This window comes from Pararge aegeria, chromosome 18 (assembly GCF_905163445.1).
Source record: "Pararge aegeria chromosome 18, ilParAegt1.1, whole genome shotgun sequence".
NCBI lineage: Eukaryota > Metazoa > Arthropoda > Insecta > Lepidoptera > Nymphalidae > Pararge > Pararge aegeria.
Window position 1 is genome coordinate 8,574,822 of NC_053197.1, and position 138,135 is coordinate 8,712,956.

The 138,135-nt window shown below is 35.2% G+C and overlaps 9 protein-coding genes across 19 annotated transcripts; 5 read left to right on the top strand and 4 right to left on the bottom strand.

Moving 5' to 3' along the window:
- Positions 1–6,216: 6,216 nt before the first annotated feature.
- Positions 6,217–8,512, top strand: LOC120631370 (protein ALP1-like). The gene is made up of 2 exons (XM_039900903.1): positions 6,217–6,667; positions 7,467–8,512. The coding sequence occupies exons 1-2, from the start codon at positions 6,369–6,371 to the stop codon at positions 8,350–8,352; spliced, it is 1,185 nt and encodes a 394-aa protein (XP_039756837.1). The 5' UTR covers positions 6,217–6,368; the 3' UTR covers positions 8,353–8,512.
- On the bottom strand, positions 6,682–8,705 carry LOC120631372. The gene is made up of 2 exons (XM_039900905.1): positions 8,511–8,705; positions 6,682–7,406 (listed from the first exon to the last, which is right to left on the bottom strand). Exons 1-2 carry the CDS (start codon positions 8,689–8,691, stop codon positions 6,700–6,702), a joined length of 888 nt encoding a protein of 295 aa, XP_039756839.1. The 5' UTR covers positions 8,692–8,705; the 3' UTR covers positions 6,682–6,699.
- A 606-nt stretch (positions 8,706–9,311) lies between these two features.
- On the top strand, positions 9,312–11,335 carry LOC120631371. Its single transcript, XM_039900904.1, has 2 exons — positions 9,312–9,506; positions 10,611–11,335. The coding sequence occupies exons 1-2, from the start codon at positions 9,326–9,328 to the stop codon at positions 11,315–11,317; spliced, it is 888 nt and encodes a 295-aa protein (XP_039756838.1). The 5' UTR covers positions 9,312–9,325; the 3' UTR covers positions 11,318–11,335.
- On the bottom strand, positions 9,505–11,804 carry LOC120631369 (protein ALP1-like). The gene is made up of 2 exons (XM_039900902.1): positions 11,350–11,804; positions 9,505–10,550 (listed from the first exon to the last, which is right to left on the bottom strand). The coding sequence occupies exons 1-2, from the start codon at positions 11,646–11,648 to the stop codon at positions 9,665–9,667; spliced, it is 1,185 nt and encodes a 394-aa protein (XP_039756836.1). The 5' UTR covers positions 11,649–11,804; the 3' UTR covers positions 9,505–9,664.
- Positions 11,805–52,597: 40,793 nt separating this feature from the next.
- LOC120631401 lies at positions 52,598–63,385 on the top strand. 8 transcript variants are annotated; one of them, XM_039900960.1, is made up of 8 exons: positions 52,598–52,735; positions 56,118–56,235; positions 56,599–56,835; positions 58,686–58,928; positions 60,044–60,208; positions 61,059–61,289; positions 61,435–61,517; positions 63,138–63,383. In XM_039900960.1, the coding sequence occupies exons 2-7, from the start codon at positions 56,145–56,147 to the stop codon at positions 61,503–61,505; spliced, it is 1,038 nt and encodes a 345-aa protein (XP_039756894.1). In that variant the 5' UTR covers positions 52,598–52,735; positions 56,118–56,144; the 3' UTR covers positions 61,506–61,517; positions 63,138–63,383. The 8 variants fall into 8 exon arrangements, with proteins under 8 accessions (XP_039756894.1, XP_039756898.1, XP_039756899.1 ...); XM_039900961.1 differs by lacking the exon at positions 52,598–52,735 and adding an exon at positions 52,821–52,947 and having other exon boundaries at positions 63,138–63,385; XM_039900963.1 differs by lacking the exon at positions 52,598–52,735 and adding an exon at positions 53,460–53,490 and having other exon boundaries at positions 63,138–63,385.
- Positions 63,386–65,336: 1,951 nt separating this feature from the next.
- On the top strand, positions 65,337–67,073 carry LOC120631433. Its single transcript, XM_039901013.1, has 3 exons — positions 65,337–65,590; positions 65,937–66,140; positions 66,458–67,073. The coding sequence occupies exons 1-3, from the start codon at positions 65,469–65,471 to the stop codon at positions 66,774–66,776; spliced, it is 645 nt and encodes a 214-aa protein (XP_039756947.1). The 5' UTR covers positions 65,337–65,468; the 3' UTR covers positions 66,777–67,073.
- Positions 67,074–67,274: 201 nt separating this feature from the next.
- LOC120631434 (serine/threonine-protein phosphatase PP1-beta catalytic subunit) lies at positions 67,275–80,898 on the bottom strand. Its single transcript, XM_039901014.1, has 7 exons — positions 80,802–80,898; positions 78,742–78,873; positions 75,803–76,018; positions 74,640–74,831; positions 69,765–69,916; positions 68,748–68,882; positions 67,275–68,419 (listed from the first exon to the last, which is right to left on the bottom strand). Exons 1-7 carry the CDS (start codon positions 80,848–80,850, stop codon positions 68,321–68,323), a joined length of 975 nt encoding a protein of 324 aa, XP_039756948.1. The 5' UTR covers positions 80,851–80,898; the 3' UTR covers positions 67,275–68,320.
- A 312-nt stretch (positions 80,899–81,210) lies between these two features.
- Positions 81,211–106,636, top strand: LOC120631444 (nuclear factor related to kappa-B-binding protein). 4 transcript variants are annotated; one of them, XM_039901029.1, is made up of 23 exons: positions 81,211–81,945; positions 82,433–82,726; positions 85,468–85,584; positions 85,978–86,342; positions 87,385–87,515; positions 88,809–89,063; positions 89,882–89,994; positions 90,589–90,707; positions 91,214–91,330; positions 91,950–92,135; positions 93,018–93,164; positions 94,363–94,456; positions 95,470–96,267; positions 96,713–96,817; positions 97,030–97,125; positions 97,513–97,612; positions 97,755–97,822; positions 97,901–98,806; positions 99,486–99,626; positions 100,610–100,703; positions 101,156–101,211; positions 102,403–102,453; positions 104,698–106,636. In XM_039901029.1, the coding sequence occupies exons 1-23, from the start codon at positions 81,505–81,507 to the stop codon at positions 104,827–104,829; spliced, it is 4,926 nt and encodes a 1,641-aa protein (XP_039756963.1). In that variant the 5' UTR covers positions 81,211–81,504; the 3' UTR covers positions 104,830–106,636. The 4 variants fall into 4 exon arrangements, with proteins under 4 accessions (XP_039756963.1, XP_039756964.1, XP_039756965.1 ...); XM_039901030.1 differs by having other exon boundaries at positions 90,592–90,707; XM_039901031.1 differs by having other exon boundaries at positions 87,388–87,515; positions 90,592–90,707.
- A 4,589-nt stretch (positions 106,637–111,225) lies between these two features.
- Positions 111,226–118,177, bottom strand: LOC120631698. Its single transcript, XM_039901373.1, has 3 exons — positions 116,986–118,177; positions 114,598–114,735; positions 111,226–113,751 (listed from the first exon to the last, which is right to left on the bottom strand). The coding sequence occupies exons 1-3, from the start codon at positions 118,021–118,023 to the stop codon at positions 113,677–113,679; spliced, it is 1,251 nt and encodes a 416-aa protein (XP_039757307.1). The 5' UTR covers positions 118,024–118,177; the 3' UTR covers positions 111,226–113,676.
- Between the last annotated feature and the right edge of the window lie 19,958 nt (positions 118,178–138,135).

Genomic DNA, 138,135 nt, shown 5'->3' on the forward strand with positions numbered 1-138,135 from the left:
GACGTCTCGCGCCCTTTTTTTTAGCAAAAAAAGGAAAAATGAACAGTTCGGGGCGGAAATATTACAGAGTAACGGCATTTCCGCACGATAAATCGCCGCCCAATCAAAGGAAATTCTTTGCTACATCGTCGTATATCTTTATTAATGCTGTACTTTATTTTATTGGACTTTTTATCGGCTCCATTATCATTGTATTGTTTAATTGTGTTCTATTTACTTTACAATAATTTATTGCTCGCAATTGAATACCTCTTACATTTATCTGCATAGTTTTTCAAGCTATCGTCATACTAAACCAGAGATAATGGACATAGGTCCTAGGTGACGAACCTAGCAGATGGCTCACCTGATGGTAAGTGGAAACCATCGCCTATTAACAGAGCAACAATTAGCAGGGCATGCAAGGAATACGTCCTTCAAAGTTTCGCCTAAAAGACCATCAACCTGTTACCTAAGGCATTAGCAGCTAGTCTAATATAATTTTGCAAAGAGTCTAAATGGTTGATATAACACAATCGTCGAGGTTACCTGTCGCCTGTCGTTATCAGCAAGGGGAGGCTAAATCAGAAAATCGATATGAAGCGAGCATTTACAGCGAGTCGACTCGGCTGTCCGTCCATTTGGAACTTTCTGCCCTCGTGTCGAGCAAACTTTAATAGTTTTCTTGTTTACGCTGAGTTTGAATAATCGAAGCTCCAGGGTAACTTTGCTAAATGTATTTCTCTGAGAAAACAAGTTGAATAGTACCAAGCTTTCTAATGAAGCTGTCACGATAAAAATATCGCTGACTATTGATCATCACTGCGGAATAAATACAACAAAAAACCAGAACATACAATAGACGACTTTATCGCTTGATAGCAATCTGTACCAGGCAAGCTACCAAAGCCCATGATGTTAAGAAGCAGGGTTATGGTGAACATAAAATACTTATGTGAATTAATAACATTGATTTAGTATAATAATTTCAATATCTTTATCAATAAAAATAAAAGTGACTAAAAAGTGAGTAAATTAACAGCAAAGCGATAGACAGGCTCTTTCATTTGATACCCATATTGAGGGACTCGTGAAAAAATATCTAATCCTCCATTTTGTGACAACGGCCATCTTGGACCGATTTTCATCAAACATAGCTAAGAACACTCCCGATTTATTCACCTTTTAAACAAAAAAAAAGAATATAAATCGGTTCACCCGTTCGGGAGCTACGATGCCACAGACAGGCAAGAGACACACACACAGATACGTCAAACTTATAACACCCCGTCGCTTTTGCGTAGGAGGTTAAACAAGTGTTTCCACAGCTTGATAAAAATAGATAAAGCGATCTCCTCGATCATAGAGGTCGATTGAATAGATGTTGGAATCTTGAATTAAATAAAAATAGATGAAATGTGTTATGTGGCACGGGGATTGATTGATGCGATAATTAATTTTCAGCTTTGTCGTTCAGAATGCATGAAAGTCGTTCAGGATTTTGTCATGCATGTATGATGAGATGAGATGTCCCGCCTTCGCTATTGCATAGCGAAACTTCCTTGAAAGCAGCCAATGTCATATTTAACGTATACGTTTAACGCCCGTATTTGATCTTCAACCACTGACTTTAGGTCGCAGATTTGATGATAGGTATATATATATATTTACGTGTTGAAATCTATACAAAAATTAAGGTAAATACTAAAGGTGTTCTGAAATTTGTGTTTCCATTATAATGCATACCTTATATAATATTTTTGATACGATTCTTAATCCAAATACACAACTATTTTGTCTGCCAGTCCGAGCTAATCTTTGGAAATGTTGAATCTGTATCACGAAAAATCAGAAGTTAATAGTGTTGATAATAAAAGTTTTCTCATCGTGTAATACAAAATAAGACATCGAGTTTTAGGTAAAAAAAAAAAAATATTCATTATAATTCCTAATAAACAAACTTAGTATTAAAATTTTAAATAAACGGGTACGCTTACCTTTTATTTGATTTTTTCGGCGAAAATAATTATTCAAAAAAACTACTTTTTACAAGAAAGACAGTTAACTACCAATTCAACGTACGAAAACCTCAGTCGCCCTTGACCGGATTTTTTTATTCTTTGTTGGCTTGTGGTGTGTTCAAATAAATTGGTTCACCCTGATTCCCGTTACTAACTTAGACAGGAAGAACGGAATGGAGACGTCAATATTGACGCACTTCCGCCTGCCACTGCAATAATTGCGCCCCCGCTGATTGTTGTGAAAGAGCTGTCAAATGTCAATTAATGAGCCACAGATTATTATTGTGCACAGATTGCAACAATTACTGGCCACCAACGACAGTAGATGACACATATATAGGTACGAGATGCCCGCAATAACTCTACCAAAATGGCAGCTGATATGTCTCAATTAGTTTTTTTTTTCTTCATAAAATCAGTTTGGATAAGAAGATTTTATTAGCACGAGCTCGACGTTCGCTCGGGATGTATGTTTGGGTGGTCATCCACTAGTATTGGGCATGCGCTATTGTATGTGTATACAACCATTGATAGCGATCAGACAACGTTTATGCGAAATAGGAAAAGTTAAATAAAAAGATGATGACGACGCTATTGAATGCTCTATAGCGCATTTTGTCTCATAAGTGTAGATAAATCTAAAAGTGGGAACGTACCACGTACTTTGTAATTATATTTCATGTGGTGTTCGGTCGACCACCGGGTTAGGTGCGTGATTCAGCAGCCGGCTAATGGTCATTTGGTCTGTTGGGACATGATTAATTATAGTTATCAAGCCTCGGCCAAATCAGGCCAGCTGATGGCTCAATGATGAGAGCTCCTTTTATGGTTACAGAGTTAGGTGTAAGTGGATGCGGCTGGAAAAATATAATCCGTTACGTTATAAATAAAAATATATTATTTTCAAATCGGTTTATGAATGACCTGAGCTATGACCTGAGTGTTCTGAGTTAACAAACCCTTTTTTCTAAGCCGTTAAAGATTAATACGTTTTTTTTTTAGTGTATACTTTTTATTTAAACCTTCTATTCCTGTTTTAAAATCCTACCTTGTATCTAGTCATGACATTCTATTCTTAAAAAGGCTATAAATTTGTTCAATTCTCATCATTTGTTAGTCTGTATTGTAATCTGTTGATTTTGAACGATCTGTATTCTGCACTTAAATATATATTTTGTATAGTAAGTAGGTCCTTGTCTTGTTATATTTTTTTGAAACCAAATGCTTTATATAAATGATTAATATTCAACCTTTCTCCCCAACTAACCGTCAAATATTGTGCTTGGAGTTTATACAACAAAGGTTCATTTTGTAAGAAGCAAGACAAATCTATATCTATAGCACCTACTAATAATAAAGCGTAACAGTTTGTTTTTTATTTGAACGCACTAATCTACATTAGGATATAAAATATTTTTTTTTGAATACGATAGCCCAATTTTTTCATAAGCTATTTACACCTACGGCTCATGTGAGTCGAGCAAATAGAAAATAGCTACTGACACTCAAATAGCTGCATTACTATAACAGTGACTTATAAATTTCGTCGGTGAAATGCCATATTAGTTCTCTAATGTAATCTCACCTAAGGCTTAGGGGTTGGTAGTTTGAAGACTGCTCTCTGGCAATCTGGAAGGGTATGACAGTTATAGTGCCAGTAAAGTGGTACCTAGTCGCGACCGTAGCCTCCCACAAGATGACCTCTGAGCCAATTCTGCGTCGAGAATCGAACCCGATTCTTTCCAATTCTACAACCAAAGCGCACACTGCTACCTATGCTTGAAAGGTCGTCGGTTGTGCGCCGTACACCAATCGAGGAAATTAGATATCAGCAGGGGTCCGACCGTGGACAAAGGCGATCGCGGACTTTGCAATAACAAAACACTTTTCGTCGCCTCTCCTGAGCAGGATGAAATAAATAACTAAAAAATAAACTTATTTGCAACTGGGATGGGATTATAATTCGTCTGGATTTATGGGGAATTCCTAAGTTTTAAATGGCCTTCGTAAAAATTGACATTATATTTTTTTTAGATTTGGAACACATTGTGGATATTGACGACAAAGTTTGAGATACTGCTATCTCAAACTTAATCCACGTAATCCATACAAAGATGATCCTTCATAAGATGGTCCTATATACAAATAGTTATTCTTCTCTGGTAGTTTAGTTGCCAGAAGAGACTTTGAAAGTACAGCAAAGTAGGTAAATTAAACAAAGGTTCACTAAGAACACTTAAGAAGCTCATATCAGGGTATTGTACATATAAATCAAACAAAGTTTAAACACCATTTAAACCAAATTTTTATGTTAAACAATTGGCATGCACTGTAACTTAATAGTTACAAATAATAGTAACTTAATAGGACCTTATTAATAAACACGGCAAAAATTCGGAGTGGAGTGGTTATGCAGTGTTTTGTCACAGTCCAACTGACAGAATCTTTTCAACGATATGTAACGTTTGTTAATAAGGACGATACACTCTTACTACGTTACTCTTACTCCGTTGGAAAAGCAATGTGTTTTCAGATTTGAAAGATGTTATCGGTTGAAGTGTGACAAAACACTGCATATCTATTCTGACGTTACGCCGCGTTTATTAATAAGGGGTATAATTATAAATGCAACGGTGAATACAAACAACGTACAATCTAAATTGGCCACGCTACAAATCTTCCCAAAGTACTTAGTGGCCTCACAGGTTACGGAAACGAGCATTTAGCTGGCCTGAATCATATTGTAATGCTTACGGTTAAACTTGTATCAGCGACCTAAAAATCAACAGACGTACTCTGTTCGTGTGTCGAAGAAGCTAAACCAGTTAGTTAATCCTCTAAAGTGATGGACTGACATTGAAAATCAAACGTGGTTACAATTAAAACACTTTTTTAAGTAAAAAGCATCGAATTCACACCTCAATTCTAGAGGGAAGACAAATAAAAAATAAATCATCTTATTTTGATACACGCTTCACAAATAAACTAAATTACGATAATCCTTCAACCTATTCTTCACCGCCGTTTCTTTGAAATTCGGAAGCCGCTCTGGAGGGTCTTTAAAGATAGCTAGGCGTAGGTAATGCTTATAATTGGCTCCTTTATACTGGCCACCGGAAAGAAGACCCACGTCAAGGCATCGCGCCTATAAAAGGATTTATAATGGACGTTGTAAGAGAATATTTACGTGCCTCTATTGTATTCTACCAGACAGTTTGTCGCCAATGTCTGGTCAAATTCACAATCGCCGAATTTGCTTGTTTTTTCATTGCAATCATCTACAACTCAGTGCTTAAAGAGCAGGAAAATTGGGTACACATAAGCTATCTTTTTTCCGCGAACTAACTTGACTTAAATTAGGTTAAATACTAATATAATTTTTTAAAAATAAAGATTTTTATGAATTGATGTGATTTAGAAACTCAATCTAACAACAATGCGTCACGATAAAGAATCAAACATATAAATGTATAGGATTACGTCGGCGGGAGAATGAGATTGAATAGATTACACATTTCGTTTTAGTTACCACGGAGACTGAATTATGTGTCATTATATTATATTTTGCATTAAAATATTACATAACTTTTAAGCTTTGTACAAAATAATAAACCTGATATTTATCCTAATACTCATGATACTCTAAATTCATTTCAATGTCTCATAGGCTACTTTCCAGATGCTCTTCTGCAGTGTAAGAATTGCACAGGATTTTTCTTCTTCTTTTGTGGTCAGAAGCGGTCTGAGTGGGGGAATTGACCGTCCACTCTTGCAGAGAAAAAAAAAAAAAAATAATAATAAAAATTTGGGAAAGTGTGGAAGTGTTCTTCCCGGGACGTGCCCAAAAGGCGTCGTACACGGGAGGCGTCGGTGCGTTCTTAGGAGATCCCGGAGCCTCCCTTCATGTGCTGAGGCCGGCAACGGAGGGGGTTTTAGTGGGTAGAAATCCCACATAACCCAATTATTTACAATTCGGGTATCTCGTAATCAGGAGATTTCCCCCCCGTCAACAAAAAAAAAAAAGGATTTTTCTTCTTTACTTTTGTTACATTTATAGAATCCTTCATAACTAACTAATCATTGTCGTTATTATCTGAAAGTGAAACAACGCTAAAAGTATTCAATTGAGATTTTTTCTTAAAAAGGACACAGTTTTTCTGTACAGGAAGCATGCAACTTTAAACTGTTCCTAGCTGAAGTTATGCGCGTATTAGGGCCGCCGTACACGGACTGCTCGAGCAGTTAGCGGCTGAGTGAAATACACGGACCGCTCGAGCGGTCGGCGTCGACTGCTTGAGCTGTCGGTTGTTGACTGCTCGAGCTACGACTCAACTGCTCGAGCAGTTGATTTTCTACCACAGTCGAGTCATGGATTCTGACGAGGAAGCACTGCTTTTGCTGCTCCTGCTCAGGCGGAGACGACGGCGGCGACGTCAAAAGAGAAAATTTTGGGTTCATCCAATTTTGCAATTAAGAGAACAACGTGGACAATTCCATCATTTGTTTATGGAACTTAGAAGTGATGAAGAAAAATTTTTCAACTATTTTAGAATGTCAAAGTCTTCGTTTGATGAATTGTATAATATACTAAAGTCTCACATTAAACGGGAAGACACAATTATGAGGAGAAGTATCGAACCTGAAGAAAGACTAGCAGTAACATTGAGGTAAGAAAAATATATAGTAATTATTAAAATTTTTATTCATTAAAAATATTGGAAATTACATCATCGGACATTACAGAACATGATGAAAGGTCTTCAAATTGAGAATTTTGGTCATCAGCCATTGATGTAGAGGGGCCGGTTGCTGATCTAGAGGGACCAGGCACTGATGTAGAGGTAGAGGGGCCAGTATTATAACCCCATGGTCCACGATAATCATTAAACGATGAATATCCCCTGTCACCATAACTCGAAGGATATGTGTGATTTGTCATCCCTTTAAAGTATTTCACTACGTTAAGTATTTCGGTCTTAGCATCTAATTTATAATGCTCATTAATTTTTTTGAATTCGCCAACTAATGATAGTAAAAACAATTTATCTTCATCTTCATTATCAATGCGCGAATTCTGCGTTTTTTCATCTAAACGTTTGGATAATTTTTCAATTAAGACGTTCTCATCTGTGATTTTAGTAGTTAATTTTCTTTTGTTTCTTTCTCTGGGTATTTTATTTTGACCATTTTCGGTTTCTCCGGACGTAATTTCAGTGTGCTCACTCTCTTGTAAACTATTTGTTTTGTCGGGTCTATCTTCTATTATTGCCTTTAAAAAAGACATCTGCTGATAATATGCATATGGCCGAATGTTGAGGGCTGCTGAACCACTCTTTGGTTTAATTTTTTTAGCATATCTGGTGTATCCATCTCTTAATGTTTTCCATTTTTTCTGTATTAACATGGCTGTAACAACAAAAAAATATAAGTTAGTATAATTGATTGATTTATAAATATGTTTTACAGGTATTTGGCAACTGGATGTACATTTATGGATTTGCAATATAGTTTTAGAATAGCATCAACAACAATAGGTAAGATAGTGAGGGATGTTTGCAGAAATATATGGATACATATGAAGGATATGTGTATGGAACAACTAACTAAAGATAAATGGAAAGACATAATAAATGGTTTCAAAAAAAATGCTCAGTTTCCGAACTGCCTCGGTGCCGTTGATGGCAAACATATTAGAATAATACAACCCGCGCAAAGTGGATCGTCATATTATAACTATAAAAATTATTTTTCGATAATACTTCTAGCAGTATGTGATAGTAATCATATGTTCACTTTCGTGGATATAGGCTCATATGGAAGGCACGCTGACTCGACTATTTTCGAAGAGAGTTGTCTATATAAAATGTTACAAGAAAAAAAGTTAAATATACCTCCACCTTCTGCAATATCACAAAATGGACCGTTATTACCGAATGTGTTTATTGGGGATGAAGCGTTTAGCTTGCAGGAAAATTTAATGCGTCCATATGGTGGCAAGAATTTACCAGAGAAAAAAAAAATTTTTAACTATCGGTTATCACGTGCGAGGCGATATATTGAATGCACGTTTGGCATATTAGCTAATAAATGGCGGATCTTTCATAGACCACTCAACGTCAACGTTGATTTCGCAGTGGATATAGTAAAATCATCGTGTGTTCTTCACAACTACGTAAAACAACGAGATGGAAATAAATTTGAGGATACGTTTGAGGGTCTTCCTTATTCTATAATACATTCAACCCAGCAAGTTCGTCCAGGTGGACCTATGTTAACAACAATCCGTGAAGAATTTGCTAATTACTTTGTGAGCGAAGAAGGCAAACTAGATTGGCAATGGAATATGATATAAATCAAAAGGGCGCCGTCCGTATAACATAGCCTCTGTATTCTTTTAAATATTAAAAATATAATAAGAAGCAAAACAACTATTATATTGTTACCAGTCTGTTTTTTAATAATAAATAAAATAATAAATGTGTGTGTTAAATGACTGACTTTTTTACTTACCGATTTGATTTTTTTCTTCAACTGGTTTTTCATCAAAGTTCTCAATTACTTGGGCACAAATAATTGCCCATGCATTGTTCTTCTTTATTTTGTCGCTGTGTTCCTTAAGTTTATAGTTCCAAATAAGTTCTTGCGTTTTAATTGCGCTAATAAGGGCATCACTATCGCACACGCCCTCCATGTTCAAAAAACAGCCGGCAAATGAGAAAACAGACGCCGCGAGGCCGCAAAGGGCGGGGGGGAGAGGGAAGTCGGAGAGCTGTCGACTGCTCTAGCGCAGTCAACGGCTCGAGCAGTCGGTGTATGCCTCGCAACCGCTCGCGAGCGGTCGACGGCACGATGGAATTTCATCATGCAGTTGACGGCTTGAAGCGGTCGCGACTGCTCGAGCAGTCGTGTGTACGGCAGCGAATGAATGACTATAGTTCACTGCGCGGTCGCGGCTTTAAGCAGTCGGTCTCAACTGCTTGAAGCAGTCCGTGTACGGCGGCCCTTAGCGCTTAGGGCCGCCGTACACGGACTGCTTCAAGCAGTTGAGACCGACTGCTTAAAGCCGCGACCGCGCAGTGAACTATAGTCATTCATTCGCTGCCGTACACACGACTGCTCGAGCAGTCGCGACCGCTTCAAGCCGTCAACTGCATGATGAAATTCCATCGTGCCGTCGACCGCTCGCGAGCGGTTGCGAGGCATACACCGACTGCTCGAGCCGTTGACTGCGCTAGAGCAGTCGACAGCTCTCCGACTTCCCTCTCCCCCCCGCCCTTTGCGGCCTCGCGGCGTCTGTTTTCTCATTTGCCGGCTGTTTTTTGAACATGGAGGGCGTGTGCGATAGTGATGCCCTTATTAGCGCAATTAAAACGCAAGAACTTATTTGGAACTATAAACTTAAGGAACACAGCGACAAAATAAAGAAGAACAATGCATGGGCAATTATTTGTGCCCAAGTAATTGAGAACTTTGATGAAAAACCAGTTGAAGAAAAAAATCAAATCGGTAAGTAAAAAAGTCAGTCATTTAACACACACATTTATTATTTTATTTATTATTAAAAAACAGACTGGTAACAATATAATAGTTGTTTTGCTTCTTATTATATTTTTAATATTTAAAAGAATACAGAGGCTATGTTATACGGACGGCGCCCTTTTGATTTATATCATATTCCATTGCCAATCTAGTTTGCCTTCTTCGCTCACAAAGTAATTAGCAAATTCTTCACGGATTGTTGTTAACATAGGTCCACCTGGACGAACTTGCTGGGTTGAATGTATTATAGAATAAGGAAGACCCTCAAACGTATCCTCAAATTTATTTCCATCTCGTTGTTTTACGTAGTTGTGAAGAACACACGATGATTTTACTATATCCACTGCGAAATCAACGTTGACGTTGAGTGGTCTATGAAAGATCCGCCATTTATTAGCTAATATGCCAAACGTGCATTCAATATATCGCCTCGCACGTGATAACCGATAGTTAAAAATTTTTTTTTTCTCTGGTAAATTCTTGCCACCATATGGACGCATTAAATTTTCCTGCAAGCTAAACGCTTCATCCCCAATAAACACATTCGGTAATAACGGTCCATTTTGTGATATTGCAGAAGGTGGAGGTATATTTAACTTTTTTTCTTGTAACATTTTATATAGACAACTCTCTTCGAAAATAGTCGAGTCAGCGTGCCTTCCATATGAGCCTATATCCACGAAAGTGAACATATGATTACTATCACATACTGCTAGAAGTATTATCGAAAAATAATTTTTATAGTTATAATATGACGATCCACTTTGCGCGGGTTGTATTATTCTAATATGTTTGCCATCAACGGCACCGAGGCAGTTCGGAAACTGAGCATTTTTTTTGAAACCATTTATTATGTCTTTCCATTTATCTTTAGTTAGTTGTTCCATACACATATCCTTCATATGTATCCATATATTTCTGCAAACATCCCTCACTATCTTACCTATTGTTGTTGATGCTATTCTAAAACTATATTGCAAATCCATAAATGTACATCCAGTTGCCAAATACCTGTAAAACATATTTATAAATCAATCAATTATACTAACTTATATTTTTTTGTTGTTACAGCCATGTTAATACAGAAAAAATGGAAAACATTAAGAGATGGATACACCAGATATGCTAAAAAAATTAAACCAAAGAGTGGTTCAGCAGCCCTCAACATTCGGCCATATGCATATTATCAGCAGATGTCTTTTTTAAAGGCAATAATAGAAGATAGACCCGACAAAACAAATAGTTTACAAGAGAGTGAGCACACTGAAATTACGTCCGGAGAAACCGAAAATGGTCAAAATAAAATACCCAGAGAAAGAAACAAAAGAAAATTAACTACTAAAATCACAGATGAGAACGTCTTAATTGAAAAATTATCCAAACGTTTAGATGAAAAAACGCAGAATTCGCGCATTGATAATGAAGATGAAGATAAATTGTTTTTACTATCATTAGTTGGCGAATTCAAAAAAATTAATGAGCATTATAAATTAGATGCTAAGACCGAAATACTTAACGTAGTGAAATACTTTAAAGGGATGACAAATCACACATATCCTTCGAGTTATGGTGACAGGGGATATTCATCGTTTAATGATTATCGTGGACCATGGGGTTATAATACTGGCCCCTCTACCTCTACATCAGTGCCTGGTCCCTCTAGATCAGCAACCGGCCCCTCTACATCAATGGCTGATGACCAAAATTCTCAATTTGAAGACCTTTCATCATGTTCTGTAATGTCCGATGATGTAATTTCCAATATTTTTAATGAATAAAAATTTTAATAATTACTATATATTTTTCTTACCTCAATGTTACTGCTAGTCTTTCTTCAGGTTCGATACTTCTCCTCATAATTGTGTCTTCCCGTTTAATGTGAGACTTTAGTATATTATACAATTCATCAAACGAAGACTTTGACATTCTAAAATAGTTGAAAAATTTTTCTTCATCACTTCTAAGTTCCATAAACAAATGATGGAATTGTCCACGTTGTTCTCTTAATTGCAAAATTGGATGAACCCAAAATTTTCTCTTTTGACGTCGCCGCCGTCGTCTCCGCCTGAGCAGGAGCAGCAAAAGCAGTGCTTCCTCGTCAGAATCCATGACTCGACTGTGGTAGAAAATCAACTGCTCGAGCAGTTGAGTCGTAGCTCGAGCAGTCAACAACCGACAGCTCAAGCAGTCGACGCCGACCGCTCGAGCGGTCCGTGTATTTCACTCAGCCGCTAACTGCTCGAGCAGTCCGTGTACGGCGGCCCTTAATATTGCAGTTAAATCCTTTGCAAGGAGACGTGTTTAGATAATATAATATCGATAAGAAATACTGATTTTATCTATATTGTGAAGTACTTTTACAATATTTAAAGATAATAAACAATATTGATAACAAACGATTTAATGTCTATCTATTGGTATTGTTCGATAACATTAAGTATTGCTATGATTGGTACCTAATTGGTAATAACATTGATTATAGCACAGATACTTTCCGCTACTATATTACCTATAACTACGAGTATTAGGGTAAGTGTTATATTTATAGGTTTATAGTAGTAATATCTAGAATTTTCCTTCTTTGTTTTTATATCAAATAGTTAATTCTTCTTCAAAGAAAACTAAAACATTTGGTATGAAAGTTAGAGTGGAAATGATGATTTCAAAAAACACAGTACTTTCTCATAATATGAATTGGAAATCTTTAAAACGTATAATGGAGAAAAATAAATTACAAAAAACACAATCATTATTATTTAATTGCGATACCTAAAAATCATGGCTAGCTGATACCTACACGCGACTTCGTAGGCCTTTGTTTTTATTTTTAAAGCATCACACTAAGCACAAATGTGTGGCAGTCGCAGCAGAAAAAAATAGTTAACTTTTGGGGTTTTCCAATAGAATATACGTCGGTTAGCTTGTAGATTCGTAGGTAACTATCACTCATAACGAAGTAACAGTTAAATTAAGAGGAATTCGTACTCTTAGTTGACTCAACTAAAGAAACTAAGATACACACTTATTCTGTTAAAAAAAATCTATTTCAGTGTCGAATTTATTAACTTAAATAAAAAATTGGGTTTAGTTTTTAAATAGATTTTTTTCTTTAGAGTTTAACTCTACAAAACAACTGGTGCTTAGTTAGTAGTCCTTCAATAATATTAGTAATAAATAAATGTGTTATACGTATCACAAAAAAACCTCATTCCATAAATAAACTGATTGATCGTGGAAATTCACTGTTCCATTTTAGTTTATTCTCAGGAGGCGTTCACACATGTAATTTGTTATTACAGCCAAATCGTGGCAAATTTCTTCAATACGTAACCCAGAATACTCGTATTTGTAGTTAGTTTTATGCAACGGCGTGATGCGTGAAATTGATTGGGTCCAGTTTATTGAAGAAGCGGAAGTTTCTGCCCAATCGTTCATTCACGCGACTTTCATTCATAAAATATTCTACAACTTGGGGCACTACGGGCCACTCGCAGGTAGTTTATTGTTTACTATGCATTGATCGTCTTACATTTTACGCATTCATTCATCTTTTTGGTCTATTGAAAGGGTCCTGCAGATTTAAGCTCTGGATAAGCGTGGATAATAGAGTACCTTCTTATAATTAAATTTTACCATTAATGTTCGAAGAGATTTCATCGATATTTAAATTTAGCCGATTTACATTTACAAAGATCATGAAGAATTTGCCAAACAATTATTACCTACGTCAAGTGTATCTTCAAGTTTTAAGAAGAAATGTTGGGCAAGAAGAAGAAGAACTCCTACCGCCAACTGTCCGCCATGCTTATTTATGTTAAGTAGCCTTGCTGTGTTTCAGTCTGAAGGGCCTGGTTGCAGGTCGAATGAAATACACTTGCTTATCACCTACGCCTCAAGTCACAGAGCGTGAGAAGCCACTAGTGTGTCCAAGTGTGAAAAGTATGTCCATAAGCTTGCGGTGGTCAAGGAACACTACGTCCTACAAAATGTAAGACGTGTTTCTTGTATGCGCTGTGAAGTGTTGCACAGTTTATAGGAGATGGGTCAACTTATCATTGATTTGGTCCAATTACTCACTTATCTTATATTAAAAAATGCAAGAACTACCTATATTATGTAAATTCAAGATTAAATTGGTATAACTAATGAAAAATCCACTATCGATTTTATGACATTATTTCATAAAAGTGAAACAAAAGTTCCTAGAGTACGACAACGATCTACACCCATTCGGAAGATTCATTGATTACTGTCTGTAATTCTTTTGATTTCAATGAGTCATTCAGTCTGAGATGAATAATAGAATCAAAGCCGACACTTTCAACGCACATTTGAATAGTCTATTTAGTGTTTGGAGTGTTTTACAAGGCAAAAAATTGTTAGTCAGGTAATTGTCCGACTGCGAAAGCTTTGGTCACTTGGTTCCCACGATACCCGAGTTATTACAGTTTATGAATTGACACTAACACTTTGTTTATCCTTTTGTTTGAAAAGAAACACTGGATAGACAAATAAATGTATTTGAGTAACAGATGTGTCAGTTTTACCGTTTCCGCAAAAACCTGTTTAAGTTAAGGTACATAAGGACGAAATATTACATTAGGAGCTTATAATAATTAGTCTTTAAAGTATGTTCTCTGACTGTTATTAGTACGTAAATTAAGATTCTTCCGATACCTATTGGTTGGGTATTTCTACACGCAAATATTTTATGCTCCGTGTAGGGTCGAAATTTTTAAACGTTAATTTATTTTAAAATTAATGTTGGAATTACACTCTATTGACTGCTTATGTTCTAAGCGCTTATTTGCTTAGTTGGCGTGAGTTGCTTCGCAGTAAATATAACATGAAAGAAAAGTTTTTTATCGATGTTTCCGATGCGAACTGCTAAGGTGTTCAGCGCTTCAGTCATCTGTTTTTCCTGAAACGTAAAACTTGAGTTTCTTCAAGGAAAGTGTGAATAGGCATTTTCTAGGCAATCGCACCCTACCCTGGACATCATCGTTGCTTTCAATCATGCATAATAATGGCCAAGCACAAGCTATTAACATTTACTGTCTGAATATTATGAAATTCTGCAAACAGGTAGTTAGCGGTACAGAAAAGGGTATAGGATACTTTCCATTCAGAAAAAAAAACTGTTCGACTTAAAAAGATCAAAGGGTTTTTCCCAGGTCGATCTCAAAGTATTAGAATATGTATCTTGTTACCACTATTTATGTATGAATTTACGTTGGGTAAAGATAAAATGTAATCAGTCTGGCAACTCGCTGAGCAGTCTGTGACATCGCTTCATATTTGAATCAATCTTACGATTTAATTAAATAGATCATGGCTTTCTTCAGTTTTGTAGGTTAATATCTATTAGAGAACATTTAAGATATAAATTAACTGAGAATTTAAAGATTTGCAAAACAATCGCCTAGCGCAATAAAGGTTAGTGTTTAGGAGCTTTTTTACGGTATTCTATCAATTTAAGGGACCTTAAGAACCTGACATGATAAGTTTAATGTTAATTAAAGAGTTAAATATATAAGAAAACCCACAACTTTAACAATACCGGGATTTTTTTTTTCCGCAAACCGGCAACTACATAGAGCAGAGATCTCATTTTAATTTCAGACCGCCATACAATGCTCACAGAGCGGATTGTTCCGATATCCGTACGGAAACGTCCGGTGGGACTATGGGCTGTGGTGGCCTGTTTACATTCCGCCACATTGAGCGCTGACCACCCAGAGTGCTCGTGCCAATAGTGATACTCGTGGTATTGTAAAGCAACGTGAAAGTATTTGATACGGTAAAAATAAAACCTATGGTTTTCTATTTGATTTCTTTTTCCAAAAATTATAACTTTGAATTCACTTTTACGTATTAATTTAAGGCCATTATCATCAATGACACAAACTTTATCTTCCATAGGAGACTCTTCAAATTGCCAACATTGACAACGACATTTAAGTACGAGTATATAATGTGTACATAGTTAAACGCAGTCAAGGGTTTATACTTTAATAAAAAATGTAGCTGCTGAAGACGTTTAAAACCGTGTTGAGATTTTTATTTGTTTTTCATGTTTTAAATCAATTAACCGAAAATAACTTAACGTAGTTTTGAATTTGTTACAGGAGAATTATGACACCAAGGAGTTGCTGCTACAATTATTTACGTTACAAAATATACAAACAATAGATACACTTCTGCACTCAACGTTTGACGTGGTAACGAGCAGAACTGGTGCCAGAAACTGATTTTAGGCAACAAAACTGGGTGTGTGCAGCATCGTTTAAATCAAGCCAGATAATATAAGTGGAATATTTAATAATTAAATTGTAAGTCGTCTTAGTATTATCGTACGCCGAATAGCGAAAATCGCACCGGTTGCCAACTTCGCCGACCTTCGCCTTAATACACACTGCTCCCGTTTATTGACGGTCAATTTATTTTTAAGCTCCATCATTATCTTGCATACCGATGGAAAGCATTGAAAAAATCAGTTCAGCACTTCGTATCTATTTCCAACAAGTTTAATTAAAAAAATCGTTTAATAAAGATGGATGATGCAAAGATGATAGGGATAACTCATTTTGATTTAAAGCTGTGATAACTACGTGGTTTTAAACATAAGTTTATTTATAACGTATGTTGCACTACCCAAATAACATTTTCAGTTTGTTAATAGAACTTGATCTGTTCAGTAACACCAGAGTTAACTCAAGTAAAATAAAACCATTTTAAATATCATCTCACGTAGGAAGAAATAGAGTTTATGATATTCAGTCGATTGTAAGTAATAATTGTGAACATTGCAGTTATCTAGAGAAATGGTCACTACCTACTCTCGCTTAGGTTCCATATTTAAGTTAAAAGCAGAATTTATCAAAGACCATTACGATCCACTTTTTGTTATATCAAATTAAATACTTCTTCTTACAAAGACAAGCGCGTGTCTAACAAACAAGAATATTATCGCAATATATGTCTACACATATATATACGTAATCTTATATCTTAAATTTTTTCTTAATTCGGCGCTTTAAGCATAACGATATAAACCAACCTTACTAATAAAGTTTTGTCTTTATCTCTCGAATGTCAAATTACTAATGAAATAAAAAGAGAAATCATTGTATAACTTTACTTCACTGATTCTCTAATCACCAGTTATACAGGGTTATACAAAGTTAAGGTAAAGGACTAGTGATTATGTTGTTACACGCTTTATTAATATCTTTAATAATAATGTTTGATAATACTTTATTATAGTATTATATTTTTACGTGAAATACTTTCTTCGTTCACCGCTCCATCATTAGACGTAGCTAGTCGCGTCCATTTATCACACCTTTTAATACAAGCCCACATTATGCCATTGTAGACAAGCGTGATTCTGTAAACGGTGCTTATTATACTCTGTATAAAAATATGTGCTCGAGTATAAAGGTAAACATTGATTTTTTTCAAACGCCTAGAGAGAATACTTGTTTGGAATGCCACTGACAGACGGACAATGGGACAATGAGGGATGTTCCTTGAATAGCGACCGCACACTCTGCGCATGAGCACCCACCAAACGCTTAAATAAACTGGCGAATTACAAGCAACATTTCTGTTGAAAAAGAAGCAAGAAATTAAATCTGAAGAAAGGTAAATCATGATTACAAACGATTTTATGATTGAGGATGCTCTCACCTCAAAATGTTTTAAATATTCACCATAGATTTACGGAAATATCTTTTTAGTGGGACAGTTTGATAGTAATACACTATTTCTCCTTGTCGGACACAAAAAATATTAAATCTATATAAAAAAATTAAATTAAAGTGTCATCTTCTTTTCGAAATAACTGGTGCGAAAAAAATTGGATCAATAGTTTCCTGAACAAATCTTTTTTTTAATATTTGTCTGTCTGTCTGTTTCCGAAACCGAAAGTTCGGTCGGACACTACTAACCTACTCTAGTATACAAAACAATAACATAAACTGACCGTTACGTAGAGTCCTACAAATATGATATCGTATGATGTAATGCTCTAAAGTGTAAATAAAACCGGCTAAGTACGAATTGGAAGCGAAGGGTTCCGAACCAAAGCGCAATGATAAAATTTAAAATTCATTTATTTCAAGTAGGCCTAATACAAGCACTTTTGAAACGTCAAGTCTGTCCGTGTGTAGTGACTCTACCACCGGTTCCGAAGGCAGATTCTACCGAGAAGAAGCCGGCAAGAAACTCAGCAGTTGCTCTTTTCCAACATCAAAAATTAACATTTTACATTTTAACATTCATTTTTCTATCTTGTGAGAGATGAAAGCGGAGGCGGATGCTTCCAAGCAACCTTGTCATTAAGAAACTCTTCAATTGTATAATAACCTCGCTGTAATAAATGTGTTTTAACACATTCTTTAAACTTATGCATTGGTAGGTCCAAAATTACCTTAGGAATCATATTATAAAAGCGAATACTCAATCCCACAAATGACTTCTGCACCTTTCGCAGACGATATGTCTGATAATACCATGTAGTATATATTGTACATAATTAAGATCGAGCTAAAAAACCAAAGCTTCTTCTTTTTTATGGGGACTAATGTAAGACTTTTTGAAGTAAAAACTTCGCCGCGTGGGGCCATTTTTGGTGGAGAAAAAACTTGTCCGCGTCACTGACGGCATCGACATGCAATGCGCTAGACTGTACCTATAATATTTTTTGTGAATGTTTGAATGTGTGAAATCTTATAATTTCGCGTCACAGAAATTCTGTCAAGGCAGTAAGTGAAGTTATACTTTAAAAAAAAAATCTTCATACTGTGCACTGTTTTAATTGTGTTTTCGATAATTAAGAAATTGATTTATTTTAAAATTACTGTGCAGTACCATAGTACTGAGTAATTATATATTTACGTAGAAAAAAATAAATTTTTCTTTTGTTTCATCAAAATTATTCTTTTGTTATGAGTTTCCACTCCTATCGGCAGTACTTATGTTTTCCTGTTTTTTTTAATGTTTATTATATTATATGTCTTATAGCGGATATAACGCGGATATGTTCATGCGAAAAATTCCGCTGACAGACAGACGGAGGCTTAGTTATAGTCCCGTTAGCATCTTTCAGGTACGGAACCCCAAAAACCGCTGAATGTCAAATGAAAGAAAGGGAAACATTAATTTGAGCAGATGCGATATCTTGCGGCTAGCAATAAAGATCACACCCACTTCTGAACGATGAGTTCCACGCCTACCACATGCATCATTTTTTTTTATTATTCCTCTACATGTTCCTTGGCTCAGCTGGTGGTAAGTGATCATGCAGTCTAAGATGGTAGCGGGGTAATCTGTTAGGGAGTGTAGCAATTATGTTAAACCTATAGGTACCCCTATTCAGTTTCTACGCGGTATCTTGCCGGTAGAATGGTAACTAGCGACGGCCAAAGCCTCCCACAAGACTAAAAGTATCACACTTGTCCATATAATCCGGTATTTTTTACTAGTTGATATGCTCAGCGTTTATTTTGTTTCATTCAAATCCGGAATCGTTTACTTTTCTGGAAAAAAATAGCCTATGTACCTCTCCGTCCTTTCAACTAGTTCTATGACAAAAAGTGGAGACTATGGCTTTTAAAGTAAGAAAAAAAATACAAACACACTTTCGCATTTATATTATTAGTATGGAATAGAATGGATTCAAGTTGTCCTAAAGAAGCGACTTTAGATGCGAACATAATTTTTTTGGAATGCACTTAGGTGATTTTTTCTTAACTTTTTTATTTCATTACATGTTAGCCCTTATATGCAATCTCACCTGATGGTAAGTGATGATGCAGCCTAAGATGGTAGCGGGCTAACAGGTTAAGGAGTATAAAAGTTATAGTCAAGTCAGGTCGAATTATAAATGCCTCTGCCCGGAATTGAACCCGGGACAAACTTAAAACCACAACGCTCACCGCTGGCCCGATTGGTCATCAAAATGAAATGATGATGGTGATGGTCAAAATGGTCATAAACACTAGTTAGTAAAGAAATCGGCTAATTAGTTTACTTAAAACCACAGCGCTCACCGATGGCCCGATTGTTCATCAAAATAAAATGATGATGGTGATGGTCAAAATGGTCATAAACACTAGTTAGTAAAGAAATCGGCTAATTAGTTTACTTAAAACCACAGCGCTCACCGATGGCCCGATTGTTCATCAAAATAAAATGATGATGGTGATGGTCAAAATGGTCATAAACACTAGTTAGTAAAGAAATCGGCTAATTAGTTTACTTAAAACCACAGCGCTCACCGATGGCCCGATTGTTCATCAAAATAAAATGATGATGGTGATGGTCAAAATGGTCATAAACACTAGTTAGTAAAGAAATCGGCTAATTAGTTTACTTAAGAAAATTAAGTTAAATGATTATATATTAAGAAAAAAATATTTTAGAAAATAAGTTTTGTTTATATACACAGTGTCTATACATATAGTGTGTAGTGGCATAATGTAACGAGATAACATAAAAAGGGGCAAAAAAACTATTTTCTTATTTCCCAGTTTCTGAGATTGAACGAAAAAGTTAAGAAATTTTCATTACAGTTACCCGAAAGAGATAGAACCAAATTTATTTAGTAGGTAGTAGGTTCAGGCACGCCCTTACTTAAAACGAAAGGCTGTCGTTGCTATTACTTAGCAAATCACTCTTGCGAAGTATAGCACAAAAAATCAGATAAAACATATTCATTTTACCTACCTTATAGAGATTTAGCAAACCCGCCATGGAAAAGGCTTCACGCGCGTTAATGATATTTGGCGCAGTGGCTTTCTTTCTCCAAGGCCGAGGGTTCGATTCCCACAGCTTGAAAATATTTGTGTGAAGACCATCAATCTTTTTCAGTGTCTGGGTGTTTATCTGTTTATTATTTATGTATATTATTCATAAAAATATTCAACAACGTCATCTTAGTACCCATAACATAAGCTACGCTTACTTTGGGACTAGATGGCGATTTGTGTATTGTCGTAGTATATATATATCCGAATAGCAGGTTTAAACAAGTATTTTTACTCATAATAACTAACCACCATAGCTAGTCTCAAAACCTGCCCCAGGCAATGCTCTACCTGTCACCGTTCAGGCGTCCGCTTCCGTCACTAAGCTTATTGATTGGATAAAGACCGAACTTGCATAAGCTACAATTTTTATTGCAACGCTTTAAAATAATATAAACACAAATTAAAAAAAAAAAAACTGTCGTTTAATTTTTTGAATATACTGCCCACTGATCTTACAAATCCCTGAAAATCTGTCTCGAGTAAATTGAAATCGGAGGGAGAAAGTACATTTTGCTACATTGGTTTTCACCATAAGAAAGAAAGGGATAGAACATTTGGGAGTGAGAGCTCAATAACGAGGCAGCCAAGGGTTAGTTGTTTCTCTTAGGCGTGATACTCGGTGTTAATAGGGTTGCTCACCTAAATTTTTTTTTTTTTGTAGACGTAGTAGGTATTTTTTTGCATAAGTCTGTAAGTCTGTAAGTCTTTGCACTTTTATTTTATACTGTCAACAGAATAGCTAAAGTTTAACTTAATTTTAAGTAAGTCTAATATTCAAATGTAGTATATCTTCTATTGTTACTTGTGCTGTGTTTGAGGAAGTTTAAATATTATGTCATCTAAATTCTTGTATAAAATTAAGATATCGTACATACTAACCAGTGCATGCTGTGACTACCTATAAGTGAAATTATGTGTCATTAGTAACCTAAAGCTAGCTTTATTCATAACTACATGTAATTTTGTTGGTAGTCCTAATGAAAATAAAATAATTAAAAAAAAATAAACGTGCCAGTCAAAGATATCGTATTTTCGTTCTGTAAAATCTGCGAACGAGAGAGAATGCATTAATTTCATTAGGTATATAGAACAAAGCTTTGCCCTGCACTTAGTACTTATTGGCTAAGATAATGCAGCTTATTTTGAGGAAAAACGAAGGCTCCATGTGGGGTTAGGTGGCAACCCTGAGTACGAGGCAATATGCGAAGATTTATATACCTTTCTATGTACCTACGTAGAATACGACGACGCCTTGCGATGCAACTTATTTCCATTGTCGCTTGCTTTCGTTATAAAGTTTCTACCTTGTTATAACATCTTTATGAATATCAATTTTCTACTTGCTACATGGAATAGTTCATTGAATTTTAATTAAATAGCATCTCACGTTTTATATTTTTAAATTAATTTTTGCCATACCGAGCTGGACGCTTTTGTTATTTTTGTAAAATGGCAGTACGGAATCTTTTGGCTCGCAATTTAAAAAAAAGAGTATAAAATCTTAACATTCAAAAATAGAATGTTCTTTTACAGAATAAATAGAAGTTAAACATTGTTGACGAACTAGACTTTTTTAATAATAATTTTGTTAGAATGCAGTATTTAACACAGTTATTCAAAATTATTTGTAAAATATACCCGTAAAGTTTATGAGTCTTATGACGACAGCTACCAGCCCGCCTGTCGTGCTAATAAGGATAGATGATTGGGTTATTGCGCGCAGTGATCCTTATTGCTGGTGACTGGTGAGGGAGTGTTCGATTAGTCATAAAACTCAATTTAAGCTTTATAAATGAATTCTAATTTTGAATGTACTTCAAATTTTTTTTGGGTTTTTTTAATATTACATTTTATTAGAACTATTAAGTTTAATTTTGACTTGAGTCTACGTTCACTGACTCGTTTTAACTATTTCAGTGTTATACTTTTACACTCACCATTGAAATATTGGCTGGTAGAAAATTAATAGGCAAAAATAAGATAGTTTTTTTAGTAAAATTTAGTTTTATGACGTTTTTCAATTTTACAGGTCAGAAATTATAATTGTTGTTTACGTTTAGTCGACCACCATTGTCTATTCAGGCTTAGGGTAAAATAGAAGCTAATCTATGAGAAGCCGTAGCCTCCAAAATAAATAGTTAGCACAGACTTACTTTAGTTTATTCAACTTAAATTTAAACAGTAGATTTAAACGTAAATATTATACATAACATAAACAAACAAACTGTTACGTACCAATAAACTTAATCCCAATAAATCCCTTGGCACCAATAAGAGGTAGAGGTCCCTCCCACTTAATCTGGAAGTATCGCTAACAAATTTAATATTTACTCTCGCTGACTTATCCTTATAAATCGTCGACAATATTAAAACCACCATTACATTTTGATTGTTGGTTTGCAGCCGCCCCTGTATGTTCCAGGCTTGGTCGAAGTCACAAGCGAGGCGATTAAAAAATGTAGAACTATTTTTTTTAATAAACAACGGCAGCAGCTGCCGACTCTGCTCAAATGCTAAAGCGCCGTAAATACTCCGTTATTTGTAATAACTACGTTTTTGCGGCGCTTGCGTTTAAGACTCTGGGCCCATGGTCTTCGGACACGAAAAATTTTATTAACATAGTGTCCCAAAAATTGGTCTTGACGTCTGGTGACCCTGTCCGTTATCTATCTATTATAAAGGGGCAATAGCGCCAGCATTTTGGGTACCATGCCCATAAGTTAACCGTAAGACGGCTTATATTTTTGTAAATATAACACTCTGCTACATAATGTGCACTCTGAATATTGTTATTTAATGTTGAAAATTGTTAAAATGATTAATGACAGACTTTTTCCCGCTAATCTTGGCAGAATGTGTCACTTATAAAAAATAATAAACAACTGTTATTATTATAACTATGTAGGTTTTAAAAACCAGATTTATACAAGGGCTTTCTTATCAGACTCTGACCGCCATGGGTTTGTTAACGAATTACCTAGATCAAAGTTCAATCAGTCAGTTTGCAAATGTTAAGCATTTTTAAGTTTTGCTTGAGATAGGCGTAGGCAGTCCCGAGATTTCCTTTTAATTTTTGGGTTAATCAAAATTTCACTCGAAGATAAGAATAAGAATAATTAATATTATTATAATTAATAATTAATATAATGCATATTATTATATGAATGTGGTCTATTCTTAGGATGTAGGTACGTAATAGTGGTTAAATTGATTAAGCTTATAACATATACCACAGTAACAGCCCCCGTTGTATGCGTATCCATGCGCGGATCTACAACTGCCAGTCCTCGGGTTTTATATTAAGTCGTGTGTTTTATTTGTAACTTTATTAAAATTTAACGCCTATTAACACTTAGTTTCGAACTTATTAACTAAAGATTTGGTTTTCGTATACTACATTAATAATATTAAAAACCAGTGTACATTTTTGCTGTAATAACCCTTTAACATATATATTTAACGAACTTTTTTTCTAAAAATGTAAAGAAAAAAGAATATATTTATTAGAAGTATGTAGGATACCTACTTAAAAGAAAATGTATTTTAAATAAACACTTTTGGAACATCAACTCTGTGTCTAACTACTATCTGTTTGAAGTGAGTCACGGAAGTGTTGAGGTTTCGAAAGTGTATTTACCTCGCGATCCGCCCCGGTTTCGCACGGGTGATATTTAGATACTAATGATACATACTAGAATTCCGATCTCAATTCAATGCAATTCCATAGGTCCTCCGCTTTCAAGTGGAAATTCAAGTATCCTGCCTGCAAAATTTCGAACGACCTTCCACCACCTGCTTCTTAAATAAATACTATTTGGAAAAACAAAAGGAATGACTCTAAAATCAATCAATTTGATAGGCACCAAGTTTACCTGCAGTGCGGACCGCGGCGAGATATATTTTTCCTTAAAGGAATATATAAATAAATAAATAGCACTCCCTGACTCCCTGAGTTTATCTCTCCTAAACTCTTTAATCACGCCTAGCTTGAATACAAAAACAGTGTGAATCATTCCTGAAAATCAGCGATGCAATAAGTAAATGGGTACCTGGTCTCCGGGAGTTAAATGAAAAGAGTTTTTTTTTCATTCCCTTATTCCAGTGCCCCTTATTTGTAAATAACATTAGGTTTTATTTTATTTAAGTCGTATAAATTTTATTTTATTTTATTTTATATTTTTATTTAGAACATGAATATCTCGTATGATTTAACCCGCCATTGTAAGATTACAAAATATTTTAGTTACGACATTTAATTACAAATGTATAAATTTATTTGAGTTTCTCTGCTATAATATGCTGGTTTACTGCATATAAACCTAAACTCAACTCAACCTAACCTAAACTCTATGGCTGAAAACTAAATTATAATCCGTTCTGTGTTTTAAAAGATCTAAGCGTACGAACAGTGGGAGATACTTGTTTTATACTATGTAAAGATAAGCACATTTCAAACGTAGTCGTTTTCAAGTAGGCTCATGATATAAACACATTTTGAGTTTGTTTTTTTACTTTTACCTAAAGAAAAAAGCAGTTTAATTTTTTTTAACATATATTAAGGGTAGGTAAGTTCGTGCGGTCTGCTAGTTACCACTTAATATCTAGATTAAATTAGTTTCGTGTCTCTAGTGCTAGACTGATACATTTAACAGATGGCGAAAATCTTATTAGAAAAAATAAATAAACAATAAACAGTGGCGACAATGACGGTGTAATTAAGTGAATAAAGGGTGACACCACAAAGCTGCTGTGATGGATCCTTTTAATATCTGCCCTGATACGTCTAACATCCTCCCTATTAAAATTTTAATTCAAATTCAGAGGTTTCATTTAATATACCAGGAGTCAGAAAAAAAATTACCTTCTCAATTTAAGTAAGATACACGCACTGAGGGTTTCCGTCTCGCTTCATTGGTTTAGTGGTTAGCATAATAAATAATAGTAATAAATATACTACGACAATACACACATAGCCATCAAACCCCAAAGTAAGCGTAGCTTGTGTTATGGGTACTAAGGTAGCTGTTGAATATTTTTAATAATATAATACACATAAATATACTATAATATACAGATAAACACCCAGACACTGAAAAACACATAGCTATCACACAAACATTTTCCAGTTGTGGGAATCGAAATAATTATTTACAGGCCTTAAACGTACTTATCTGTGAAACTGAAAACCTCGTAGTTTTTGAGTAAACCACTGCCATAGTTTTTACTGAAAGAAATCACATGCAAAATTAATATCATGTGATTCCTGTCACTTTATTAGGTACGCGTTGCGTAGCGTAAGTACTATGCGCGTCTCGGTCTTTTATCTTCAATAGGGTTGTCATAAGAAAACACTTAGGATGTTTTGAATTCGTTTGTATAAAAAAATAAATGATTCTTTTGATTTAATATTATTACAGAATGATTCCTTATGAAGTATATTCATGCATCCTTCAACATTATTTCGTAATTCGGTTATACGTTGTATAATATTTGTTTTCTGCCTATAACAATATGATTCGCATAGCTGTCAATAATATTCTATTATTGGTAGCTGTTTCCCGCGATGTTCATCCGATTTTAGTATGGTTTTTAACAGATCCTGTGGGATCCCTTTTGTTTTTCTTGGATAAAGTATGCTAAGCCTTTGTTACCAACCGTGCTTCCAGTGTGCTCTTTGAAAAAATTGATTGCTTAGTTAGGGTGTAAGGGAACGATAACCTATCAAACAAACAAACACACTTTCGTATTTAGGAGGATAACAGTTCGTTATGCTTGTTCTAAGAGATAAAAGCTACAAAAAAAAAGCGTATATAACCATTGCGTTATCGAAAGCCTATCGTCTTGCACCTTTAACCTTTTACACGCACAGCTAATATTGTTACTCAGAAATCAGATGTCCGATCAAATAGCTCGGGAGCGTTAAGTAAGATGTAACAGGGGTCGTAGGGTGCGCCGGAGGGTCGCAATATTGCCTCATCATCCCCTCGCACCCTCACAGTTGTTTTAGCATTCATCGCCTCACCCCGGAAGATTGATTTCACATTGTTAGCCGCTTAGCTAAAGAGATTTTACGCACATTTGCCAGTGTGTAACGTAATTAATTTAAATATATAGTTATGGCGTACGAATTTGCTAAAGTAGGCCTATGTATATGTCCATTTTCTAACTTTGATTCAATCTTTCCGTAATCTATAGATTTACTTAGCAATGTTGTTATTGTCAAAATTTAAACAAATTACAACTTTGCTAATCAACTTATAACAAAATATAAATATTTATTTTATTAAAAAAAGCACCTTTATTACAACTAAACAACTAACTAAAAACAAGAAATAAATATTTTCTACAACATTTTTATGTCGGTGCCAAGTTAAATATAGAAAATTACTTTACTTTCCTTGCTACTATATAAAAGGGTAAATGCGAAGTATTAGATCCATACCTAGTTATTTTCTGCATTTAACTTGGCACCCACTTAAAAATGTTGTAGAAAATATTTATTTATTTTATTTAGTTGTATAGAAAATACAACCGAATTGAGAAACTGCTCCTTTATTTAGTAGTCGGTTAAAAACGTTAGACATTATCATTCGCAGTATTTTGACTACCTCAGGACTGCTCCCAACACTGTTGGGCACTGGCATTTTCTCTCTTATAGGAGGGATGGCTTTAAAGCATAATTGTATCACTTCTCAGGAGATATAATCTAGGGATCAAATTTTTGTCATAATAATATATCAGCCGTGCTGCTGGGGACAGATCTCCTTTTTCAAAGGAGAGAGGGTTTTAGAGTAGGTATAAATCCACCATGCATCTCCAATGGGGGGCCGAAATAGGGAGTGTTTCAGGTATTCCGGAATCGGCAATGGAGACTAAGACCTCGAAATCCGTAATCCAACATTCTAACCACTGGACCAATGATGATTCGCTGAATTATCCACACCTACGAAAATTAAAAAAAATGCAAAAATATCTGTGTGTTGCTTATGTCCGCAGATTAAAATACAGTGGTATGAGGTGACTAAGGAAATATAACGGAGAACGGGCTGCAGCGTACCCTGTGCTACTACTACCTTCTACTTCGATCATCAACCCGTTTGCCCAGCGTGGTGATTAAGCGCCAAACCCTCCCTTTGGGAGAAGCCTTAAGTCAGCAGTGGACTGATTTAGGATCATAATCCTTGATCAGTCAACTGTATTGCCTATGTTTGTCCATTGTGTTGCCTATGTTTGGCTCAACCACAGCATCGATTTTGGCGAAATTTGGCAAAGAGATAACTTGGACCCTGGATACAGAAATTAAACCGAAACAAACGCTGACAAAGACGCGGCCAACAGCTAGTTAGGTAAATTAATAAAACACAGCGCTCGCATCGAGTTTACCACAGGCATTTGGATAGCAGTAGTATTTTTAAAAGGAATATCAACATTTCAATCTCACTCATGTAATTGGATTGCTAGTTTAATAACGCGTAAAACGAATCCGAAAATCAGGAAAGTAGCAACAGCCGAGGAAGCCGCTCTGTTTTCGGGTAATTAATTCTGACAAAGCGTCCACGGGAACCGAAAGGGTTGCTTTGAGCACGGTCTACGTATGTGTTATGACATTTACCGCTACGCATAATTTGTATCAAACGAAAACCATTCTCGTGGAACATTGAAAATTGTTTACTTTTGACATCGATTTAATTTGAGAGGCGAATATATTCATATTTATATAATAATACAGATGCTTAATCTACCTGCTTATCCTACTAACGGACTGACTTATTTTAATTGGTGAATTGGTCACATCTTTAGATTTTGTATCACTTAACATACCTCAACTGCCTTGATGGCTAGAAAGTTTGACAACAGGTTTTCGAGATTCAGGGTTCGAGGTACAACGGTTCAATTAGCTGGTCAGGGCTTAAATAGATTTTTTAAGATATTATCAATACCAGCTGGGATTTAGGAAATTGCCGTTTTCCACCCCCAAAGGTTATTAATTTAGCGATTATTACACCCCTATTTTAATAAATTCTTTAAAGCCTGCCTGCAGCGTGGTGTTCTAAAACCCTCTCTTCCTTGAAGGAGGGACCTGTACCCAGCAGTGGTATATTAACAGGATGAGGGATCTGCCCACAGTCCTTCAAAACATTGCGGTCTTGACACAGTAATGAGCTGTGCTACTGTCTTTGGGCAATGTTAAAGTTTTGTTAAAAAAAAATCGCATGAGATCTATAGCGATATTCGTTCGGAAAGTTACAAATAGTACCTATCAACAGATAATATTTATCTTAGATTCAGATTATTTTCAATGATGGAGGTCAGATGGTAATCAAGCTAAAGATACCTAAGTGATGGTATTTATCTGTGAAATCTGGATTAGGTCAATACGTAACTCCACTAAAGCTGAATCCGCGGATATTTTTAAATAATGTAAATAAGATAGTCTGTTAGGAGGCAGAACAGCCGTGGGTACGATTTAACTCAAAATAATATCTACTTTAATGGTATGGAGGTAGGGAATTTGAGGAGTATCAAAAAAAAGTACGATAAAAAAAAGCGTACCTTATGGAAAACTATTTATAACACAAAAAGTTAAATTTGATGACATACTGAGTTATTATAGATATTACGTCTTTATTTTATAAATCGCTGTTTCAACCACTGCAAGAGATGTTTTTTTTAATAATTAATTTAGAATAATTTACAATAATGAATCATATTTTTTTTTCTGTCATTTCCTAAACCATGCATCTAAATAAAACGCTGTATTCTGTGCTTCATAAGACTGATTTGATAATTTTTTTTAATGCAAGGTCTATAAATATATTTCATGCCTAATAATGACAATTGATATTGACATGCAACGGAACATACCTTTAAAACATTAGAAATAAGAACCCTGACCTCTAATGAAGTTAATTAAAATTTAGTCAAAACCTGCAACCTTCTTATGTCAATCCATTAGTAGTACCTACCATTGTGCAAATGAGTTCATTGTGCAATAACATCACCGAGTAAAAATGAAATCGGAAGGAACATCCAAAGGCCCCCGGGCATTTATCATTTGCTCAATAGGTATAACAATCGAACAACAAGGCTTTGAGCGTTCTTCCTATTGTGTGACGTAATTTTATCAAAAATATTCGGACGCTGCAAAGCTACAATGGGATGTAACAACTACAAAAGTCGGAAGAGCGGATGCGATTCGCGTCGACTCACCGCCGACAAACGTACTGCGGTGATTTTTTACGCAATATCTCTCGAACAAAGAATGTATTGGTTGTTTGTCGCGCGCGGATGTTTCCACCCACAATTCAAAATGGGTCATCGTTTATAACTAACAATCGGAAAAGACTTCACGAGCTTTCGGAACTTTTATGCCACTTGTATTTGGATATTAAAAGTCATTAGTTAACGTCGTGTATGCTCAGGTGTCGGTCGGTCTTTCACAATGAATTGTACAACCCACGTATTTGATACAATTTAATTTTTAGAACCAGATGAAGTTTAATTTTTATTCTTTATTTTATTTCCAAGCATATATAGAAATACCTAAATACGATAGACTTACAGGTATTATTATTAGCTTTTGCCTGCGACTTCGTCCTCTTTTTCTTCGGTTTGCTTAAAATCCCGCGGGAACAACTCAACTCAGACTTCAACATAGACTAAGGGTCTGGAGAATTGCCCATATTCCCCTCTCAGAAAGTGAAAGGTTTAGATTTAGGCTGTAGCCCACGCTGATTCGAATCGGTAGACTTCAGACGCCTTTGAGAACGTTATGAAAAATTCACAGGCATGCAGGTTCCTATCGATGCATGCATCCACCATTAAAGCAAGTGGTATTATATTGCTTAAAACGCACAAAACTCCGAAAACTTACGAGGTGCGTGCCGGGGTTCAAACTCAGTCCGTCGTCCATCAAAGGGTGGTCAAAGTCTTTACCACTATGCTTTAACCCTGTGAGTAGAATAAATTCAAGACAAAGTTTAATAGCAGTCGTGCAATTAATCCACGGCAATTAAGAGCGGCCGACTTTGTTGACCCACATGGCGTCACAGCGGCTATTATGGCAGTTTTACTGTTATCGCATATCGTATACCATCGCCACACCGTGTAATTAGCTGGCAATAGTGACTTGTAACTGCGATGTAAAATCCACCCTCTACTATAGTATCATGTATATTCTATATTATTCCTTGCATCGAGTTAAATGTGTCGTGTGAATACATATTTTAGAGCGGCGCAAATAAAACCAGTGTTAGGATCAAATTTAGAATTATGGTAGGGGTAATTTTGACCCTTACAAAAGGATGTTAATAGACAATAGCGTCACTATTTCGGTCCCTGTGATTAAATATATTTTACAAAGTGATAGATTTGAAGGAAGGGGTGTTGCTTATAAAAGTTAAAGTATATTTACGCAGCGACAGAATACGGAAATATCGATTCAAATTGTGATTTTCTAGTGGCTAGTCGCACTGCTTTGCGATTTAAGAATTAAAAAAAAACTTATTATTTATGGATTCATCAATTCAAGAAGCATTAGCAACTAATTTTCAAGTTTCGTTTAAAGCCTAACATAATAAGTAGGTAATATATATAATTCTCAACTACAAAAATCTTCAAATAGACTCTCGACAGCAAATTATTAGGGGTTACGCCCTCAATGACCATAGACATACAATGGTATTCTCCTATTTTTTCGATCCAAGGAAGGAAACGAATAATTTCAAAATTCAAAAAAAATTCAAAATTCAAAATTCATTTCTTTCAAGTAGGCCTAATACAAGCACTTTTGAAACGTCAAGTCTTTCCCTGTGTAGGGACTCTACCACCGGTTCGGAAGGCAGATTCTACCGAGAAGAAGCCGGCAAGAAACTCAGCAGTTTCTCTTTTCCAACATCAAAAATTAACATTTTATATTTTGACATTCATTTTTCTATCTTGTGAGAGATGAAAGCGGAGCCGGATGCTTCCAAGCAACCTTGTCATTAAGAAACTCATCAATTGTATAATAACCTCGCTGTAATAAATGTGTTTTAACACATTCTTTAAACTTATGCATTGGTAGGTCCAAAATTACCTTAGGAATCATATTATAAAAGCGTATACTCAATCCCACAAATGACTTCTGCACCTTTCGCAGACGATATTTCTATTCCATTACTATTGCGATCGGTGATTTACAAATTAGATAGCAAATGGTGGAAATAGAAAGAAGTAACGGTCTTTCAGTTTTATAACAGTTACATATTATTCCCATAAGTAATTACGTATATTTAAGAACCTAAGTATGAATAGGGATAGCAGAATATGATAAATTATCGTAAAAACTCTATTTAACGTTTACTAACATCTAAAAGCCAATAATAATACATTAATGAACACTATATATAACTATTGATTTGTCACTAAACTTAAGTCTGTTCTCAGTAGCAAAAAAACTAGGATAGCCGGTAAGTGAGTGTGAGTATAATATAATATTTAACATGATAACATTATGGGTAGTACTTACTTTTGCTTGAAATCTTTGCACTAATGCACTATATTCTTAACACTTTATTGCAGCCACCTAGAAGAAATACTGTGTTCTGGTCTGCACCATTTAAAATTACAGGAAAGTTTACCATTTTCTCAAACTTTCCAGTAATGAAAAGCGGTAGGGTATAATATTTAGCTGTAATTTTACGTTGAAGAAAAGTGACCGCAGTCTGACGATTTAGGTCTGGTAAATGTTAACAGAGTCTAATTTCTTCGTAATTAATTAATAGGTGTAACATTTAATGTAATGCAGTTGCTATGTTTCTTCTCCTACAAATCTTAGATTTTAAATCGTAAGGAATGATAAGCAAATCGAACGCAAATCATGTTTTCAAGACAAAAATAAATAATTGGATGATTGACCTCTTTGGTTAGTATTTTCGAGAAATCCTTTCTGATTTATCACCTACGAAACCTATAAGGCAATGTACGTTGTCAGTCAATCAGTATTAGAGTTAAACATGAACACACTTATATAAACACTCACTCCAATACATATACATACCTCATCATCATCATCATATCAACTCATATCTGCCCACTACAGGGCGCGGTTCTCCTCCCACAATGCGAAGGGTTTCCGCCTTAGTCCACCACGCTGGAGAACTCACAAGCATGCAGGTTTGCAGGCACGATAAAATGCCATCACCGTTAAAGCAGGTGAGGTTTTACATACATTTAAAACAAATAAAAATACATTATAAATATTCAAAGCTTCTTAAATATTCAAAGTGAAAAATATTTTGTTTTAAGTTCCTAATCAATGCATTTGATAAAATACATTATTTGTTAATTTCTTTAATTTTCAAGATTTGTATATAGAGACAATAATCCGCACCTAATATGTTAGGATTATTATAACCGGTAGGAGGTAAAAGTACTGTTTCTTATGCACCGTTTAGTAAACTGGCATGAAAGACATGCCACTTCTCCGGCACTTATATACACTACTTTAATAGACCCCTGTCATCCATAATCTTATTTTAAATTTTAAATTAAATTAAAAAAATATATGAATTTAGTTCGTCTTTGTCTTTTCAAACAATTATTAAGCAGATAATAATATTCTTTAACTGTGGAATTGTATTGATTTAAATAATAATTAGAAAATCGCTGCAATGCTTACTTTTAAATTACATTTTAAATTAAGCAATACGTTAATCAGGGTCACATCGACGAAGCTTCCTAGCAATGTAAATGCAACTTAATTAAACAAGAAACCGCGTAGCAGGTCTACGTATTCAAACAAACGGATTGGTAGGTACTATGAATAAGTGTTTGAAAATATCTGCAGTGTTTTGTAGTAAGTTGCATATTTTAAGAATTAACATTTCTCGTTAGTCTGGTGCTAAATATGTTTGACTACAGATCACGAGGTTAAATTCCCAGGTTAGCAAAAAGTGTTGGTTTTTTTAATCATTAAATTCTTAGTACCAACGTAAAGTGGAAAGTTAATGCTGTCTGGGAAAACAGGTTTAAGGCGTAGGTCCCATTTATTATTTTTAAAAAACGTAATGTTTAACCCTGCAGACCTAAATAAGCTACAGAGCAGCGTCGAAAGAAGTTCTTAATTTAAATATAATATAGATTTAAGAGGTTCCGGAATGCTTGAAAATATTGTTTGCCTAATGATTTATAAATGCTTTAAGGACAATATAAAAAACACCTTGACCCAGTTGTAGTCTTGACTGCTGTGTACTGGTTACGATCCAAAATCGGAAGAGTTCCGTTCGAATTTTATCAGATTCTGATGGAAGAGTGCATAAGTGCTTACAATGACTTAATCTGTAAAAAGTTTTTAACCTTCCGCTATAAAATGTCAAACATGCAATCCATCATTTAAGGTTACACAAAAATCATCAGCTTTATTGCCATTGTCGTAAAATATATAAAATCGGGCCCCTTAAAAAACACAATAATATGATTTGTCATCGAAGATTGACTTCGAAGCACCTGGCCTCCACACGACCCCATATAACTGTTCATATCTTTTGACGCGATTCGAAACGCACCCACTTTTGTCAATATGATTGTTTAATTTATATTATGTGATCTTCTAAACTTTATTTAAGTAGTTCTTTAAACATGTGCAGATGGAAGGCGGGTCCATTGGCAGCTGTGCGTTTGTGCGGTTTATGTATTTCAATGATAATTTTCACAATAGCCTAAGGAATTTTCTAACTTTAGAGAATAGAGAATCAACAGAAAACACATTTGGTAGTCAATTGTTATCTGCATTTCATGTGATTATTCCAGAGATGGCAGCACTGATGGCGATGATGAAAATGGCGAAAGGTAATGGTTATGTACGAAGTAAGAATTTGTAATTCAAGTCAGTTCCACATCGGAAATGTTTAAAAAAATACGCGAGGTCAAATCTTCTGATATTCTTCTTCATTATTCTATACTTACACTATTTCCGAGTTGTTATAGTTGTAACATAATTTTTCTATTAAAATATTTTTTTTAAGATACGGTTGCCTTCCCAAGTTACGTTATTCCTGCGTAGGTATTATTCGCATGAAAAGCTATGGGATTGCCTAAAAATGCATAGGTACTAAACTCTAGCATTGAAAGTACTATAATTGTGGGTACGCAAAAGGAAAAACAGATGCGTAAAAAGCCCTGTTTATTTTTTCGACTTCATACGATCTTCATCGAATGTAAATGGGGCCACGTAATACAATAATAGTTACATAAATACCAAACCACATACGACTATAACTGTGATCTCGTCCCTAATTAAAGTTGATTAAAAATACCCATTACTGAATGGTTTTCTCTTTATAATACTTTGAATAATACTTTATTGATTTGAACGAATCATTTACTCAATAACTATAAAATTTACTTTTGACAGCAATTTTTCATGTCGTTCACCATTAATGTAAACAAAAGTACAAAACAATTGGAAGCTGGCAACCCAGCTCGCTCGACTATGGCGCCGCAATGTTCGCGGTTGGCGAATCGACTTCCTGCGCGTTTCCCGCCGAAATGGATCGTTTCCGATGCGTATTTGTCATTTCTTAATCACATCAATCTATGGAGTCGAAGTAAAATATAAAAAGAATGAAACAAAGATTTAATTTTCATGTGTAATTGTCATGGCTTGAAAGGTCTACCCTGAAAATTAAATCTTTTAATTTACATTTTAATTTTCTCAAACGGTGAAGATTCGGTTTTGGTCGCGAACTGAGTTAATTAGATTATGGAGTAGATGTAAGATGTTAAAAAATACAACAAAGATTTAATTTTTAGGCTTAGGCCGTTAAATTTACCTAAACTGTAAAGATTTGATTTTGCTCACGGACTAAAGCAGGAATTAAAAATAAATGAATAATAAGGAAGTAAGAAATATATAGTATAGTATAGTCAAAAAATATATATAAGTATCTTAATTATTGTTTACTACGCAAAATTTTCTCATACGAACTTCACTTATAGTCTACACCCAATTGGTTTTTCAAAATATTATTTTAAAGATATTTTACGGCACGGGTCTCCTCTCAGAGTAAGAATGTTTAAACCATAGTCTACCACGCTGGCCAAGTGCGGATTGGTAGACTTCACACGCCATTGAGAATATTATGGAGAACTCTCAGGCATGCTGGTTTCCTCACGATGTTTTCCTTCACCATTTTAAACTAAGTGACATTTAAATAGCTTGAATTAAAAACGCACTAAACTCCGAAAAGTCAGTGGTGCGCCAGGGCTCGAACTCGGTCAAAAGGAATGCCGAAACCTTACCCACTAGGCTTCACCAGGCATCACCGCTTATTCAGTTATTAATACTACTATATATCTAAACTAGCAATACACAAGAACGGCCATTCATTTGTTTATAGATACGGAAAGAGAGATCAAGCTATTAGTCTAACACCAGATTTTAACGCTTTAACTTCTAAAACATAAGACTTTCAAACTAAATAGTAGTAGTCAGAGCTCGTAAGGGGAAGTTCTGCAATTATAGGCACATGGGGCTTAACACCTACGCCTCAGGTTGAAGGCGCCAGGGCTGCATTATATAAGACGAGTTCCTTGCATGGCCCGTGAAGTGTTGATTATGTTTATGGGCCATCTGCTCGGTCCGATAATTTCAAATCTATATATATAAAAGATAAAGTATGTGGGTATGTTCCATATAGGCTCCGAAACGGCTGGACCGATTTCAATGAAACTTTCAGGGAATCTACGGATTGACCTGGCGAGTAATCCTGTAAAGTTTGGTGATGATCGGAGCACTCCTATTTTTGAACTGTCAAACTGTCAAATACAGCTTTTATTTACTATGATGATATTCTATTGTTGGGTGTACATGGGTGTAGATAGTGATCTTCACCCGCTCGAGAAGAGAATAGAAGAGAATGAATACGGAGAGAAATAAATTGATTTAATATATTATGAGACTTAAATTAAAAATGTAATGATGGAAGTTTATTGTTTAATTAAAATAAAGCAAAATATAGCCCGGCGAAGCGGTCTGGGTACGCTAGTATTATATAAAAATCCAATCAACTTAATACAAATCCAGTCTACAGTTTTTGCTGTTCCCCAAATCATATTCGCGTCGTAATCCGTTTGCGAGCAAAAAACAAGCCGTTACCGTATCTTCTGCTATTAGTATTGTGAAGGGCAAATCCCTTGTCTCACCACCACTTTCAATATGAACTTAATGAGCCTCGGATAAAGTCATTGTCTTAACGATGCGTTGATACTGCTACTAGACAGGATTAACGTATCGCAAATACACAAATACACATATTACACCGGCAACCACACTCTTCAGACCTGAACACAGAACGCTGCTTTGCGGCACTTTAACGTGACATGATCTGATATCGGTGTGATGATAATCATTAAAGCCAATCCAATATTACAGCATTAGTTTATTTTTGTGAGTTCGTGAAACGTTTTCTAGGAATCACCTAAATTATAAGGCATGTGATTATGGCGATTTCTAGGTTTAGTGAAAATAGTTATAAGTTCGTTAAAGTTTATTGATTTATTTTCACTTTTAGTTTTTAGCTGTTAAACCATCCCTATCATTTTAAGATCGGTGTGTTGATAAGTGGAATCGTCAGCTAATGCAATGTGGGCCGGCGACGCGTAATTGTGTGAACTGATTGCGTAATTAGCGCGACGAGTCACCGAGGGCGCGGGAACGGCGGCGCCCGTGTCTCTTTACGTTTGTTTTACTTCTCACCCTCCCGTGGGACTCATTAATAACCAGTGTTTATTTTAAAATTGTTTGTATTTTTTTGGTTGTTCGCAATAGAGTTATTAATTTGTTGGACATTCTCACCTGATCTACTATGTGAAATGTAAATGAAACGTTGAGTTTTATTTTCGGATTGTGTGTAGCTGATTAACCGTAAAGATTTAAACAGTGTCATGCGGGCTTGTTCGCGATCATCGTAATAAAGCTCTGTCAGAAAGATTTTGAACCCTAGGGCTCGAGGAACCAGACTCAAGGGCGGGGTTTCGGACAGTGATAAGTCCGCACGCTTCCGTTGCCGTGGAAGCCCACGACCGGATGTCGTCAGAAGTCGGGGGCCTCGTCTTCGCCCGTGAAGACGCTGTGCAGAGGTTTATTGTATGTCCTAATAGAGAGCCACAATTAACCTCGGCACAGCAGCTCTTCCTTTTGCGTATTGTGCCTTTCTCATAGCATAAACATAAAATAAAGCTCGCATTTACTTTGTAGTGATGGCAGATCAGAATACAGTTGTTACCATCCCTCCTCTTTCCGCGGGTGTCATACGAAGCGACAAAAGGAATACTCTATGCAACCAGCACACTACTGCGATCCCCAACCCGTCTGCCCAGCGTGGTTGGTTTTGTCCAGCAGTGGACTGTTATAGGCTATTGATAAAAGATATCTCGGAGAACAGATGGACGCTGGGGTCTCAAGTTGCTGGAATGGCCACCGGTAAACACATCATTGGTATAGACCATATTAGTGGACAAACATCGAAAGAGTTACCACTGGACGCAAGCGGCACTATTGGACAAGACGATGGAATTCGGAACTTCAAACGAAATGTCTATGTTTAACATCGAATTTGCCTCGGTACATATAATGACCATGAAAATGATTATGTGTGTATGATGTACTTATTAAATAAAAATAATATAGTTTTATTGCAGTAGGCGACCCACACAAAGAATATGCAATACGAGAAGTAAAATTAAATTATAAGTAATTTAAATTTAAATCAATCCAACTATTACAAGAGCATACCACGATAGTACACTAACGAAAATTTCTGTTGACATGAGACAGTGGATGTTAAATATAGTCTAATTAAATTTTAGTTTGTTTTATCTTTTGTTTACTAAGATTTGTATAAAAATGATATTTAATCTTCGGGGAGAAAGTTTTACTACGATGCTCGCTGACATCCTTTGACGCTCAGTCTACAATGATTCTTAGCATTTTGTTATTTTATTGCACATTAAATCACTGTGTCAATGGCGAACTTAATTCTAACCATACTGTACCAATATTGCAGAAAAACTCAACTTTATTAGTACCTTTCTAATCAAATTCACTCCAACTCCAACTCGTGTGTTCCAATTTTATTTCAAAAAAGCTTTTATATTTTCCACATAACATCTCATAAAAGGTTTAAAAACCTTTCATGATGATCCGTGAAAGTTATTGTAAGCAAAACAATGCGAGTGCATCAATTTATATCAATTTACACGATTGTATTGTTTCGGCGGGCGAGGGCGGCTTTCCCGCGCTTCCTGGCGGCGCTTCCGACACGAGCGCGACGCGTGCCGCCATCTTTGAATTATACCCTGCAACAATTGCCGTTTGTTGCCAGGAAGAAAAACAATCCTCATTTCATTGTAATCTATTAAGCAAGTATAAACTCTGTTGCATCATCCATAAGTGTATTTTTTGAATGTATATTACGTTGACTTGTTACCAATTTGAGATATTTTCGCTGCTCGTGATTGTTTTATCTAGAGCGTTAATGTTGTTTAATAATTATCTGGAACATCGTGTCGTGCAGCGAATGTTTTATTGATGACTGACACTTGCAGGATGGATGTTATTTTAAGTAAAAGTCACGTCATATTATTATTGGTAAATCATTAAAAATACCTCATGATAAGTGCAATTTATATCTAGGGGTTGAGTTGGACAGTATTTTATTTTTGTATGTATTAACCGAGATTATGATTCAGTTTCGGATTGACCCTGGAATCGGTTTGTATGAAATATAAGTTCCTACTTAGTTTTATTTTATTTTTATTTTATTTATTTATTTATTTATTTAGAACTACAATTCAGACTAAGTACACTTTTCTGCCCTAGAAATAGGTCCAGTATATGCGTTGCATGATCTGGGTCAAGTGCCCACACATTTCTCAAAGGTTCATTTTAAAACTTCGACAAGCATAAAAATAATAGGTACCCATCTTAGTAATTCATAGATTATACAAGAATGCTAGACTTTGTATGTTCACAGGAGACAGTTTGCGCATATGTCACGATCCTAAGTAAATTTGGAAATGATATATTCCTAATATACAAGATTTGGAGATCGACCTTGGGACTACTTAGGAGGTCTCAGGTATATATCTCTCATTACCTCAGTAATACATCGCCAAAAAACTTCTAAATTGTTCGAAGCTTTCTTTGTGCCGCGTGGGTACACAAAGCCATCAAGTGCGTATTTGACCTTCGACAGAGTAATTAAGGTGCCCATCGGTAACAAATAGAGCAAACATGAATGCCAGAATGCGTTTGTTCACAGGAGGTGGCGTGCACGTATGTCACGGCAAACATTTGCATCACCGCGCCCTGTGTGTACACCGTCAATATTTGCCCGTTAACAGCGTGTCAATATCTGTTCCGGGGTGTAAAATGAATGAAATATAGTGTTACACTATGCTTACAGAGTCACGCTATTAGTTTTAGAGTAATTTGCTTTAAGCGCTTTACTTTATGTAATTAGGTAGGTATGAAGGTTAGTGGGAAGAATGAATCATTAATGTAAAAGTAAAGGAATACAAATAATAATGCTCAAAACAAAAGCAAATTACAATTCAATTCGAAAACTTTATTTCAAAACAATTTAGAAGTTTTGAATGTCCAATTGAATTAAGATAATATGAGGTTAAATCAAATCAATTACACTTTATTATACACCAAATAAAAAAAAACAATTATTAAAAAAAAATACACAATAAAAATAAAGAAGAAGAGGTACAGTAGGCGGCCTTATCGCTTAAAAGCGATCTCTTCCAGGCAACCTACCAATCAGGTTATCACCCTGACTGATATTTGTCGCTTCGTTTATGTAGGCATTGTTCAAGAATCACAAATATTAAGTACGTGCCAGCACAAAGGAAATTGGCGGTGTCCACTCCAATCCTCTTCATTCCTCAGGGAAAACGTCAGTCCCAGTTTATCATCACTAGCATGTGAAATTACGTAATCGTTACAGTCCGCATAGTCAATACATAACTTGCTTATCTAATAAAATTAAATAAATATACTACGACAATACACACATCGCCAAAGTAAATCGTTTTTATGAATAGTATACAGATAAAAACCCGGAAGCTGAATAACTTTTATGTTCATCACACAAAAATTTTGCAGTTCTGGGCATCGAACCCAAAGCCCCTATTAAGTAATCCAATAAAAAAATATATGAAATAACAAAATGTATCGAAATTCAATTAATTTGCTGTAGCGAAACTTTCAGGTTCCTGTGTTTACAACTGGCTACATCCACGAAAATAGAATAAGAACTTTTCTGTTTATCGAACAACTTGTCCAACGGGAAGTGCTCCCAGAAATATTGAGTGAGACATGCAGCGGAGAGCATTACAGTAAAAGTTTTGTGTAACAATGTGTAATGCTGCCATTTCTATGCGCAAAATTCCCGCCCGGAAGCGGTGGAGCTCACATCGTTGCGAGGGAATCCCGTAACTTTCCTATTGTGGCGCCATCTACAGCTGTCCAATACACTGACACGTTTCCGGCCTCTCTTCAAAAAGTCTCAAGCTGTCAACTGGGGAACGGATGCCTTAGAGTTTCCTTGAGGGTCTTTTTATTCATTCAATTCTTGAGCAGATTTATTTGTTCCTTGGAAGTAGTTCAAATCAATATCATTCATATTCTAGTAGTGTTCGTGTATTGCAAACAACAAAACTCTGGCATTGTATTATATTTTTTTCTAATTTGACCTCCGTCATCGTAATTTTATCGTAAGTCTATTGATGTACAATATCTGGGCAAACCCCTCTCTTATTAGATTTGAATTTTAGAACTAAGACCACCTTGTTGTTTATTATTACATAGTTAAATGTCGAAGTACTTCCTCAGCTTATTAATGCCCTACTTGTGGGCACAGGTCTTCTCTCTCATCGGAGCGATGGTTTCCAGGCGCAGACTCACTACGCTGCCCGACTGTGGGTTAACGAGCTCGATGTATTAAACCAGTAGTAGTACAAAGGTGCAGTTCAATTGATAAACTTGCTCGCTTGTTTAATTTTTTTTGCTTCGTCCGTAAGTATTGAATTACTTAAACATACGAGTGGAGTAGCATATAGAACTTCATATTCTATTTTATACATTTCTTACCTTCTATTCCAAGTCAAACTATACGAGTTGGCAAGAGTTTAACATTCGTTTCACTAGAATTAGCTTTCTAACTAGAGCAGTTTGTACTTTTAATCATTTTGTAATCTTATTACAATAAAAATAACAACATATTCTCACTCATAAATTAATGTTACTGACAATACTTCTGCTCTAGTTTTCTTGGACTTATTTTGTAAATATCAGGGATATTCTCCAACACGATAATAGGGTCAGTATCAGTAGCATTGTGCTTCCATGAAATATCATATGAAATAATGATGTGTAACTAACATAACGTTAAATTAGGTTTAGGTAATATCACTAAAGAGTCGTATAACGCATCGTTTTCACTGTAGCTACGTGGGCGGGCACTATTCATAGCAAGGCCAGGCGATATAGTATTTCAGTTTCTTCAGCCAAATTTTACTTGACCTTCGTAGTTTCGACGAACTTTCTCTTCAAGTTCGTTCTATTAAATGCTAGGAGAAGAGGTATAGGTCTGTTTAGAATTTTGGTTGGTTTGCTATATTATTTCTGAATTGCCTTCATAAGCATATTAATACATACAAAACAAAAAGTTTCAAAAGCCCGATACGCGCATAATACCTACGCTACACGACTAATACGTACTATACTGACAGCAGACACGTGATTTTATTTTTACTGTTAGGGTTGTATATGATTTCTTTCAGTAAAAACTATGGCACTGGTTTACTAAAAAACTATTAGATTTTCGGTTTCACAGGTAAGTCTCAGAGACAGTACATAATGTACCGCTAAAGCCTGTAAAGTATTATTTCTTCACATATTCTGGAGATATATATATACCGAAATAGTAATTTACCATCCTACAAGTCGGAGTACACACATCTTTTACTCCGACCTGTAGGATGGTAAGTGTAAACAAGGCCATCTTAAACGATATTTTATGACGTCACTTGATAAGATGTAATATGAATTCATCACTGTGGTAATTTGGGGCAGATAATCGACCACCATGGGGACACGCTTAAAGCAAAAAAGTATCGGAGTTTGAACTTTGAAGTAAAAGGGCTTGCAGAACAAGATGCTAAGTGCGACAAATTAAAGGTCAGACCTCTGTAAAAGGGATACTTGGACCCAACCCATAAAAAGGTGTCACTCCTTCTTCTTCTGTTCCTGGGCCTTTCGCACTTGGTTGGTCTGGGACCGACCGTTGTACGTACAGCCACTGATGCGGCTCCCCGCTGGATCACTCCAGCCAGCCAAGCTCACTCCAGAAGTTTAGCAGGCCGCCCAGATCGCCGAGTGAAAACGTGAAGGTATCATTAAACCTACTAGAATAAGTAACATGATTATAATTTCACGTAGCATTTATTAAAGTTTTCATTTAAAAATAATTGAAAAAAAAAAATGGTCAATTGTAATGCCTTGACGGCGCATATTTGCGTGTGCACGAACGAGGTTAATCTTCTGTATAGTTTAATCTCCTTTAGTAAAGCGATGATGGCCCAGTGGTTAGGGCTTCAGCGTAAATTTCGGGAAGGGGCGAGTTCGAACTCCAGCCTCGAACTTTTCAAAGCTAAATGCGTACAACGTATTTCAAAGCAATTAATTATAACTAGTTTTGACAGTGAAGGAAAATATCGAAAGAAAACCTGTATAGTGGTAGTTTAGTCGCGGAAGAAGTCGCAGGCAAGAGCTAGTATCTAACATCACATATTTTTATTTGTATTATTTAATGTCTTATTTAACATATAATGTAATTATTTTCTAAGCGTAGCTGGTGTTGACAGGAGCAGTTTATAACGAACGTAAACGGATGGAAGAAGGTCTGGATGAGATCATAGTTAGATATTCTCATATCTATCTTATTAGGATTGCCATGAGTTTTATTACTTATTGGATTTTCAGTGATTGTTTCTCATTGGAACATTGAATAATATTTCTTAATGAAACTAATGAACAAATACACCTTTATTGTTTGCACCCCACACTTAAGTGCAGAGAAAAATGCAACACGCTGTTTTTTTCCAGGCAACTAAAAGGTTTTTAAACGATGACCTTTATTAAAGCCACTAGAGTTAAACATAACTATTTCTATATGTTTTGAAGCTTAGGAATCCATTAAAAAAATCAAAAGGTCACTCACGTACATACTGTTTCAACACAAGAGACAAAAACCTATTTATCATCTTAAAAACGCCTCGCAGAAACTTGTTCTTGAATCTAATAGGTGTAGCGGTCTCCACATTACCGAACTAGATGGCGCCACCAAAATCATGCATCGCGTTAGTAAATTGTTCACAAAAATTGACTATATATACAACTTCCAAAGATGAATGCTCGGACTTCGGTACCTGAGCACGATCACCCGCTCGGATGAAGATCTTTCTTTCTAGAAGAATGTAATATGGTTTTAATAAAACCATATTACATTCAACTAGTTGTGCCCCGCGGTGCTACGCGCGGCGAATAAGTTGTTAGTTTGTTGGGTTAGGACGTGAAGGAAGGACGATATTGGGTGCGAAAATGCGAATTTTCCTGAAAAAAACCCTTGGAAATTTTAAGTTTCTCCAGCACTCAAACGTAGCTCGTATCTCCTTAACCATCCACAGCCTTTATCCTTCTCTATGTTTCGATGTCTATCATAGACGTTTTTCGTGTAAAAATGCGATTGTTCCTGAAAAGCACCCCTGGGAATTCGATGTTTTTCCAGGCCCTAAAGTAGCCTATATTTCTCTCCGTGCTTTAAACTAACTCGTAGCTAAAAATCACTGCGATTGGTTAGTTAGTTAGGGCATCAGTAAGGACAAACAAACCCACTTTCGCCTTTATCATATTAGTTAGAATAGTTAGTAAGGATTAAAAACGCTGTCATAAATTGTGGCATGAATTAATAATTTATCTTAAAATAGGTGTTGTTAGTATGTGACGTTGGATTCTGTCATTGAATGAACATTAGTAAGCGGCTAATAATAACGGCAGAATAGCGTAAACAACGTATTATAAACATCGGCTATAGCTTTTACGTTCTCTCACCTACCTAAACGGACGATATATTAAAATATGAGCCACAGTTTATAATTAAAGACAGCCTTTGACGCATACGCCAAACCAAGTAAAGTTATCCTCCGTTTTAATCAAGAGTGAATGGACATTTTCAATCGCGTTTCACCCAGAGGATTCGTTATGGTCACAGGGTGCGTCGCCGTTCATCTTAGGTACATTACTGGGCACAGGGCTCTTCTTATAACAGAGAGGGAATCAGACCCTTGCCGCTAGGTGTTTTTAACAAGCAAATCCACTGTGAACCGGATGGCCAGTTAGGCATACCCAAGAAAGATATATAACAATACAAAAAAGCAAAGTATCACACTCTCGAAATGTTCTAAAGCCTTGCGATAGACGAAGCTTTACGGTTTAGTAATGATTTTAATGATAACAGATAATGATTTTAAATGAAAATACAGCTTATGCGGCTAAATCAAATTTTGAACTAGAACGAATACTTCAAGAACATTCGACTTTTTAGGTTTAACGTCTTATTACCGAGACACGCGACCGCAGTGTACCTAGAGGTAAGTATAGGTATACGTATACCTTAACAGTTTAAAAACTCCGTTAGCGCTATGTAGAATTTTCGCAATTTCCAAAATTTAATTTAGTTATCAAAAAATACCTAATTTTTTTGGTATGACATGGTTGTTTGAATAAGTAATATTTTTAAACTCCGAATTATATGCTTGAGTAAGATCGACACAAATATATTACAGTATTGTCTATGATCGATACGGGTAGTATTTTTGAAATAGGAATTCGGTGTGGGGGTAAGTATAGGTATACGTATACCTTAACAGTTTAAAAACTCCGTTAGCGCTATGTAGAATTTTCGCAATTTCCAAAACTTAATTTAGTTATCAAAAAATACCTAATTTTTTTGGTATGACATGGATGGTTGTTTGAATAAGTAATATTTTTAAACTCCGAATTATATGCTTGAGTAAGATCGACACAAATATATTACAGTATTGTCTATGATCGACGGTTAGTGTTTTTGAAATAGGAATTCGGTGTGGGGGGCTATCTTGAAAATAAGAAGAAAAGCCAGAGATAGACACGAATGGAATAAGATGCATGAGGTCTTTGTCGCTAAACGAACAGATGCAGTTGCCGAAAATATTATTTAAGTAAGGCTATATCTTACCCATAATTGCTTACGTGCATAGGTACACTTGCAGGTTTATTTTATGTTAGATTAAGGTACTTTAAAATTTTTCACACTTCCTAATAATATATCTATTTAAATTTTACGGCAGGGAATTAAATCCATGACCCTTCAAATAACAATGCCGCTATTCAGGCCTTGAGACCAAAGCGTCGTGGTTGCTCAGTCACATTTATATTTAGATTCGGTTAAGATCAAAAAATTGTTACAGGGTCGCGACAATAAAATAAGTAGGAAAATAAACATATTATCTTACTTTTGTATACTAATAAAAAAATTGTAGGTAGGAATACCGCATAATAACGGCGAGCCGGAATAAGTCCCGAGTTACGCTAAAGATTCATCTTACAGGAAGCCGAAATATCTGCAAGTGTAAGTTTCGCATTAATTGTAAAAATGTAAAAAAAATCTTTTTCCTACTTATTTCATAAATCATAAAATTTAAAATTATTTAAATCATATAATTCCTGTCGCAATATTTGTCATCACGGTTAGGGGGAAACAGAGTGGTAGGGAAACTTAAAACTCCGTGTGTCCTCGATGGAACACACGGCGGTCCCCGGCCGATTTTGACCCACCCTTCGCGCATGCTGGGTACCATATTCGTTAGCAGCCTGGCCGCTGCCGAATTCTTCAAGTACGTGGGGCAAAATCCAGGGTGTCATTTCCCCGGGTCAGTTATTTCTTGGGCCAGGAACTCTAACAACAAAACCCTGTGAGACTCGAACTTGCTATTCATCAACCCATTTCTTGTATACAACAGGGTATGGGTCTCCTAACAGAATGAGGAGGGTTTAGGCCGTAGTCTTCCACGCTGGCCAAGTGCGGATGTCACAACTACGATTGTCAGTAAGAGAACAAACTATTGCAAGAGTTCTTTTAAAACTTTCAAAGTAAATTTTTCAGGAGGTGTTTATCCGCTTCGATCTTAGACTTACTAACTAAAAAATCTAACGTTTCGGGATACTTCTACTTAGTTTATAATTATCAGACCTAAAAAAGTGGCATGTTACAAATATTAATGAACGTCCATCGTAGATTTGGCAAATGGTTTGGTTAAAAAATAGGCCGTCAAATAGTAGCAGAGTCTCGTAGGTGATTACTTCTAATTAAATTTTATTGTTATTATGCAGCAATAACTCTAGTACGGTAGACGACGGATTTACGAAGATAAAGGTATTCTTAATTGATATGATATTTTAAAACTGCGAACATGCTGTAGGTTGCTTAGAAAATATAGTTTGCGTTTTCGGTGAAGAAGTCCGTAAACGTTGGACTTTGGAGTAATATATGATAATTAAAGTCTTCCTGAACTGTTACAGCTTCATCTTTGCCGCTGGATGATATTACCATACTACATAGTTCTAAAACCTATTTATGTGATTTAAAACGCTGCCGTATATAACGTTTAGACTTACATATTTCTGAAGAACGCTCAAAGATCGACTCGTCGTTAAAGAGCTATTTTTAAAAATGCGATTACACGCCAAAACTCAATAAAACGTGATGTTTGAAGAGAAAAACGTGGGATGGATGGCGTCACATAACATAATAGTTACAAAAATACAAACATACAACGTTAGAGATTCGGATATTATATAATATCCTAATTTTTCTGTTGAAAATAAAAATACTAATAATATAAAGTATATTAATGTTTTTTTAAGAAAGAGGTATTATAATTTCCCACAATTATAGTTTATATAGAGAAGCAGAGCAGAATGCTAATATTTTCTATAAATAACCAACATACAATAAATATGGTTTTGTATTTAAATTGATCCAACCTTCTATCAGCTTAACAAGTCAAACACCATGTCCAGAAAAGCGCCCCAAAACGTTCATATTTTCCACCATGCTTTCATGGTACTTTTGTGTCCTTAGGTTCAAATGCTTTATTCGGTGAGCTTAGTATATAACGTTTTTTATCAGAACATACCCAATGTCTGAATGTGTCTGAATAAAGAAAAAATTCCCAGTGTCTAATTTTCTGTCTTTGCTGTCTTTTTTTTTTCTACCAATCGCCTTTGAATAGTGCGTGAGTTGCTGATGAGTTGTTTTCACAAAAATATTCTTTTTTCAACTCAGATGATCGAAATATCGTTCGTTGGGCGAAACAAAATGCATTCAATGGGAAACAAATAACCCTTTAAAAGTATTTTGTTTTGCCAAACGAACGACGAGGGTTATAATAAATACCCTTTGAAAGGATTTTGTTTCGCCAAACGAACGATATTTCGATCATCTCGTCCACAATACGTTCTCTGTTTAGGTAAACCCGAAAGATTTAAAGTAGTTTGATAAGTGGCAAAATGCTTCCAGCGTGCAAAACCATCGTTTTTGAGTATTGCAGATGGTCAATCTATCTTTTAATACGACTAATTCTTTTGCGAAGTTTTATTATTACTTCCCTTGTAGATTTATCACAACTTTCCCCCAAATTATAGGAATCACAGAGTGTTCTCTACTTTAATATGAATAAAAAAATGAACTACGTGAGTGTTCTTGATTATGTGAACAGCGCATAAGAAGTAATAATTCAGATCTAATTTGAAAAGTATATCTGTTTATTTTTTTAGCCAGTCATGTGTATCAACGAATATACCGCAAGTATGGAACAGTTTTGCGATACTGAAAAAATACAAAAATAATACAAGCCTTTTTAATTATATGACCACCATTATATATATTCTTCCTACGAAAATAAAAAAAAGGTATTTATAAGAAATATTTACATACTGCATAATATGCTTACTTCTATTACAACTTTTACAAGATTTGAGTAGCGATCGTCTTAGCCAAGTCGCAATCCAGAGAGAAGAGAGCGGTGTTACTTTATACAAGACCTAGATCATGTATTTTAATAAATGAGTTTACGTAGTTTAAATTACGCTTATAATATCTGTTTATAAATTAAGACAACAAATAACCACTTGAAGAATTATTAAGTGTAAAGTTTAACCTAACTTGTAGTTGTATAGTATCTAAACACTATATTATATGAAGATGAAGTCACGAGGATCCGCTAATACATAGTACCCTCATAATTAATGTTCGTAAGTATTTTTATCGCTTGAGACTGCCAGATGGTAAACAAATTCCTGTACACATTTTACGAACCGACGTCAATTGCTTATTATATTACGTCCGTATATGTATCAAACCTCTATTATTTCTAAGAAATAAAAGTTAGTTTGTTTATAACTTCCAAGTATACACATAGAAGCGCAGAATAGTTTAAAGAAAAAAATTACTCTTTTTTACAGCGCATAAATTTATTTGGGGTGCAAGATATAACTAAGAAAAATGAGTAAAACCTTTCTTGCTGTTGATAGGTAATATTTTTTTAAACCTGGTCGGTACATCACCTGGTTGCTATTCCGCCGAAAATAGATAACAAGTAAGTAAATAAACATACTCACTTTCACATTCATTTAGATACAAGCTGAACTTGAAAACTGAAAGTATTACTATCAACAACGGTTTGATAATAATAGTTTTACGTTCGTTTTTGCATTCGTAAAATAGTGAGTCGTCTTAAACCAGTGTTTGGAACCCTTTTAAACAGTACCTTGAGTTATAACAACATGTAACAAATATTATAGTCGAGTTTGAGTTAATTTTGTATTTAAAGCTGTTGCCATCCAGTGTTCACTTGAATGGGTACCTACGCTGAATGCTACCCGCCCCGTAGCTTAGTGTAAGCAGCTACGCTTCCAAAGCAACCGAAAAGTAAAATTATTCCATTTTGTTCCCCTGCTCAGACATGATTTCATTCGAATATATGTATTTGCATAGAATAATATCCGTTTTATGATTTAAAAAAAGGTAAAATTATTCAAGCGAATCATTAGGATATTAGGCATTTATATTTTATTAGGCTGGTACATAAACACGTATCTATCTAATTGCATGTATCTAAAAACTTAGACTAAATAATAAAAAAAATAACATAAATGATAAATATAAACAAACAAAGCTAGTGCATGTGTACTAGCTTACATTAATTGAATATAGATTTAATTAATTAGGTATTTCTGTTGACACGTGTCGCAAGTAATGCATTGCTTTTGAGCTATCAAAAATAAATCAAACATGCACTTATACGTATCCAACACACCGACAATTAGTAACACATTAATAATTATTTCATCTTGTTTTAACAATTCACAAGTTGTTTACTTCTAATATCTTATAATCTCTTTTGAAACGTTTGTCAAAGAAAATTCAGCATAATATTATGCTATTTTGTTAAGTTTATAATGCTTATTTGTTAAAAGAAATGTCAGAGTTCTGAGTAAGATAGGTAACCATTCTTTGAAAAACTAATAAAGTATACATATATTGAAAATTATGTATATTCGTTATTTATATACTTTGGTGTTGATTTATGTAATTAATTGTTGTTATTACATAAATATATCAAAAGTTACACTATTCGTTTTGTTTTACGGGCAAAATTTTGCGAAATTCGAATATCTCGCAACACTCAATATTTTGTCAGAGTCCCTCCTTACCGATAATAACTAAGTTTTACAAAGGGACTTGAATAGTTTTAGTGCCTTCTATGATAATCGTTAGGTATGCAAGTGACTTATTAGTATTGTTACAGTAATAATTGGCGGACAAACCTGATAGAAAGTGGTAAACTATCGTCAATATAAAGAGCGTCACCTCTCTGCGGGGCATACAAGGATCACATCTTACAAAATGCTGCCTGGCTCTATCTGAGGCGTAGGTGTTAAACCTTATGTGCCTAACTACACTGACAAACACGCCCTTCAAACTAGAATACAGTAATACTGCTTGCTGGCAGAAACAAGCGCGGTGGTAGCACTTTCCCGGACGAGCTCTGTCTCAAGAAATAAAGTGATGCTTTGCCAAGACCATACTGAAATCATGTTTGAACATTGTGAAAAGACCCGCATAACAAAAGATTAAAGAGTAATCCAATGATATGCGTTAGAACACTCTATTTTAATTAAAAGTTTAAAATAGTAATTTAGCAGCCATATTATTTACATTATTTTTGACGAACTCCCTAGCGCTGTGATTTTAGACGCGGAGATCTCCGGTTCGGTCACTAGCAGGGTAATTCAGGAACTTATAATTTCAAAATTTACTCTGGTCTAGTCTGCAAAAACCTCTACTACTACAAAAAACTTGTCGGATTTTATGACAATACAATAGAATGCTGTTACTTTTTATGTCATTCTATAGTTCTGACGCTACTACTTGTATACTAGCCTCTCATAAAAGACTATTATAGTCTAGACTAGTATACAATAACAATATTAGTATAAATATAAATAATACGCGCTATGAAGAACTGAAGCCACCTTAAAGGAGTCCAACAGCTCACAATTTAATATTTTATGATCCATACTAAAATCGTATCAGAAGCAATAAGTATGTTCAGTTCTAAAAATATCCGAGATATTAGAGGACGTTCTTTATTAATGAGCTTGACCTTGTAAACGACTTTCATAAAAAAGATACAATTAAATTAAAATCATGTATTCTGGAATGAAATCATAACATCCGGTGGTACATATATGTTTCGCTTTAAAATAAACATCGGATTTCGATGTAGAAAACTCGGAATAACTATTTTGAATTCGTAAAATTTAAAGTAATGAAAGACAATGTTTAGACAGTCAATATTTCCTCGCCCACATTAGTGAGCGTTTACGTTCCAACAACGACAGCCCGTATTTTGTCATATTTTTTTTGTATTACACTATAAGTTAACACTTGACTGCAATCCCAACTGGTGCTATGTGATGACGCAGCCTTTTATGGTAGCGGGCTAACCTGTTAGGGGTACGAAAGTAAATTAAAGCTGTATTGGCCTTATCGGTTTCTATGCTAAATCGTACCGGAGCGCTCAATCGCTTGGCGGCACGTCTTTGTCGGAAGGCTGAAACCTCTAGTGCAGACTAGACCAGACTAAATTTTTACCCTGCTAGTCACCAAACCGGAGACTTCCGCGTCTAAAATCACAGCGCTTGCCACTGCGCCACGGAGTTCATCAAAAATATGGCTGCAAAATTACAATTATAAAGGAACCGATCTGTTGTAACCTCCATTGTTCTGAGATTGTAACAAGGAGGTCATCATCGCAAACGCACTCGTAAACTAGACTTCTAACGCATTTCATTGGATTACACTTTAATTTTTTGTTATGCATGTCTTTTCAGAATGTTGAAACATGATTTCAGTATGGTCTTTGCAAAGCAACACTTTATTTCTTGCGCAGGCCATTCAAGACTATACTCTTAAAAGTTATTATTAATCTGTAAAGTTTTTATGAAGCAGTGAAAGAATTTGATATTTGTAATATGTAAATACAACATAAACAACACTCTTTCTTCCTTTGTCATACGGTAAAAAATTGGTTTCTGAGTTTTTATCTTCTACTATAACATTTCCAATTTTCATCATTTGTTTTTTAAATTGCTTACTTTAATAATAAGAAAGCTATAGTTAGTCTGTCATACATACATAATAACATACACAATTTTTCATTCGCCTAGTAGACCCTAACTGAGGAAATAAATTGAAGTTTAACTGTTATTGTTATAGGTAATTTATACCTCAGATAGGTTATCAAATCATTTAATAATTAGCCATAAATAATTTTAACAATATCCAAAGAGATTACTACAAATACTTATACTATGGTTTTACTTTCATTCAAAGCAACCAAAACAATATGTTCTTGAATTTTACCGAGGCATAAAACTAATGTGTTTTCATAAAACGACATGGTCAATAGTTTAGCAGAAAGCATTGATTTACTTAGTGGCAGAAAGTTAAAGAATTATGTTTTGTATATTAAAATGAGTGTGTGAATGAGGTAGTTGTGACTGAAACTGAAAAGTGAAATGTTGACTGGGCGGCAGCGGGGGCGGATTGGACGGGCGGCTGGGCGCCGCTGCGCGCCCTCAGTGCGCGCCCGTCCAGGTCCGACACTCGACGTCGGCTCGTCAGACACACAGCACCTAACATTTAACGATCAATATATTAATCGGTAAGATAAGTGGTTCTAGTTTTCACATATATTGTATTGTTAATGCGGCGAAAGTGTATACGAGAAACAAAAAGAAATCTTGTGGTCTGAAGTGTAGCCGTCTCTGTCTAGCTTCGGATGTTTACATATTGTCTCTCTCTTCCCTTGTTCGTTTCGTGGGTGATTATACGGTCCACTACATCATTGACAGGGTAACTTTGCCTCTACAGCACGTAAGTTACCTAATGTTTTTAGCGATGAAATGAGCAATTTATTTCTGTTATCACATTACGATTTTAAAATTCCTATCCTATAAGTGGTTGTAAAGATTTATTTTGAACTAAATAAAAAAACTTAAATTCAAATAATTTTTAAATTAAATAAATAAAGTTTAAGATTGTTTCTAGTAAAAGGTGTTTGTTATTTTATTCATTTATAATTGGTTATCAAAATGTTGAGTAGTTTTTTTTTATACTTTGTACGTAGTGCAGTCAACTCTATGGGCGTATATTTGGAGTCATAAATTATAATACAAATATGCATTGTGTCTAAGGTGTCGGTCCACCTGTTGCGTGATGCGACGCGAAGCGATGGTCTGTAGCATCGGGAATGTTGTGAATTTGATCCGAGCGCGCGCCTAATCTATTTTGGGCGGCTCTCACCCAAGCCAAATTTGCAATCTCGGCAAATCGACGCACCCTCAAGTATTTTTGTATCCGTTTCATAATACATTTTTTCGGATAATCTATCTTTCATCGCGGAGCGCACGCAGCCAGGTACGGTTACTTGGCATTTACATCGTCTATGACTAATGCATACTTATTAAACAGGTCACAGAAAAAGGCAAATTAGAAAAATAAATCTGACATTGGCCTTCGGTCTTGACCTTACATTTTTTTTTTATTTAGGTCCAGCTTATTTGAGCAACAAAAATATTTTGTTTTATATAAACATTTTCTTGGATATATTAATTATTATTAATTGCTTAGTATTTTTCATTAATAGGCTATCTAACTAACTAGATACTCTCTTTACTATTTTACATACAATATTCAATTTAAAATTGAAAGTTCTTAACAATTAAAATTTGTGATTTGTAAAACAATTTCAATAAAATAATCATATTAACTAATAATATGATTATTTTACTTAAATTAATTAAAAATACCTTGATAAAATATTTTATACTAAAAATAAGACGAGAATTTTGCACTTTTAACATTTTGAAATATTAATTTAATATCAATGCTTTATTTGGCACTGGAAACATTCTCTACTATTTAATAACTTAACTTATTTATTATTGAAAACTGATTTTATTCATTTATGAATTAATGTATAAACAGAGTAGGCATTTTTTTATATTTTTTTATGAGTTCTAAGATGAAATGTTTTTAATAAAATATATTTTCAATTGAATATTGAATAAAAAAAAAAAAAAACATTAAACTATAAGTTTTAAGGCATAAAAATTAACATTATTTACTATCCTACTACTATAAACCATAAATAATGATTATTTAATTTAAAACTCTATCAAAGTACCTACTCTATAATGGCACTCTGATTTGGAAACTAAGTTATCACTTTCCGTTTTTCTTTCTACACGACTTGATTAATAATGCAAATTATTTCCAAACGTGAATTGAAAATTGACATTGACATTTTTCTTTTTTATAACTCGAAAAGTACTGTCACGGTTTTTTTTGCAAGGGATGTAATTCGTAGAGGGCATTAAAAAAATTACGTATCTACCCTAAATTCTTGTATTAAAACCCAAATGAACATTTATGGAAACATTTTTCATCTCGAGCACTTTTCTCAAAAACTACTGTTTTGATTTGAAAAAGTTTGGGCGTAAAGACCTGTACTTTTGTACAAGTAAGAAATTATTTGTCGCCTGCGGCCACACCCCCAATTTTTTCGTAGGTTCGATTATTGGGTAATGCGTAGAAGAAATGCGTAGAAAGACGCCCGCGGTAGAATTTTGAAAAGGTATAGGTATAAAGAAAGATAGGATAGAAATAACGATTTGGACATTCAAGGTTATTTTTACATAACCGTATCTTTATTACTATGCGTACCTACGTGTATAGTTAATTAACGAGGCAGCAGATGCATTTAATAATTCGAAGACATGAAATGTTGAATAATGATCATCTCATCTGTTTGTCGAAACGTCGATCTGAGTACGATCGAAGTTTTGATGAATGGCTCTACTGGCTATCTAAATATAAAGTATGACGCAAATGCCTCCGATTTTCCATCGCACTTGATAGCAACCCGTAAATAATCAAAGTAAACGTAGGTGGATAGTTTAGACTTGAGATTGAATTAATTACCTCAACTACCTTGGCTCTGTTTTACGTGTAGACATATGCTTGACGCATACAATTTTCTTAACTATTTAACAATAAACTTTAATCTTAGTCATACAACTACGACTACAGCTTTGTACCAAGCGTTGGTTCAAAACTAATGCAAAACCTTAAGCACTTTTTGATGTTGTACTTAACACCAGAAGTTACATAAATAGAGTCTGCAACAGGCCGCTGACTTATCCACGTCGAACTCCACAACAAGGTCGTGACAAACTCTAAAATAGCTAAGCGATGATCAAACATTGGTAAAAACGGTCGTTTTCGAGTTACTCTTCACGCTCGTTAGGTTGGCTGTCGGCCAAGTCCATGGGCCATTCGAACCAGAGCAGCCACAGAGACGGCTATTTGTGGCACGGCGAACGAGTAACGCTACAAACGTCATTGCTCTATTTACGAGGAACGTGTGCGCTATTGTATTCATTATGTCACGAGTCACTAGTACGCTTGGGATAAAACTTAAACTCGTAATAGTGAAGTCGTTTCCCAGTAGAAAATGTTTGTACCATTAAAGCAAAATGGACCTAAGGTTACATGTTTTACGAATACTGTAATCCTGTTCTTTGTTACAAGAGCTTGCTGTAGGGATGCTGATGAATTTGAGCTTTCAGTCTATCTTAATAAATTCCAGTTTACTCTGACGTTACAGAGTATCGAAAGTAGAAACTGACCTTCTATTAGGAACGTACTAATTGTAGTAAACTAAGAGTAAAATGGACTCATTTCCTTTGTTTTTAAGTAATGCATCAACACATCTACCGCAGCGCTCATTGTGGGACTCTTTTTAAACAAAAATGAGTAGTGCAGAACTTGCGACTCTAATGGTCAATTAATAATCAGACATCGAGCAAATAAGATCTTATCAAATATTGGTCAATGTTAAAGCTACTAGTCATATCAGGTCGACTTTAAATTTACTTAGTATATTTACTAAATATAATCTTCTTAAGGCACTGGCTTTGGAACATACATTAACACGTCCCGGCCTCAAAGCACATTAAAAACGTTATTTTTATTTTTTGCAGAAAACGAGCTCGACATAAACCACCAAAATGTTTAAAAATCATTTAGAAATGATTGGCAGAAATGAGTCGCCATCGAAGAAAGCCAGATTTTGGCAATCCTTCGTGCGTTCTCTGAAAGGTAATACATTTAATTTCTCTTCCAATTGAATACCACTAGGTTAGGCGAAAAAGCAGATACACATCCAAACAACATGTACCTTACCTATTTCAATTAAGGTAGGACAATTACAGACAGGTAAAAACAATTGTTTTCAAACTACACGTTTGAAAACAATTGTTTTTAATGTAGTCAATGTAGGATAGATTCATTTTCTCGTTTTTCAGTCGTCTTTCAGTTAGTGCCGGCTGAATTAAGATATACTGAAATTCAACTTATCACTCTAAAATGAAATAGATTGAATTTAATAAACTACGATACCTTTTCCGTGGTTTCAGTTAAATATGTAATTATAATGGGTTAAATATGTAATCTTTTAAATAGGATCGGAAGATATCAGAGCCGAGGAAAGGTACAGGCCATCACGTCGCAGTGTATTCCCGGAGCTTTTGTCCACCTACCCATACAGCAAATCTATCTACGATGACCCCATCGGCGCTGCTGAGAGGATCACAGTTCCCGGATACCGCTACTTGCCAGTCCACCGTGAAACATACGGCTACTCCCCTCGCCCCATCTATGCCCACAACTACCCTCGCTCCATCGAACAGTACAGGCCAAGTTAGTATTACACTTCTATCTCTTTGCCAAGTCGTCAACGGATTTAATTGCAAATGCAATAAAATTTATAGATTATTGAAAGCTTGTGCTAATTTTAAATTCGTTGACGATAATTGTCTTCACACCACATAACACATCTTTGCTTTGGCAAAAACGTGTATAATATATATCTACTTGCTCACTATCTATGTTATCTTTAAAAATAATCATCTATAATATAATATTACCGTTTGCCTTAGATGTATTGGCTTTTTGTCAGATATTTTATTTAATATCATGTATTTAAGTAATCGTTTTATTTATTCAATTAATGCAATTGTTATTTTATGCTTTTAATTTCTAAAAGTATTCTAAGCTTTAGGACCAATGTGGTAGGTACACTAAAACAATGCATGGATGTAAATATTGGCATTTTTTATTTTAATTGTTTCAGCAAGAGCCGGGGCGATTTAAAATGATCTATAAAAAAAAACTTAAACTTGCTTTGGACATATTTGTACAATAATACTGATGTCATCGAAGAACATAATATAAATAATGAACAAAGGAAAATCTCTGTATTTGCCGTTTGTAATATTACAACATTCAAACATCTCTTGTAAATGATCATTATTCTTAATTAGATGTAAATTTGAAATGTTACTTACGTTTGTATACATTTTTAATAAAGCTTAAGCATTTACATAGTCGTGGAGCCTGTTTAAAGCTAGGAGATTTAATTCATGATCGACATTACATTATTGCACTACACCATCACAAACAGGCGATTCAATATTGTGATCTTATTTTTCTTGTTTTAATTTTATGAGTGTAACGTAGGTATATTCAATCATTTTTCTATGATTTAACTTTGTCGCATCAGATTTTATTATTTTTTATTTCAAGAGCTAATATAATGATTGGGATATTTATCCCACACACAATATTACTTATAGTGTACAAAACAAACAAATAATGACTTCAGTAAAATATTTTTCCACATCAATTGTATACAGTCTTGCTTTTGTATTTTGTTTAGCATTAAATGTTTGCTTGCTAGTTTTGCCCAATTCATATTTCATTATTGCATGCATTATTCATTCAAAGTAACCTCTCACTCATAACAACTGTTCACATTTATAAATATCATAAATGCTTTCGACATTCATGTTAAATCTTCAAGCATTTCTCAGGTGACACATTATTTTATTTTATGATGAAATGTCCCTTTTGCCTTATATAAGTATAATATTATAGAGTTTATCATCGCATAACCAAGTCTTGCGTGAAAAGAGGTGAGTTCTTATTCTACATAATAACTTTTTTTCCTCTACATGTTAGCGTTGATAAAAGCTTTTGATGTTTATTAAAATTTTACTAATAAAATTTATGAATAATAATTCTTTTTTAAATAACTTTCATCCAAGTGCTTCTTAAAGAATAGAATTAACGCATAAAATTATTTTCTTTGATAATGTAAACTTGTTGTTTATACTTTGAAATTAATTTTATTAATTTACTTAACTAGTACAACTTAGCGATTTATGATATTCCGTAGTAAGTTAAGAAACCATTACAGTTTCTTTTGACATGTAAGTCTTCCTATCTATCTGTTTTTCTGTCTATCACTCCAGCGCGTATACGATGAACAAACGCAAAGATATCTTAATTTTGTCTATAAATTCTTCTTTTTAATTAACGACTGTTTTATTGACATAATTTCAGAACTTATCTAAATATGTTTTATTTAACAAGAATTGGATCAGTCATTCTATCTTTATTTATAGTTTTATATATAAATGAAAGTATCGATATATTTTGTTAATTCTGTGCCACATGTTTTGTTAACGTGAAACCGTTTCTTCTAACAGTTTACCATGTACCGAGGCGTCTGAGGAGAACCACTGACCCCTTCGACGCTCACAAGGCTTGGCAGGACCATCTTGACAGACTGTCTGCCATCGACCGTCTGTACCCCTCTCGCTACGGACTGTACTTGAAGGACCGTGCATACCCAATCACCGACCTGACCGCTCCCATTATCGACCCTCTCTCACCTAAGAGCCTTAAAGGCATCGAATATGAACCCGACTCCAAACCTCACTGGGGAACAGGTAAATTCTAAAAACTATTAGTAACAGAGTATAAATAAGCTAGATTAAGAGCTGCCAAGATTGGTCCATTCGAATTTCGCTCGAAATAATCTCGCTTTGAGGTTACGTCTATTAAAATTGACATGATTGAAGTACCTGCCATTTGGTCTTTTAATGTGTCTCAAAAAGACTGATTGTTTTTGTAAGTTGCGAATGGGCGAACCTCGGTTGGTAAGCTGATCTACGTAATGAACTGGATAATGAATGATTCCAATTGTTTTGTGGATGGTTTATTACTTAGGTATCACACCTTTTACATGTAAATGGGATTATTCCGTTCTAAGGTGAATCACGTGGATACAGATTATTGCAAATGGAACATCACTCTCTGTTAGATTCAATTTATATTGAATTTTAAAAGCTTGAGAGATTATCGTTATCTAATGATATTAAGATGATTTAAATTAACATGATCTATGCAAATTCAAATTGGAGAAAAAAAACTTTTAGAGTTTAAGACCTTTGAATAATTTGTTTGTTAAATTAGTATATCAGTTTTTATTTACTTCTGTTTTTCTATAATGAACTCATTTTTGTATATAAAATGTACGACAATACGATTTAAACACGAATTGATAATTAAAAAATCATTGTTAATCAACGCATACATACCCACAACTAAAAGTAGGCCTTTAATAATTTGTAATTGTATTGTTACGTACTTTATAAATAGTACAAAAAACATACTAACCCATTCATATTTTTGTATTAAAATATAAAAGACCGATCCGTGTTTTGATTTAGTAGATTAGTGACCTTCCTCTCATCTTCTATAGTCTATGTAAAATAAGACAATCTTAACTTTCTTGAGAATTCAATATTTTTAACACGCTATATTTAAAAAAAAATCGTGCATTCATATATATCATTTGACATGTGCATGTGCCGCCTTGTACATAGCGAAGCAAGACTCACTGGAACGTACACATCTAATAAGTACGATATTCATATCGGTGAACACTGCACTCTATCTGCTATATGAGAATTTAATAAAAATGCAACAATCCAGATGAATAGTACCACGCTTAAATTCTTGGTTTTATTGCGTGGTACTGACTATGAGAATTACCGTGAAGGAGCTTGGCCGGCGAGGATATCGGACGTGTTCAAAAAGGATCCATTTTTTGCCGAGGCTGAAAAATGGGCTGATTTTGACCGCTCACTTCGAGGGAGGTCCCCAACACCCGTGAAGCCGAGGATAAGTCAACCGCGAGACTGTGAGGTCGCATACGATGCCGATGGTAAGGGCAACAGGCACCCTGTCTTCGTCAAACCCTTTCTTGTTACAACTGATTAGTATATCAATCCAAGTTTTAACTACTTACCGTCTTCACTCCAGCACTTTGCCACATTAATGATAAAAGTAGTTAGATGTTCTATCTTAAAATAAATCCTTCTTTCAATTAAATGATTCCTGTGAATTTGATATCAAGACATTCTTTATTCACAATTATCTTTTCTACGTTATTCAATTTTGAGTGTACGTTTGTAGATATGCGATTGCACGTCAAACGCATCATTACTAGTTCTTCACAATCATTGTCAACATTTTTACGTCCATCACTTTTAATTCCATCACCATTGTTTGAAAAAATAACATATGAAAAAAAATGAATCATTGCACATTGATTTTTTTGCACCGCATGTTAATTTTAAATTTTTACGAAGATACTATTTACTAGTGACATTAAGTATTTTCATTGGTTTTTTGCAGAAAATATTAAATATTAATATATCAATGTTTTTTTCTGCATAACTCGAAACTTTTATGTGGTCTAGAACTTTCTTAGAGCTATTTGTTTAATATTACATTACAAATCGTACATTGTCTTTGGTTATTGTTTTTCAAAAATTCAAATTAAGCATCGCAAGACTTATCATACACAATAATTATCAAGTTTTATAAGAGCAATTACATGCCATTTCTGTTATCAGCGACAACGTACAATTTAACGTAGATTTCTTGTGATATTTGTATCGCAGCTTCATTTATGTAACAAAACATTGCTGTAACGCTTATTTATAGTGCGGGAGCGATGACGAAAAATAAAGTGTGTCTGTTGTCTAGGCATTAATTATTGTGACATATAGGTGCGCCGTTATACAACGCCAGCGGGCTCCGACGCAGGCCATGGGCCAACATTCTGAATCCGAGCCCATCCCTGCCTTACTCGGCGATCATTCGGGACCCCTTCTGGTACGACTGGCCGGAGCTGAGACCCATGGCTCGGTGGGACCGCAGCCCATCCTACATCCGCGACTCATACCTCTCACCCGTCAAACGCACCTTCCTCTGGGACAAGCACCCGATCAGGCCTTTAGGTTAGTGGGTTGCTGTTATATACGCAAGATGCTTTATATTCGAGCTGTAAAATTGGCCTACTTTTTCATCGACTCAGCAGCTCTTAATCAATATTAATTATGCTAATCGAAGAAAATGCTAATCCTGAATCTCTCATCATGGCAGATCTAATGGTGTACGACAGATTAACAGTGGATGATTTGAGCAAGACAATGCCCTTCATACGTTGTCTATAATAAGAGCATCAGGTACCTCTTCAGTGGGTAAAAAGGATAATATTTGCATTACAAAGTAAACAGTTATGAGTATTGTACCTCATCTGTCAATAAAATGCATTTTGTAACCTAACGAAACTTCCTTAATTTGTAGTTAATACACCCTTAACTATATGCCTGTATTTTAGATGCTCTATACCTTTAAACATTAGTAGAGTTTTCTTCATAAGTTCATAAATATGTTTAAAATGTTGTATTAAGTATTTTCCCCCTTCATTTATTTGCTACTAACTGTTTTTTTATTATTTTTTTCCAAATAGTGCGTCTATTGTCGTAGATATATACTCATTTGTTTTCAACAGAATGTGTCCTTTATGTTTCATAACTTTCCATTTTATTTAATACCGTGATTCACATTATAGGCGCCATAGGTACTTTAATTGTTACATACATACATACGTTATTCGAAATTAATCTTTTTCCTATCGGCAAAATTAACTTAGGTAAAAGCTTTTTTTAATAAACTCAATATTTATCTTTTTTTTTCTATTCGCCATATATTTTGCTACACTTTTTAAAACTCTACTCGATTTACTCCTCTAACTATTAGATACCTTTTCTTCTAATCGTGTAATCGAATAGGAGTTTCTCTTGCGCCCGACGATTAGTAATTCTAATCCACCAGCAAACTGACCATGTAAAATACTTTTTAAAGATGAAAAAGTTGATAAAAGGTAGTTGTAGTTTATATTTGGAGTTACAGATTAAAATGCTATTAGTTTAACTATTGTGCGCTAAGATTACGATTTTTGACGCAATTTCGATATGTTTATATATTAATTGTGTCTTTTGATTCAACAACAAGCGTTAGATTGCTTCAAAAACACCGAACCATATGTATATTTTATAAAATATATTTACAGAGTTACCAATGTTCAGGTAGATACCTAAGCTTATTTTAAAGGCATTTGCTAGGCATTTCTTGAAACAAGATTTGATTGCTAGAGAAGCAACTTTCCTAATACTTCGTAGCACGTGCTACAACAGAAGCTATATTTTAATTTAAACTTTGCACCTGTATGTAGAGTTCCTTAACAATCATATTGAAAAAAAGTATTCTATATCTTCTGGAATAGGTAAACATTTTTGCAAGGTTGCATTGTTAGTTTTTAGTCAAACCCTCCTAAACGATGCAAGAATGTTTCTCACGATGTTTTAGAATAAAACCCTTGACTTTTATATTATTATCCCGCTAAAGAAAAACAGGCTGTAACATTTTTTCGTTTGTTTCTAAAACAATGCAACTTGATTTCACAACAGATCGTTGTGAATTCAAAATTAACGTACCAGGGAATTCAAAAACAGATAATTACTAAGCTTCGTAGTGCGAAGTAATGATTTTATCAATTCATTACCATTTATACTCTTCCTCTAAACCTTAATCAATTACATAATAATATAAAATCAATTACATAATAATAAAAAATACTTCTCACCCTAAACCTTAATCAATTACATAAACCAAGTATTATATACCTTTTCAATAAATTGGCTATCTTAATATCCGTTAACTAGACATTAAACTACTCTACAAAAAATAATACGGACAGTATTTTTTTAATTTATCAAATTAAACTACAACATTTTTTTCAGCTGCTGCTTTCTAAAGGGCCCGCCATCGCCGCTACTTGTTAAGTTACATTTTTATAATGCCTACCTATTAAAACATTTATTTTTATTTGTTCATTTGTTTCAATAATGACTATGTTACAAATTATTTTTACATCGCGTACTTACAGTATTTTTCCGGTTTATATTTTTTTTTAAGATCTCAAAGACTGCATTAACATAGTCACTGCCGCGGAAATGAACTTTGTTACAGTGAAATTGTTTTTATTATAATTATTATTTTTATGTACATGTACTTCAAAACTCAAAAAAAAAATCAATAAAATATAAAAAACACCCACAGTTATTTTATTTTTTGTTTATTGAAGGAAGTTTGTGAGCTTTTCAGTAGGTAAACTCTTTACTTATGTTAAAGTAACAAAGAATCCAGCCTTCGTTAAAAGCGTGTTAACTTAAAGGGTTAACTACTGTTGTAAGTGCCTCGGCTCCCCGAGCCCATGGGATCTTCATAAGCGACGTTCGATAAAGTTACATATAATATAAGTAACTTTATGCCTGCATAGAAAAAGTAGGCCTAGAAGTCCTAGTTGTATATAAACTTTCCCCTATTTGAACCTTAGGGAGAAATTCCTAATTGCATGAGACTCATAATACCTAAATAGAAGATCTGCCTCATACACTTTAGTAATTTGAAGACAAAAAAACATTTTCAATTCTTGATACTATTTTGGTTCCTTGGTCTGCCTCGTTTGTCTAGTGGTTTCTATCAGTGCCTTTAAAACGTTAGGCCGGCGATCCAGGTTATTATTACTAACTTGTGATAGTGTCGTTAAAGCCCACAGACCTGGATTGTAGTAGCGTGATGGGTCTACGATCACAGTCCTATGGGAGGGGATGCCTGATCCAGCGGTAGGATGTTAATACGCTATACCTGTTCCACTCATAGGGACTTTGTCCAGCGCGTGTACAGTAGCGCAACATTGCTTTAAACATTAAGATTAACATTTAGATTAAGGGGGGAATTCCCATAAGGGATGAACTTCAATGAAGTGATTATTAGATTTGTGCCCTTGGTGGCCTAATGCTTGGCAGTACGGCATTGCCAGTTTATAGCGTCCTTAAAGACCTCCATTAATTTTTTTGTTCAGTAAACTAACATCAAATAATAATCTTAAAGTTAAGTAGTCAGACCAAGCTTTATAATATTCATAATATAACAAAAAAAAGTTTTAAACTTTCCGTAATATTATTGTTAGCAAGCGGATAAAAAAAAGCACGCTACTGATATCTTTGATATATACTGATCGCACGCGTCTGAACTATTTGATCGATTACAATGTCAGAAAAATATCGTATATTATACGTGCGTTAGAATAACACAAGCCTTGTAGATTTTTTTGAGAAAGCTATAATATCCATTGACCGTTAGTTACAACCAAAATTTGTATGGGAGGCTAATATTTTCTTCTAGGCGACCACATTATATTTGATAAAATAATACATTCACTGTTTAATATCAGAGTTACTAGGATGTCTATTGATCTAGTTTATAATGTTAACTAGGACCTTAGTCAAAATATTATTATTTTGGACTTGTATCACTTATAAAGATAAGGATTAAAACATGCCACGCCGCCTAGCTAAACTTTAACGAGTAATCCATTGAACAGAATAATTGCTATTTCATTATTTTTGTACACGTAATAGAATGTTTTTTTTAAAACTGTGAATTTAATTTCGGGTATCAAAATCACTGACAGAAATCCATCTTCTGATCAATAGTTGTTCTGATTGAGGGATTGTTACAAATGCAACTCATACCGTGAACGCGTCAAGTTATGATAAACAATCTAAAAGCATGGCTGCACGAGACCTGAGGGCTGTATTTAAATAGCGATAAACTGATATCATCGAAAAGTAAATACCTGCTTGGCATAGTCAAAAAAAGTGGTTAATTACCTACAAACAGTGTGGAATAGCACACTTGAATAATGACCGTTATATTATTTTAAACGTAACTAATTTCAGGCTGTTCGGATGTTCTCTGAATCGTAATATTTACGCCCAAACTACAAGTTGGCCAATAATTTATCAGGTTTATCGTCTGTGGTGACCGTACATGACAAGTGCCAATCTTTTAAACCCACAGCCGTAAAACCTTGGCCTTGGAGTAATATTGTTCTGTGGTAAAACCAGCCGGACATATAAAAACAGAAGTGTCAACTGTCTAGATTGTCTATGTTATATGTTTTACAAATTTACATTCAAATTTTAACGTTGGTTTGAATTGAAGTAAACAAATAAAACAGTGAAGTAAATAGTATATTATTTAGCCTGTAAGTGAAATTGTTCAACATGGGTGAACCTGAACAAGTAGAGGACAATAACAGGAACGATACCACAATGAACAATTCGGTGGTTACTTTTGATAATTTTCGAATACTAAAAGAGTTCAGTAACATAGCAAACCTCGTCAGGTAAGGCCTCATTTTAAAAACGCAAGTACCCATTTATGTTGTATTTTAGATTATTCTTATTTTGTGCAATAACTGAGCAATATATCGTTGTCATCTATGTGTAAGTTTTGATATTTAGGCCTATAGTGGCACTATTTAACGATGTTTCCTTCACCGTTCAAGCAAGTAATATTTAATTGCTTATTTTAAAAACGCACACAACTCTCAAAAGTTGAGAGGTGCATGCATGGGAGGAGAGAGGATTGAATAAGGTCTCCCCAATAGGAAAGCAGATTCCACTAGGCTATCACTGTAAATGGATGAATGAACCCTGTAATTTTATTATTGCTGCTTGTAATTGTTGTAGAACTGAGGAATTCCTTGAAACAGTGCCAAAACTTAGAGGTGTGAAATGGGTTCAAATGTTCAATTGTTTAAAACAAGATATTCTGAGCGAGATGGAGCAGGAAATAAGTTCTATGTGGGAATTTGAAAACATGCCTAAAAAACTCGAGATCCTAGAAAAGCAGAAGGAAAAATATGCAGAAATCAATCCTAATAAATCTGTTTGGTGAGATGTTGCTTTATTATTATTAAATTATGGATCCAATAATTAATATATAATGTAAACTAATTTAACAGGTCTTAAAGTAGTGCTGTACTTTAACATAGGTTGACAGGTCTGTAAACTTATATTTTGTTTAGAGATTGTAGACTTCCCTCAAACACCTACAATTTCTTTATCAATACTAGTCACTTATGAATGCTTTAGAGAGCTTACACATCTATCTATCCATCTATCTATAGCTTTATTGCTTAATGTATTTTATCTCTATATTTGTTGACTGTATTATTTTGGTTTACATGAAATACATTATGTTTTTGTAGGAGACCGCAAAATAATGACATCAAAGGGCAACTAAAAGCTTTTGATGTAGCTAATTTGCGAAAGCAAAAATCATTACTCCTATCTCTAGCACAGGAGAATGAATCAAAAGCCAATAGACTGAAGAAGACAGTAGCAGCTAAACGGGGATATTTAAAAGCTCTGCAAATGGATATACAAAAATATCAAAAGAAAAGTGAGCAAATAATGATCAAAATACATGAAAAAATTGAAAATCATGAGAAACTAGCAAATTATATGCTACCAAATATAGTTAATGTGAATGATATACATCTAACAGATTCGGAAGTAGATGAATAAAGTGATAAAACAATAAAGGATTGAGTAAAATTTATATTTCAGAAATGTACAGAATCAGAGAAATTACAACAAAATATTATGTCTAGATTATAACTCAATTTACTCTGAAACTATTTTTACAGCATAGAAGAAAAAAGAGAATTATTGTGTAATATAGAGTTACAAATAGAAAATCACAAAATCTATCTCGCAACATAATATTATGTATTAGCTAATAGAATAATAATTTATATTTTCATATGAGCAGACAAGATTCTTAATTTGGAAAAGCAATATGGATTCTAAACTACAAAATTTGTGAAAATATGCTTATGAAATGAAAAACAATATAGAATATTAATTAATTCATAGTCTTAACAAAAAACAATAATTACTTTTATTTCATAAGAAATTACAATACTTTGTATATACCTCGATAAAATGAAACAAAAAAAATAAATTTCTTACTTTAAATAGTAATATTTATTAATGAATATTATTTGACATTGTTAACATAGCTAAAAAATAAAATTGTACAATGCAAAACCTGCATATAATTTTTTATATTTCATACAATATAATATAGCAATTGCACTATTGTTGCGAGGACTACACTGCTTCTACCACCTTTAGTTATCAATTCATTGTGAGGCTTAATATAAATTTGTGAAGTTAAAGCCTCAGTGAGAGATTGAGCCAATCTGCCAAATAATTTGGAAACATCTACTTAATCATTAAGAGTAATACTGTGTGCAAAATAATATTAATTTCACTGGGACATCAGTTCCCTTGCGTTAGTGGAAATTGCAATGGAGTCCTAGAAATCAAAATTAACATGTTAGCTACCACTGCAAAAGTTAACATTGTTTCTTAGGCCATCTCCATAACTGACCTATATAAATAAAGCTGATAGCCAAAGAAAATTGGAGAATTCTCATGACGATTTGGTTTTTTGAAAACGTCACCTATTTCATGAGATAAAATTACTTCCCAAGAACTACAATTTTTGAGTTGACCGATTATCGTCCTATACCGACCTATATAATATAATTTACATTTATAGGCACATTAGTTATAGAATAAACAAAGCAATGGTGCTTCTGATCCACTACAACTTAAAAAATATTCAATGTAATGACGTACTCGCCAATGCCCGCATCTTTAAGATCGCTAGCCATCTTTAACTTCAATATTAACAAAACAATCAATTTGTCTATAATATCAATAGGTCAATAACATAACATAGATCATCCGAGTTTGGACTGCAACCTTATGGACCGAAAGAAGCCAGTCACGAGACATCGCCGAATAAAAATTACCAGCAACCCTCACAAAACCTCTGTAAACTAAACTCATAAATTAATATCACTCACGTTTAAAGTAAAATTAAAAATAAGAAGGCACAAGCAATAATCAATAAATAATTAAATTTTAACAATACACAGCATCTTATTCGGCTCTGTCCGATGACAACATGAAATGTAGTAATTACAATTATACCAGATATAATTAAATTATTTGTAGCATCTGTCTCACTGTGCAGCACACTGGATTCCAAACATCAGTTATTTCTTTTTGGGAGGCGATCTCTGAGGCGTGGCTGGTCTGCCGCTGTTGATGCCGTTGTACTGGTACTTCGCCTTCTTCTCAGAGGGCTTTAATATCTATTGCGAAATATAATATTTTATTAAACATTCACCTGCCTTAATATTTAACTTTCATAGTCGTCCAAAAGTCTACAGATTAGAGCAAGACCAAAGAGGAGATGGATGTAAAAGTAGTGGGTAGTGAATCTTGAAGTCTTATGTAGAGACTTAAATTTATATATCTTAATATTGTAGAGAAAAGATTTATTTCTTAGTTTGTTTATTTGTAATCGAAAGACTTTGAAACTACAAAACCAATCAAAAAATATAACAGTTTCTGTTAGGTTTCTGTTTGCATCACATTAATTGTAATAGACTTCAATAAAGATTAGTCAAAATGACTTACCTGAAATGAGCACATGAGTGTTTCATCTACAGACATCATGCCTCCCGCGTTGTCGAACTCGCCGCAGTAATTCGGTGCAGAGAATAGCGTCACTAGTTGCCGTTTCGCAAAGAACTCGTAGCCGTCTTCTACAACCTAAAAAATATATTAATAATTATTGCCATCTATCTCCCTATTAGAAGAGATATAATTTATATATACTTGACGTTTCAAAGTGCAAATACATGAATTTTTAAATTTGAATTTATATAGAAGAAACAGTAGTTCGACGCCTTTGATCTCGTTGAAAACGCAGACATCAAAAGTGTACATTAACAGCGTGAAAACATTTTACATGACCCCTACTATTGAGGCCAGTGAGGGTCAGACGGCCTAGTGTGAGATTCTCTTACGTGTACCTTTCGATCGCGTGAATGCTACGGTTTCTATGCAATCGAAAGAGCGACATCTAGTGACACTACTGTTTCCCAGTATTTTAACATGAAAATCTCACACTATTAATCGCCTCGTATTTACAACACGATGGCTATCTAGACTGTTTCGTCAAACTATACTCCCTATAACTCTCCCTATTCTGTGTTAAAGTCGAAACTTGAATGAATGAATGAATGAATATACTTTTATTGCACACGACAAAAACTACATAGAACAAAAAGAAAAGTATAACAAAACAACGTATACAATTTGGCGGCCTTATCGCTACATAGCGATTTCTTCCAGGCAACCAATGGCGAAGATAAAAAAACAGTTACAGAAAAAAGTTAGGTGGTGCATATATACATATACCTATAAAATACATATTTCATTACTTAAATATATAGATATAATATATTAAAAAAACAATATTTGTAATCTTCATTCAATCAAGAATCACTTCGTTATAATATGAATACAAAGTATTGGAATAAACAAAACTTGTAGACCAGTGTCAGTGACTGCATTAACGTTGTTCAATTCTAGCTATAGAGGGTATTAATTTTTAATAAACACTCTGTTGTACTTATGCTGTAAGCATACCTGATGAGCCCTGCAGATCAAGTCCAAATCATGTCGGTTGAGAAATTTGCTCACGACATCTGGCCCGAATGTAAACGACACACCGCGGTCGTTCTCGCCCCACCCTTGCACGTCCTTATCTGGATCCGACCACAGTAGATCGCAAAGTAAACCTGAAATAAAATTCCATGAGAGTAACTCCACAGACGTAATTAGAAGGATGCAGTATGCGCGATATAAAACCAGAAATTTATATAATCAAATTGAATCTCTTTCAAACTCCTCAGATGGTAGATTTAATTTAGTAGTGCTGTCTTTATTTACAGGGAGAGTGAGGATAGAACTACTTACTCAATCTGCCATCTGAAGATCTTAGATTGTATCTACTAAATTGCGATTAATGCAGTGTGTGCACTATAATAGAAAAACAAATTCTTTAAATTCAACTGTACCAACCCTGTTTTTTTAATGAATTTGTTACATGTACTTTAAACGTAGAATGTTAATGAACCTACTAAAATGCGAATACTGATCTCGTCATACGGATGTCCCGCGTCTGATTTTTACCACTTGAATATAACCATATTATTACAGTGAAGGAAAAACATCGTGAGAAACCCTGAATGCCTGAGAGTTCTCAATATTGTTAATAAGTTGATAATGTTGATTCATTGAAACTCTTTATTTGTACACCACTACACAGTTAAGAAAATAAAGGACGAATAGAGAGAAACACAAAAACTGGAGTAGAATACAAAAGGCGGCCTTATCGCTTAAAAGCGATCTCTGCCAGGCAACCTTAGGATTTGGACAAGAGCGAGAGCAAATAGGTGGTGTAAAATTATTATAAACCTACATTCAAATACATAAACAAAATATTATACACAAATAAAAAATAAATATATTTATAAAATAAATATAAAAATAATAAACTAATATATATTATGATAAGGTATATTAATGAATAGATGGAAAAAAAATAAAACCAGTCGTCTTATTGCGCAAGATAATAAGATTTAACTGCATTTTGAAACATATCAAGCGATTTTGCCTGTCGTGTGTTCAATGTTGATTACGGTAGCTTAATTTTAGTCATGCTAAGTAGAAGATTATGCATTTAGACTACGTTGTAGTGGTGGGTTTGAATTGATATTTGTCCGACATGATGTAATCGATTAGCACTTTTAGCGAGCACATACGACTTCGCTGATTGTACATTCAATATAGTAGTAGTGAAGTGCAAAATCTGTATAATTAAAACAGATTTCGATTTGGATTTTTAAATTGAAAACTGCTGAGTTACTCGACGGCATCTTCTCGGTACCTTAATTTTTTAAATTCCGAAAATAGGTTTGATTTCATTGTTTAATTGTAAAATTTTGATGTTGGAGAAATGTAACTACCGAGTTTCGTGCCGGCTACTTCTTGGTAGCCTGTCTTTCCAAAAAGATATAGATATAGATTTTAGAAGGGCTTAAATTGTTTTTTTTTTTATGTATTACTTATCCTTTACCGAAATAAGTATCAAGAACTACGTAGGTATTTCAAATGTGTCACTTTTGTTACATAATACTAAACATTCCTTTGGATAGGTGTCTAGTACTACTCTATAACAAATAAATAAATTTGAAGTGTCTATCTGATTATGAAATAAATGCCTCTTATTATAAGCTCACATGATTATTTGTACAAAAGATAACCGCACCAAAACACATGTTATCATTTTTATGTCGGTTCGCTAGTCCGGGCTAATTTATGAGACAGTTAAAATAATTTTGACGTCATTTCAGAAGCGGATAGAGGGTACATAGGGTATTATAGGAATGACAGGAATTTGATTCCAGAAATAACTTTTAAGGGGGTGAAGTGCAAATTGTAGGTAACATTATATGAAGGTTCCAAAAATATTGATTCCTACTAAGGGATTTACTACAATCGGCCACTAAAAGGTTAAAGTTATGAAGACCTGTTTTTGAAATCTATTACTAGATCGGGTATCTGGTACTAAGCTAATCTGATATCTGTACTTGTGGGCATCTAATTGTACGCTGATGAAGTAGCAGGACAAAACTAGTTTCAAATACTGTATAGTCGAACATTTCAGATCGAAGCAACTACTTCAGATGACAAAAGAGATGATAACGTTATTCGATAAGGTTGATAAACAACTATTTTTGTTTTGAAATGTTCCCCCGATGAGTCATTTGAAAAGTTGAACCTTATTTGGGACATTCTACAAACAAAACGGAAATGAATAAAAATACATGATAAGCTTACACTGGCAAATAATATGCAAAACGCGTTTTTCAAGTGTGTGAGTAGAATGTAATCTTTATATTTTGTATGCCCAGTGCGCTCAATGAAAGTTTTAGGGTGCCGTACCCAAAGGGTGAAGCGGGACCCGGGAAAACTATGACTCCGCAGTCCACTGTCCGTCCGTCAGCAGGCTGTATCTCTTGAACCGTAATAGTAAGACAGTTGTAATTTTTACAGATGATGTATTTTTGTTGCCGCTATAACAACAAATACTAAAAAACAGTATAAAATTATTCAAGGGGGGCTCTTATAAATGATGTTTTATAGATATTTCTTTTTTATGCAAACCGTCACATCTGCGTTATCGTAAATCTGACATTTTAAATGTACATATATAATGTCGTTTGGTAGCCCTACTAAACAACATTCTAGAAAAACACACATCGAAACATCTTCTTTAGTTTATACGTCAGGTATAAAAATGATTGAAATTCAACTGGAAACTGTCCGTATATACCGATGGCTTTTACTAACAATGTTTCAAAATAACAGTTTTAAAGACTTTACAATGAAAAAATTTAATCATATTATATTAAAGTAATTTTGCATCAAATGCCTATCAAGTAAGATATTTTTCTAGCAAGGCTTATCATCCGTAAATAATATCCAGACGACTTCTCGCTGAATTCAGCTCCGGCTAAGGGAAAGCTTCGACCTGTCAGCTTAGTATTAGAAAGCATCTTTATAAGAGCTCCAGCGACCAAGGTTTTTAAAGCTACTTGGCTATGTTTTCACAGAAGTTTTACATGCCGAAAGAATGTTATCAGACTTAAGATCATTAAACAAGAAGCTTAAAATATTTAAAATCGTTAAAGCCGACAAGGTCGCGGGCGTCTGCTACTTCAGAAATAAATTAGTTTGTTAGTACTATCGAATACTTGCTTTTAAATAACCTCATACCTACTAAATCTTATCGCTTTCATCGAGAAATGTTTACATTAATGTAGGTAAGAAGCGAGAATATTATAACCGAACGCAACCAAGTTTATTATAGAGTTAAGGAACTGCCTAGTGATTTTTTTATTTCGCATTCTACAGATTTTCATTCCTCTTGGGCTTCAGCGATGCATAATCGACCTTGGAATTTCCAGCCATCGGACCGGAACAGAGGCTATTTAGAACTCTATTAAATCCAAACTTTATTCAGCAATGATCATGCTTGGTCTTTCCGCTGTACGTTTTTAAGGATACAATGGTGCCAATGTTAGTATCGTAACTCGCTCTTTTTTGTTGGCATTCAAAAAGGTATTTTTGAATAGCTAATTAAATAAGAAAGTTATTTCAGTGAATTATATGCAACGTACCATAATTTCTTTTTCGGGAAATATTTACACCTTATTCTTTTTAGCATTAACTAATGCAGTATTTTCTAGCTAATTTCTGTCAGACACTGGCACATTATTTTTGATAAAGTTCAATATGGCGTCTGTATAGCGCCATATTGAACTTTATCAAAAATAATTGAAAACATTAATGAACTCGTATTTTTTTTTAATGAATGGCATGCTTTGGGCTTGAGGTGTGTCAGGGTAAGCAATAGTCAAGCGGGCGGAATTCGCACCAACGACTTATCAGACCCGTAAACTGTTAAGGTATCTAGTCTATTTTTGAATAAATATCACCAGTTCCTGTAGTTTATAAACATTATAAGTAAAGTGAATGAATATAATCTGTTGTAATCTAAAAAGCAAAAATAGGCAAGTGAGATACTAGCCAGAGACTAGGATTAATTTAAGGAATTACATTATTATCACCACACGCGGCGCGTCAATCACACGCTCCAGGCGATGTTCTATGTTTGGAAACCATTTAATCCAGTTACACAACATTCCCACTTAAATCCGATTTTAAACTAATAAGGTCATAGAATGACCTTACAATTTTTGTAGTACTAAAGTACACGTTTGTAATATGATACCTATCAACGTCGACATTGATGTTATTTTCGCAAAATCTAAGGGCATTATAGTAGCCCTCACCATAATTTCTGTCAGTCGCAAATAATTTATCAAATTTTATCAGGTATCAACTATTATTATAACAACTCTTTATTTATACACCACATCAAGAATAAATAAATAAAATAAATATAGTACGACAATACACACATCGCCATCTAGCCCCAAAGTAAGCGTACCTTGTGTTATGGGTACTAAGATATCTGATGATTATTTTTTTATGAATATAATACACATAAATACTTATTATACACAGATAAACACCCAGACACTGAAAACATTTTCCAGTTGTGGGAATCGAACCCACGACTTTGGACTCAGAAAGCAGGGTCGCTGCACAATGCGCCACTCGGCCGTCAAATAAAAATATATATTTACAAGAGAAAAAAACATGAGGAAAGAAGTAGAAAACAAAAGGCGGCCTTATCGCTTCTCTCAGAGATCTCTGCCAGGCAACCTTAGAATTAAGGAAAAAAATACCGGGTAACGAGTACGATGTTGGCTTGGATTTTATTCAAATATTAATCATCATCATTTTCCACCTATTTCCAGTCCAGTACAGGACACGGCACTCCTCTCTCCCCCGATACTGGTACTGTTACTATTGTACTGTTATTATTACCTGTATCAGGGACATCAGTAGGTCTCATTATCCGTCTTATTTGCTCCATTCCCTGCAAGTCCGGTGACAGTCCCCCGTGGCAACAGAATATTTTCTCGTCAATGATGGCAGCGATCGGGAGGCAATTGAAACAGTCCGTGAATGTTTTCCATAGCTTTATGTTGTATCGACGCTTGCATTCGTCGTAAAATCCTACAAGATAATACATTTTTAATCTGTGTTAAAGTAAAAAAAATCTTTGCTAGTGCCATAGTTTTAAATTAACCCCAAAAATTAAAAATCTATAGTATAAAATAGTCTGATTTCTATAGTAAGTCGGAAAAACATTAGCAATCGACAAACTTTCTTATGAACACTGCCTTTATGATGAGAGATATGTAATTGAGTTCCAGAGACAAAATGTAGAGCCCACAATAAGTTGATTGTAAGAATGCCCACATGAGTCGGTTGAATGCCTTCAAACGTCAGCATTCAATTTTTATATTTAAGTCACAAAAAGTAGTTTTTATTACGAAATAAAAAATATTTTTAAATTTATATCTAGCCACTTTTGCAAAGCTGGGACATGTCGCTAGATTAGCATAATAAGAAATAGAATAACTAAGAAAAACGTATTTAAATTTTCGTTAAATTTCGCTGTCAAGAACTACATACACTATCAATTTTAACGATCTGTCAACCTCATTTACCAGTCGTCAGAACCTAAATGCCAACCCTAGTCGAAGACTTGTGCACCTGAAACCTATAGCATTGATCGGTTTTCTACAAGAAATTGTACCGAATACCTCAAACAACTTGGCGGTGTTGTAAGCAATACTAATAAGACAGACGAAACACAGATCTAACTACCCAGATATCGAAATTTCCTCGGGGAATCGAACCCGCTCTTTCCCACTTGTATAACAAACACGATTGAACTTTGTGGTTATCATAGCACATTGCCTTCTGAACTTACAGTCTTACCCCCGTTTTTAGTTGTAAATTTCGGGTTTCGCACATTTGAAAGCTGCCATAATTCTCTATTTAAATTAAATTAACTGCCTTATTGGTTATAGCATGTTCGACTACGGACAAGGTGGTGGAAAAATACATTCCGTGCGCAGTATTAATGCCGTAGAGAAACAGGGCCCTTAAAATTAACTATAACGTATAATAATGTTTACCATAAATACGATTTATGCTGGCGCATTCGTGATTGCCTCTTAACAAAAAGAAATTCTCCGGATACTTGATTTTGTAAGCAAGCAGCAGGCATATGGTTTCGAGAGACTGCTTGCCGCGATCCACGTAATCGCCCAAAAATAGATAATTGGCTTCTGGCGGAAACCCACCATATTCAAATAGACGCAACAAATCTGTGTATTGGCCGTGTATATCACCTGGAAACAAAAAATACGCATAAAAACCCGGCGCACGTGAACACGACACATGAACAACACACTTTGTAAACCAAAACGATAATTTTTACGTCATGAAGGTTTGATCTTGGAAAATTATAAATTTTTCAAATTTATTATAATTAAAGCTTTATCAAGAAATATTCTTGATAGATTCTGAACCCTAGAGATATGTTGTCCTTACACCCGCTGAACTACTAAATAAATAAAAAAAGGTGAAGTTTCTTCATTCGATTAGATTAAGATGTTAAAGAAGTCGATATGGGTGCCCTAACATGCGCGCTACGATATTTTTATGTCTACCATCTTCTCGTTCTACTTCTATAAACGAGAAAAGGGGATAGACATAATTATCTAGTGGCACGTATCGTAGCTCAAACATGCTCCACACAGGTAGGGATGCTAGCGAAAACGACATAATTTACATATTTACGAAGAATTGAAGCTTTAGTAATCCGTATGCACTACTAATTGTTTGGCATTTTCAATCCGAGTAAATATAAATATCAACTATCCCCGCCACATGATTATTCGTCACAAAAGTTTCTCACAGTGAAAATTGGTAGCAATAAATAAATTAAATAAATAAATAAATATACTACGACTATTTATTAGCGGCTACTTAATTTGTGTATGTGTTATTTTCTTTGTACTAATTTTAAGTATTAAGTATACTGTTTGGGCCTTAATTAATAAAATAAAAAAATAAAATACACACATCGCACTCTAGCCCCAAAGTAAGCGTAGCTTGTCTTATGGGTACTAAGATGACTGATGAATATTTTTATGAATAATATACATAAATACTTAGACAAAGAAATACATATAAATACCCAGACACTGAAAAACATTCATGCTCATCACACAAACATTTTCCAGTAGTGGGAATCGAACCCACGGCCTTGGGCTATGAATGCAGGGTCGCTGCAAACTGCGCCAATCGGCCGTCAATGGTGGAAAGTACAATCTAAACCAACAATTTACTGACTCTAGCTTAAAAAAGATTGCAATGATAGAATCATCATATTAACCCACTAGTGGGTTACTGGCACGGGTCTCCTCTCACAGTCATAAGGGGTTAAGGCTGTAGTCCACCACACTGGCCCAGTGCGGATTGGAGGACTCCAAACACCTTTGAGAACATTATGTAGAACTCTCAGGTATACAGGTTTCCTGACGATGTTTTCCTTCACCGTTGAAGCAAGTGATATTTAAAACGCACATAACTTGCTGGGATTAGAATTCGTCTCCCCGAAAGTGAAGTCGAGCGCACCCACTAGGCTAACTGATAGAATAGATTTATATTTTTACTAAAGTGATGGTCAATGCCAATGCCATCTGAGTCCAAGTTGATGACTTAAAATTGCTGATCATTTCAAATAATTCATTTATAGCTATTTAACAAATTAAGAGAGGTACATTATAAAACAAACAAATCTCGGGACCAGAGAAACATTTTGGCACGATTAGTAGCTATGTGTGTGATTCATATTTCTTAGTCACTGGTATTACATTGAACTCATTTCATTAATGGTTAGTATAATGTAATAGTTTATGGTTTCACTACTTTTCTAAATTAAACAAATCACCACTTGTTTTCGATGATTTTCACGCTTCAAAATGTAATATGAACAAATTCTTGTTTTCCACAATAAGCTGTAAACCTTCCGCAAATTTTAAAGCTGGATAACAACAAACTTAAGTATTATATAAATCTACTCATCAAAATATTTGCGACACACAATATTTTTGGTATTGACTTATAAATTAACATAGTTGTATGTTGTTACTACAAATTAAGACACAATAAATGTTTGGGCACACAACATTTTATGTAGAGTAACTACTCTACAATCTACATGAGCTAAATAATGTATGCTTGTCTAAATATATAAAATTTCAGGGTCCTTATAAACTTGAAGTATTGATAAGTATTGTCAAGCGAGCCACAAAACCCAGATGACAACCACGACCAGTCTGTCAAGACTGAAACGACTAAGAAGAAGAAGAATAAACTTGAAATTCTCACACAATGTTGCATTTCTATATGACAATGTTTAAAATATCTAGACGATTTACAGCAAAGAATGGCCAATGTTAACTTATTTTTTAAATACTATAGCCAGACACTGATATAATAAATAAATATATGTACTACTATGGCAGGGCTAGCACAGGCAGGTAACAAAAATTATATCCCCTGGCCAGGGATATAATAAACATGTCAACCTGCTAAAATAGATAAAAGCATGTTATTACACAGCTTATAAAGCTTATTATTACACATATATTATTTGGATATTATTGCCACTTGTGCGCCAGTGCTCTGAGAGTTGACAAAGTTGTGGGAGAAGATACATTTTTATTCTTTCCCTGGGGATATAATTGTCTCCTGCCCATGCTAGCCGTGCTGTAAACACATCGCCATCTAGCCCCAAGGTTAGCATGAAATGACTATTTTCGAAAAGACTTTGCAATCTCCACCTCCACCATACTGGTTCTAAAATTTAAACCACTTTAGTCTAAAGTACAACACTAAAGGTTTCTATACTTTGGAAGGTAACCCACAATTAGTTATTTGCTGTTACTACTATGTCAAATAATTTATAGGTTGTAGGATACCTGTACTATACATATGCACTTACATTACTAGATTTTATCGATTTGCAATATATTTGTACATTATATATGATGGTTTAACTCACCACAAATTTTGAGTGGTGCCTCTAATTCGAGTAATATTGGCTGTTGTAGGAATATCTCCCGGGATTTTGTGCAGAGTCCCCGCACCTCTGACTCTGACATTTGAACAGTCTTTCCAGGGCGGCATCCTCGAACTGCGACAAAAGGGTTAATTGTATTCTTGTAAATAAGCAGTACTTTAGTTAGGATAAGCACGAGACACCAATGCAGTTTATGCTTTCGATGCATTATATCACTGAGCAATCATACAGTTAGCCAAGCCAAATGTACTTGTGAAATATCAGTTAGGTTTCACAATGAAGCATTCAATTATTCTCAATAATACAAAAAATCAAGCATGCAAAGCAGTTTGTTAAAGAATTTACAAAGCGGTGGCAAGCGCATGAAAATCGGTAAATTTTTCAGACAAATCGTAGTACAATTTAGGGACACATATTAGAAGTTTATATTGTAGAAAATAAACTTCAACAAGTAAATATTTGAGAATGAAGTCTATTAACAAGTTTATGATCTGTTTCCTGGTGTTAGTGAAGACTGATTTGACTGACAATCATTCTTGTTTCTATTATGAGTAGTCATGCTTCAATATTACCAAATTAGCACCATATACATATGGAAGAAACTGGGATAAAGAACAGCTACAAAAGGCATTCCCAATTCAACTTTTTAGAACAACTTGATGATCCTTCATAAATTTTGGTTACTTTAAAACCGGTTTCAAGCGCTATTGTCAGTTGCTCATTTTTTACAAGATTTTTGTCTAACTGCAGGGTTGCTTAGCTGTGATATAATACTGCATATTATATAATACATTGCTTGTTGGCTTAAGAACTTTATGCGGATACATTGCACAACATATAAAGGAAGATAGGTAACCAATAGACTCCACCAACAGTTTATACTGTAGACATGCTATAATTTAGCATCAACATTTTCGTACACATTCAGGAAAGATTTTGAGGGGTGCTATAAACTTTTTAATTTTATTTACAGAATAACATAAACCTGGTTCACAATAATGTTAAACAATATTTATCATACACCTCAAATAATATAGCTTAGGCTGACTCCACATTGGCTGCTGCCATGAGCTACTAACAATTGTTTATATGACTGTCCATTAGCTTGAGCTAAATCCCAGGCACTTGGGATAAAGGGCAGTTGAAATATTGGCTGCTTTAGAGAATAATTTATACATGTGTCTATGATTAGATTGCGACTAGGTGCTTGTGTGCAGCGTTAATACAAAAGCGATTACTCTTATTAGTTGCTCAAGCAATAGTGTATATGTGTGGCCAGCCTAGTACTTTATATACATTGCAGTAATAATGTGCTGTATACAATGATACGTGTGAGTGTTTTGCACCAAAGCAACCTTGCAATATTTTGATACAATGGGTTATTCATTGGGGAGTTACTATATACGTACAAAACCATAACAAAATAAAACCACAATTATATAAGTAAATTGATGTAACAAAACAAGAGCAGTCCATGTCCAAAGGAAAAGAATAAGAAACAAATACAATATCTAGCACAATACTGAAAATAGAACTTTGGAGTTAACCATACATTCTCCTGAAAAGATGTCTTTGAATTTCCCTTTTCGCCGTGCAGTTTCCTGTTGCAGTCTGTATACTGATGTAACCCATAAAAAGCAGCATGATAAAGTGAAATTAACAAGTAAAGTAACATACAATGCGAACAAAGCATAACAATAAGCCCATGAAACTGTTAGATGCTATGGAACCTGTCATCCACTTATAAATACTTGAGAGCTACTAGACGTTCTGTGACCGTCTGCCAATTTACAATACACTCTATTGTTAACACAAAAATAGCCGTCTACAAGGCTTTTGTACATGAACATCCATACTAGATTCAGATAAGAATTGAGGATAGGTAATCGATTTATTTATGAGTTAGACGTTTCTATACCTATACACTCAACGATAATTACGCAACTATAAGCCAAACATATACTGAAATATTGATTTACACAATACTCTCGTAGGTGCAGATTGTAAATTTAAATAAATAAACATTAATAAATGCACTTTACCTTCTAAAAGCCTGTGAATTAGACTGTCAACATTGAGTTCGTCAGCCATATTTACTACACCACGATTTATTAATGTCAAAATAGAACGAAGTCAAAATCTTCCTGTGCCGAGCATAGACAAACTAAAGCAAACGCTTCTGGTACGTACTGGAGCTCGGCGCATCGCGTCGTACCATTCAAACCTAGAACATTACTCTAAGTTCACTGAAAAAAGCTAGAACCCAGAGTACCATAAAAAAAACTAAAAGCACTTGTGCACTGAACAGGTTCGCACTCCGATACTGACCAAGCTAATTTATTTGTACTCTGTGGGTAGGCAATAGTCTAAATGTCATAAGCATAGACAACTGGTATTTTGTTTTTAAATTCTATTTTGAAAAGGCAAAATGTCGCTGTTCTGGGTTGTCAAGCTATTTTCTCATCGCAATGTGCCGTTCTGGCGCATAGTATGTATGAAACTCTACAGATTGTCGTGTGCGTTGTATTTTATTTTAGACAAGATTTGACGGCTGTTTAAAAAAGGCCATGGCTTTCTGTTGGATAATGTTATTTCTGTGATTCGCATTTTCGTAAACATCGGGAGCAAAACATCGCAAAATATCGTTGAAGTGTATGGAAAATCTTTTTATTTAGCGCGTGATGTACCGCAAATGACTCGCACGGATACATAAGATAGTTTTTGTTTCATCCCTATTCTTCAGTCATGGAAGAGAAGGTAGAGAGTGAAATCAGTTACAGTAGTGAGAGTAGTAGCAGTAGTAGTTCATCTAATAGTTCTAGTGCAAGTTCAGAGTTTGATGAGGAGGTCACTGAGCCTGTGCGCATCCTGGGGCAGACCTTGGAACTTCCGCAGGAACTTTGTGAAAATTATGCTATATTCAAGGAGTTCTTTTCTATGACTACTTGGGACAGCTTAGAAGACAAACACAAAGAGTATCTCAAAGAACTACTGCCAACCTTTCCGGACAATGATGAAGAAGAGAAAGAGACCACAATCAAAATGTTATTTAACTTTGAACCACTTCACTTCAAATCTCCAATGAATCAATTTTTTACAAATTTAAGACAAGGCAACTATAGGCCAGATATTGCTAGAATGAGGAAGTTCTTGACAAAGGCCAAAGCCAAACAGCGTAGACATAAGGTAATTTGCTGGGTTCTTATTCTTGCTGTCATCATGTACAAATATACATTTACCAAGTACTAACAATAACAAACAAAACAACACAAAGTCTGTAACTAAATTGTTATAGTGTCACTCTTCATTTAGTGTTGTCTGGAATAGTTATTGACCATGTTGTAGCTACCTATAAGTCGAATCATATGTGTTTCTAATACCTTAGGCTATTATAAAATGACAACCTATTGCATGTGATTCTGTTGCTGGTGGTTTGAATAAATAAATAAATAATTATCAATTGTAAGGTTACTCTAAAGAAACAGTTTTTGTTATTGAATCCATCACCAACAGTGTGTGATGTGTATACTGAAAGCTAATGTAAAGTTTCAGCCAAGTTTTGACCAAATCTGAGCTAGCATTTATTATCAGAATATGCTAGTTTTAGTAAATTCTGACCTTAGCACACAATAATCTCATTAAAAATAGTTCTGACCATTGTTTTTCATTACAGAAAAAGTCATATTATGCAAAAATGTTGCCAGAGGTGCTAATATCCAGGGAAAGACTTTTAGCTACTGCAAAAGCAGCTCCCCCAGGACCTTTGCCATTCCTTCCAACTATGGGTCCAAAACCTTCTAATAAAAACAATTACAAGCCACTTTATGTTAGAGCAAGACAAAAGTATTTTGAAGAGTTATCTGCAATCTGGAGTGAAGTTGGTGGTGAAGAATCTGAGGATGAGAACTATCCAGAAGGACCACCTGAGAATATATTTAAAAAAAGAAAAACAATGCACTTTGGACAGGTATTTTTACTTTTTACATTAAATATTTATTTATTTCTGCTAAGTTTTCTGGTTTCTAAATCTATGTCCACTATTTTGCTTCTTATCAGAATTCCTAATTATAATTTTTCTTTTTATTTAATCATCAATCCAATACATGCTATTCAAAAATTATGTTCTTTATACATTATTACTTTTCAAATGTCAAACTTTGTGTGTACCATAGGCACACAAAGCTAACATTGATGCAAAACATTTTACAACAAGGTCTTATATTATGCATTATATTGCAATTTGGGAAGATTACAAACTTTTCTTTAGTATGGATTTTATGACTTATCAGGGTGCTCTTGCACAAAACAGTACCAACATCTTTTAAATATCTTATTAAAAGCTTAAAAAAACATACCTAAAGACCATACAAACCTATTCAACTAAGTAACCAAAAATCACTATGATAAAAGTGGCAGCATGCTAAACTAAAACTAAATGAACATGCCTGGTAAGAATTGCAATAAGTTTTATTTTCTAACAAGTTCGTAAAGCTGCACTAACTGGTTGCTATCAAATTTGGCAAGCCAGAATTAGTAAATATACAAACTATGTCATAAAGAGGCCCTTCACACCTTTCTTCTTCAACTCAGGTCAAAGTTGCTGCTCAGGGCTCTGATTGTTTTCATTGAATTCTAAGAAGTTGCAATGTTTCATGCTTGGCTACTCCAGAGTTATAAATAAATAAGTTCTAGCCACATGGTATTAGCTAGCTGCAGGTCAATGTCTAATAATATTTGATCCCTTTAATTTATACATATAAATTCTAACCTAGTTGGATTTAATGGCATATCCATTTTAAGATAATCTCGCAACGTAAACTTTGAATTAATTATTAATGATAATAAAGTTACCGCTGACAGTGAGGTTGCAAGTACCTTTGAAAACTTTTTTCAGAGTGTTCCTATTTTGTTGACTGTTTCACTTAATTCTTCACCTACTGCAGCTCAGAGTTTATTGAGGAACGTTAATGAGTGCAACGTTTTATTTAATTTTAAACATATATCTGCATATGATATAATAAAGAATTTTAAGTTGTTGAAACAGAAAAAAACCGGTGATTTATGGGGTATGTCTGTAATGGTAATATCTAACATTATAGACGTTATTGCCCCTTACTTAGCCATACTTTTTAATGAATGTGATAGAGGTACTTTTCCAAATTTAATGAAACATAGTAAACTTATACCTCTATTTAAATCTGGCAATAAAAACGACATTAACAATTACAGACCCATTTCAATCTTACCAGCTCTTAGTAAGGTCTTTGAAAAAATTATATTAAATCAACTTTTGAATCCCTTCAATGTAAATAACTTACTACATCCGGAGCAGTACGGTTTTACTAAAGGTCGTAGCACCACGGATGCAGGCGCTAAACTTATAAAACATGTGTACGATGCCTGGGAACGTTCGCAGAATGCCATTGGTGTTTTTTGTGATCTATCCAAAGCATTCGATAGTGTTGATCATAAAACCTTGCTTCTTAAACTAGTCCATTATGGTATCAAAAACGTTGCACTAAATTTGGTTGCCTCTTATCTCAGTGACAGAACCCAAAGGGTTTGCATAAAAGACATTAAGTCGCAGGGGTCGGCTACGTCAATGGGTGTCCCACAGGGTTCAATCTTGGGTCCCTTTCTATTTTTGGTGTATATAAATGATCTACCACACCATGTCAGTGAAACCTGTGACATTGTACTGTTTGCTGATGATACATCTCTAATTTTTCTCTTCATCTCCGTGAAAAATTTAAAGAAATTGGTATACTTACGGTAGCCTCACAATACATTTATAACAATATAGTATTTGTAAGACAACATATTAGTCTTTATAAACAAAAAGTGGATATAAACAGTCGACTTACAAGAAATGGTCATAAATTAGTGACATCTGCATATCGTCTGCGAAAGGTGCAGAAGTCATTTGTGGGATTGAGTATACGCTTTTATAATATGATTCCTAAGGTAATTTTGGACCTACCAATGCATAAGTTTAAAGAATGTGTTAAAACACATTTATTACAGCGAGGTTATTATACAATTGATGAGTTTCTTAATGACAAGGTTGCTTGGAAGCATCCGGCTCCGCTTTCATCTCTCACAAGATAGAAAAATGAATGTTAAAATATAAAATGTAAATTTTTGATGTTGGAAAAGAGCAACTGCTGAGTTTCTTGCCGGCTTCTTCTCGGTAGAATCTGCCTTCCGAACCGGTGGTAGAGTCTCTACACACGGACAGACTTGACGTTTCAAAAGTGCTTGTATTAGGCCTACTTGAAATAAATGAATTTTGAATTTGAATTTTGAATTTTTTGAATTTTTGAATTTTTTGAATCCCTTAAAATTGCACTACCTATTCTGATTAGCCTTATTCATATCTAAATATCTAAAGTGTGTTTGTTTGTTTGTTTGTTTGTTGTTACTTCAGGCCCAAATGTCTACTAACTTGATTTTTGGCATAGAGTTTAATGGGACTACCGAGATTAACCCCTCGGGATTAGTAAAAAATAAATATTGAAAATTTTTATTACATTACGTAAAATTGTATTTCAATGTCTTCCATGTGAATGCAGTTATTCTCTTTGTAACAAATGTATGGTTCTGTTTGACAAAGCTACTTCTGCTGAGGTGAAGTTACAAGAAGTTTGGCAGTAATTACTTTGCAGCAAAACAAATTAAGCAGGCATCACAACACATTTTAAATTTCAGAGTGGAGATGCAAATGTGTCTGGAACACTTGGTATGGCTGATTCTTCACATCCTGCATCATTGGATTGCCTAAAGGATGTTTTAGCTACTCATAGAGCAAGGAGACAATATAGAGAGGTTATTAATTTATATTTTTCTGATACTTAAATTCAGTAGGTGTGATATTTTTTACCTTTAGTTACATTGTCTTAGTAGAACAATTGTTTGGAGGTCAAATGATTGTTCTACTAAGAACTACATACTTTTTACCTAGAAAGAAGTACTTAGTATACATTTGCCTAGAAAGCATAATAATCTCTCAAGTTTTAATCAGTATCTCCTTTATTAATGCTTGCTATTTGATACTCATGTTTAATTTTATGCATGCAACACTGATACTGAAAGCAATTTTTTTTTTATGGTTCTAATTTGTATGGAAAACAATTTGTGATAACCAAGTGAATATATTATATGGTACTTACATTTTTCATGTTTTATAACTAAATCCTTCACTTTTGACCTTAATTTTAGAATCATCCAGAACTAAACACCACAGGTATTTCGTTAGATGACATAAAACAGAGAGTGGCTTTATTGAATGGAGCTAAGAAACTTATGTTTGGCAGTCAGAAATCTGAGACCCCTGCACAAAGATTAAAAAAAGGTGCAAAGAAGGATACTTCTAAACAGAAACAGGATGGTAAAACACTGCTTAAAAAAATCAAAGAAGAGCAAGATAGTATAGAAAATAAACCACTTCTTCCTAATATAAAGATAAAATGTGAAAAAGAAGATTCAGATTCAGAACATTCATCATTTTTAGACACAGGGGCTAGTCCAATACATAACAAAAAGCTAATGGATGTAGATATCAAACAAGAAGTATCTGAAATAAGGTATTTAAAGAAAAGTTTAGTTGTAACATAGTTATATTAGAGCTTTTAAGTTTCTTTTAGAGCTCTAACTTCTTGGTTTCTGCATTACAAAAGTTGCTCTACTAGGGACATTGTTTACAGTCTTTACATGTGTCATTATTCTAGCTGAAATCATTTCATAGCGATAATGGCTAAGGAAGCGTTTGGTCCACAGCAAACAGAATAATAGAGAAATTCATGCTCTTGTACATCGTTAAATGCGACTAGAATTATTGCTATCTAATAACTTATTCGAAGCTGTTATAGCCAAGTGGGTAGGACTTTGGCTTTACTTTCTGCGGGCCGAGTTTCTCATCCCAGCACGCACCTCTTACTTTTCTTAGCTATCTGCGTATTAATCAATTAAAATATTACTTGCTTCAATGGTGAAAACATCGTGAGGAAACCTGCATGCTTGTTCAGTTCTCTGTAATGTTCTCAAAGGTGTGTGGAGTCCACCAATCCACATTGGGTCAGCGTGGTTGACTACGGGCTTAACCTCTTCTCATTGCCAGAAGAGACCCGTGCCCTGTAATAGGTTGGTAATCGGTTGATATGATGATAAATAACTTAACAATTACACTTAACAATTCGACTTAACAATTATTCATTATAAAGTCAACATCTCCTGAGGATGCTCCGATTTCGGAGCGAAACGTGCGTAGAGGGTAAATTGCCGAAGATCTGTTGTGTGTGAAGTAAAAGGATTGTAGAAATTGTAAATTACCATACCATACCGATTCTCGTGCTTTTCGCGGAGTATAGCAAATTTAGCTTGATTTTCATAACTTATACTGAGTCAAAACGCTTTGCATGTTTGCATTGGCGACAGCGGAAGTATGCCCCACCGGACATACTACTAGACCTTAATCTAGCCTACTCGGCGTCTATGGTCTATGCAACCAATAAGTACGTTGCTCATTTCAACAATAAATGAGTAGACATTAGATACTTTATCGACAAATTCATGCTCTCGTACATCGTTCCCACAATATCTTTATATATAATTTAAAATTCATTTCAGCAGTAACTACCATGAAAATGATGTAGAAAATATGATAAAACAAGAGCCACTAGACCCTATGATTGCCATCCAAAACAGTTCTCGGATATGTCAACCAGTGCCTATCAAGTTGGAAGACTTGGATGGAATAGGTAATATGATTCTAAATATCAAATTTAGGTGTCCGACAGTGAAAGGGGCGGCCAAGCGTCTTATTTTGAGTTAACGATTCAAGAGTGTTACATAATGTTAAAATAGGAAAACGTAGGAAACTGAGCAACGTTTTTTTGTACAGAGATATTTTATACACCTTAAAAGGCTACTTTTTTAATTCGGTGAAAAAAATCATAGACAGAGGAACGTCTCTTTCCGTTTGATAGTCCTCTTTAGGTAGCCGACAACCGGACTTTTACAGGCTGGACGTCTGTTTTTGTCATCAGGGATTTTTTATTAGAAGACGGTAGTCCTACCCAAAATTGGGCCTATTCTATTAACAAGGCTAGCATGGGCAGGAGACAATTATCTCCCCGGAGAAAGGATAAAAAATTAAAGTGGAAATAATATACAAATTATATATGTGTAATAAACAAGGGTAAAAGTATATAAATACTTGGACCTTGCTCACGAGATTACCACCATGTGGAATGTTGAAACGACGGTTATTATTCCGATCGTCGTTTCAGTCAATGGTCTTCTCGCGAAAAGCTTCGACCAACATCTTAAGAAGCTTTCGCTGGGTTGTTGGATCAAGGGTCGGATACAGAAGGGAGTAGTCCTTGAAACGGACGTATTGTGAGGAGGTTCCTCACTCTAGAGCCCTGACCGCCGGTTGCATGGGCATTCAAAAGCCCCGCAAGCGGACAGTGGATGTTTTTTCTTATAAATTTTAAATAGTTTATTTTTAGAATTAAAAAAATAAAATTACAATCAATAAATGATAAAAAAACAGGGGTAAACTGCTCCTAGTTCATGTTACCGTGCTTTAGCAGGTGGCCACATTAATTATACCCCTTGGGATATAATCGGGGAATAATTGTTGTCTCCTGCCTAGGACAGGCCTAAAGATTTGAGATCTGATTTGGATAGTTCTTTTTCAATATTAAAGGTAGTAATTTTTAAGCAAGTTAAACTAATTTTTTTTTCTTTTTCAATTAACAAAAGACCAAAAAATATATTTTTCTAGGGAAATAATAAATACAAACTAAAAATAATATTTACAATAAATATAAGTCGTCTAACTGATAAACTAATTGTTTATTCATTTCCGTAAAGTAGAAAATACCCGGTTATATCGAATAGTGTTATTGAAGTAGACGCTTTCCCGCCACTACGCAATGAATGTGTCTAAAAGCAATTCTTTTTTCGTGACGTAATTTTTACATTTTTTTTTTTGATCTTTGTAAAATATGATTGTACTGTAGTTCCGCCTAAATACATTTTCGCAGACATGATGGCTCTACCAGTTGAGTTAGCCGACGATTCAGGTGAAGTTCTTCCAGTGGATACATCGACGGAGACTGAAGAGAACCAACTAGACACTGACGAAACACTCACTGAGATAACTCATGCAAATTTCTTGTCCCTTGTGCGTGCTTTGTTCCCCGCGAGGGCGGCGCATAGGGCTTCTAAACAGCAGCTACATGCGAGATGCGCAGCTGTTATGAGATCTCCGATAGCTCCCCTTAATACTTGGTATCATTGTGAGTATTTCCTGTAGAATTTAATCGCTCGTGGTGGAGAAAACACAATAAGAACACTATTTAAAGAGTCAATATTTTACTCGGAAAGAATTAAATAACATGTTTGCAATAAATACAATTTGACAGTCTAATGAATAAAGCACAAAAAGAGATTACGGAAGGAAGAAATGTTTGTCTATAGTAATACAGTTCCTGTCTGTGCCATAGACAAAGCACCATAGATGGGCTGCGTTCAATTACAACACTTCTAGTACGCGACACTTCAATTGAATCATATAACGTAGCTGTGTGTATCATATTTCGTATGCGGTTGTTTAGTTTGCGTGACTTAGAATATGTTACTTTTTAAACCAACAAAACTTTAATTTAAACAAGTTTTGGATTAAAGTTTTGTTGGTTGCTTGCACAATATATTTAGATCTGTAAATTACGACCGACTGGCGCAGTGGGCAGCGACCCTGCTTTCTGAGTCCAAGGCCGTGGGTTCGATTCCCACAACTGGAAAATGTTTGTGTATTGAACATGAATGTTTTTCAGTGCCTGGGTGTTCATCTGTATTTTATAAGGATTTATGTATATTATTCATAAAAATATTAATCTGTTATTTTAGTTCCCATAGCACAAGCTACGCTTTCTTTGAGCCTGGGGATGTGTGTATTGTATTAGTATATTTATTTTATTTATTTATTTAATTATTTAATCATGCATTATTCTCCCGGGTAAGCGATTGCAAATTTAAATTTTTTCTCCTTACATAAACTTTATAACTTTTTAACTCCTGTACATATATAGGCGTTAAAAGGGCTATCACGTTCCAGTGTCTGATGATTGGTGCGGAGAGTTGAATTCAGCTTTGGATTTTCTGGCCGGTGAGAGAGGACCCCACCCTGACGATTATGTTCCATATCTGCAGTACATGTCTGACACAAAGGTTAGTTGGGACATAAAACACTGTAAACTGAGGTCTTAAATGAAATAAGTTAGCTTGTCACATGGCGCCCTGTTTCCATCAACTTCATCAGGACGTGTTCCTTCCATTAACTGCGAAGTGTTGTTTTGTTTATAGGCGATTTCCACTTACCATCCAGTGGGACATGTGCTTGGTCTGTCAAAATTTACAGCTAATCATTTAGGCCTTATCTTGCCATTTACCTAAGTAATTCAAAATACCTAATCGACGAAAAAAAATGGCTGCCAGGTTCTAAAACCATAGATCGGAAACACGGTATACATCTGTCCGGCATGCTAGGCAGGAGACAAAAATGTTATCCCCCCCATTATATCAACTTCCAAGAGATAAAAATTACTTGTCCACCTTCCAAAGGTTACAGAGAATAGGAAACGCTAAGCCCCGTTTGACAGTACACGTTTATAAATAAAGTTTGAAAATTTTTTACACCTGCCCATGTTCGGCGGGTGGATAAAACTGTGGAGTAAGATAAACTTTTTGTCAATACCCTCGGATAATACTACTGGGACTCGGAATTTATCCCATTTCTCTTAAAAACACCATGCTTTGTACTAGCAGATGTACCAATGGATCGGCGCAGGTCGGGACTGTGACGCAATATTGGGCCGGCTTTGTGAGCGATGGCTTCGAGCAGTTTCACCTCCACCGCCCGCAACTGAAGCCCCACCGCCGAGGTATTTAAATAACATTAACTTGAAAATACTTTGTCTTAAAATTACTTTGTCTTTAAAAAAAAAATCGTGTGAGCCGTCACGGGACGCCGGGCAGATGTGAAACATCGAAATTGTTTTCTGTAAGTTATTGCAGATAGTGCATAGTGAAAAGATAAATGCATTACAAATTTGATTTACAAATTAAAAAAAAAAATTCAACCAAATCGATAACCACTCCTTTTACTTACGGTAAGGATAGTAATGACTGTTTTATTACAAAATTAATATTCATTTTATTGTTACATAAGAAATACAAAAAATCAATCCTGTAGCGTGGAGATGCGTCGCCTGTGTTGCCACGCCAAAAATCAGTTTTACCCTCCGCCTATAGATGTTTCACATCAAAAACTTTTGCGTGGCTTCGGCCATGGTGATGAAGTACTCCTGAAAATAAACAAAATTACTGTCTATTGGAAATGATCTCCTTCTTTTTCTGTTCTTTTATTGTTATTATTGTTAACTTGTAGGTATCCAACGTCGTGGATAGTGAGACAGCCGACTACTGCTGAAATAACCGATTTCAGAACGCAGGAGCGTAAAAGATACGCAGCTGCGTCTAAACCGTTCACTTACATTCAATATGGGTAAGTAAATTTTTGTCACCTTCATTTTCAACCTGGGACAGCTACTGGGGGTTACGAGCGGGTTGGTAATCGCTGTAGATGGTATTAGTAGCACCGACGACGCTCCTACTCTATTCTCTATTATAGTGTACGACACACGCGAGAAGGGTCGGGGTGGTGACAACTGTATTCTGATCTACCGTTACGAACTTGTGCCCAAGTAATGTGCCAAGTAAATAAACCAAATATCTGCGAAGTGTGGTAACATCTACGGGCCACTTTGGCAGGGAGATAAATTGCGGAATATCATACAACTATATTGCCGGTGTTAAGAATGCAGCCGCACGTTTAGCACGTAATTAGGTTATGCGTGGATCTAAGAGCTCACCAGCGACGCTCTCAGCGGGAATCTCAATCTCTCTCCGAAACAGTCGCTGTGACTGTATAGGGTCATTAGGACGGATTGATTAGGATTAGTGGCGTGCACGGGTTTTTGACCAGGGTATGCATAAAGAAGGAAGATGCCATAAAAACGAAAAATCCTTAGCATCTGTGAGCTATGCCAAAATTTTAGGGTAGGCACAGCTTTTGTGCATATATGAAGTGCCCGCCACTGATTAGGATTGATTGATTTGTACAGGTATCGATCTGCAGTTGGCCCGGCGACGGGGCTGCGTGCGGGGGCCGGGGCGGCGGGGGGTTCGGGCGCGGCCCTCTTGACCCAACAGAGGCCTCGGGCGGCCGCCTTCCTCGCACTTCTGCGTGACGCTCTAGCCAGACTTCCCAACGGAGAGGGCACTAGGCGGGACATCGTCACTTTACTCAAGTAAGTACTATTGTATGGTAGCAAAGCCATTCTAACATTAGCAATTATGAAAATATAAAGAAGCAATGTGTAATCTCTTGTTTCAAAGTGTCTCATTGTAATATGGACCTTTGAAAAGTAGATCGAAACTACAATGTACTAGATGGCGAGAACCTGCGCCTCTATGGCAATCGCGGCATGAGCGCTTTGACAACTAAGCTGCGGCTCTCCTACTGCCGATGCCGAAATTATTATGCACTACCTGTAAAAATATTAAATCAAAGGAAGCATATTTGTTTTTCCATATATGGGGGATTTTTGAACTCCCAACAAAAGACCCTATGTTAAGCATAATAATGACTTATTTGCACAGGCACAAGTTAGTAATACATTTAACATATTTAGTTCAATGTTATAAATGTGAAAGTGTGTTTGTTTGTTTGTCCTTCCTTTACGCGCTAATTATATTATATTATATATTAGTAATACATTTAACATATTTAGTTCAATTAATATCAATATTATAAATGTGAAAGTGTGTTTGTTTGTTTGCCCTTCCTTTACGCCCTAATTAAGCGACCAATGTACTTGATTTTTGGCAGTACAGTTAGTTAATCTAACAGAAAGTAACACTGGTCACTTTTGGTCCTGGACATCGTATTCCCAAGAACATTCGTATTGCTACACCAAATATCGTACTTCCTTCACGTCCTAGCAAAGCAAACAAACTACTTATTAACACAACTCGCAGCTAGTAGGTAATTTTATACATGGTACTTTTATGTCGGGGAAAAAAGATGTTTTTGAGGGATTTTTAAGAAAAACGCAGACGAATTCGCGGTCAACAGTTAGTTGTGCATTATTTAATTATGTCGTAATTACATAACAATGATTTTATTACAGAATGTCCCAATGGATTACGCCCAACAGTGAACAAGCATTGTCAATAGCCGTTGCCAACGCATTGGAAAGATTGGTTTCAGTCAAGCGAGATCCGATAGTGAAGTACGACCAACGGACGGCCTTGTGGACTTATTTGCACAGGCACAAGTTAGTAATACATTAATATTTAGTTCAATTGATATCAATATTATAAATGCGAAAGTTTGTTTGTTTGCTACGTATGTTCGGCTCAAACGTTGTACCAATCTTTATGAAATGCTCTTCTTCCTGAAGATGGAAACATAATATTTATCACGAAAAAGCTGCTGGTAAAAGTTACCAGCGGTATTAAAAAATATTGCATTGGTAACCTAGACATGGCTTGACCGCTTAACTAATGTTTGTGAAATTTTGCATGGACAATTTGCATCCTGGGAACGGCCATAGGGGTACATCTTATCTAAAGGTTTCCGCAGACGAAGTCGCGGGCTTCAGCTAATTATATTACTATTAACCACCTACTTATAACTTGATAAAGTTTTAATTTCTAATAATGGATTACAACACTAATATAAGTTTGACGGAATGTTTGTTATTTATCTAACTGTAGTAATTGTGCCTTAAAATAAAATAAATAAATAATTAAAAACACTTACTATGTTACTGAGAAAATTAAGCTTAATTTGCTATACTCCGCGAAAAGCAGGATAATCTGTACGATGTAATTTATTATTTCTCCAATATTCATATTCCACACCTAACAGATCTTCGGAACGGTTGTATAATAAATTGTTAAGTCACAACTGTATATTAAACAATCAAAAATTACTCTGTACAGATTCTCTTTTCGTAGAGTATAGAAAATTTAGCTTCATTTTCATAGCAACATGGTAATAGGTTTTTATAATTATTCCAACTTTAATTGAAAACCAGCCAACCAACTATAAATTACACTGTATAGATCATTCTCTATTCGCGAAGTATAGCAAATTAAGCTTAATTTTCATAGTATTTCATGGTTGACGGCCGCCTGGCGCAGTGGGCAGCGACCCTGCTTTCTGAGTCCAAGGCCGTGGGTTCGATTCCCACAACTGGAAAATGCCTATGTGATGAACATGAATGTGTTTCAGTGTCTGGGTGTTTATCCGTATATTATAAGTATTTATGTGTATTATATTCATAAAAATATTCATCAGCTATCTTAGTACCCATAACACAAGCTACGCTTTCTTTGGGGCTAGATGGCGATGTGTGTATTGTCGTAGTATATTTATTTATTTATTTTATATATGTCATGGAATTCCGCAAAGTAACGCCTGCTTTTATCCAATGTCTACTATGTTACTACTATAGTTGTGTGTTTAAGGAGCGAAGAGGATTGGGTGAAAAGTGCGACAAGTCGTGGGCGCGTAAACAAAGCCAATGCGTCTGCTCATCAAGTTAACTCAGCTCAGACTTCTGTAAGTATTGTACTATTTTGTTATAACACTCATATTTTTCTTAAAAATGTGTTTGTTTGTTTGTCCTTCTTTCGCGCCCTAAGAAACCGATCAACTTTATTTTTGGCACAAAGTTATTTGAAAGTACGGAGAGTAATATAGGCTACTGCTCAGTGGCGTGCATAGACGGTATGCACAAGGTATGCAAATTATATAAAATGAAGAAAATGTCTGAGATTTTCTTCATTTTATTTACTTAAGTACAGGCTTTTTATAACTCTTACAATCCTATCCTTAAGTTTTTATAAGTGTTACTGGAGATATTCTTTATTTTATATCATCTGCATACCATCTATGCACGCCGCCTCTACAACTTTACCCCTGGAAAGTTCCCGCGGGATTTGTTAAAACCCATAATAAAGAAGAACGCGGGAAACAGCGGGCAATATAGAATATATACTTTTTTTCTACTACTACAAGTTCGCCTTTGACTGCAATCTAGTAATTGACGATGCAGTCTAAGAGGAATGGCTGAAAGAGGAAATTTATTATTTTAAACCTATACTCCGATAACGCCATTTAAAATATAGGGATGAACGGCGGGAAATAGTCGAACGAATTTGCTCAAAATATATACTTTTATACTCAGATACAATTGAAGTGATCATCATTAATTGTGTTTATATCATATTTATACTATAGCTGCCATATGTAACTTCAATGTTATTGTTACTGTACCATTCCATCTAATAGTTTATTTAAATTTACTTTTTCATACTGTCTCAAATGTGCATACCAGACATATTTTTGGGGAATTTGGACTAACTTTATGTGCGCTTATGCTCAAAAACTGCCGTACAAAATAAAAGATGTTTAGATATATGCACGTTTAATGTTTCCTTTCGCTTTCAAATTATTAAACGCTGAAGTGTTAGTATGTTTAATGTAAAATAATACTTTCTCCTCTACCTGCACAGTTAGCTTCGTATTTGCCATGTTTAAATTAATAAAAAAACTCCTTTATTCCTTTCTAGATGGAAGTAGATGGCCAGAACTTAGAAGATATACATGATAATGCCTCAGACAGCGACGTAGATGTTGATGATACAGGTGCACCAACCTCTGCACAACATCTCTCCTCCGCACAATTACTCATGCAAGCCACTCAGGCCACCCATCCAAAACCAACAACAGCAAACAAACAAAAGGGAAAACTCGTGCCAGCAATGCCGAAAGTCAAAACAATAACCCCGAAACAAAACGCTAAAATGCCCTCGTTAGTTCAAACAAAACAGACGCCAAAACAATCGAACGCACCACCAAAATCCAACCAAACTAATGCAACACCCAAACAACCCAACCAAGCAAACCCGTCCTCAAAACAATCGAACATAACACCAAAAGCATCCCCGAAACAAACACCCCAAAAACAACTCTCACAAACAAATCAAAAACAATCCTCACAAACAAATCCAAAACAATCAGCACAATTGAATCAAAAAGCATCAACGCAAACGAATCAAAAACAATTGGCTCAAACAAATCCGAAACCAACAAGCCTCTTAACCCCTGCGAAATCAATGCCCAATTTAACAAAGCAAAACACTGCGAAGCAAGCCGCTTCACAGAAGCAAACAGTGAAGCAAAGTGCTCAATCGCCGAAGTTGAAGCAGATAGTAGTGCAAACGGTGAAGCAAAATGCTCCATTGACGAAGCAGAATAGTGAACCCACGTTGCAAGTGCCGTCTACTATGCCATCGATTGTTGTTACGCCGCAAAGGTCGCCTTTGATGAAACAGAAGTCTTTGAAGATTGAAACGTCACAAGCACCTGTAAGTTATATTGATTTGGTTACACAAAATTACACAAGTTCACCAGACTATAACTTTCCATTAATTTATTCTCGCTCGCTCTCGTTTAATAATATTGTATGAAATCTCCTTAACACAAGTTAGAAAAAATATTGTTTTATTTTAAAATATTAATTTTGGAACTACTAGTAACGTAGTAACTTACAAGAAACTAGTTCCTCGCGGGCTTGTTCTCGATAAAATTTCCTTCTCAGAATCACTACATACACCAAATTTACTAAGTGTGCGTTGTTTCAAAAGGACTTATTGATTTGATATGATCCTTTAATTTTGATTGAAAATACTAATTCGAACTTGTTTTATGTTTATAATAAGTTTAGGTTTGTTTCTTTTGTAAGCTTAAATATTTTGTATTGTATCGATACTTTTTTTTCTTCTAACCATTTTTTTTTTTATTGCAACACAGGTAACGCTACATATACCAGTACAACAATCATCTTCACCAACTGTGATACAACCTAACTTTAATGTGGTGTCCCTCCATCAGAATACCTTAAACCAATCGGCCAAGGTAAAATATTATTCATATAATAATATATATTTTTTTAGTTATGATGATATGCCTAGATATCCTTATGAAATATCGAATGGATTTGGTTTAGTCAAAGAGTCCGTTAACTTTGCACCGTCAACCATTTCATGGTTTCTAGAAAATAGTTACGACTTTTATGTTTTTTAAAGTCATTTTGACAAAATATAACCTATGCTTTAAATTGTTCTTAGATGACACAGGTGACGCGATCTCTATTGATAAGGCCTCCGACGATTCAAACGGCATCTAGTGCCCCTACGATTACTGTTTGTACGCCGGCAACCCAGGTACGAAGGTTTCTTGTTACTTTTAATAGGGGTACTTAAAAATTCATAACTAGTTTTTTTTTTTTAATTCTAATATAAATTTTTTAAAATGTATATAGTATAATATTAGTTCGAAAATAAATAGCGAAAATCAACACCATGAAGATAAAGCATTTGGCTTTCGCATTCATTCTAGCATTGGTATGAGATGTAATTTCTTAGAAAACAAAAACAATTTGACACATCTTGCAGTCTGGAGTCATAGGCTTATTTTACTATAAAAAAAAATTAACAAGTTAAAAGCTGATCGCTTGGTATTTATCGTGATTGAAATCATCTCTTTATAAATAAGACGATTTGTTCCTTTTAAAACGTGTTTTTAAATGTGGATTTTTAAATTCCTTTCAGATTACTCAAAGCGCAAGACGGGGTATAGTTAGAGTTTTAAGTCCGGCGGCGCCATCTACCGGAAAATCGCTTATTTCACCTCGTGCGCTTATGCAGCAGAGTAAGTTTACGATATTGCCGTATCAAAAAAGACAATCTGTATGTTCTCATGTTCGAGATCTATAATTGTCGTCTGTAATAAAATTATGTTTATCAGAAAGTTAATGATGAAAATAAAATATGTGTTTATATTTTATTTTCAGGTACACCACCAACTTCAAAAAAAAGGGCGTCCGTACCAGGTACTACTTCAGTAATGACAGTAGCACAGGTGAGTAAATTTTTTCGTATTCCAGAAATTGATTCATTTTTTTATAATGAAATTTAGAGTCTTAATTTTCTTTCCCAGAGTACTACAAACACAACAAATGTGGTATCAAGTATACCAACCGCTGTGTCATCGTCTGTTACCACAAGAACAGTTCAGTTAGCTGGTGGTCGAACTGTGCAACTGGCCGCCAACCAAACAGTTCACTTGCCCGGTGGACAGGCAGTGCAGTTGTCTTCTGGACACACTTTGCAACTGTCATCTTTACAACTACCCACCCATAGTGTCCGGTTACCGAGTGGACAAACAGTACAGCTGGCAACGTCTCAAACTATGCAAGCAGTCCGAGCCGTCTCTACATCCCAAGTCAGAAACCCCAGTCCGAGAATGCAAACCACTACGTCAAGCATCAAACCCAATCAATCAGTTCAAATACCGGTCTCCACGGTTCAGTTGGCCGGACAAACCGTCCAAATCGCCGGCCAAACCGTTCAGTTGACCGGCCAGAGTATGCAATTAACCGGACACACAGTGAAGTTACCCAGCGGACAAAGTGTTCAAGTTGCAAGTCAAAGTGTTTTACCGTCACAAAGTGTTCAATTACCTAGTGGTCAAACAGTTCAGTTATCGAGCGGCAACATGCAAGCCGTTCAGTTAGGGCAAAACGTTCAGTTAGGCGGACAAACTGTGCAAATACCAAGTGGCCAGAATGTGCAATTAGGGGGGCAGACAGTTCAAATTGGCGGTCAGACCGTCCAGTTAGCGGGAGGGCAAACAGTTCAGTTGCCAAGTGGCCAGACGTTACAGTTATCGAGTGGACAAACTGTTCAGTTATCTAGTGGGCAGACTTTGCAGTTGGCGAGTGGACAGACGCTTCAGTTAGCGAATCAACAGACGCCAAAGTCGATAGGTCAAGTAGTTAGGACGCAGCCTTCAGGTGAAAAAAATTCGCAGCCTATTGTTGCCAAATTATTAACGAATGCTCAGGTAAGTAATCAGAAATATTATATGCAGCTAATTCGGTTCGGTCAGCTCAGCGTAGTCTAGACCTACTCTAGTCAAAAACATAAACTATGTTCAATCGAATTAGTATCACTTTTTACTCTTAGCTTACAAAATATAATATTCAATACTGATTCTGTATAAAGAAAATCTAATTAACTTTTTCATGTGTATTGACTTCCTGAACTTTTTCATGTTTACTGATGGGTACAGGCCATCTCTCATAGTGTGGAGCTATTTGGAGCGTAGTCCTACAGCACTGCTCCAACGAAAGTTAATAGGGCAACGCTTCAAGTGCTCTCCATGGCACGCGGGTGCACAGTGCCTATTTCCGATCTCCGGTTGGGCATTGAGAAGTTTTTGAGACAGGGACTGTTAGACCAGCGCTTGATAACAAGCATGCTTGATGTAAAGCAATGATTTTAGTCTTGTTTGGAGCACGCCTACAAAAAGACTAAACACTCTTGCTTTAAAGGTTAACTCATCAGAAACGTGGATAAAAAAAAAACGTTTCGTTCCTGTTGATCCACATCAGAATTACGAGAGCAAAGGGACAGTTTCTTTTTTAACAGGTCTAACTATTAAAAGTATCTGAATAGTTTAAAAAGTAAAAATAGTACCATGAATCTATGTATATTTCTATATCTCCATGTATCATGTTTAGACGCAGATGATTTCGCTAGAGGGCATGATGGGCGGAGGTGCTGGTAGAGCGAGGGGCATTCGAGTACTAGCCCCCAACACTCGACTGGCGAGGCCCTTACTCCTCACTTCCGCAAAACCGTTACATAATATAATATTACAGGTAACTTTTTTTTTTCTAAATCCAGTTTGAAATCATATCAGAAATGAGTGGAAAGACATCATCTATCTACTTCATCATCATATCAACCCGTTACCGGCCTACTTCAAGGCCCGGTTGTCCTTCCACAATGAGAAGGGTTTAGGCCGTAGTCCAGCATGCTGGCCCAGTCCGGATTAATGGACTTCACGCGCCTTTGAGAATATTATCTAAAACTCTTAGCTGGTTTCCTCACTATGTTTTAATTCATAGCTCAGCCCCTCAAAATTTTAGCCGAAGTCCTAAGCACTAGGCTACAGACATAGACTTATTAAATTGCGAAGTTCAGTGGCTATGAGCAGGGCTAGCTTGGAGGTCAAATGGCCGTCTAGGTCCCACGGTGGTAACTGTAATTAAAGTAATAAAAGTGGTCTCACCATTTGACAAGAGTGGTACCAAAACTGGGGTGTAGAAATTCCAACAAAAGACATAAGACAAATATCAACCTCAACCGAAATACGTGTAGTATGTAAATTTATGCTTAAGTTGCTAATATATTCAAAGTCAGTTAAATATTTCTTTATTCAAATAGGCACATAGGTGGCACTTTTGATGCGTAAATTACATGTAAAATATTTAGTTTATTCGCAATTTAGTTTTTTATGTTATCACCTCATCATATCATTGTCATTTTAAACTATTAAAGAAGTAACCTGGTTACAGTAATAATGTACACCCAAGCATTTTTATCGTTGACGTAGTCCTTAATACTATAATATGTCCTTAAAAGCTTACGTTGAAAACAATTTTTAAACTTTTTAGAGACATCTCCAAGATATCAACTGGAAGTTTAATGTTAAATTGCATAAAATTTCCTTAAATGAATTACTTATTTTATGTAGTCTAGTATATTTCACTGCAAGTTTATTTTTGCTTCTAATGTTCAAATTATTGCAGTCACATCTTCGCTTCCATTATTTATGTATCATATATGTATCCTTGTTCAGCAAAGCGACGGAACCGCTATTCGGGTGACTTCAACCGGCGGGACGGCTACCTCTCAAACAATAGTACTAAGCAATTTAGGCAACAATAGCATAGGTAAGTTGTTAAATATTGTTTCTGCTATATTATATTATATTTGCTATACTATATTTATAGTAAACCGATTAGAGCAGTGGGCAGCGACCCTGTTTTCTGAGTCAAAGGCCGTCGGTTCGATTCCTATGACTGGAAAATGTTTGCGTGATGAACATGAATGTTTTACAGTGTCTGGGTGTTTATCTGTATATTATAAGTATTTATATTATTCATAACAATATTCATCAGCCATCTAAGTGCCCATAACAAAAGCTACGCTTACTTTGGGGCTAGATGGCGATGTGTGTATTGTCGTAGTATATTTATTTATTATTATTATTTTTTCTTTATTATTTTTATATATATATACTATAACCAATAGTAATGTTTATTACTAGTTTATGTTCGCTCCTAATATTGTTAAGGTCCATTGAATCAAAATAATAACTACCTATATTGTATTTCATTTCCAGGAGCTCAGACAGTCACAACATCTTCAACAACAACTCCCGTGTTAAAATTACAGCAGGTAAATTATACTATTTTGTTTTGGTTTTTGATACATTATAATCTGGATGTATCCCTTTTTGTTATTTTGCCTATTTAATTTTGTAAAAGCATCGACTTTCATTGGTGACGCGGGGCTATGTTCCCATAGAAAAGTTTCTGCGTTGAAAATTTACTTTATGTCTGAATTTACATAAAAAAGGCGCATAATCAAATAATTAATAATTGTATGGACACTAAATTTATGGGCGATATAAGCTCAAGTCGCCGTATATGTCTACACTCCGAACAGAATTTGGCTTTTAAAAATATTTTAAAAATAATTGCATAAATGGTTGTAAAGAAAGATATTATAATTTTGGTAAAATTGGAGTGACGTACAACTTGCGTACGTGACCTCAGCGTTGATTTCCATTCGCCAAATGCACTAAAACTCTAAATAAAGAGAAAATTTTAATGTGAAACTTCTAATGAGGTTAGACCAGCTGTTGTCGTGGGGACGACGGACGTGGTCTAACCTCATTTTATCGACTTATCCTTTCATTCAAATTCAAATTATTTATTGGGTAAAAATATGGTAGGTACTAAGCACTTAAATATAGATTTAGTGTTTCACGCCTATTTTGTCGTTCATAGGATTTAATTTATTTTATTAGGTATTTTGCTTTAACTTATGGTCGAGTCACTACAAACAGACATACTTGACGTTTCAAAAAGGCTTATAGAGGCTTACTTGAAATAAATAAATCTTGAATTTAGAATATTTTTTTTTACTCTCGATTATACGTTATTCATTTCGGTCAATAAACAAGCCAAAATTGTTGGTTGTCTTTTTCACTTCAAGCCCGCAATGTTGCAATTTTTACAAGTCAGAAATGAAACTCCTTTTTCCATGTATTAAAGTTTGATTTATATTTATAATTTACTTGTTTATTACACCTTCATTCTCTTGAATACATTGTACAAACATTGTACTTCATTGATATAAAATTATCGGTGCATGTAATTATTATGTTTAACATTGGAGGATTGTGTAATGTCCATACAAACTCAGTGGAGTTTCAGGACATCAAGTCACCTATGTACCAACCTACTGATTGTAAGAAATAAAATAATTAAAAAAAATCGCATCCGCGCCGCCAATGAGAGTCGCTCCTTATGTTCATTACACGTAAGATTTATTTGTTACAACATTGCTGTTATTATTACGCAGGTGAATCCGATCCATCAGGTTAAACTTCCGCAGGGAATTAAAATTCAGCAGGTGATATATTACTGCATGCCAATGAAAAGAGTTTATAAGTTTTCGCCCAGCATCCAGAAACGTGCCATGACCGTATTTTTACCATGATATCCATTATAGTTTTTTTTTGATAATATATTATTTTTAAAAGGTTTCATTTATTGGTAACGGGAAGGTTGCGATGCATATCAATAAATAAAACTAACTTAAACTTTGCTCTAACCTTGGAGAAAACCTTGGAGAAGCTTCTGCTAAAAATAAGTTTTCATTTGGAATTTATAGACTTATATTACGTTTTGACTGGTTGGAGGCTACAGCCGTGGCCGGTTACCCTGCCGACAAAGGGGGACATGTAAAAACCTATTGTAAAATATATATCAAAGCATTGAAAGTAAGAATATACACTTCTTGGATAGTGCCATAAATAAGGTTGGTCACGGCACTTTCGTAATTTTCCTGGTAAAAGACGTTAAGAACTAATGATTTTTGTTTATGCATGTAACAGATTTAAAGCATGTGAATTATAAGAAATGGGTTTTGGGTATAAAACTATACTAGTAGATCAGTATTATTACTCACAATAAAAAAAATGTAAAGACTTCAACATACATTCGTACTACATTTGACGTATTTATTATACATAGCGGTCACATATATATTTTTAACAATGATTCAAAAATTTAAGTACCCCAACGCTTAAACTTGTGTTTGTCTTTACAAAAAACTAGTATTTCACGAATTCTGCACATAACACGTTTTTTTCTTCATTAAGGTGTGTGTACACGCGAAAAAAGTGAAACATCTTTGCTTCAAAAACTTAAGTAAAACAAAAAAAAATTCAGTGCTCAAACAATTTTCCTAATATTGCCCAAAGAAGTTTCACTTTCGGAATTTCTCTAACTTTACACTTCAATTCAATAAAAAAAAAACTGTTTATTTTTAACTCACTATGGCATCTACAGACTCCATTTCAACCGACACTACATCGATGAACATGTAAATCAATTAAAACGTAACGTAATTTTGGACCTATTTTTATCCACTTCTAACAACAACTGAACATAACTGAAACCGACCTATTCCTTCTGACTGGCTTTCCTGACACATAGTGCACTGAACCACAGGTGTAGCCAATCATGGCTACAACAGCATGGCTAAGTAGCCATAGATGCAATATTGATTTCGAATTATAGTAAAGGATGCTAACAAACGCAAGTGGCATCGCTCCTTCCGTCACACACTTATAAGGAGGAAGGATCGCATTCGCACTGTCTCTAAATAAAATTCAAATGCGAGGTTAAGGTCATTGATTTATTCTTGTCAAATTATTTTGGAGTTAATTTCTAAACTTTACACCTTACCTAAAGTCTAGAAATAGAGCTTTTTTTGACAGAGCTCGTCCGGGGAAAAGCAGCATTGTCCTGTTTCGATCTGAAGGACGTGGTTGCGAGTGAAATTATATATGAAGCATAATACATGAGGCTTAACACCTAGGCCTAAGGTTAATGAACACAGGGCGACACTTTGTAGGACTTGCCCCTTACATGCCCTGTGTTGCTCTGTTTATATGGGATGATTCTCCAATAACTATAAGTCAAAAATAACTATAAAGTAAGTATTGTAAAGATGCTATATATTCAGACAGGATTCTCATTGGTTTTTGCTCTAATATGTAAAGTAAATAATCCCTTGAATTACCTGCCTTAATTTCGTCATTCGCTCTCCTCTTACATTTTAAGTTGAATGAATGAATGGATAAATGAATACACTTTTATTGTACACCAAAGAAAAAAAGTAGTTACAGAGATATAAATACATATCAAGAGAGTGCAATTTGGTTGCCTTATGTGCTACATAGCGATTTCTTCCAAGTTTTATTTAAGTTGATAAGGTGTTAATTATATTATCGTTCTATCGTTCTTCCTTAATCCTTCCTGCACCATTCCTAAGCTAAAACACACCCTTTTACAAAATTGAGCACTTGTTCAAATTTTGGGTACGCTTTGAGTGCTTAGTTTGAATTTTAGTGAAGGATTTAAAGCCACAAGATTAAATCTATTAGTTCACACACACACACACAAGCACGCACACACACACGCACGCACGCGCACGCAGAAACACACAAACGCACACACACACACACACACACACACACACTCACTTATATACCTTCATAGCACAATATATCAGAAACTATAGTATCTTCGATAGTTTTCAGTCCGAAGTCCTAAGACACAAATTAATCAAAACTCCTCGATTGTACAGGCTGCTACTAGCGCGTCTGGGACGACGCCAACTGGAGTAAGAAGCGTTCTTATGGATGGGCAGCAGTTGAAACTGGTGAGCGGCAGGCATGTTCTCGCACGACTTTTGAAGCCAACACATCCGCCGCCTTAGGGCTTCACGCTAAGTTGTTTTTATACTGTGTAAAATGTATGTTAAAATTACATGTTCCCATCCTGAGATGTGTTAAGCTGGTAGCATACTTATAACACGCCACTTGTTACGTTGGGTGTTTGCGTTTATCTGATTATGTATAATACCAATATTTTATTTGACTCATGTCGTTGCGCCGGGTAGCGTTTTATAAGTGTGCCATGGTTCCTAAGTTATCATGATTGCCATTAAAAGTTTTGATTAGCGGTCGATGAAATATACTTAGAAAGTGTGAACCAGCTTTCTCGATCCTAAGGCGACAATAACCATATCCATGACAGTGTTCTCGTGATGGACGTACTAAGGTACTAGTATAACCCATCAGGTATAAAAAAGGTGAAATTTATTGTTAGGGACCTTTTTTATTTCTCGTTAAATAGTGATTAAAATGACTTTTGATAACTGACAAATAAGGTTCATAAAACCTATGAAGCTCGCTTTAAAAACAAAATCAATTAATAGAGTTAATAAAACCAATAAAATGATCCAAAAGAGATATTAGTACGCCAAATAGTTTTTGACCAATGAACAAACGTAGATTTCTTAAACTTTTATATGTTAGATAGAAGCAAGTGTTGCTGTGTGGAAGTGGAAAACTCCGTGATTCAAGAGGAACACTAAAGTTTGATTTGCAGATAAATCCGTGTAGTGCAACATCGCCTTCCGACGAGTTTGTTCAGAGCTCCTAGTGTTTTAGTTGTAGTCAACAAACTTAAATATAAACTTAAAATACGAGTAATCTGTCAAATAAGTGAATCTGTCAAAATTTTACGTTTTGTCCTTAAAAAATAACGGATTTACTCTCTCCTGGATCTAACGTTAACTAACATTGAAACTTACATTAAAGCTAAACACGCCTACTTCACTCACGAAATGTTTACCTACAGCAGCAGAGCCTTATTTTGGTGCAAGGAGTTACTATCATGGCCATCAGTATTATTTCAAAATTACAGATTATTTGGCATGTCTTGACGTCCCAAAAATAGGAATAATCCTAGAACAAAACAATAACAGCAATATAAAAATTGTGCTTTAAGCGATGATAGTAAGACTGATTATGGAATAAACACGAAATATGTTTTTTTTCCTTATTTGTACGTTAAATAGTGACAGCAGCGTCTGGCCCGAAGCAATTCGTAATCATTCACTCTCGCTCAAAAATTATGCACCACTTAATTTAAACTCGAACTTTTACATTGACACAGCACATTATTTTGGTAACCTTGCAATTGTGTTGGTCGTTGCAATAGTAGAGTGATGCGGAATTGAGTATAATAGTGTCCTTTTTATTAAACTTTTTAGTTACACAGTTTAACTAGAATATTACCAGTCATATATACAGGGTTAATTTTTATCCACCTGTAACTTTTCCAGGTTTGGTCAACATTTTATTGCATAATAATTGATCTACGAAACGAATACCATGTTTTTAAAGTGTGTATCTTCCCATCCCATACTTTACCATCCCATATTTTAAATCCTCTATAAAAGATTCTGAAACAGTTTGCTTATTTCCGACATTAAAACACCCACATAATGTTTTACTGAATTTCATTATAACTCTTTTTTCGATCCTTTTACTCAACAGACAGCCACATTCTTACTGCTTGGTGTAATTTCGAATTCCACAGAAATGAAAATAGTGGAGTGCTAAAAATTAAAATTCCTCTGAGTACATCGGGATCGGGACCTTTCAACATTACAGAACATATTCAAGAATAACAGTTTCATTTTTGTGCCTTTTGGAGTAGAGACTTTGGGACTGTGGGGTCCGGATGTGAAAGAAAGAAATAAATCTTACTTACATCATAAAAAAAGTGAATAAATAAGTAATAAATAGAAATAATTGCACTATACATAATGCTAATTACTACTACTACAATAAATTATTCTTTCATTAATACTTAGTTTATAGTTTTAATGTTAGAAAGCTAACTGTTTCAGAATATTTCACAGAGAGTTCATATTTTGCGTGTAGTATGTCTTTATACAACTGCAAAAATTATCAAAAAAGGTATTAAACACTCACAATAGTATCACATTATTATGACACTCGGCATCGGAAACAAAATTTAAATCGATTAAATCGTGGGATATTTCAAATATCGACAACACCTGCAGCATGTTCATACTGACTTATTTGGCGAGTCCATTGGTTTTCTCGAGTCTACATATTTAGAATTTTTATTTTTTTATATTAATTAATAAATGTTATTCTTAAACTACCAGGAAGAGTCTCGGTAGTTTCAATAAGCTTATTAATAAACTACCTTACATTGATGCCTGATTCGTAATTTTAAAAAATCGTCGGTAAAAGTTAACCCTGTATCTAAAATATTGTTCTACCATATTCTAACCCCTGTAATAAGTTTCCTCAAACCCCGTTAATGAGTAGGAGTTGTTTGTAATATAATGTAAAAGTAAGAAGAACTGGATGTGACTTAAGAAATTGCTAATAAATAAAATGTTCACAAAATGGCTCAAAGTACGATCAATAGAAGTATATGACAATACCAAGGTTTTTGTATTACAAATAAATAGTATTACGTTGTTCATGTGTTTGCTAGCGATACAAAATGTTTGAAGTGGGATTAAATTTTGTCATCCTACTAAATTTTGTATTCCTACTGAATGTAGAATTCATTGTGTGAATGTTTTTATTTCAGGGTTCGATACTCTAATTGGGTAGCAAAATTTTAATCGGAAATAAATACTAGAAAATACTACATGATGATGGTAAATAAAAGCTTCGTCCCTAAGTAATGTGGTTTATACATTTCGTATCGGACCCATATAAAGTGAGATTTAATTTATCAAATTATTATTACTAATACTTATAATATTATTTACATATTATATGCTTGTAAATTATTACCACATATGGTGTATATTTTAGTTAACTAATTATATACTATGAATTAACAACAAAAAGGATAAATACGTTCTTATTTATTGTAAAATAATATGTAAGATTTAGTTTTACGTTATAGTTATAAGTTAGGTTTAACTTATGTTTAAAATGGTTGCAATATTTGGAATTTTCTACAATATAAGTCAATTAAAATAAATTGCTTTTATTTATATTTTTAGATTAAGTATAACATTAAGTAACTTAACTTTACTGAATGTTAACGATTTAACATTAAGTAAAGTTTTAGGTTAGTTATTTTACTGTCCTACGGTACTAAGGTATTGGATTTGCTCGTGGACTGCCTGTGACTGTTGGCTATTTAGGCGTAACTTTGAATCAAATGAGTTTTTGCGAAGTATCGCAGAATGTGGCTTGATTCTAGTGACTGCCAAATTTTGGATGAAAAACTATGGTTGATGAGTACATTAACAACAGTTTGTCACCTAAAGTTTTACAATCATTTCATAAAATATGTCAATATTTCAATGGCACAGATTCGGGGCCCTGGTAGTATTGGCATAAATGTTACCAAACTCATGCTCCATGAGTTTATGTCGGGACAGAAAAAATAAGGATTTGGTGGGAAAACAATTTATTTCATTATGTACATGGTGGGTGTTCCAGCATTTAAAATCACACTGCCTCAAGACAAACTATTACACAAAAGCTACTATAAACTTAACATCTATAAATATATTATGTGCGATATACATTTTGTATGATATAAAATATTGCTAGCGTGATGCAATGGCTTTATGGTTTTATAAAAGTTAATGCGCAAACGGTTCTTAATAAAATGTTTATTTTTCGATCAATACCATCGCAACATACCTAACACTATGCGGACTAAGTAGAGTGCCTTGTGTGAGATTTTCTATCTACGTTTACTTATTCGAGTGCGTGTAAGTTAACTACAGATATGAAAGTTACTGTTTTCCAGTATTTTAACTAGATGGCGCTCTATCGATTCCATACAAATCGCTGTTAACATTCACGTGATCGAATAAGTAAACGTAGGTAGAAAGTCTAACAATAGGCATCCTGAAGTAGAAGTAACACTTGGTCGAATGAGTACAAATAAATTCAAAAGTAACGTTAGAGTAAACTACGCTATGAAAACTTTTGAACGTTAAGGCTGTCTGTTTTTTGTGACCCTACCGCCTACCCTCTAAATATTAGGACATACAAAACACTATTATGTGTATACAAAGGTTTATCATGCGATTTTTGTTTAAAATTATAAGAGACCAGTTTGTGTTATTTATAATACATAAATCTATCGTTACATAATGTTCAGCGAAAAGAAAATATCAATAAATTTAAATTGATCAATTGTTGTAAGATATCGAATTGGTTAAGCATTAGGACATCACAAAATCGAGGTGACAAAAGTAATAAATAACAGCTTAGCCTCGATGAGGGATATACAATGCTTTGATTATACTCTGTAGTATAATATATACACACTGAACGCGTCGCGGTCGCTTTGTTTACATGATCAACATAATATCTTCGGGTATTTTGTACCTCTCCTAGTTTTACATTCATTTGATCAAGTGTTACATACGTTCCTGCATTTAATATATACCTACCTTCCAGATTGTTCCAATTACTTAACTATCTATACCTCCCGCTGCTCACACCAGACCATCTTATCTATATTAACATTGATTCATATTATAGCACACAAAGGGTATTAAAATAAATAGTGCCGTTACAAAAATATGTCCAACACTAAAAATTCAACATCCCGAATTACTGGTATACAACGCAATCCTATATCAGTCTTATTCTATACAAAATCATACAATCAAGATGGAGGAAATGAAGACATTGAAACCGATAACACCAAGGTTCATATTAGATCCATCTTATTTCTACTAAATAAAAAAAAAATATATATTATTTTGAAATACCACAGGAATTGTTAATACTGACGAGACATACAATTGGGATGTTCAGAGATATGATATAGGAAGGTATCTACGTATTAAAAATAGTTATTTTTAACCCATGACGCAAAGAGTGGTGTTTTAAGTCTGATTATTTTGTTGCACTATGTCTGTGTTTATGTCTGTCCCACTATAAAACGGATCGATATATTTGAAGCCGGTTTTTTTATTTCAATAAGAATCGCTGTGGTTCTTAGATATGTTAGTTGAACACCCGTTAAGTTTTATGAGGTATATTCGCTTTATTCAGTTGGTGCTTGGATTTAAGTTCCAAAATATATTCTTATCGACTTGCAATTACGTTCCATAACTCACCTTAATGACGCAGCAATACTATGGTTATCATAACCTGATGCTGCAAGCCTGACAGTTGGACTACGCTATCTGTTCCCAACTTAGCTAAAGAGTCTTACGTACAGACAGTGATCACTGATTGCAATCTGATGATCAAATAGATCACGGATGGTTTACGCTGTGGTTATTAATTTTCTTTGTTACATGGAGGTATTTAAGGTTGCTTAGATACTATTTAAATTTTTTAACCGAATACTTCAGTAGTTATGTTTTTTTTGGAATTAATATAAATTTTATCTATTCCGTTACTAAATAGTTTGCAGTGGCGTGCATAGAGGGTATGCACATGAAATAATTGTAGTATGAGTTATAAATACTTGTGGGTAGGTTTTTTATAACTCTTACCATGCCTATCCTTACTGATAGTTTGGTACTGATACGGCGTCGTTTGCGTGGCATTAATCTTCCGCGTGTCATAGACCATTTATGTCATAACTAATCCAACATGGCGGTCAAGAAATACGCACAGAAAAAATTGGTACATAATTATATTATGACTAAATTTGCTAACACAAAGTAGGTAAGGTTAAACTATAGAATTCTGTGGTGCTCATCCTAAACAGAACCTTAGCAGTCGAGTGTTCGTTGACATTTTATTTAGAAGTACAGTCCGCGTGTGCTTTGAACTTTGTGCTTTAAAATAAGTGTAAGTTAACAATTTGGGTTTACAATGGTTCTTATTAAAAAAATGTCAAAAATTCCTCATAAACCAAGACATAATAACTTAATAATGTAGTCTTCATAGGATGCGCAGGTAGGTACACTAGGTTTTAACGAAAAGTGTGTTCCAAAAATGTGGGTAACTGCTGAAGTAAGAACTTGCTTAAGTTTATTTACGTAAGGCTTTCATCTAAGAATTTTTAGTGCGAAATATATTGCCAAATGGGTGTCACTTTTCATTTGACAGACACCTGATGCTTTATAGGGTGTTATGAAGGGTAAAGAAGGAAAATCATAGCATTAGGTACTCAATTTTGGATTAGATAGATTTTATTCATTTCGGAGCGTGACCGAAATCATTAGAATAATAACTTTCGCTTCACTTTCTGTCCATAAAATCGTTATAGCTTCATGCAGATTGTAGATCTAAATAATATTTTTAAAAACTTTATTATAATAATACAAAAACGTTCATGAATGTCTAAGCTTATAAACATAAAATCAAAAAGTAGCCTGATATCTTCTAATGTCGAATGAACTCTAAAAATGTTTGGTTGATTCTAGATGGCATCTACAGTCTTCAGCCTTTATGGTAAAATGACTTCCAATAAAATACGTTGTAGAATTACACTCGTAACAAAAATAATTTTGGTAGCTTTGGCATTGGACTTTACCTAATTTACAGTCAAAATCTAGGTGATTACAAAATATACTTAATTACAGAATATTATATCGTATCTCTGAATAAGCAATCTTCAAAGGCTTTCGGTGAAAAGCCCTAGCTAAAATTTCGTTATGTACAAATAGGCACTGAGAGTAAAAATATTTTAACGGATTTACAGGAGACTACTCGCCAAAAATGATGGCTGGCCTGTAAACCTGCGCGGCGTTCTTAGACTTAGCTTATATTTGCGCAGAGTTACATACTTAAAGCCGTATGTTAAGTCGGCAGTATTGGTTTGCAGTCCCCTTAGACAGTGACCTTGCCCATACTTTCATGTCAAACACTACAGTGCCTGATTAATTTTAAGTAGCAATGGATAAGCAACTATCTTCAACTATCTAAGATATTTTGAGTTCGTCAAAAGGTTTAAAACAAAAACGAGCCACGAAGAGCGAATTTTGAACATTGTTCAAACGAAATTATTACTAAGTTTCTTTTCACAAACCACTTTGTAAACTAGCCCCTGTATTCGGTAACTTTTCCAATACGTTGCCAAGCGCTCGTGTTCCTACAAAACGCATATTATAACAGCGCCGCGCCTGTGGTCTTATCGCAATTTTTTTACGAGTACAAAAAAAAAGCCATTAGTTAGCAACTGTCTGTAAAGTTACAGAATACTTATTCTGCTTCGTGTAAACGCCTGAATGCCTAGTGTGGGATTTTCAAAAGACAATAGATACTGTTTCCGAGTATAGTAACTAGATGGTGCTCCTTCGATTTCATACAAATCGTAGTTAACTTTCCCGCGATCGGATAACTAAGTAAACGTAGGTAATTTCACACTAGGCACTCCGGTGTCTCTGATAAATCTGTAGCAACGAGATGGTCGACCTAAAATGAAGTTTCCGGTGTCTTCAGAAGGTAATCGATGCGAACCTAAGTATAGTCCCACAAACTTATCTGGCAGCAGCACTATTATCCTATGCGAAATGCCAGCGACCACCGAGCCAATTGATGTTTCAACTGGTACCTATGCTGTCACTTGTCACATTTTGGCTATCGGGCCAGATAAGTTTATTGTTGGTATAGCAGCTCCTGCCAGTGAAGCCAAAGTGCGGACATCGACAAAAGTCCGTTTCAGTACGGCTAACATGCGCGACACGAGATAATTTGTCTGCCATTTTCTTGTCCTATTTCTATTAGATTTGTACGAGTTCATAGACGTTGTCATTTGACAACCTTTGTTATTTGATTGGCAGGCACTATTTCACTATTGGCATACACAAATTGAGCTGGAGTAGGTCAGTCAATAGCAACAACTGTTGAAATAAATATAATAATCACGCGAAACTTCCAGCATCGAGTCAATCTGCTAGATGTGTAAAGTCGTCAGTCGGTCTTCCATAAAACTTATGGATGATCAAACGTCACACATCGATTGCGTAGTTTCAGTAAACTTCACATCTGCATGGGTTTATTAAGTCATTATATTAAATAATGACGTTGACTTATTGGATTTGAGAAATCCAGTAAGTCTAAGGGCGCTAAAGATGCTGTAAAACTTCAAATTGCAGTATGGCGAATAAATAGGTAATCGTAAAACGAGTTTCAAGATAATCAGGGCTAATCATCGTCCAAGCTTATTAACTATGACATTTAGATAAATAGTAAAACCTATTTTGTGACGTCAATTACACTTTCCCAATAACTATTAACTATGTTAACTTGTTAGTTTATTACTGTAGTTTTTAAGATTTGAATGTCATTGCAAAGCAAAAAAGAGTCCAGGGTCCTACTATCATCGCTAAGAGCAGTATTATGCCATATTGCTGTCGTGTCACAATCAGTCTTTCTCTTTTAATTAGATCACTTTACAAAAAAACTGCTTTTTGAGATGGTAGAAGGCCAGCCCTTTGTTTGTGTGAGCGATTGGAATATTTTTGCTTTCAGTTCCGTCATATGACTGATAATAATATTAAAATTGAACAATTGCAATTCATTAATATCCACTTTCCTTGAATATTAATACACATAAAAACATTAACGCAACTTCGGGCTTTAGTATTTCCTATATTATATCATTTCCTTCAATTCCATAACATTTTAAACGCTGTAGTAAGTACCTTAGTAGGCAACTGTCTTGATTATGTGGAGTTTTAGGTTGTGTGCGTAAAAATACGAAGCCATTACTATTAAAGGAACCAGCAGTGTTGCCTACCCGCTGCATTACATTCTTTTGGGAGCAAGCTTATAAGCGATTCGAGGGTTCACTCCTCCGTCTCTTCTGGATTTTCCGCTGTCAGCAGATTAGTTTTGTCATCCGCTTGTAGATCGGAGGTTAACTTCTAGAACAAGGGTCATGTATTATGCATCACGAATTAAGTGTATGAATGAGTTCTAACATTATAATTTGGCAATATGTTATTACGTGATCTTTAATAATCGTTAAAGCTTCAACATCACCATCACATCAGCATGACGTCCACTGCTTGACATAGGTCTTTTGTGGGGAGTTTCGAAACCCACGGTCACAGTCCGGCTCTCAGCGACTTGTTTGATGTCGTCAATCCACATCGTTAGGAGCCGACCAACGCTGCGTGAGAAATGAGGTGATCCGTAGGAACACCAGGGATCCCGACATAGCTTAACGAGTCACGAAGCTAAAGTGGCAATGGGCGTGGCAGATAGTTCGGAGAACGGAACGTCAGGGTCCCAAAATGCTGGAATAGTGACACCGCACCGTTTAACGCGGGTTCCTTAATATTATTATTAAATTAACTAGATAATATAGGTGATATAATTTTGGTGACACATTCAAGACGAGTAAAGTCGTACTTGCACACTACGAAATTTTCATAGGAACTCTCAACAGATGTACAAAACTTAGAAGACGCTTCATCCACTCGCATTTCAGCATCTACTTTCTGAAAAATGGGGCTCGTTTTATAATGCGCAACCAATTGCAGTGTTGGGTACCTATAGTTAACCTTTTAGAACGAGAAGGGATTAGGCCGAAGCTAGTCCACCATCAAAGTTATGGAGAACTCTCAGGCATACACGATGTTTTCCTTCACCATTAAATTAAGTGTTATTATAATTGCTTCAATTAAAACGAACTCGGCCCCCCGAAAGACAGGCCGCAGCTGTAAGCCACTAGGTTTTATCACCCACTAGTTAAGTATAATTACCCCAATTTGTGCGGAGGCACTAGTGCTTCTGCAGCGACGCGCGAAGGTCTTCAATACTAAATATAGTAAAAATCCCACCACCGTGCATACCATTGCTGCCGCTAGCAACGGCAGAAAGTTGTCTTCGGTAGTGTAACCCTGGCAAAATAACAAATCTTGATCATTAATTGCACCAACTAGAAAGGTAATAATTATGTCAATACTACATTACGGTTCATCTTCTTTCATCAAATAACGACGTTTGATTAATCTAAGGAGACTCCTAGGCATACATCAACAGTTCACTGACAGTTATCACCTAAGAGTTTGTCACACGTTTTTATCACTACATAAACATAGCTTTAACATAGCTTAAATCACTAGGCATTCGACGTAGGCGATGGGCAACGGGCATAGTTAAACTTAATTTGTACATAACGTCCATAGTTACCGCGGGTCAAACTGTATCCAATAATTATATAAAAATAAGCTTTTTCTCAATAATTATACAATGCTTTATTTTTATGTCGATTTTGTATAATTCTCAGAAATAATGATATTATATAAAATATATAGAAATAAAAATAATAAAGGAAATTAAGATGGAGACCTCAATGAGAAAATAAATAAATATATTTTTATAAATCCTGAACGATGTTTTTTTATCCTTTAAACTGGCATCCTAAACACCAATTTTCATCGATATGTCTGACTTTCGACTAACGAATAGAGCATCATATATTTTTCTTTTTCGTTCACTGTATTTAGTAGGTGTGAAATTTAAGAAAGTTTATACCTATAGCCATTGATTTAATATGTTACAAGTTATTACTGCCTATAGCATAAACTATAACGCTCCGCCAAGAATTAAGCTTGGTACTAATGAAAACGTTGGACATGACAAGACAGGTACCTTCTCAAGTAGGTACCTAACGATCAATCTATTTCAAAACCGAAATTGAGAAACAGTTCTTGCTCGATGTCAGTGGTGCCCTGATGATGCAGCCTCAAATAGAGCGCGGTTGTACATAAGTATCATGATTGACGGCTACGTGATCTCTAAGAGGGAAAGAAGGTAGGTACTTAAATGCTAGCAAATACCTAGGAAGAGTTGCATGTAAATTATATTTGAATATTATCTTGATCTAAAGATTAGTGATGGAGGAGCTTGACGGGATTTGAATAAAGACAAGGCGTAGTTTACATAAATGCATGCAAATATTATGTAAAACCTTCTGAAGCACGAACAAATTTGCGATTTCTGTATCTACCTAACATCTTATGTTAGTGCTTGAAGGTTTATAGATAAGTATAAGGTAAAATATTTTCTATCTCTCTCTCACTATGCGTCGTGCTACTCAATGCTGAGGATTGTGACCCCCTGCCCAACGTAGTTAAGGCTTATTTCGTGCGATAAGCCTGAACGAGCTCCGCTTTTTGTAAAACCTAAAGCTTCGTGCACTTTTGTGTCGAAGACATGAATTCTCTTTCCTAGTTAGTGATCACTATGGCACTTGTCTCTGCTGGTCCTCGTAAGACAGATAGTCTTGAAATAGTTCTTCTGAAAGAATGCGTTGTTTCTATGCTTTGTTCACAGAATCCGCAGCATTTTCTTTCACATCTCGAAAGCGTCTATATGATCGATCAGCTGTCTTAAATTTACAATTGTGTAAATTTAAAAGATTTTAAATGCTATTCAAGTTAAAGTTTTAGCTAGCGTATACCTAAATATAATAAGTTGTTTGTATTACGCAGTTGATTGTTTTGGGAAACCACTCACGCAAATTATTGTATGGGCAGTCCCTTTTTTTTTAACGAACATCAGAACATAATTTTGGAGGTAGGAGTTAGGCAGTAGAACTCGATTTATACTTATTGTATGTTATCTAGGATCACCCTTGGAAAAAGATGCCTATTTACATTGATGTGACAAGAACGAATTTGTAAGAACCAGAAATCAGGTAGCCCACCAGCTATCTGATAATAATCCAAGCTCTAGTCGTAGATTTAAGTGCTATTTGAATATACTGACGACATAGGGATGAGAGAAGGCTCTCCCGGTGTCTTATTATGAGAATGTCATGAGTGAGATTATAAGGATGTTTGAAAATATACCTAATAAGTATTTACTTAAATAAATTGATTTCTACTTATAAGTTACAGTTTTTGATACATACGAAAGTACCCTAAGTATCCCTAAGTATTTGCTACTTAAGTAATAGGTACATAAGTAGTTTTTGTAACGTTTTTTTCGTAATCGAACAATCACGACGTAAAGTTAACTAAGTAATTTAGCTATTTCATAATTTGTACTACCTTAGCAATTGATTACGAGTATATCGATCACGCAATACACGCTCACGTAAATATAAATATTACATAAGTTAGGTAATTCGTAATCGTGCTTACCGTCCATTGGAAATATTGCGAGGTATTGAGGAATGGCAACCGACCGCCGTACCAGCTACCTTCAGTTGCTTTCGAAACTGTTACTTCATCTGCATCGGTAGCCGGCGCAGCAGTGTCAGGCTTCAATGGAGGCAGAGAAAACACTTCGTCAACCTCTAAAGATTCCTTGAACTCATCATCGTCGTCTACGGATAAAATTGTATCCTTCAAATCCTGTAACTTGGAATTTTCACTTGTTTGTGCTATTTCCGTAGTCATCGGAGTTTGCGTAGTAGTTGATTTTGTAGTTATCAGGACGTCCTCAAATAGTTTGGGAATTGAGGTAACTGGTTTTTCTGAAGGGTTAAAGGCTCGGGAGTAGTGTCTAAAAACATTTCGGACTGTGACTGGCTGTGGGGTTACTGTCGCTCTAATAATGGTATCTTTCTCCCATGGCTTCACTGACATGGACATGTAATGATCTAGTAAACGGACACTTTCAGAGGGTTTTCTGGCGAGAGGAATTTCTGCAGTATCTTCAGTTGGGATTGGCTGGACAGTCGTAGAAGATGACGAGAACTTCCATGATCTGAGAGCGGGCATATTCCATGGTGGCGTAGTTCCTTTTTCACTATTCCCTGTCGTTGGGTTAGACTTAAAGGTAGTTGTAGTTGACGTTAAAGATGCAACACTGGATTCGAGGCTTTTTTTTTCTGTCGATGATTCTTCGGGGAAATTGTTCAATTCGTTTTTCCGTGATATCAAAACATCCTGCCGGGATGCCAGTAAAGTCATAGCTTCATGTTGATTTTGTTGAATCCTTCGTGCATACAGAACACTGTAAACTGGAATTGATGCAAATCCTATCGAAACTAAAAGCCCTACTACTATAAATAAGACGAACTTTAACGCGAACTTTCTATTAGCACGTCTCATATGGATGGAGGGGCTGTAATCTCGGCCTTTGCCCTTTAATCCACTATTGCTCAGCACTTCCTCAGTTTGCGGAAGTATGGTGTACTGAAGACTGTTTTCGCCGTGTCTTACGGTCTTGTACATGATACTGGATTACGTCGCACAGAAAAGAAACACTACGTTAAATATTTTATCGCTTTTAGTCTTATCACATGCTCGTATTTGCCACTAGTATAAGATGGTTTTTTAACGCGACCGGGTGTCGTGATTCGTTAATCTCGTACCCGGTTAGTGCGAGTCATCGGGTCTGTTCCGGCTTTGTGCAGCGTGGATAGTTCTCTGGTGGGTTGAAGAGCAGGACGCATGCGCGACAACATTGAGCGGCTGCGTGCTCCCCTACTGTCTTTCCGGCGGCTCGACGGCCCCGGTTTTGAGGTTATGACTTGGATGCCGGCTTTATAAATTCTACATCACACTCATGACAATAACAATAATATAACAGACGCTACGTCTCATTAGCGACGAGACAGCGTTAAGCCCACCTCAGGCAGTCCAGAGTAAATTACATTGTTAGAGAACTATAAATGTTGGAATAGGTCTGAGGACGGTTAATAAAAAATAAGTGAATTTTATATTTAACGCTCTGCTATGAAACAACGTTATATGTTTTAACAATAATCTATAATTTCACGTACGTAAAATTATAGATGGGGTCATATAGATAATCGAACGATAAACAGGTTGGAAGATACAAGGAGAGTATGAAATTTTGTTATTTTTTTTACTGTATTTACCTGTAATTGTTGGAAGATTGTTTACTAACTAATTAGTAATTTCAACAAATCTTTTGATTGGAAGTTAGTATTTAAACAATCTTAATATTTTTATAAATTTAAAATGCATATAAAAAAAATTCGGAACCGACAGGATTTGAACCTGCGACTCTCTGACAATCGCGGCCTGAGCGCTTTCTCCAATTAAACTGCATTTATAAGTAAATGAAGGATCTACTTAATGTAAGTTTCCAGGGTTTTAAAGCATCTTTATTCAAAAGACTTTCCGAGATAAAATGTATTGTTGAGATATCGGTACCTATCGTTAGTCGAAAATAAAATCTTGCTCATTTGTTCCCCTATTTTGCGACCAACTTTGTATGGCTTTTCATTTAGAGTGATTCACTCGAGTTTCTCGCAATTCCGGACCTTCAGGTATTCCGGCGCCTGATTAATTTGAAGAGTCCACCCATCTGCATCGCACTGAGACAATACCTTTTGGTGAAATAAAGCGATTGTTTAGGAGTTAAATCCCTACTCGCACAAATTCTTATAAAAATGATATTCATTTCTGAATTAAATCACCGGGCATCATTGTGTGCGATCTCCAAATAATTATTGAGTTCCGAATAGGTATGACCGGTGCACTCTCTTATATTATCAACCATTCCTTTGTATTTCAGGTGCTCTTTTTCCGTGAATTTTTTGGCCTTCAAGGCAACTTCAACTTGTACAGGGTCCCAGTACATGTTTTTCTCTGTAGGTGACCGCGCACTCGCTAGCTTTGCTTTGCTGTATTATTTTACTAACAATAATTATCGTTTAGTTTAGTTTAGTTAATTGCTCGGTATCGGTTCTTTGTTACTTTTACAGAAAAAAAACGGATAAAAGTGCAGTGCGAAGGATAATAGCTTCTAGGGTTATCTCTCAGTGTCAAATTTCATGAAGATCAGTGGAGCATATAAAATGTAGCAACTATCTAAAACCCTTTTCTTCTGTGAGAGAAAAGACATGTGCCGAGTACTGTGCCGTTAACAGGACAATGATGTATCTCGAATATAAACGATAATTTACCTTTAATAGCATAGTTATATATTGAATAGTTCGATGCCGATCTCGTGCCATATGTAGTACGATCTATATATGTATTATGAACCGGTCCCTGACTTCTTATTCAGTATCTGTCTAGATGATTATAAAGTTAAATCTAAGTATTTAAACTTATACTTAACTTTTTAATCATCATCATATCATCATAAACCCACCACGCTGCTCCATTGCGGGTTGGCAGGCTTTAATAACTATTATCACAAGTTATTGATAATAATCGGGACCGACCGCTTTTCGTGACCTCCGAGATACGCACCGTCAATTTCATAAATCCCGGCTGGTACCAAAAACGACCTGGGATTCGAAACCAGGATCCGTAGATATAATATGCTATTCAATAGACCAACGAGACAGTTGATACAGCTAGATAAGTAGGTACGTAGGTATTATAAAATGTATCTCTTTGTTCCCAGTTTTAATCTTCTTATCATATTTATATCCATTATATTACATAACTTACTTCTAAACATTAAGAGCGGCGACTCCGGCAATTCTAATCATTGTTTGAAAAAATCTACAAGCAGCATATTAACGAGTTTTTGCGTCCGGTCAAACTGCAAACACACCATACGAATACTAATTCTCTTGACCTTGGACAGAATCACGTTTCCTTTCGAAATGGGTTCGTGAATGCGATATTTTTAGAATAAAAGTAAAAAGAGCGCAGCGAAACAAAATAAAAGGGTTGGGCGAACGAATCGTCCCACTTTTTGTTGGTCGACCATCTTTTTCTACTTTGATGAAGCGACGGGTTAGATAAAGGGGCTCGTTTGTTCCGCATCCTTACAATGTTCTTTAGATTGGACTGGGAAGAAAAAACATGGAACGATAGTTCAAGAGCGAAGATACTTTTTAAAACTTGTCAATTGTTTAGGTTGTCTATCAAATTCTTTTGAAATAAATACCTACCTAGCCAACTTTGTAGAAACGTGAAGTTGTTTTTATCACAGAAATCAATATTGCGATGATTTTTTGTTCAGATTTTATAACTCGTAGGTAATTGAGATGTCTTACTTTAATTTAAAAGATCAACAACTACTTTTCTATTGGCAACGTTTTAGCAACAGTTATAAAAATCACGTCTTAGTCGTAATTGCGAAGACTGCAATTGCAAATGTTTAAATGAGTTTTAAATTGAATGTTCCCTTTACCATTCCTCCGTATGGTAGAGACCTTTCCTCCTTGCTGCAGAGAACATGGTGGATAAACGCGTGACAGTCTACCAACTGACCAACCTACAGCTTGGTTGGTCTATGCTCTAAAACCGTTTCTCCTATGAGAGACGAGGCCTGCGTTCAGCAGTGGCACGTTTTAATAGACTGCAGATGATGACGATGATTTGTAATCGTATCGTCAGAGCTCACCAACCAGCCTTGGAGTAGGGTGCAGCGTCGAATTTCTAAAATCCTTTCCAACGAGTAAGGATGCCTGTAGCGAGATTTAAGACGATAATAAGATTGGTGATGCTTCCCGAATCGACGATAGTACAATCTAATAAATACGTTTAAGGTCTAAACTCTTATCTATCTAGTTTTAGTAGCAATAGAGTCTATTGTGTCAGAGCTCATCCGGGGAAATATAACCGCCATGCTTATTTCTGCCGCTAAGCAGTATTGCTGTTTTCCAGTCTGAAGGGGGGTACGGTTGCCGGTGTAATTAAAGGCAGGTTTAACACCTACGTCTTAGGTTCATCGACACGGAGCGGCACTTTGTAAGACATGGTCTTATGAAGTGTGGCGGTTTTTACAGGCGATGGTTTTTAGTAGATCGAGGTCTGCTTGGTCCTCAATTATTACTTAATAGTAAAACTTTGGACAAATCTTTCTTTCCTCTCAAGATCTTTTTGTGCAATATCATCGATACATTAAATTGTTCGACTCAGTTAAAACAGATACCTAAGTAACTACGTTCTATATCGATTCAGCAGTTAAAGAGTGAATTACGAGTATTTCATTAGATGTTACAAAGGGCATGTGTACGTTGAGTAGGGTTTCATTTAGTACAATGACATGGACAAAGGTGCTATTTTAGTGAGCTTCTGGAACCCAGCCAACGCCGTGGGGCGTCGCGTAAATAAACGCTAGCGACTAACGCATAGTGAAGAACATCATTGATGGAACAGATGCTGCGGCTAAAGAAAAATGTAACTTTTTGACTTTCGTGTCGTAGAAAGTTGGTGCGGGATAAAGAAAAAAAACTAGCATGCATGTCGATTTTGTTTGTTTTATTGAACTACAAGTTAGCCCTTGACTGCAAACTCATCTGATGATGCAGTTGGTAATGGGCTAACCTGTTAGGGATACCTGTTATATTAAACCCATACCTCTGATAGGTTTTTACTCTACATCTTACCGGAACGCTAAATCGCTTAGCAGTAACTCTTTGTCGCCAGGATGGTCAAAAGCCATTTTCTCTGGTCTATCAGACCAGACCAGGGAAAATTTATCATCATCATCATATCAACCCATTACCGGCCCACAACACGGCACGACTCTACTCCCGGCTCCCAAAATAAGAAGGGTTAAGGCCGTAGTCCATCGCGCTGGCCCAGTGCGGATTGGTGAACTTTATACGCCGTTGAGCACATTATGCAGAACTCACAGGCATGCAGGATTCCTCACGATGTTTTTCTTCACTGTTGAAGGAAATATTTTAATTACTTAAAAAGCACATAACTCATAAAAGTTAGAGGTGCGTGCTGATCCGAACTCTGTCCCCTGAAAGTGAAGCCGATAGAAATTATAAATTTTCAGAATGTCCCTGCTGGGGATAGAACCCGGGACCTTTCACTTAAAACCACAGAGCTATCTGCTGCGCCAGGGAGGTCGGGTAGACCTCTGACTACCTACGACTATGTGGTACTTAGTAAATATAGCTTCGCTTAGTACAGTGACATAGAAAAGTTGCATCTGGAATTTAGCCAAAACCGCAGGGATAAGGTATCGTATAAATAATCGACGCACCCCAATGTTTGGAGTACTCAGCAGTTTTTGACCTAGGTTATTCTGTAGGAGATTTTTTTTTGTTTTCCACTACAAGTTAGCCCTTGACTGCAATCTCACCTAGTGGTAAGTGATTGTGACTGGTCTGGGCTGGTGGAATGCTTTTAACATTACTAGATTGTGTACCGTCTACCAACAATGACGTGCCACCAAACGTTTCGGTGCGATGCCGCGAATAATAAGAAGTGTTATGGCTTTCGCTGTAATCCAAAACTTTTAGCACGCTTTCATCTTAGTCTGCATCATCGATTATCACTAGGTGAGATTACAGACAAGAGCAACCTTGTAGTGGAATAAAGAAAAGAAAATAACTTCACGAGTAATCCCAACCCGTGTCGAAACAGCTTCAAAGTATCGGGGAGAGGATAAGTTCATAATTCTCTCTCCTATGAGATCTATAGTAAACAACTTGATGTAGGATTAGAAGCTGATACGCATACCTACATATTGCCTCGTTGGTTTAGTGGTTAGCATTTTCAACTATGTATCACGAGGTCTTTGGTTGGAATCTCGGTTCGGGCCACATTGTATAAGGTGCTGTGTATTATTTATTAAAGAATCTTTGGCACCCACAGAGTTAGGAAGTTGGAAGTTGTCAGCCCCTGTGCCTCGGAGAGCACGTCAAGCCGTCGATCCCGTTTATTACTACTTAATTGAGGTAATAGTCGTTATAGCCCACCAACCCGAATTGGAGCAGCGTTGTGGGTACTTAATAGGCTGCGATAATTATGATGATGATGATACATAAACATTTTTTGTAAATTGAATTGCATTACAACAAATCGATCACTTACGTTATTACCTATTAACTGTAAACTATAAACTCGATCACCAAGCCAAATAAAATGCCCTTGAAATCTCGGCTTGAGGCGCATTTCTTCCTCGTCCATTGTTTAGTCGATATTGCTGTGTAATTGCTGCGCACGTCTATTTACGCCACGACAATTATCAAATATACCATCGCAATCCGCAAACTAAAGATTTTACGTAGAAGAATTAGAAATATCATCTTGTGGCTGTAGTTTAGTCACCATCACAAACCTATTTGAGGAAAGAGGAATTGAAATGTTGAAGTCATCGAAGGAACTATGGTATTAGACATCAACGGAAAATGTACAGGCACTGGGAACTAGGAGAAGGAAAACTCCAAAATTAAACCCGGAACGATAACACCGTATGAGTGAATGAGTCCAAGCGGTAGTTTCCTGCAGCCTATCTGGTTCCACAGGTGTCGACTTAGAGTTTCTGTGGGTAAACCAAGCTAGACCGTGAGGTGGTTCAAGTACTGGACGACCCTAAATTTCCTCAACATCGTCCCAGGCGATGCACTGTCTGTGGAGAGGACACTTCCATCGGCTTATGTATATATCAAGACGTTTAGTACACGCCAATGTGTGTGTATAATATTTGGATATTATTTTTATTTTATTTATTTATTTCATCAAAACAAAAAGTTAAAGTATTAAGTACATTTAAAAGGTGTAAAACGTAAACTCTTAAGAGTTTTACCGTTACACCCTGCGCTGTCGACAATCATTGGTCGTGAACACAACAAGCTAAATTCTACAATTACATTTATGCTAAACTAAACTAAATAATGATCATTAAATTATGACAAATGGCGATAAATAATAAGCACTTAACAAAAATTTACAGCTAAATGTGTGTTTTTTTTTTTTTTTTTTTTTTTTTTGTTTTTGTTTTTTTTTTTTGCTTGGAGATTTGATAAAACTGTAGAAGATAGAATAGTGTCCTTTCCCCGGGGAAAAAAATGTCTCTTGGCCATACTAGCCGTGCTGCTTTGTCCGTGAATAATAACTATAAATAAATGTATTAGTTATAATTTCCAGGGCCGAAGGCTTAACGTGCCATCTCAGGCATAGCGGAGACAAGATATGGTGGCGAAAATCTCTACCTATCATGTTATTGATTTGAGTCACTGTTGTTAACAAACGCAGTTGACTTATTTCACACTATCGCAACTACCTAGGTCACACCTTCCTCAAAGTATTGGCTTCGATTTATTCTTAAGACTAGTGGATCATTTTTTATACATCTAAATATTTTTATTTTTTTGGGTCTTCATACAATATTATATACATATATACTACAGTATAATGACAGTGTATAGTCAGTACATATTTAAAAATTTAATGTACGTTCATAAAAACATTTCTAAATTTAAGAAAAAATGTTACTGCAATAATTTAAACTTTAGAAGTAAGAATAAACTTACAGTGCAATATACATACACTAGGTTACATAAAATTCATAATTCGTTTAAAGGAAATTGCATACAATTAACAATAAACTACCAATTGACATCATGGAGATGTCTCTTAAAAAGTTCAAAGTTTGTATAAAACGTAAGCTTATAGAAAAGTCCTATTATAGTACAAAGGACTACGTAATCGATAAAAAAGCTTGGATGTAAATTATTCCTCTAATCAGGTTGCTCTTCTAATAGTTTAAAATGACATTGTGAGATGGTGATAACAAAAAAAAACACCCGGCTAAGTTTGTTGTGGGCTTCTTCTTAGACCAGGACGCGTTTGGAACCCTCGTAGCTTTAGTTTTAAGTTTACGAATGTGGTTATCGCCATCATCTCACTACCGTGTAATTCTTATGTACGCATCAAAAGTGCCACCTATGGGCCTACTTGAATAAACTACTTGAATATTGTTGACTTTATTAGCTCAGGATTAGAACAGGTTTTTTTAGTTTTAGAAGGAAGCATCGCATGTGAATCTCATGTTAAGCAGCGTCATCACAAAAAAGAGCAATTGATTATATCCATTCAATACATAAGTTATTTCCTTATACGGCTCCGTGAATATTTAATTTATTTATACTCACACGCGATGCACATATTAAATTTTGTTCGATACGCAGCTACAACATGGGTAACGAAATTATTAATGCCTATTGATCAACATACAATCATATGTCAGCAACAAAATAATATTGATTTGGATTGAATGGTGCTAAGTTGAAAAATAATATACGTACGTATCATAATCACTTGTCAATACTATTTGTGGTTATTTCGAATCACATCATTATCAAAAAGGGGAAAGTCTATCCAGAAATTTATAATAAGAAAGTCAATGGTAATGAATCTGAAAAATACAATAATTTGATACACTAACAACTAATCAACTGTCTACTTACTTTATTTCAAAAATTTTAAACTAATTCATTAAATACCTGCCTAAAACCTTAATTAACTATTCAATAATTTGTTTTTTTTGTGAGCAGTTTATGTAATATACAGTAACAATATACCACATAAAAAAAACCAAAAGGTTTAGAAATCATACTAGGTGTCATATGACTTCGACTCTTTTTACCATGGGTCCTCGACAGTGACAAATTATAGATTATGGAAATACATTATGTATTACTAACAAGCCGTAATCGATCCTTCGATTTATTAGAAACGATTTACTATTATAACATGCAGCTCTTGCCTTTAACTCTCACTTTATACCGTTTATCTCATTGACCTATTTTGTTACAACTTACTGGACCGATTACGTCAGATCACTTTTAATATAAATTACGGAACTAAAGTAATTTACAAAAAATATTAAGATGATTTCGACTTTGATAAAGATGAGAGGCATAAATAGATTACTTTACAGGTATAATATGAAGATACCTACTTATAAGCCTTCCAAGCTTTTATTATCATCGTTCGATAATAAGAGATTCATTTTCATTTAAATACTTCTTTTGGAGCGTTAGGGAAAAATTATGGGAGTAAAGTTTCACTCCGTCACAAAAAACCGACACCCTGAAGTTAGCTATAAGGTTTGACAGTGTACACTTTCAATTGTCAAAGTCTGCGGGCTCATTCCGGTGATTTAATTGTCCAAAAATTTTAATGTTGAGTAAAACTTGGATTTAATTAATTTCTTTAATTATGTGGAAAATAAACTTTATTTAACTAGATAATGCGTTAAAATAAAACTTTCACTGTATTAAATACCTTTTTTTCAATTGTTAGTGTTGTTTTTTCTACAAACGTAGAGTAAGACGAAAGATAAAATTATTTTTATCTTGTTACGCCAAAGAAGTATAACTTCTAAAAAAACCAAAAGGTTTAAAAAATTAGAACTTGTACACACACGTTTTTTTTTAATTATTCTTATGCTCCATACCTAAAATAATAAACATAAAATCAAGTTATTACTCATTTACAAGAAGATAAAAATAAATCACGTATTCTAGAAAAGTCATGTTATTTGGCAAAAAGTTATGGTACATTTAAAATAACCTCGGCAACCTTGAGGGTTCAAAGCACATCCCGTCAATGTGCCGTCAGTTTTAACGAGTTTGCCTAAACAAACACAAGCACATGTGTTTGGCCACGAACATTGGCGAAATATTCTCAAACACTTCGACCTTTGTCAAAAAAATTATTGCGAAACATCATGTTTTATTTTGTAAGAGGAAATTTTGGGTCGACTATAAATTTTACAGAGCAAATTATCTTAATTAACGCGGAAATTTTACAATTCCGACGCATTCTTATTACGACGATCGATGTATTGAGAATTATATTAAAACTATTTTTTTAGCAAGCATGCAAATTAAGTAGGTATGCCTTTGTTGTTTTATTTCGTAGAAATATTTAATAACCATTTCCGCTATCGTTAGCGTTCTTTGGCTTTTTTAGCGTTAACTTAATTTGCTGTGCGTAAAAAAGTACGCTGAGATTGTAAAGATGTCCTGATGTGTGGATTTGTTACTCATAAATAAATAGGCTCGACGGAGTGATACACAAATTGAATATGCAAACCACATTTTAGCCCCGCGTAAAATTTGAAATTCGCAAAAGAAGTCCTGGTCAAAGAAAAAAGTACGTATACCATCATACTATTAGAAAAATCCACTTTTCACACAAACGGAAGTTCGGCAACTACTTATAGAAATAATTCACAAAGTTTAAGATGCCTCCAACCCGGCTCTACGTCCCAAGAAAGTTTTTATGGTTGTTTTTTATCAACTGTTTCTAAATATCACAGTCCCTTGGGGTTAAGATAAGTACTTTATCTTATCCAAGAGTCCTCTTGGCCTTAGATAGCGATGGTACATTTTAATTTTGTTTAACCGTCTTCTTTATTTAAGCATTACAAAAAATGCAGATTATGTAGTTAGAAATAAGTTTTATCACTGGATTTTTATCTCTGTTATTATCCATATTTCATGATATATTTTGTTAGAATTGCCTTAAAACCTTTTTTTTATGATAAAAAACCGATGTCAAATCAAGTACCTACTATGAGAAGTTATACGTATCTTACTCTATCATATCAAACGATAGACGTTACGTCACTACTATAAAAAGTCTATCCGAAAATGATCGATTTGAGCGATTTTCAGACTTAACGGTTTTGCGCCTATTTATAGAATATAAGGTTTTGTGTTTAACGCGACTCATCTGATTATGACCTTTTTTTGAACTCTTTGCTTTCTCCTTCAGCCCCTTGGTCATCTTAGCATTCCTTGATTCTTCGAGTTATTTCCATTTGCCACTTAAGTCTCGCTCACGTTGAGCTATGAGTCGGAAATGTAGGAATCCTACCTGTGTAGGTACTTACCTGCTTGAATTTTATTGCCGAAGACATTTCACCATTAAAAGGAGAGTTAAATGCAATCGGGACAGAAAATGTCTTGTAAATAGTATTGTCTGAATACAACATATCGATGCGTCGATGACGCTAAGATGTGTGTCCATTGTTTTCAAGTCAGCATGTTATTTATAATTGGCGTGTGATCGACTGTGACGAGAAGGGTGCATCGGCCGCTCCTGACCCTGGCTGGCCCAATGCCACTACATATCTGCGCCTGGGCACTCAGCCAGCTCCGAACCTTCCGCATCGTTCCGCAAATTATCTTTTTACAACTACACTTATAGCTATTTTGATTCTACATTCAGATTATTTATGGTTGTTTTCTTTGATATCTAAGAAATATTTTTATCTCATTACCTACCTATGTATTCTGGATTATTCAACAATATGGTTTAACACAGGTTACACCTTTGAATTTACTTCCATCACGTAGGTTTCGTGCAATGGCATAACAATTTGTCTCCATTGATACATTCTTCTATTGCTCTACATGTGCCAAATTTTGATCTGCATCTAAACTAACATTATTAATGCGAAAACGTTTTTCATTGTTTTTCCTTCCTTCAAGCCCTGACTATCAAACCAACCAATCTAGTTGATTTTTGACACGTTGTTATTACTAACTCTGTTTATCCAAGCGTCCTTAAATATTGCTCTGTTATATATTCATGGTCGGTGTTTCATACCCACTGGCAAAGTTTTTCAAACTACTGTGTGTGAAGTTGCGGGTAAATCTAATAATTTGATATAAAAACATTTCGATTTTAGGTAATAATGAGTGAATGAATGTGAATGCCAATGTCTAGGTACGCTAATTATATGTGATCCTACTTCCTACTAATATAATAAATATGAAAGTTTGTATGGATGGAGAGATGGATGTATGTTTGTTCCTCCGCCACGCTAAAACTACAGAACCAATTTGTCTGAATGGTAGATTATACCCTTGATTAACTCATAGGCTGTTTTTTTATCCCGGGAACAACCAAAAATCTGCGTACGAAGCCGCGGGCAACAGCTGGTTAGTAATAAAGCCCATATATGCGCAATCATCGTTAGTTGTGTCTCGACTTTCAGTAGGTATATATGAGCTGGCGTTACCGTAACATACCACACAGGCCTTGGCCATTGGCTTGGGCTAATAGGTCCACTATATAGTACCTACCTTTAGTAGTTTTAAATGTATTAGTTAGTTAGTGGTTAAGATTATCTTTAATTTGCTTAAAACAGAACACATTTAAAATTATACATTTATTGCTTTATAAATAGTTAAAGGTATACAAAGGTAATAAGAATAAAAACGATACATTACCTATTGATTAATGACTTTTAAAGCTTCTAATGTTTCACTGTAAATTCGAGGGAATACGTAAACAACAAAGAAAAACCAATTCGACCGTGTTTGTTCGAGGAATAACTTCAAAGAGCAGTAGTTGCTAATTCATTACCCGATGCCCAATAATGAGTTATTAATTGGGGTTTTGTTGGCATTAATATTGCCTAGGAAGCCATGCCGATGAAGCACACAGAGCTTACGAGTTTGTTTGCTGAGCCGGTTATTACGTGAGTAAGTACCTTTAAAGGCTCTGATTAAAAGTGTTTCTCTTAAATTTAATGCTTGGAAGCAAAAAAAGACTATGTCTTGGATAATATGATAGAAGAGTTGGAAGTGATTTCTTTGTTGTAATAATAGTAAGACCCGTAGCCCTGTAACCCTGTTATTTTAATTAACAATCATTAATTTCTCTTTTAAAAAAATTTAGAGAGTTTTACAAAGCGCCGAGTTATGAAGTCATATATTTTTCTAGAAAAAAGAGTTTTATAGAAGTTTTTAACTAAAATATATAAAATTACTCATATATTTCTTCGTAGGACCATAGTAAATAAATGCAATAAAAAACGTCGGTCACGCCACACTGGCATTAGTGATACCAATCGTTCTTTTTGGCAATGATTCGACTATGAGTCAGTATGGCATCACATTTTGTCATTAAAGAACATCGTCGTCTAGTTGCGATTGGCATTGGCATAGGCTTAGGAGTAAGGCCGTTGAACTTTACACGTGCGTTCTATGACATGCACTTGCGCGTGTATATCACCATTCACCGGTGCACGTTTATCTTCAGTATCTCCTACAAACAAATAGTTCCGTGTCAATATCTTAACGACTCTTTGCGGGGGTATTTTTATTTATTTGTTCAAGACACAAAAATAATAACATTTTGATCTACGATTATTGGCTTTTAAGAAGAAATATCAGCTTCACAGCCTCGGATATCAGCTTCACAGTTCACACGTATCGTTTATAGATACAATTTGAATTAAAGAGAAATCACTGTCTGTGCAAGGGCCCAATATCTCTTAGGGGTATAGGATTTAGAGCTTAGCCATCTAATTGCGGGTAGGTGGGTTTAAGCGACCACATGTTAGATCTATGGGGCTATCTAACTACGCTACGAGTAAATTAAGTCTTCCAATGTCATGTCCTATTTCTATGTGATAAGACGTGGAAATAGGTAGACGTAATTAGCTGGTTGTGATCATCCTAGCTTTACTGGTCTGAGAAGAACACACCTCAAACTTAGAATAGGTACGTTGCCTTAAGAATATAGGCATAACTGCTATAAATAATTTATCGTCGACTGTGCAGATCACACTCAAGCACTCCATGGAATGACTTGTTGTCCAGTGGAAAATGGAAGGCAAACGGATACGCGGTCGATCACCCACGCGTTGGACAGACTTAATTAAAGCTACAACACAAACCTCCATAGTCCAATGTTCCAGAAACGCTGAAGATCGTAACAAGAGGAGGCGCATCGCGGAGGCTGCTGTAGCCAAAGTAAATGTACCATCGTCAACCACGACCACTCTGTCAAGAATGGACGACTAAGGAGGACTATAAATAACTAATTGTATTAGTTAAGTGAGTGAAGAAAACGGTATTAAGAATGGTCGAGGATTACTAGCTTGGTTGTTGGTACTTTCGACAGCTATAAGTGAATTTATTTTCGACAAACGATGTTAAGTAATAAGTATCAAATTATGTATCTTTTCTATATTGCCATTCAAAACACGATGAAATCTTGTCTAGACAATTTCGCATTATTTCACACTTCACTATTGCTTGGAAACTCGTACAAAATAAATACACTACATTTTTCCACATGGTTCTCGACATTAATAAGACAGGTGAATCACAGTTGTGTAGACTAGACTATTAGTGAATCACTATTGACTCTTCAATCCAGTATTTTCTCAGAATCTATTTATATCACTGTAATTCCGACTCACACCAAATAAGCAGAGAGTTTATGAGCTTTAATTAAGAGGTAGAGCTTGCAATCTTTTGAAGGATAACACACATAAAATGACAAAGAAGCCACAAAAAATGCTCTCATCATTATCTACCCATTACCGGTCCTCTACAGGGCACGGGTCTTCTCTCAGAATTAACTGAGATATGGCCGTAATCCACCACGCTGGCCATGTGTGGATTGGCAGACTTCATACACCATTGCGAACATTATGTCTCTCATCATATATCTCTGGAGGACTTAGGCGAGCAGGTTTTCGGATGTTTCAGGACGACGTTTTCATTCGCTGTATCGATATTGTATTGATATACCTTACTTTGCAGAAGTTCATAGCTAGAAGGTCATACTCGCGTACAATAATTCAAATATCAAATTCGCCACTGTACATTAACACCTTGTCTGATTATTTGCTGCACGCGATTATTTGATGCGAAGTCTACTCAAAGTGTACCTACGTTTTTCAGTTTGTTTGGCGTCGCTTGGCGTCTGGAGTGTATCATAGCATAACAGCAATCTAGATCCTCATAGGTCCAGCTATAGGCACCTGCACGGCTAGCAATGGAAGGAGACAAAAAAATTATCCCCAAAAATTTACTTGACCACCTGCAACAGGCATGCAACGTACGGCGACTATTTTTAGTAGCAAAGCTTTTCATGACAGAGCTAGTAAGGGGAAACTTACTTCTGCTGCTAAGAAGCACTGTTGCAATGATTCTTATCAATCCGAAGGGGTGGTGGCAGGTGGAATTACAGATGTATTAGGATTTGGGCTTGATGTTTCAGCTTGATGAAAACAGGGCGGTACGTTGTAGAACGTGTTCCTCGCACGCCATGCGAAGTTTTACTATTTTTACAGGCGATGGATTCACCTATGGGGATTCACGATAAATATCTTACTGATACATTTGTACTGTGGGCACATGCTCGGAGAGTGGATAAAACTGTGAGAGAAGACATACATTTTTTCCTTACCCCGTGCACAAAACGTCTCCGGCCCATGCTCTCGACAATTTGGGACGGATAACTATTTGGACGAATATTTGGCTGGTCCAAATTAAAGCTCAATTTATTGTAGGTAAACTGTGAGAACCAGTTAAATCGGTGTTGTGTAAGCATTTTATTTATTTTATGTTTTATATATTACACAGATCCTCTGATATCAGCTCTTTACAAAAGTTTCCTTTCGACATTGGAGCATCCTCAGGAAATATTGATTTCACAAATTCGCCAATTGCAGTATAACTAAATCATTCCTATAATGTACCTAATTGTATGTTTAACACGGTTTATTGCATGTAAGCTTTATGTTAATATTGTATACAAAGCTAGGCTATATGTGACCTTTAAACGAACATCTTCAAATATCAATCATTATAGTAGACACATAGACATAGACACGTAAAATATGTATAGCGAGATAATAGGTATATGGATGATGTAGGTAGATTGTAGTTAGAACAAGATTAGATATCTACGTAGTTGGATATTAAAATTATAATTACGCTTATTGTAATTAATGTATTCAACAACAAGCGATGTTCCTTATACTCCGTGCACGTTACACGAGTTCCAAAGCGATGCTCAAGGCGAGCCTATGAGTATATTATACCTATCACATAGCTTGCAAACGACTGGCAACTATAACGTAATCTGAACGTGCGAGTTCTTCATTACACCGACTGTAGATTGTGATAACTAAATGTTATTAATACTTATTATTAAACCTCGCGTAATATGCATGGTGGAAGATAAAGCTGCGCTCCATATGTGCTCCTGAACCGTTCCCACGATGCCTCGTCCCCCGCCTCCGTATTACACCATGTGGCACCGGCCATTATAAGTGGAGCTATTCTACGTCCCTACAATATAATAACAACATAATACCGGCCAGTGAAGGGCAACACAGTTCTGTTTATTCTGGTCCATTTTTACCTCCCGGGTCTTCATCGCGTTTTAACGCCTAGGGCTTCAGGAGTGACGGTTCGACGCTACTTGATAGATGCATAATTGATTAATGTATTATCAGGGGATTAAATTGGTATTGTAGAGCGATGTTAGTTGTCAGTGAGAGAGGCAGATATTGGGAAAGGCTTACATTAGAGCACGGTTTGAAGAACTGTAAGCCGCGACATGGCGTTGACGGATTACACTTTACACTGTTACACATGTGCGATAGCGCGGAGATAAAAGATTGTTTATTTGTCGTGCACTGAACCCTGCGGTACGTAAATTTCCCAAACAATTGAAGCATGTGTCCCTCCGGTGAATGTGTATTTTGCAGATGGCGGACGTGGGCCCACAAAAAGCCCGTGAATCCGTGGGTAGGGTTGCCAATTAATATCCCAATTTTAGCGGGCTGAGTCAATCTAGGTGTGCTTTTGAGAACCGTTCCGCCCAAGGATGTTGCTGACGCAATTTGTTAATCTCTTCATGTGAATTATTGTTTTGTTGTTGATCTTACCAGTATCAATAATTTTATAATGTACTTAACTAGCTGTTGCCCGTTCTTCGTCCGATTTTATTACCTATAATCCTGTGGGTACCGTTTGTTTTCCAGGGATAAAAAGCAGCGTATGTTACTTTACGTCCTTCTAACTAACTCTATACCAAATTAAGTTTTTGTTTGCTTAGTTAGGGCGTTAAGCAAAGAGAAACAACCGAACACAATTTCCTATTTATAATATTAAAATTATTTAGGGTTCGTTAAGTTTTCTTCGATGACATGGAACGACCATACAATTGATACCTTGGTAATAATAAGCTTTACAAATTTATGATTTATTTAAAGTAGGTAAGTTCAGTTAGAATTTCAAGTCTTTTGATTCTTTTGATTGAATAATTTTGATGTTACTCCTCTACCGGTCGAGAATACAGATTCATCTGAGTCGACGTCGGCAATAATACCCAGCAATCGTTGTTTTTCAAAAACTAACGTTAATATGCAGTGAAAGCGAACATGTTGCTTTCTTAAATCTTTGTCATTGAGAATTTCATGAATTACTTTACATGGTAACCTTTGCTAGTAGAGTTGTAAGTCACAAAAGAAACCTCTTAAAAGAAAAGCCTTTGTATTCCAGCTTTTACAAATTGTTCTCTGAAAGAATGACATATTAAAATTACCATGTTTTCCAGCTTGACCAACCGCGATGAAGCAGCTTAGTTGGTTTTAGCTCTTATTCCTCATTTTCTATGTGTAATGTTTGTTACTCGTAGAAAAGAAGCAATCCTATAAGTCCAATAAATGTCCAATCAGTGGGACATAGGCTGGGGATGATTGCTTTTGCAAAATAGTATTCCCATTAATATCCCACAATATAAGTTTTTAAGTTGGCAAGCCTAGTAGGTACCCAATATGGCTTCGATCAGATTTACGCACGCTACCTGCTCGTGTTTCGTGTAATTTTTCGCAGTCGCGTTTCGCAGTAATAAAACACCACATGAATGCTTTTTGCTGATTTTTTTCGATCATTTTTTTTATGTTTATTCCCATATTGCACAGTTATTCCCTTGTCGAATAGTGAATTGATTTCAAACATTCAAATTTAATGGCCTTTCATCAATCAGAATTTTTTTTCCTAACAGTCGTAGTAGAGCTCGACCGGGGTTACTACAACCGCCTACCGCCATACTTATTTCTGCCGCTTAGCAGTATTATTGCATTGTTCCAGTCTGAAGGGAGTCGTTGCCGATGTAATTATAAGCGCATGAGGTTCAAACCTGTACCTCAGATTGATGGACACATGTTCGGTAGGTATACAACGGAATCCCCGTATACCTAAGGGGCGGGCGTCTAACAAAGCTAAAAAGAGATTGATGGACACAGGGACTCCTAATAGAACTTGTTTCTAGTCCGAGTTCGGGTAGGAGTCTACCGTTGCGCTGCGTGTGTTGAAGCTCGCAGCTACGAGTATTTCAATAAGAGAAGATGGTACCATAAAAGATTTCTTCCTCTACTAAGGGGAAGAAGCGGTACATAGTGAATCTTCTATGCCGGTTTACGGAGATATGAATGCCGAAGTAGGGAGAAGAAGAATGCTATGATGTAGACAGCGGCGTGCACAGGGTTTTCGACCAGGGTATGCATAAAGCAGGTAGATGGAATACAATGGAAAAATTCCCCTCCAATACGAGTTCTATAAAAAAAATTTGGGTATGCAGTGCTTTTGTGCATGTATGAAGTGCACGCCAGTGGATGTAGATACTGAATGAATGAAGTGAAGGAGACATTATGATGATAATAGGATCTAGTGGTTATCTAGATTCTATTTTTATGCCATTTAAGGAAAATCTGGTCTTGCGAATTCATTGCTTCTGATGCTGTACTAGTCTTGAGTTACTATGAGACATCACGGTTAGGATCTTAGCCTCTGGAAGATCATATGCCAACATTATTTAAGAAATTATGAAAACTTACGGAGAGATGAAATGAAATGAAATGAAATATTTATTTTGCTAAATATGGGTTAATTATTGGTGTTTAGGATATAAAGTTCCAACATATTCTGTTAATACATTAACATGCAAAATTTAGACATTAAGATTTGGTTTAGACATTAAGTCATATTAATATTAATCTTATTTGTTTTCAATTATATAAAATAATGTTCTGAGATTTATAGTGTCATATTAAATCATTGTATTAGTTATTTAATCACAATTCTAAGTTTGAATGTCAAATAAATACAATTACAATTAAATTAAATAACATGTCAGAAAATTGAGGTCACGCACACATGCAAAATTAAGCAGGGACCACAGATATTTCATGATAACCATAGCAGTTAAGGTATTCTGCGATGGTATAAAATGATTTGTCACAACAACCAAAGAAACAGTTTCCTTTTAAAGGTTTTCAAGGGTAGTTTTTTTACATTTATTTAAATTTTATTATATATTTGGCAGCTCATTGCATAAGGCGATTTTAAAGTCAGTGCAAGTCGGTATTTTGGTATTACTAATTTATTTGGGATCTTTAATAGGGACCTTTTAGTTAGTTACATAGCACGTACCTACCTACTTACCTTGCATGCTCTGCGAAGTGTTGCTCGTTTCAAAGGCATACTCCTTACCATCAACTGTAAAAAACCATTATAGTTTCATAGTGGAAAATTGTACGTCATGGCGTACGTATAGACGAAATTTAATAAAGACTTTCTGTAGATCGTAATTTCATGCACAAACGTCTTCAAAAGCCCTCTTAAGATTTGTAACAATGGAATATGCGTGTTACATAACAACATCAACATAATCCTCAAACATGTAGTTACCCACAGCTGGGCACGTACTTCTCTCTCATAGTTTTCAGACATACAACCCAACTCCAATGCGGAAAACCGATTAGGTATTATTTTTTATCTCAGATTAGAGATAAACGATAATAAAAGAGACCGACCGTTTAACGTGCTCTCCGAGGCAAGGTCAATTACCTAACTCCGGGCTAATAAATAATTTCTTCACAAAAAACACAAAACCTAACAAATCTTGACTGGATCCAGGATCCCTGGACCTCGTGATCCGAACTCGAATATGCTTACCGCTGGACCAACTTGGCAGTTGCCGTTATAGGTAACCCAAAGATAATATTTTCTACATAGTACGTTAAAAAATTATTGAAGCGAATTTGATGTTTTTTAGATGTCATGAAATTAAGTTATAGATAGCTGTGCTAAAGTGAGATTTTGTCTTTAGATATTGTTTATTGGGAGGTTTTAATGTAAATTTGTAAATTGGTGTTAAAAGCCTGGTTTTGTTGCCTTTCCTAATCCTAAACCTTACGCACGCCACTGCGTTGCTACAGTGTTTAATCTTTAGGTAAAGTTTGTCCATTCTTAAATTCTGTATTGAACAAGGTTTCATTAAGCACCATGGAAAACGCGACGATAACTCGTTTTTAAAAACTTGTGAATCTAAAAACAGAACTATTGACAACATTTGCTATTAATATTTTGCGATGTTTTCCGTAATTTTTAACTTATGCACGCTTCTTTGTCACGAACAGCAATCAACAAGTTTATTAGTAGGTACTGTGTGGTGGTAGACATAATTTTTAATGTCAACCAAGAACTCTGTCGGCTATAAAATGTATGTTTGAATTGTATTCGTAGCAACCGCAAAGCCATTATACTAATTTTGTTAAGATATTTATATTAACTTCGTGTTACGATGGGTAGTTTGAGTTTCATAGACTAGGAATACTTCGAAGTTTAAAAAAAAAGCATCATTCAACTCAAGTCCGAATGAAATTCCATAATCAAATCTGCAATTACTTAGGGAATCACGTCTCATAAACTGACCGAAAACGAATATCCTAGCACATAAAATACATGACTGTTTAAACCCAGCATCTGAAAAGACGCATTCCAATAAATTTATTTTGTTTTTTATTTGTCTTTATTTATCAAAAAAAGTATACAT

Coding starts and splice junctions, on each gene's coding strand:
- LOC120631444 (XM_039901029.1), top strand. CDS start 81,505: ATGGAAGAGAAGGTAGAGAGTGAAATCAGTTACAGTAGTGAGAGTAGT. Junction 94,457..95,469: donor TTAACTCAGCTCAGACTTCT/GTAAGTATTGTA, acceptor ATTCCTTTCTAG/ATGGAAGTAGATGGCCAGAA. Junction 97,126..97,512: donor TTTGTACGCCGGCAACCCAG/GTACGAAGGTTT, acceptor AATTCCTTTCAG/ATTACTCAAAGCGCAAGACG.
- LOC120631370 (XM_039900903.1), top strand. CDS start 6,369: ATGGATTCTGACGAGGAAGCACTGCTTTTGCTGCTCCTGCTCAGGCGG. Junction 6,668..7,466: donor AGACTAGCAGTAACATTGAG/GTAAGAAAAATA, acceptor TATGTTTTACAG/GTATTTGGCAACTGGATGTA.
- LOC120631698 (XM_039901373.1), bottom strand. CDS start 118,023: ATGTACAAGACCGTAAGACACGGCGAAAACAGTCTTCAGTACACCATA. Junction 114,736..116,985: donor CGCAATATTTCCAATGGACG/GTAAGCACGATT, acceptor TTATTTTGCCAG/GGTTACACTACCGAAGACAA. Junction 113,752..114,597: donor GTGCCTCCGCACAAATTGGG/GTAATTATACTT, acceptor TTGTTCTAGAAG/TTAACCTCCGATCTACAAGC.
- LOC120631434 (XM_039901014.1), bottom strand. CDS start 80,850: ATGGCTGACGAACTCAATGTTGACAGTCTAATTCACAGGCTTTTAGAA. Junction 76,019..78,741: donor GGCACCACTCAAAATTTGTG/GTGAGTTAAACC, acceptor TTTTGTTTCCAG/GTGATATACACGGCCAATAC. Junction 74,832..75,802: donor CAGCATAAATCGTATTTATG/GTAAACATTATT, acceptor ATTATCTTGTAG/GATTTTACGACGAATGCAAG.
- LOC120631401 (XM_039900960.1), top strand. CDS start 56,145: ATGTTTAAAAATCATTTAGAAATGATTGGCAGAAATGAGTCGCCATCG. Junction 58,929..60,043: donor CAAACCTCACTGGGGAACAG/GTAAATTCTAAA, acceptor ATTACCGTGAAG/GAGCTTGGCCGGCGAGGATA. Junction 60,209..61,058: donor GGTCGCATACGATGCCGATG/GTAAGGGCAACA, acceptor TGTGACATATAG/GTGCGCCGTTATACAACGCC.
- LOC120631371 (XM_039900904.1), top strand. CDS start 9,326: ATGGAGGGCGTGTGCGATAGTGATGCCCTTATTAGCGCAATTAAAACG. Junction 9,507..10,610: donor TGAAGAAAAAAATCAAATCG/GTAAGTAAAAAA, acceptor TTGTTGTTACAG/CCATGTTAATACAGAAAAAA.
- LOC120631433 (XM_039901013.1), top strand. CDS start 65,469: ATGGGTGAACCTGAACAAGTAGAGGACAATAACAGGAACGATACCACA. Junction 65,591..65,936: donor AACATAGCAAACCTCGTCAG/GTAAGGCCTCAT, acceptor TAATTGTTGTAG/AACTGAGGAATTCCTTGAAA. Junction 66,141..66,457: donor AATCCTAATAAATCTGTTTG/GTGAGATGTTGC, acceptor ATGTTTTTGTAG/GAGACCGCAAAATAATGACA.
- LOC120631372 (XM_039900905.1), bottom strand. CDS start 8,691: ATGGAGGGCGTGTGCGATAGTGATGCCCTTATTAGCGCAATTAAAACG. Junction 7,407..8,510: donor TGAAGAAAAAAATCAAATCG/GTAAGTAAAAAA, acceptor TTGTTGTTACAG/CCATGTTAATACAGAAAAAA.
- LOC120631369 (XM_039900902.1), bottom strand. CDS start 11,648: ATGGATTCTGACGAGGAAGCACTGCTTTTGCTGCTCCTGCTCAGGCGG. Junction 10,551..11,349: donor AGACTAGCAGTAACATTGAG/GTAAGAAAAATA, acceptor TATGTTTTACAG/GTATTTGGCAACTGGATGTA.